General features: G+C 31.1%; 13 protein-coding genes across 19 annotated transcripts in view; 6 read left to right on the plus strand and 7 right to left on the minus strand.

Annotated features, from left to right (window-relative positions):
* LOC107618263 (type IV inositol polyphosphate 5-phosphatase 3) overlaps window positions 1–2,701 on the plus strand; it is a 14,101-nt gene extending 11,400 nt beyond the window's left edge. Inside the window, exon 10 of the mRNA XM_088500513.1 lies at window positions 2,576–2,701. The gene's annotated coding sequence lies outside the window, so the exon portion shown is untranslated. The remainder of the gene's footprint in view (window positions 1–2,575) is intronic.
* Window positions 2,702–36,186: 33,485 nt separating this feature from the next.
* Window positions 36,187–38,112, minus strand: LOC148546811 (protein FAR-RED IMPAIRED RESPONSE 1-like). The gene is made up of 4 exons (XM_088499374.1): window positions 38,051–38,112; window positions 37,561–37,964; window positions 36,682–37,287; window positions 36,187–36,203 (listed from the first exon to the last, which is right to left on the minus strand). Exons 1-4 carry the CDS (start codon window positions 38,110–38,112, stop codon window positions 36,187–36,189), a joined length of 1,089 nt encoding a protein of 362 aa, XP_088355500.1.
* A 16,046-nt stretch (window positions 38,113–54,158) lies between these two features.
* NIP5;1 (NOD26-like intrinsic protein 5;1) lies at window positions 54,159–64,815 on the plus strand. The gene is made up of 3 exons (XM_088500573.1): window positions 54,159–54,925; window positions 63,226–63,710; window positions 64,259–64,815. Exons 1-3 carry the CDS (start codon window positions 54,692–54,694, stop codon window positions 64,461–64,463), a joined length of 924 nt encoding a protein of 307 aa, XP_088356699.1. The 5' UTR covers window positions 54,159–54,691; the 3' UTR covers window positions 64,464–64,815.
* Window positions 64,816–67,302: 2,487 nt separating this feature from the next.
* On the plus strand, window positions 67,303–68,730 carry LOC110266966 (serine/threonine-protein phosphatase 7 long form homolog). The gene is made up of 3 exons (XM_021112068.2): window positions 67,303–67,889; window positions 67,983–68,079; window positions 68,170–68,730. Exons 1-3 carry the CDS (start codon window positions 67,303–67,305, stop codon window positions 68,728–68,730), a joined length of 1,245 nt encoding a protein of 414 aa, XP_020967727.2.
* Window positions 68,731–68,801: 71 nt separating this feature from the next.
* LOC148546812 (uncharacterized) lies at window positions 68,802–69,445 on the minus strand. The gene is made up of 2 exons (XM_088498428.1): window positions 69,364–69,445; window positions 68,802–69,277 (listed from the first exon to the last, which is right to left on the minus strand). The coding sequence occupies exons 1-2, from the start codon at window positions 69,443–69,445 to the stop codon at window positions 68,802–68,804; spliced, it is 558 nt and encodes a 185-aa protein (XP_088354554.1).
* Window positions 69,446–69,455: 10 nt separating this feature from the next.
* LOC107616305 (uncharacterized) lies at window positions 69,456–70,930 on the minus strand. Its single transcript, XM_016318280.1, has 2 exons — window positions 70,742–70,930; window positions 69,456–70,382 (listed from the first exon to the last, which is right to left on the minus strand). Exons 1-2 carry the CDS (start codon window positions 70,928–70,930, stop codon window positions 69,456–69,458), a joined length of 1,116 nt encoding a protein of 371 aa, XP_016173766.1.
* Window positions 70,931–75,486: 4,556 nt separating this feature from the next.
* On the minus strand, window positions 75,487–79,975 carry CK1 (choline kinase 1). Its single transcript, XM_016319817.3, has 8 exons — window positions 79,647–79,975; window positions 79,029–79,441; window positions 76,834–76,955; window positions 76,544–76,739; window positions 76,324–76,441; window positions 76,164–76,211; window positions 75,948–76,048; window positions 75,487–75,850 (listed from the first exon to the last, which is right to left on the minus strand). The coding sequence occupies exons 2-8, from the start codon at window positions 79,383–79,385 to the stop codon at window positions 75,713–75,715; spliced, it is 1,080 nt and encodes a 359-aa protein (XP_016175303.1). The 5' UTR covers window positions 79,386–79,441; window positions 79,647–79,975; the 3' UTR covers window positions 75,487–75,712.
* Window positions 79,976–85,742: 5,767 nt separating this feature from the next.
* On the plus strand, window positions 85,743–89,318 carry LOC107617946 (S-adenosylmethionine carrier 1, chloroplastic/mitochondrial). Its single transcript, XM_016319841.3, has 12 exons — window positions 85,743–85,958; window positions 86,356–86,460; window positions 86,557–86,639; window positions 86,737–86,813; window positions 87,209–87,299; window positions 87,795–87,848; window positions 87,924–88,019; window positions 88,160–88,249; window positions 88,393–88,444; window positions 88,703–88,764; window positions 88,866–88,946; window positions 89,137–89,318. The coding sequence occupies exons 1-12, from the start codon at window positions 85,925–85,927 to the stop codon at window positions 89,239–89,241; spliced, it is 930 nt and encodes a 309-aa protein (XP_016175327.1). The 5' UTR covers window positions 85,743–85,924; the 3' UTR covers window positions 89,242–89,318.
* Window positions 89,319–90,458: 1,140 nt separating this feature from the next.
* Window positions 90,459–96,184, minus strand: SOL1 (carboxypeptidase D). 2 transcript variants are annotated; one of them, XM_016319840.3, is made up of 15 exons: window positions 95,917–96,184; window positions 95,298–95,370; window positions 95,083–95,178; window positions 94,882–94,912; window positions 94,728–94,784; window positions 94,244–94,339; window positions 93,600–93,722; window positions 93,288–93,392; window positions 92,715–92,761; window positions 92,359–92,484; window positions 92,158–92,260; window positions 91,871–91,933; window positions 91,458–91,541; window positions 91,140–91,203; window positions 90,459–90,908 (listed from the first exon to the last, which is right to left on the minus strand). In XM_016319840.3, the coding sequence occupies exons 1-15, from the start codon at window positions 96,038–96,040 to the stop codon at window positions 90,595–90,597; spliced, it is 1,506 nt and encodes a 501-aa protein (XP_016175326.1). In that variant the 5' UTR covers window positions 96,041–96,184; the 3' UTR covers window positions 90,459–90,594. The 2 variants fall into 2 exon arrangements, with proteins under 2 accessions (XP_016175326.1, XP_088354305.1); XM_088498179.1 differs by lacking the exon at window positions 95,917–96,184 and adding an exon at window positions 95,514–95,627.
* An 8,100-nt stretch (window positions 96,185–104,284) lies between these two features.
* Window positions 104,285–115,500, minus strand: LOC148546813 (uncharacterized). The gene is made up of 4 exons (XM_088499375.1): window positions 114,888–115,500; window positions 114,458–114,810; window positions 112,627–112,679; window positions 104,285–104,828 (listed from the first exon to the last, which is right to left on the minus strand). The coding sequence occupies exons 1-4, from the start codon at window positions 115,498–115,500 to the stop codon at window positions 104,285–104,287; spliced, it is 1,563 nt and encodes a 520-aa protein (XP_088355501.1).
* An 11,942-nt stretch (window positions 115,501–127,442) lies between these two features.
* Window positions 127,443–138,157, plus strand: LOC107617449 (protein GIGANTEA). Of its 6 annotated transcripts, none has more exons than XM_016319206.3 (15): window positions 127,443–127,895; window positions 128,459–128,675; window positions 130,953–131,024; window positions 131,180–131,234; window positions 131,389–131,531; window positions 131,734–132,008; window positions 132,838–132,893; window positions 133,142–133,382; window positions 133,469–133,619; window positions 133,854–134,063; window positions 134,166–135,713; window positions 136,037–136,105; window positions 136,344–136,562; window positions 137,160–137,252; window positions 137,402–138,157. In XM_016319206.3, exons 2-15 carry the CDS (start codon window positions 128,574–128,576, stop codon window positions 137,699–137,701), a joined length of 3,534 nt encoding a protein of 1,177 aa, XP_016174692.1. In that variant the 5' UTR covers window positions 127,443–127,895; window positions 128,459–128,573; the 3' UTR covers window positions 137,702–138,157. The 6 variants fall into 6 exon arrangements, with proteins under 6 accessions (XP_016174692.1, XP_016174693.1, XP_088354188.1 ...); XM_016319207.3 differs by having other exon boundaries at window positions 127,590–127,895; window positions 128,498–128,675; XM_088498062.1 differs by having other exon boundaries at window positions 127,605–127,895; window positions 128,498–128,675; window positions 131,180–131,254.
* Window positions 138,158–139,518: 1,361 nt separating this feature from the next.
* On the plus strand, window positions 139,519–141,361 carry LOC107618927 (small ribosomal subunit protein uS13z/uS13y/uS13x). Its single transcript, XM_016321114.3, has 4 exons — window positions 139,519–139,649; window positions 139,847–140,007; window positions 140,226–140,414; window positions 141,043–141,361. Exons 1-4 carry the CDS (start codon window positions 139,647–139,649, stop codon window positions 141,146–141,148), a joined length of 459 nt encoding a protein of 152 aa, XP_016176600.1. The 5' UTR covers window positions 139,519–139,646; the 3' UTR covers window positions 141,149–141,361.
* A 968-nt stretch (window positions 141,362–142,329) lies between these two features.
* LOC107619654 (UDP-rhamnose/UDP-galactose transporter 6) overlaps window positions 142,330–144,179 on the minus strand; it is a 2,687-nt gene continuing 837 nt past the window's right edge. The window contains exons 3-6 of the mRNA XM_016321945.3: window positions 143,869–144,053; window positions 143,588–143,788; window positions 143,221–143,382; window positions 142,330–142,894 (exon numbers count right to left, since the gene is read on the minus strand). Of these exons, the coding sequence (XP_016177431.1) occupies window positions 142,604–142,894; window positions 143,221–143,382; window positions 143,588–143,788; window positions 143,869–144,053 (839 nt within the window). The 3' untranslated portion in view covers window positions 142,330–142,603. The remainder of the gene's footprint in view (window positions 142,895–143,220; window positions 143,383–143,587; window positions 143,789–143,868; window positions 144,054–144,179) is intronic.

Raw genomic sequence — 144,179 nt, forward strand, 5'->3', positions numbered from 1 at the left:
TTATTTTTTTAAATATATATTATATCACCACTTTTACTAATATACCCTTTTAATTAAATAAAAAAATATTTTTTATTTAATTTTATAAAAAGTCTTAAACATCCTTCTTTTATTTGATTAGACAAAAATATCCTTTTAAATTAACGAAATTTTAGAATTCAATTAATTCTAATTTTATAGTTTCAAATAATTTAAACAACAAAACAAAAACATATTTAAAAAAAAAATCAAAATTTATTCGTCTTCTCTAATTTCTCTAATCATTCGTGCCCCCTCTAAACAAAACATATCAAAGAAACAAAAAATCGATCGTTCTTCATCTTTTCCAATTACCCCCTCTAAAGCAAAGCAATGAAAGTCCCAAACCAAAATCCTAGATTCTTTGTCACCGCCGTAAAACTGCATCAGCAGAAGGGATCGATTTGAACATGTCACCGGCAACAAAGTTCAAATTCCCATCTCCTTTGAGGTTACTAACAACCTCTGGCTGGTCGAAAATGGTGCACTTCAACTGCGGAAACTCTTGATGAATAAGCTTGGAGACACCACCAACATTAACAATGGAGACGAGATTCTTAAACACGTGCCTGCACTCCTTGAGTGCAATCTTGAACATGTATGAATCAGCGACGAAGAACTTAGGGTTTTGGTTTGGGATTTTTACTGCTTTATATAACAATCCAAATTTTTAAAATTAAATTTTATGTTTTGAATTTAAAAATAAAATTTAATTTAATTATGACTTATTCTATTATTTTGAATTATCTATCAGAAACTATATTGATAGTTACGGTTTAAATTAATTTTTATAAATTTTTATTATTATTATTATTATTATTAGGAAAGTTTCCAACGAAATCATTTGATAATAAAAGGAAAAGAAACATTGCTTAATGTACAAGTATATATGTATAACGATGACACATGTTCTCTTTTATTTAATTAAACCATGACACCTAATCTTATTACTAAGCAAATCCCCTTTTCTAATTATAAAGCACCATCAGCCACCTCATTAGCTAAACTTATTACTCAATGAATAATTTCCTTGTTCCTTTCTTCACCGAACTCAGAAGAAAGAAAATAAGAAAAGCAGAGACCGAATGTTGCATGAAGGAGCTGTAACCCCACTCAAATTTTCGATTTCGATTTCTTGCGATCCGTAACTCCAATAAAAAATTTAATCCGATAAAAATGTTTGTATCCTCTTCCTCTACACGTTGACGTCACTTTTGATCCGGTAGAAGTTGATGGTGACGTAGCTCCTCTTCTCCTTGAGTTCGGCTAACTGGAGTTTTAGGAAGCACAGACGATTTCTGATGCTTTTTCCTTCAGCAGTTCGATCAGAAAGCTTCTTCGGAGCTTCTGTTGTTTTGATTTCGTACGGAGGTATGGGATTTTATTTTGAAATTAACTGTTTTAAACTATGAATGCCATGGAAGTCTAGTGGGTATTTGTAAATAATTTAAGATTGTTTGGAATGACTGAATTTGATGAATATGTATTTGATTTCTTGATTGAAAAGAGGTTGAAAATAGTTCAGCTGGGACTCGAAAAGGGTGGCTAAGCCCGAATTTTAGGGGAAGTGCTGCCAAAATTTTATAAAATCTGAGGTTTTATTTGAAAAGTTATTTTAAAAGATTTGGTTTTGAAAAATTAAATTATTTAAAATATATTTAGTTAAGAAAAGATTTATTCTATTTTTAAAGTTTGATTTATTAAGAAAAATATAATGTTTTAAACCCAATCTTTTAAGGAGAGATTTTGTTTTAAGTAAAGATTTGAGCTCAGTTTATTAAGAAAAGGAATCTCTGCCATAGGAGAGCAGAGAACAAGGATTTAAAGAATATATTAATTAATGAAGTGTCTGCCACAGGAGAGCAGATGTGACATTGTTTGGGCCTTAGTGCCAAATGTAAAGTGGGGACGCTCACACACTGAGAACTGTTTTCCAGATGTACGCTTATTGATTTGGAAAGTCACACTGATGCGGCCTAGCCGTACGACTTAAAGTCACACTGATGCGGCCTGGCCGTACGACTTATAAGCACACTGATGCATCTGGAAAACCATATCTGGGACTTGTGCCCGGGTAATGTCGGGAGCGGGTAGGCAACCGACACATGAGCTCATGGCCTGCGTTAGGGATAGACATGCATCATGTTGTTTGCACATTTACATTTGATTGCGCTTGCTTGTTTTATTACTTTGTGATTGTATTGTTTGTCTTGTTGTGACTTGCTTGTGCATTGAATTGAATCTCTTGCTTGCACTATTTGTTTGTTTGTGAGTGTATTAAAGTGATTACGAGTTGACTTTTGACTGAGGATTAACTATGTGCCTGAGAGACAGAAAATGTGACTAGTTTTATATTTAAGTTTTGTTTTGAGTTTAGAAATTTAAAGAAAAGTAATTATTTATCTAAAGTAGAAATAAAAGTATTTCCAAAGGATTAACAAAATAGTTTTACTAAGTAAGTTAATTATTTGCATTAAATTCATTACTTTTACGGCATTCCCATTCCCTACTGAGAACGTGTGGTTTGTTCTCACCCCAAAATCTTCCACCCTTTCAGTGACACAGGTTCGAAGATTCAGTTAGAAGATGCAGACGACTAGTAGATTAACTTGTGATTCCTGTTATTTTTATAGAGTTCCCTCGCTCTTGTTGCTTTAAGTTTTATTTTATCCAGAGGGATAGGTATTGTATTTGAGTTTTATATTGAATTCATTTGTATAGCATTTACTATTATTAATAATTGTGTGATTTTAATTACTACAAATAATTTTCTGGTATTTTCTTATAAACTGAAACACGATATCGACCTAAAGGCTCAATATTAAATAGTAAATTAGGAGAACAGGTTAGTAACTCCTTACTTTTGGTACGATCATGACGTGCTAAAGGTTAGGGTGTTACACTTTACTTTAGAGGGTAATTGGAGAAGATAAAGAACGATTGATTTTTTGTTTTTTGATATGTTTTGCTTAGATGGGGCACAAATGATTAGAGAAATTGGAGAAGATGAAGAAATTTTGATTTTTTTAATATGTTTTTGTTTTGTTGTTTAAATTATTTGAAACTATAAAATTAGGATTAATTGAATTCTAAAATTTCGTTAATTTAAAAAGATATTTTTGTCTAATGAAATAAAAGAAGGATGTTTAAGATTTTTTATAAAATTAAATAAAAAATATTTTTTTATTTTTATTTAATTAAAGGGATGTATTAGTAAAAAAGGTGATATAGTATATATTTAAAAAAAAATTAAATGTTGATGTGGAAAATAAATTTCACGTGGATTGTTATTATTTGTTCATATTTTAAACGTATCGATACATATGAATTTATCATCGTACCGTAGCAAATACCTTATTGAATACAGATAGAAATTTTTTTATTTAATTTACTTTTAATCCAATTTATCTTTTTTTAAAGATATCACAAACAGAAATAGACACATGTTCAGAATTATTGTTCTTTAATATTTTACTTGAGGTACTCTATCTAAATTAATTATTATAGATTATAAATAATAATTTTTTTGTTTAGATCTATGTTTTGATTATTACTATTATACTTCTTTTTTTTACTCTTAGTAGCTATGATTTATATAAGAAATTACTTTATTATTGGTAAAATTTAAAAATACATTAATCTCATATCAATAATATATTTACTTTTTAAACATTCAGATACTGAAAATAACAGTAGAATTGGTCCAAATCCAAATAATAGATGGAACAATAATAACATTAGTGGGTATAAATTATCATTTTCTAAAAGCTTTAATTCATAATTAGTATACTTTTAATTATTTCTAATATAATATGTTACATATATCTATAATACAGCGTATTATGATTGATAATTGTTCGCATAAAAAATTGACACTATTAATTTTATATTTAATTTTTTATTATAGTACTATTTTAATATATTCTAGATTTTTATTATATATTTATAATTTTGATGAAAATTATTCTTAGAAGAAATATTAATCTTATTTCTTAATTTTTTTTAGTCCAGACAATATTAAAGTATTTATATTAAAATATTTAGATAATTCAAAAAATATTATTTATATGTTAATAATCTATTTTCTAGATATTCAAGTATTAGAATTAGTTTAAATAATATACTGAATGATGATAACATTGGTTACTTGTGTATATATATTCCATTAATTTATTAATTTTATCTTTTAAATTATTTTTCATTATGGTAACATTTTAATGCACTCTAATTTTTTATTGTGTATTTATAATTTTAAAAATAATTATTCTTAAAAGAAATATTAATTTTATTTCTTAATTTTTTTAGTTATGATAATATTAAATAATTTATATTAAAATTTTTAGATAATTCCAAAATTATTATTTATACTATAACAAAATAACAATATATAAAGGGATATAGGAGATTAATGTTCAATTCTTTTTTACTATTCAGTGAGTTTTGTATGGTAGTTGTTGTATAAAATATTTATTTAAAAATATTAGTAATTTTTTATTTAATTTATATAGTAAATAATAATATTTTATATAATTTTATTTTATTTAATATCTAATAAATTTAGATTCGAATTTTCTTTTATTCTTTTCAACATGGTTGAACTAAAATAGTCCCATTGTACAATTGAAAAATTTTGATTTCTATGATTCTATCATAATAACTATTTTTTCTATTAATTTTTATTTATTATTTTTTTAAATTTCTGTCATAATGACTATTTTTTTATTCTAATAATAATTATTCCATACAGAGAAGTGCATCTTGAATTAGAAATAGAAGTAAAAAAATTGAAACAAATTAAAAGGTAGATTAATAGAGTAAAGAATTGAAGAAGAGGTTATACATAATTTTTCTATAATGTTACTGAAATAAGATAGAGATGAAAATAAGATGAAAATAAGGAGAAGAGGTTACTAAAATACAGGTGAAAATAAGATAGAGAATATGAGTTGTTGTTCACTGTGGAGGTGGTTTCTTTATGTAACGTAACTGACGAATGTACGGCAGAAGTTCTATCATAAAAGATAATATTAAAACTTAAATTTGGATACTAAAATTTTGAAGTGAGTCATGTAAACTATGTACAATTACTCTCACGTATAATAGTAGCTGTTTTATAAAATATTTATTTATTTATTTTTAAAAATATAATATTTTAAATTCTAAAAGTATTGGTATTTTTTATTTAATTTATAGTGCAAATAATATTTTAGTTTATTTTATTTAATACCTAATAAATTTAGATTCAATTTTTTTTACATGATTGAATTGAAACAGTGCTATTGTATCATTGACAATTTTAATTTTTGTCTTAATAACTATTTTCTCCTACTATAATGTTACGGATTAAATATTTTTTAATTTAATTTATACTGTAAATAGTAATATTTTATTTCATTAGTTACCTGATAAATTAAAAGAGATATAAGAGTTTGGTGTCTAATTATTTTTTTATTTTACTTCTATCACTATAATCCAAAACAATCGAAATATTTATCATTAATTACTATATTCTCCTATTTTATTTATTAATTATTCTTATAGTTTGATATTTAAAAATAAAAAAATAAGCATTCTCATTTCTTTAATTAGTTTTTTCACTATTTATAGAGAAATAAAGGCCTATCCATATTCAAATCCATATTTTAGCATACCACTTATAAAAAATAAAGACAAATATGAAAATCCATGATATTTAAGCAAAATTATCTTTTATAAATAACTAACATTTATTTTCATTTATATATACTCTTTTTAAATCAGGATAATATTATTATCATTATTTTTTGAACTATATTTTTTCTTATCTCTTTATTGTGTGCTTTTATAATTTAACATTTTAAAAATTTTTTATAGTAATTTTATGGTAAAAAAATACGATATAAATAAGATAACATCAATATTAAAATAATATAAAAATATTTATTTAATAAATTTAAAGAGTGAATAATATATTATCAAAAAAATAAATTAATTTTTTAAAAAAAATAGAAAAGCGGTTGATAGTGCCTGTTGAGTCGCTAGACTATTTTAAAACTTGAAAGAGTAAGGCGTCTAATTTTAAAAATTGTAAGGACTAATTTAGATAATTAACAATAGTGTCCCAAAACATTAAAGAGGGCCAAATTACAAATGTCATCCGGAGCCGGTTTTTTTTTTTTTTGGTTTTGGGTAAACCCAAATTCTATCCGAACCCATAACCCAACCGCCCAAACCCAATGTCATCCGAAGCCGCTTCTAACCACACAAAATTTTGGTCTCATAAGGGCTAATCTTGTTAGGGAATGGGTTATCAAATTCCCCCTCTTTTAACATGTGAAGCTTGGATAGTTCTAAATTTCTTTAATGAAATTCTACAACTTGAAATGAGAAGACCAAAATAATTGTTGTATGTATATATTGATATTAGAACTTGTATTACTTCGATATATTTGAGTAGTATTAAGTTGTTAAAAAAATATTTTTTTAGAAAAAGATTTGTTTATTTAAAAACACTACAAAAAAAATGTTGAATATCATCAGATTTAGTGTCGGAAGTTAACGACGGATTTGATTTTTCGACGATAAATTCGCCAATAATAATTGGACGAAAAAAAATAGTGCGATTATTATCATCGGATTTAGGAAAAAAATCCGACGATAAGGTAATTAAATGAAACATGCCGTTTTGCTCACAAGGCTGTGTATTACCGGTGGATTTTTTCAACAGTAAATTTGCAGGTAAAATTGATCATAAATTCGAATTTGCGAACTCTTCCCCTCTATTTATGCAACATCACTTCTCTCCCTTTTCTCTTTCTCTCTCGCCGTCAGCCCCATTGCCACCATTTGCTACCGTTTCACCGTCGTCGTTGCCGTCGAGGAGCGTCCACGTAGAGCTTGTTTCTGCCATGGAAAATCTTGTTTTTTCCTTGCGAGTTTCTGCCTCTATCATTCGTCACCGCCATCGCTTGTCTTTGTCAGCTGTGATGCTACATTTCCTCTTTTATTCATGTATGTCTTATTCTCTTCTTTTTTCTTTCTTTTTTTTTTTTTGATTTGACATTGTTGATGTTTGCTAAACCCTAATTCTAATAATTAGGATAATTTCTCTAAATGTTAAGTTAAATTAAGTTCTATCACTCTATCTAGTAGTGCTTATAAAATTTGTGATATTTAATTTTATTTTAGTTATTATAAAAAAAGAAAAAAGAGTGATGAAATTTACGTTCATAGAAACAAAAAAAAAATAAAAAATAAAAAACTAGTAAAACAATTACAATAAAATTAAAGTATACATATTATTAAAATGCATGTCGATTTGCAAGTTGTCAAAATTTGATGGAATAATACTTTGTCTATTATTAAAATGTATGTTAGTTGTCTGGAATTATATTTAGAAAGATTTTTAGAGAAAGAAATAGGTAATGCTTAAGAAGATTAGAATCTTGTGAAAGAAGTTAGAGAAATAATTGTCTACTCTCTTAATTCATTGAGAGCTATGAATATACAACAGTGTTATAGAATCAGTACATTTTGTGATTTGTAATTATTAATTAATCATTATTAATATTTTTAATGCTGTGAGATTATACATTCTTTTTCTTCTGGTTAAATGCTGATTAAATTTTAATAAAAATACTTGTCTCATAGACTTTCTCATAAATATGTATTACATCAGTATTTTGTGTAACTTTAATTTAAATTTTATCATAATGTGTTTCTCAATGTTTAATATATCTAATATGTAATGCAGTTGCTACGTTTTATTCATTCTAAATTATGAATGCATGTTTAAATGTGAAATTGGTAGTTCTGCTTCTTATGTATAGGCATAGTGTTGAATTTTGAATAATTGGATAGCTTGCGAGAAATATTAAATTTTTACTCTATTTATTATGTTTTTGTATTAGAGTATTTTTATCAAGTTATGCATGCTTCAAATGGTCAAGCAATGATGTTCTGGTCTGCATAAAAGACTGGACAATTTTTACCTTAGCTAGCAATGATGTTCTCTCTTTGTTTTGAATAAGACTTCAATACTATTACAATTTGAGACTTCGATACCATTAAAATTTGTCATCAAATCTTAAGAGTGATCTCTCGAATTATGTACTTAATTAGCCTTATTTGATTTTTCCTCCCAATCACATGGTGGTAATTCATACCATAAATTCTGCATTATATTGTTGAATTCTCTTATTTTTATAGTTTTAATATTAGATTTTGATATTTGAATTTGTTTGTGTATTTTTAACTAAAAATTATAGACAAATTATAAGAAATTATGAAAATTTAAATTTTGTTAGCTTAAAAATTATTAAATTTAAATATTTAAAATTATATATTAAATTTTTAAATAATTCTTTTTAAAAAACTTAAAGTTTAAGTTTACCGTCGGATTTATTATCGTCGGATTTACCGAAAACAAACTCGACAGTAAAAAGCTTCAGAATTTCTCCAATTAAAATTTATATCCGCCCGCTAAATGCGGCAGTAATTAGTGGCGGACAAAAAAAATATGCTGGTAATAGTTACCGACGAGAATTATATCGTCGGATTTATTCTGCCGCTAAATCCGACGGTAAATAGGTTACCAAAATTTTTTTTTGGTAAATCTGCCGATAAATCTGACAGTATCACGACTTTCTTGTAATGAAAAATTTTAACATATTAAATAAACAAAAAAATTTATATTATCATCCCAAATATAATTGATAGATAAAAGTATATTTTAAATATCAGTTGATATCTAAATTTCTCTTGACAGCTACATATTATTATTATTATTATTATTATTATTATTATTATTATTATTATTATTTTCTTTTTTTAAAAAAATTAAAATCAAAAATTAAAAAAATATTTTATTACAATTTTTTTTTAAATCAGTATTAAAAAAAATAAAAGAGTATGAAAGTCACAAATAACAAATTGGTAGCAGATCAAAGTTAGAAACAAGATCCTTAAAAAAAATTAGTTGCATGAAAATCAATGCAACAGAATGCCAAAAACCTTACATTGAAAATCTTTGCCAAAGCATATTCAAGTGTTAGAATTTTTTTCCTTCAATTTGCGTTGATAGAGAAATATTTTTCTATAAATACTACAAGCAAATCAATGCAACAGAACGCCAAAAACAAAAAGAGGTCAGAAAAAAGAGCTCAATGAGAAGAGAACGAGAGGGAAGAGATTTCAAAGGAAATTAAAAAAAATATAAAAAATATGAAATAAGTTGAATTTTTTTATTAAAATGCGTAATATGTAGATGAATTATAATTTTAAATACAATTACATATCCCAGCTCGAATACATAAACCAAAAAACTATTAAGTACATAAACATGAATATGATACATTTAAAAAAAAAAAGAGTATATACCCATTTTGGTCCTTAAAGAATTTTAAACCGGACATTTTAGTCCTCAACTAAAATTAATTACTCAATTGGTCCCTAACAATTAATTCCGTCAGTCACTTAGGTCCTTTATTCCGTTAACTCTAACGGAGGACAAAATAGTCCCTGACAACTTTAACAGGGGACAAAATGGTCCTTGATCTCCTCTGTTCGGAAACGACACTGTTCTCTTCCAATTTCTATCATATCTCGCATAACACTAGCAGTGTAACATTGTAATTTCAAACTACACAATGCACACTCTATAAATTTATTGTTCACAAGAAAAAAATCCTCAACTTGTTCTCAACCAATTCATACTCAGGAAACTAATGCCTATGTCTCTCAACTAGTTATCGTCTTCGATGGATCCCATGAATCTAGACAGCAAGTCTGATTTGTTAAGACCTGTCGTCGTCATTGTCATCTCCCTCTTCCTCTGCCCTATCATCTCCATAACCACATTGTCCACCACTCCGATTGCTTCCTTCAGCTTCTTCTCCAAACCAATGTTCAGTAATCGCTTCAGTTTCCATATGAGCGGCAACGGCGACATTGTTCGTTATACTGATAGCTTGGATGCGAGGTCGAAGCTGTCTGCCAACTTGGACTCTGGAAAAGAAGGAATGAAGCACTCGGTGTTTATTTCAAATGAGAATTTGCATATGATGTCGAAGGAGAATCTTCTCATGATATCGTAATGTCCAACAATCTATATTGCATTATTACTTTTCGGAGAGTGGAGAAAGGTGTGCCCTTGGAGTAGTTGTGGAACTTGGTCTTGAGGATGTCGTGGACGTGTCGGGGTTGGAGGTGATGTTATCGAAGACGTTGGAATTGGATGCTTTTGGTGGGTGAAGTGTAGAGGAGGTGGATGTACCAGTCACAAAGATTTAGGAAGTGTGTGGTTCATGACATGTTGAGGTAGGTGCGATACGTGTGACAATTACACCATATATAGCTTAATCTTGGAGTTAAAGATGAGGAAAGAAAAGATGGAAAAGAATACTGTGAAGGTAAAGAATGAGAGTATGAATGTTAGGGTTATGCGAGATATGATAAAAATTGGGGAAGAACAGTGTCGTTTTTGAATAAAGTTGTCAGGGACCATTTTGTCCCCTGTTAGAGTTGTCAAGGACTATTTTGTCCCCTGTTAGAGTTGTTAGGGACTATTTTGTCCTCCGTTAGAGTTAACAGAGTAAAGAACCTAAGTGACTGACGGAATTAATTGTTAGGGACCAATCGAATAATTAATTTTAGTTGAGAACTAAAGTGTCCAGTTTGAAATTCTTTGAAGACCAAAATGGGTATATACTCAAAAAAAAATACAGATGCATCCGGGATGTGGTACAATTGTGTAGTTATACATAAATTGGGAGGTGAGTATAATTTAAAATTTTAAAATTATAATTTTTTAATTTAAAATAATAATTTAATTTAATATGTCGATATAATATTTTGGTTAGTGTTGTGTTGGTTTGATTTTTATTTTTTTATTTTATTCAATTTTATTCAAATAATTAAAATTTTAAAATTATAAAATTTTTAATTTAAAATTTAGATGAATATAATTTAAATTAACAGTTTAATTCAATTCAATATAAATAAATATACTCATATTATTATACTCATATAGTTAATTATGTTTATATTTTCGATTTTGAAAAAGAATAATGGTATAAAATTTTTAAATTAAAAATTAACTTTTAAAATTTTAAATACATCTAAAATATGTACAAAATTAGTTCAGAATTTGATACGTTGATATAATATTCTGGATAAAGAAAGGATATTTAGAATAGTTTTGATGTAGTTTTTTTTTTTTTTTTCAAAGGTAAAAATTTTTTTTAATAAAACTTAAAAATTTGGGTCTACGGTGGATTTCATACAAGAGTAAAGATGAGATATTTCATAAAACTAATATGATATCACTTAAAAGAAAGAAAAAGCTTAAAAGATGAAAGAAAAGAAACTTAATGAGTGGTATGGTCTTTGATGAGCTTCATCTTCATCCTCTTTCTTGTAAATCATTTTCTAACTTAATTGTTCCTTCCGAAATTTGCTGATAGCCAATTTTTTCTCTTTCAAAAATTAATTTATTTCTTGTTATCCACAATCACCACAAGAGGTGAGTTACAAATTGAATATTCTTCCTTCCATTTTCGTTCCCTTCCAAGCATTTATGGAGCTTAATCCACTATTTCCACATTTCAGCATCATTGTTCACGTTGTTGGGTGTCATACCAGAATTTTGCTAAGTCATCGTCGTTTGTGGGCAGGTCAGCAAACAATGCCGAATGATTCCTCTTTCTGGCCACATCTCAAACAAATTGGAAAAACCATCTCAGATAATCTCTCATTGAGTCTTCTTCCAACACGTAATTCATTGTGAAATACTCTCCATAAAAAAACTTTGATTTTTTGTGGGCATTTCAGATCCCACAAGAAAAATCAAGATTTTTTTAAATTGCATTGATCTAGAAGTAGCTGTAGTGGTGGATGATAAAATTGATGAGCTACCTATACCGCGAAACAACAATGTACAGACTTTTCCTCTCCAGTGATCAGGTAAGTTTGTCTTTTTCCGCTGAAATTTCTGCTTGTAAGATTTCTTAGGTAATTTTTGAGTTAAATTGTGCTATTATTGCTTGATGGTTCTATTCTTTGTGCTCTATCATTAATTGTGCAACCCATTCTACTTGTGGATAACTGTTTGTTTGAGTAATTGTAGCCAATGATAGAAAATTTTTAATCAAAGTATATGCCATAACCTTTACCGAATTACCCATTCCTATCTTCTAAATAAGCTCTTTTTCTATCACTTTCCTTCCCTCCAACAAGCTTCTCCATCCCAAGAGGGGTTGTTACCTAAGTCGGCTCTTAGAAAGTTTGAATACATGAAATATTTGCTTCTGTATACTCTGAAAATTAGCGAATCAGGTCTAGTCAGCAGTCTCCAATCCTGTTTTTCGAGCATAGCCATATTGAAAGCCTTAAGAACCTTGAAATTTAAATCTCCCTGAGACTTTAGTCTAAAAATTACAGTTTATTTAATCCAGTGTATTTTTCTTTCTGTTCCTCTCTGTCCCCACCAAAACTGCATTATCATGTTGGGATGTTCTTTCAGTAAGGTCTCTGGAAGTTTAAAACAGCTCAAAGTATAAATAGGAATAACAGTTGCGACTACTTTGATGAGTACTTCTCTGTCACTAGCTGAGAGCAATGATTGTTTCCATTGCTGAAGCTTCTTAGAAACTCTATCTTTAATATAATTAAAGGTAGCCTTCTTATACCTGTTAACTACGAAGGAGAGACCCAAATATCTATCTTGGTTTCCTACATGAGGCACTTATAATACATCCGTTAGTTGATTCCTTATATCTTCCGGTGTTATAGCTAAAAAAAATTGATGATTTGTCTAAATTAATGACTTGACCACTAATCTAAGAATAGGTATGTAGCACACTCAATAGGTGTTAACAATCCTCGATTGTAGCTCTACTAAACAGAAACTAAGTCATCCACAAAGAATAAGTGACTAATATTCGGGCATCTGTGATTAAGTCTCAAGCTAATAATTTCTTGCCTCTGTTTTTCTCTGTGGAGCAGATGGGGGAGCTCCTCTGTACAAAAAAGAAATAGATAGGGAGAGAGAGAATCGCCTTGCCATAATTCTCTATATGATTTGAAAAAATCATAAGGTTGTCCTTCCATAATAATAAAATAAGAGAGTGTCATTACACACTCCTTCATCCAGTCCACCCATTTTTTTTCAAAAACCCATCTTTTCCATCATAGCCCAAACAAAACTCCATTCCACACTGTCATATGCCTTACTCATATCTAATTTGAGAGCCATATCCCTCTCTCCAAACCGCTTATTCTTTAGAAAGTGCATGAACTCATGAGAAATAAGCACATTATCACTAATAAGTTGACCTTTAATGAATGCACTCTTATTTAAGTTAATAATTTTATCCATGACATTCTGTAATTTATGCACCAGAATCTTAAAAATAATTTTATAAAAAATACTGCTCAAACTAATAGGATAAATTTGCTTCATAGTATCAGCATTAGGGACCTTTAATATCAAACAAATATTAGTATGATTAAAAGTCCTCAATAAATGACTCCCCGAAAAAAAAGCTAACCACTACCCGTATCATATCAATCTTTATAACATTCTAAAAAAACTGATAAAATTTGACAATAAAACCTTCATATTTTAAGATAGAAAAAGGATTTATTGAAAAAACATATTTTACCTCCTTTTTTGTAATCGTTCTAGTGAGTCTTCTGTTAATGTTGGCTTCAATTTTTATTGGTACATCCTCTATTTCAGCCGGAAGGTCCTTCGGATCAGAAGATTTGAATAAATTCTTAAAATAAATTCGAACAATCCCCACTATTCCTTCTGGATCCGATCTACTCCTCCTTCATCATTTGTCAATCTAGAGATTTGGTTTTTTCTATTCCTTGTGTGAAACTTGGAATGAAAAAACTTTGTGCTACTTAAGTCATTAGACCCTGGATTTTTTATTCCAATACCTTTCCTCCATCATGTAAGCCTCCTCCAGCTCCTCTTCAAATTGACGAATAACCAATCCGTTCGCCCCTATACCTTTGCCTTTCTCCTCTTTCAACTTATCTGAGAGTAGAGCAATCTAAGTTTGCGAGTTTGAAGTCATCATCCTCTGCCAATAGACGATAGCATGTCTGCATTATTTTAATTTCTGAAACTATTTATACATTGGAGACCCTTCTATTTTCATAGCCTATACTGCCTTCACTAACCTTACCATTTCTTCCTTCCCGCATGATGGTTTCAGTGGCTAAGAGAAGGGGGGTTGAATCTTAGCCCCCTTTTTGCTTGATTACTCTTTCCGGTCCTTGAGGAGACTTTTCTGTTTTTGTCTCGTCCCTAGCCACGAGACTTTTTATTTTTGTCTCGACACTTGGCATGGGATATTTTTGGTTTTAGCTCATGTGCAGTAGAAACACAAATGGAGTTGTAGAGAAAGAGAATTACACCCAGATATATCCTGGTTCAGCTGCTAAGTGCAGTGCAGCCTACATCCAGTCTCCATCACAACTATGATGGAATTTCACTATAATCAATCTTGATTACAAGCTGTAAAGTGCTAACCCAACTTACAAGGAGATTCCCACAGAATCATGAAATACAACACAGATGTACAAAGGAACTCTAAAGACATCTATGGCTTTTTCTTTTAATTTTGCACTCTTTGCCTTTTTTCGCTCTATGGCTTTTTCATACAAACCTCACTGTTTGCCTTTTTTCATGAGACTCAAGACATGACAAAATTAAACAGAAAAATACAAAACAGAATACATTGAAGGAGAAGAAAATCTGTAAGCTTAGGTAGCTCTGAGAATCCTGTGCCTTGCACTCTCACTACTTACTTCTAACTCCTTGCTCCAAACAGTGGCTGTTCTCCCTTTTTATAGAAGAGGGAAGCCTCCACTTTTGAAGCCAAAAACCAAGCCAACTTCTTCTTCTCCAAGAAACATATCCGGTTCGGCCACACAGAGAGAGAAGAGATAACCATGCAAAACCCAACATGCAATTACCTCTAGTTCTTTCTTGGTCATCACTCTTCATCAATCCGAGCGCTCCATCTTTGGCTTGCTCTCCAAGATGGATTTTTGGCCCTTGATGCTTCATGATGATGATGGTTTCATCTGCTTCAATCTCTGCCTCTTCCATCACTTCGCCACTCTAGCTGCTTCCTATGGTGGTTGAGCAGAATCGAAGACAAGCCATGCCCAAGAATCTCTACCTTGCTGGCCGAATCTTCTTCTTTCTTTTTGAGTATGAAGAGCTTCGAGATTACCTCACCAAATCTACCCATATTTGGTGACAATCTCAGCCACAGCACACTTTTATTTTGTTATGTTTTCTTGCCATCATCATGATGGTCTTGTAGAGTGTTCTTCCTTCATTTTGGTAGCTCATTTTTGCTTCCATGGTTTCCTGGTTAATAACCGAAGAGAAGAAAGAGATGAGAGAGAAGAAAGTATGAAGAAAAGTAATCAAGTGTGTTTGAATAAATTAATTAAAATGAGTTGCTTTTACTTTTCTTGCTAGAGTGGCGTGTAGCACTATGGCAATCAATCAATTCAGCTGCAAATTTCTCTCTCATATTTTTCATGCAATAAATGACAATTTAATGAGTTTTGGAATCCATTGCATGGTAAAATTCTTGGATCCGTTGGAAGTAAACGAAGCTTTGTTTTCTTTGCTTCATGATTCAAGAGGAAGTGCCTAAATAAAAAAGGTAAATACGCCAAGGGTTTTAAACAGGCATATGCAGTCAGGATCAAACAAGAGCGTACGTGAGCAAGAGAGTAAGATTGAAAGATAATCTGATCACTTTCTAAGAAAAGTATCGCAGATAAGAACCTTAGAGCATACAAAGCAGGAATAAGATACGTGATATTCGCAGAGTTCAAGACACCTAACCGAGTAACCTCATGAATTAACTCCTAATGTTCCCAAAACCCGCGATTCGCATTACCTATGACTCGCATATTGTCTATGATAACCCATTGGTGCTTCCATATACATAATTCACTAGTGCTAAGCCGGCCAAACTTAATACCAGGAATAATGCAATGCAAGACTAATGGCATTAATCAATAGACCATCATGTGCATAAGCTCTAATTCTCGTTATTCAAACAAGACCTACTACATGACAGACTCTCAGAATATGCAATTGAAGCATAATCGGTCCGTTCCTCAGGCTCTACAGGAAAGACCGCTCTGATACCATAATGTAACACCCTCACTATCAGAAGTCACGCTTCCGGCTGCGCCACTCTGATAGCAAGAAGTATTATGACTACTTTACATACTAAATACTAAGATAGGAGCCTGTGACTCAACACTGTATCGCTGATTTCTTAGAAAAACCGAAATTAAATACTTTATCTTAAGAAAAATACAAACAGGCATAGATTCATATACAAGACTCCTTACATAATAACTCATAATATAATATACATATAAAACATACAATTCCTATCCCTCTTACAAACTCGTAATAACAAAGACGAGGGAAGAAAATAATCTAATTAATACAACATCTTATAAACCAAACGCAGTATATCTTTTCTTAATACTTCTTCATCCGGTTCCTGAAAAGGTAAAGCTGTAGGGGGGTGAGAACCTAACCACACGGTCTCACCACGGAATTTCAAAGTTGTTATAAGAAGATATTTAATAAGAAACTGTTTTCAAGCTTAGTGATTATCATTGCCTTATGAATCTTTTAAAACCAATAGGAAATCGTTTACAACCCTTTTCAAAGAAACAATGTTTAACCTTTCAGAAATCCAAAATCTTTCCTTTCTTATAAGAAAATCTCAATCAGAAATCAACCACGCAATCAAACAACACAATCATTAATTCAGCATCCAAGTTCATTCTCAAATGTAGCACGCCAGAACATACACAGGCAAGACAGACAAGGAAAGCACAAGTAGGTAGCAGTTACAGCAAATAGTTCAAGTAGCAGTTAAGAACAGTTTAGCAATTAGGCAAACCAAAAAAAGTTCAAACCCAAGTAAAGCATATAAATGCATATGATACATGCCTGTCCTATGGCTGATGAGGCTCATCTGTCGGTTATCCAGCCAACCCGACAAGTCTGAATTGTCCTTAGACCGTCCCCCGACGTGCATCCCCAAGAGTCTATGCATAGCTTTTTCTCAAATAATCAATATTACTCAATGGGGGTATCATTCCCGGGAATTTATATAGTGCCCGGTCACACTTATGTCGTAGGGTCAAAGAGTATCGAGTTTTCAACCTGGTACACGTGGTGGCAAGCCACGTCACTTAATCCAGGGAACCTCGTATCTCAGATATTTCAAATTCATAAGCCATATAAATAATTCATTCATCGAAAAGGGTGGCAGTGTCCGAGTTTTAGAGAAGATGCTGGCGAAATTTTATAAAATTGAAAGTTTTGCCTGAAGTGATGATTTAAAAAGATTTAGTTTTTGAACGTTATATGTTTTAAGATTGATTTATTTAGAAAAGAAAGAATTATGTTTTGAATTGAGATTGTTGATTAATGGAAAGAAGGATGATGAGGATTTATTTGAAATATGATTTTTTGAATGAATTTGGAAATGGGATATGGATTGACGAATGATGATGATATTGAGAATGGCTTAGATGTTGATGAATGATGAATGAATTATTTATATGGCTTATGAATTTGAAATATCTGAGATACGAGGTTCCCTGGATTAAGTGCCGTGGCTTGCCACCACGTGTACCAGGTTGAAAACTCGATACTCTGTTGACCCTACGACGTAAGTGTGACCGGGCACTATATAAATTCCCGGGAATGATACCTCCATTGAGTAATATTGATTATTTGAGAAAAAGCTATGCATAGACTCTTGGGGATGCACGTCGGGGGACGGTCTAAGGACAATTCAGACTTGTCGGGTTGGCTGGATAACCGACAGATGAGCCTCATCAGCCATAGGTCAGGCATGCATCATATGCATTTGTATGCTTTGCTTGGGTTTGAACTTGCTTTGGTTTGCCTAATTGCTAAACTGTTCTTAACTGCTACTTGAACTATTTGCTGTAACTGCTACCTACTTGTGCTTTCCTTGTCTGTTTTGCCTGTGTTTGTTCTGGCGTGCTATATTTGAAAATGAACTTGGATGCTGAATTAATGATTGTGTTGTTTGATTGCGTGGTTGATTTCTGATTGAGATTTTCTTATAAGAAAGGAAAGATTTTGGATTTCTGAAAGATTTAACATTGTTTCTTTGAAAAGGGTTTTGAACGATTTCCTATTGGTTTTACAAGATTCATAAGGCAATGATAATCACTGAGCTTGAAAACAGTTTCTTATTAAATATCTTCTTATGACAACTTTGAAATTCCATGGTGAGACCGTGTGGTTAGGTTCTCACCCCCCTACAGTTGTACCTTTTCAGGAACCGGATAAAGAAGCATTAAGAAGAGTTATATTGCGTTTGGTTTATAAGTTGTTGTATTAATTAGATTATTTTCTTCCCTCGTCCTTGTTATTACGAGTTTGTAAGAGGGATAGGAATTGTATGTTTTATATGTAGGGCTTAACATGCTTCCCTTCAATCAATTTTATTTTGGGCTTGTAACATTGATAATCACAACTGGCCAAAAAAATATTTCATCCATGAGATCTGATGAAAGGCATAAGGCAAATGATAACATTTGCTTTCCTGATGAATTTTGGATTAAGCATTGGATCTGTAGCATATAACACAATTGGGCTTGGAGCAACAAGAATTTATTCTGGCCCAAGTGATATATTTTTCATTCAGCCATAAGAAACTAACTTCATATTAATGCTGAATGTTTTAATCATTGGGTTAGCAACATTTTCTTTTTATTTCGGCCCATTTATAAACCTGTATTGCAAAATTATTTTAATCAACATTTAATCCAAAGTTAATTTTGTAATAAATTATATTAATAATATTTGGTCATCATAAATATTAATTTGGAGTTTTTTAAACTCATCACCGCACCATCACTCTTGAAACCTAAATCTCCTCTTGGGTTTAAGCAACATTGCATCATACTTTAGGAGTAAAAGACAACGGTCTGATCCAACTTCATTTAGATACGATATTAAGGTCCTTGGATAGGAATTTCTCCACTTAGTAGGCACCAATACTCGATCTAGTCTCTCCTTGACCAGCGCACTATCGAATTGTCTATTAGATCAAGTGTACTTCAGGCCCTCATATCCAAGATCACATAGATTTCCTCCATTAATTAAGTCTATGAAGGTCTGTATTAAAGTTGCTGATTTAACTCTTCCACCTTCTTTCTCATGTTGTGTCACTATTGCATTAAAATTCCCAATTACTAGGTTGAGATTACCACACGACGAATCCAGCACTTCTAGTAAATTGTTAAACTACTCTCTTCTCAACCTATCATCTGTGCTCAAATAAACTCCAATCACATTCCGTATATTTTGCAATTTAAAATTTTTCCATTTGTAGTGAATGTAAAAATTCTCGTGTTAACAAATCTACACTACAACCTCCTCCTTTCAAGCCACTACCAAACTTATTTTCTATCCTCTTTGTTCAATACAAAATAGATTAGAAAAACCAGCTCTTCTAACAATTATTCTCTCTACATTCAATAGGCATTGTTTTTAATCTCACTCAAAAATACTTCGGGGAAATAGACTTTTAAACTCATTGAATATAAAAAAGAAAAGGAAAAGTCTAGGAGCAGCAACTTTTATGTTTTTTGGCCAACACTTCACCATCAAAACAGAAGTGAGTGGTCTTCACCATTAAATATAATCTCACACTATTAAAAATATTATTGATGGCCAATTGATAGTTATAAAACACTAAAATTATTGTCCCTAGCATTTCTCAAAACAAAATATATATTAATCTAATTAGTTAAAAGTCAAATGAGGGTATATTTAACTATTTAATTATCGTCATTTCATAATACTTAAGGTTGTGTTAATACAATAATAATGTCAATTAATTTTTCTTGAAAGCTAGCTAGTTCCCGGGAACAAAAAATATTGTGATTGTTTACTATTTTCCTACTTGCTCAACCTTTTACTGAAAACTGCATTATATATATATAATCAACATGGGTTTAGGCGTTTAGCTAACAGTTATGTTATTTATACATTTATATCAATGTCATTATCTTGAATTTTGATTACTCCCCACCATTGCCATTTGAATACTAATATTCATATATAAGATTATAAGTTACATATAGTCGTCCAATTTTTTTATCGTTGTCGGTGCTCGCTGCATAGTTTATTCTCTCAACTATTAGCATGTTCATCCAACCTATAAATAAATAGTATATGTTCACTTTAATTTCCTCATATATATATAGCTTTGTTAATCAATTTTATATAAATCCAAGTAAGAGAAAGCGTCACAAATAAAATGAGAGAATTGTCACTTTGATAAATATGCCTTTCCAGGTAGTATGGCTTAAAATCCGCATTATTATTCTTTAATTTTATTTTGATGGACTTGTTAGAAACATGCTAACATAATAATGAACCTCGTGCCTTAAAAAGCATACCATTTAATAATAATAATAATAATAATAATAATAATAATAATAATAATAATAATAATAATAATAAAGGTCTTGTGGCCTGGAAAAGGAATACATTGACGATAAAGATTTTATCTAACAATTCTAAACTTCTTTGCAGACTAGCAGAACTTTAAACAAAATTTTGGAGGAGCACATAGAATATAATTGTTAATATATTTTTAATATAGATTCCATTTAAGATAAGTTTGTCTAACTTCATCTCCCTAATTTGAGTGATATTATCAAATTCAAAGCCATTTTCTAGGGTCTTGTTCCAAAAAATTAAGGTCAAACTCATCAGATGCAACATTTTAAATTTTTGAAGGTTATATCTCACTTTCTTCGTGATTCATTAAAGTAGAAGAACTATCTACAAGTGTTGATATTGTAAAAGTTATATGTTCTCCTTCTTGAATATTAGCCTTCCTCTTAATAATGCATCAATTCTTTGATTTTTCATGATTATTTTATATAAAAATTTAAATATATATCCTGTAAAATATATAAAAAAAAAGTTAGAAGGACAAATATTAAAATTTATAATATTTATTGAAATTTTTTTTTATCAAATTTATACAATACAATAATATCAATACTTATTGAATATTCTAATATTTTTTATCATATAAAAAATTATATTAAATAAATAGTAAAATATAAAATAATATTAAATTACATAAATAAAAAATACATAATTTTTTATATTTGAACTCAAAGGTAGAGGGAGTGTTACTTATTGAAGAGAGAGCTGTGAAATGTGAATAGACTCAGTTCACTCCAAATTCAACAATATTTGAATGTTTTAAACTAAAAATTATTATGCAATAAAACAAGAGATAAAAGTTAAATTTTAGTATTTTAAGTTATAATAAAATATTTGAGCCAACAAAACTATTTTTTATTTTCTAAACAAATGCTACTAATTTTTTTAACAAAAATTTAAGATAATCATGACCCCTTGTTTTAATTAAGCTCCGCCGCAGATAAATTTTTCAGTGTTGACTCCCTATACAAAATGCTGTCATTTCGATTTGGAATCAACTAGAAGGATTCCGTGTTGTTGGTAGATGCAATTATAGAGCCATGTAAAACAATTAATCATCATTGCCTTCACAAAAATTATTTACTTTAATATATATCTTCGTATTTGTTTATTATCTTCTTTGGGGTTTTAGACTTTTAGTTTCTTTCTCCCAAATTTAGAACAAATTATATATATATATATATAACTAATTTCGAGGCTATTATTTAGTGTATACTTGAGAGGTTTTTATTTTTTACCCAAGACCCTCTCAATATTCAATATCTATTTGGAAGAAAACCATATATAGTAGTTTTCAACCCTTTGTAGCGATGATTATAATTGGTGTTTTTCTTGCTTAGACTTTGAATTTTGATAAACTTGTATATGATATCACATCAATCAAAATAATTTGTAGACATGATTACGACGTGGGGTTGCAAGTAGTGGCGCATGCTAAGAAACACCATTGAGTATGTACCATATACATACATTATTTTAGCAAATTGCAAAAAAGTGGATTAGCCTCTCTGTACGGCTGCTTATAGTTAATTAATTAGCTAGAGAGCCCCACTACTTAGCTATTTAATTTACTCGAACCATCAACTCACCCAATCTCTTCTTAACAACTCTCTAAACATAACCATATATATCAATTATTATTATTACTATTATATTCTTTGATTCTTATTTGATAATGATCTACTATCTTTTTTAATTGTTGCATGCTTTAATTTGTTCGTCCGTATGAACCTACATTCCAACATCATCATCATTATCATCATTTTCTACATTATTTAATTAAATATTGCGATATCCGATTAATAAGAATCATCATTCGGTAATTTGTTAATATGGATCGGATTTTGGAAATTGGGATTATAACATTTTTTTTATTTTAATTAAATATGTAGGTTTTAAATATTTAGATGTTGTGTAAATTTTTTACTTTGTTAGGACCGATGATAAATGTTAGCTTAAAGTTTGATTAAACTAGCTCTTAATTAAATATAGGAAAGCACATACACTTTGTATGTGCTGGTAGGCTAATTAATGAGTCTCTCCAAATGTATTTTTTAATATAATAAAGAACGAAAATATTTAATAATAAAAAAAATTTAACTAAAATCAATTAAAATTTATTTTATTTAATGTTTATTAATTACTAATTAAATAAGATAAATTCTGAGTTTTTTTTTTCGATGTTCTTAACATTAGTGAATAGAAAAATTAAAGGTATACCTTCTTTTAGTTTTAATTGGGCCATTTAGGACTTGTGTATTCTCTCTTTGAACTCTAACATCATATGGAGTTTTATTCCATCAGTGGGGAAACTAAAATTAAAAAGAAAATCATTAGTTTGCTGTGCGATTGCATTATATCGTTTTGTACCTGAACTCCAATTAAAATTTAAAAAGAATGAATAATTATAGAGAAGTATATATTAAGAAGACTTCTCCCTTTTTGCATTATTAGAATTGTCTTCTATATAAATATAAAATAATGTTAAGTAACTAACTTTTGTTAGTTAATGTAAATTATTTTTTTAAATTTATTTTAATTATCTTAAATTTAAATTAATTCTCTATAGTTTTTCGTAGAAATAATAGATTGTTGGTGAAGCATCTAATTTAATAGGAGATTATTAAAAGAGGAAAAAAGACAAAAATGTGAACAGAAACTTGAAAGCTCCATATATCAATATTGGTGACGTGGGCCGCTTATTGCCGTAGCTATATATGACCACTCATCCAGTTGCAACTTGACACGTGGCGCTGTTAATGGCTGCTTGATCTGGTTATGATTTGGTTTAAACTCTTAAAAGAGTTGTTTGTAATTAAACCCCTCTAAAATTTAGAGATATTTAACGAGTTTGGGTACCACATCAAATTGGTCCACGAACCCGTTTTAAGAAACAGTCACAAATTTTGAATGGATTCTCCAAATTTTTTAACACTTGAAAAAATGAAGTATAATTTTTTATTATTAATTTTATAAGTAAGATCAAAATTAAATATAAAAAAGAGAACAATGAAAGATAAGAGATCACAATTGACACAATCTAATTTTGGACACAATATTTATTTATATTTATTTGATAAGTGTATTTTTTGTGTTCAAGTGTATCTTAAAAAAATAAAAAAATTTTCTCCGAATACGTTTATAGACACCTAAATACCATCACGTGTCAGCGTGTCCAATTTTATTCTTAATATGTATTCTTTAAATGAGTTTAGAAATAATATATATTATTAATTATTAAAATAAAAATATTTTAAATAATTTACATAATTAAAAAAAATATTAAAAATAATTAAAAAATTAATTTATATTTCATATAAATGTCGTATCCCTATTCTTATAAGAATTTTAAATTCGTGTGTCTACTTATTTTATATCGTATCGTATTTCTGTGTTAGTATTTATATATCTTAATAATTAATAAATACTAAATAAAATACATTTTAACTGTTTTTAGTTAGTTTATTTTAATTACTAAGTATTTTCGATAATCAAATAAGTTCATTTAATCATCAAATTTTTAAAATAACTAACTATATTTTCCACTTTTAAATACGAAACTCCTATATATAGTCTCCATTTAAACTTTTGTCTAATATCATCTATAATGCTAACAGTAGTAAAATATTATTGGTGGTGCGAATTGAACTTCAATCAAAGCATGATACTTGACTTAGAGTGGTCCTTGAACAATAGGATGGAACAAGAATACTTTTAAAGATAAATAGTCAAAATTCGTTTTTAAAAGATCATTTATTTTTTAAATTAATCTTTAAAAAAAATTTAATTAAATTTATTCTTTAAAAATTTTAAATTAATTGTATAAATTTTTCTATCATTTTGTTTATTAATGACATCAAAATTTATTAATGTGGTATGTTAAGTGATACTATAATACACATATAAAAATTTTAATTAACTATTAATATAATAAATTTATAAAATTAGATCAAATAAAGGAAGAACTCGAGACATTAAAATTCCTCAATTTAGAGTTAATTTGATCTAACTTAATAAACTTATCATATTAGCGGCTAATTAGGACTATTATTAAATATGTGTTATGATATCATACAGTCACTTAACAATAGAATTGACGTAATAAATTTTGGATTAACACTTATCACTTAACACGTCACAACAATAAATTTTAACATCGTTAACAATAGAATTGACATAATGACTAAAATGATTAATTTAAATTTTTAAAAAATAAAATTAATTAAAAAAAATTCGAAGATTAATTTAAAAAATAAAAATTTTTTAAAAATTAATTTGCCCATTTTCTTGTACTTTTAATAAAATCGTCCTATGGTGAACATAAAGATCCAAAAAGGAGAGCGTTGAAATGAAAGGGCTTTAGCTTTATATGATGATGAGCAGTAAATCTACATTTTGAATTAGACAAGAGTTGAAGTAAAACACTGAAACTTTCCCAAATCAAGCCATGAGACATAATTTGAGGAAGGCCAATGAATAGAGGATGAGACAATGAAAGGTGCTTCAAGGGCTGGCAACAATTTGGTCGAATACCCACTACAAGTAAAATTGAGTGGGAAACAAATTAATCTACGGTTGGATAGGGTGTGGATTAAAGTTTAACCCTATTTAATCTATCCACGCCATATATATATGTGTGTGTGTGTTATGTCATATCAAAAAAAGGATCATAAGTAAAATGTGCTTAAATACTTGAAGTGATATAAATTAATAACTGCCATGAACGTAGGTAGAAATAGACTCAAAAAAAAAAAAAAAACTGTTTAATGATCAAGAAACGAGGTTTAGACTTGAAGAATATTGCTTATAAATAAAGGAATCAAAATTGATGTGGGAACTTTTCATTCAACAACTTAATTATACACTACAATTCTAAAGAATTTTTTTTCGGTCACACTGATATTACATAAAATAATAGAGTAGGAGTACATATGAATATTTGAAAGCAAATTTATTTTTTTTGTATTTTAATTTCTTAGTTTTTTTCAAATTTTTTTAAGTTGTTCTTCAATTTATCATTTATTTTCCAGCTTTCAAGGTTGATGTTCATTCCCAATTTTTTACATTACTTCAAATTTGTATGCTTAGTCTTGTTTTCATTCAAACACACATTTAAAAATTCGTGTGTAAGATTATGTTCATTTAATAATACAAGATTTTTTTTTTATTTTTTGTAAAAGTTTATATACCAATATTTATAGTCCATAAGTCTCAAAATCAAACTCTTTAAAAAAAATCATATCTACTTTTTAAATTGAAATATTAATACAAATTTAATCGATATTTCTGTTGAGGTCAAGAAAATCGAAATCCAAACAAAACAGTTATTCTAATACTATAATAATCAACGGAATTAAATGTGTTTAATATAATATTGGGTTAACCACAAAAAATATCTTCGAATTATTCAAACGCCGTAAAAAATGTACCCGAATTTTACTATCGACAAAAATACCTTTAAATAATTTAAAAACGCGACAAAAATGTCCAGCAGTAAATATGTATTTTCGAAACATGTCTTAGAGATTGAATTTTGATTCAATTTTTTGCAAGCATGATTAGAAAAATGAAATATTATTATTCTTAAAATTTGGTGATCTGACTTTTTTGCTAAGTATATATTTTTTGTGATTTTTTAAAAATATTATTGGTTGTTAACAAAAAAATTTAAAATATATATATATATATACTTAACGGAAAATCACCAAATTTTAAGGATAATAATATCTCATTTTTTAATCATACTTACAAACAACTGCATCAAAATTTAATCTCTATTGTATTTTTTGAGAACAGGCCTGCTACACATCCATGTAACCATGTAACTAAGTTAGCCCAAGCTCAAATAGAGTCACGCGCATTAATAAAGCGTGAAAACACGCGCCCGAAAACCCCTTCGTTACTTCGCGCTCATTATGAAGAAACGTTACCTCTTCCTCAACACGAAACCGCTACACGAAAACACTCCTTCTCTTCGAATCTCTCTCAAAATCACTTAAACTTCAGTCACGTTCTCTGCGGAAACCACTACTGGAGAAGAATCACAACAAAATTTCGCCACGAACAAGCAAAAACGAACAACAACAGCAACAAAGACTACCAAAGGTATGAGAAAAACTACTGTTCATTTGAAATTTTGTAATGTAGCGTTTCTCCTAGTTGCATTTTAGGATTACTGGATTGATTTGTTTCGTTCAGTAGATCAACGTATTGTGATTGCATTTTTACAGTATAACTAGGGCTTTGCATGAAGAAATACTATTCATAATAATTTAAAGCTTATAATGATTTATTCACCACATAGATTGTATTCAGTTTGGTGAGATTGGTTATTCTCATTCACTTCATATTTAGTGTGTTCAGGGTTTAGGCTTTATTCTGATTGCATTTTTACAATATAACTAGGGCTTTGAATCAAATTTGTTCTTATTTTCATTCAGTTCAATGGATAATGTAACTAGGTCTTTGAACTTGATTGTTACTCTATTCAGTTAACTTCTATTGCATTAGGAAATACTATTCATAATAATTGAAAGCTTATAATGATTTATTCACCACATGGATTGTATTCGATTCGGTGGGCTTGATTATTCTCATTCACTGGTTATTTAGTGTGTTTAAGGTTTAGGCTTTATTCTGATTGCATTTTTACAAAATAACTAGGGCTTTAAATCAAATTTGTTCTTATTTTCATTCAGTACAGTGGATAGTGTAACTAGGTCTTTGAACTTGATTGTTTCTCTATTCAGTTAACTTCTATTGCATGAGAAAATACTATTCATAATAATTGAAAGCTTATATGATTTATTCACCACATGGATTGTATTCGGTTAGGTGGGCTTGGTTATTCTCATTCACTAGTTATTTAGTGTGTTCAGGGTTTAGGCTTTATTCCGATTGCATTTTTACAAAATAACTAGGGTTTTGAATCAAATTTGTTCTTATTTTCATTCAATTCAGTGGATAGTGTAACTAGGTCTTTAAACTTGATTGTTACTCTATTCAGTTAACTTCTATTGCATTAAGAAATACTATTCATAATAATTGAAAGCTTATAATGATTTATTCACCACATGGATTGTATTCGGTTCGGTCGGCTTGGTTATTCTCATTCACTGGTTATTTAGTGTGTTCAGTGTTTAGACTTTATTCTGATTACATTTTTACAAAATAATTAGGGCTTTGAATCAAATTTGTTCTTATTTTCATTCAGTACAGTGGATAGTGTAACTAGGTCTTTGAACTTGATTGTTACTATTTAGTTAACTTCTATTGCATGAGAAAATACTATTCATAATAATTGAAAGCTTATAATGATTTTTTCACCACATGGATTTTATTCGATTTAGTGGGCTTGGTTATTCTCATTCACTAGTTATTTAGTGTGTTCAGGGTTTAGGCTTTATTCTGATTGCATTTTTACAATATAACTAGGGCTTTAAATCAAATTTGTACTTATTTTCATTCAATCCAGTGGATAGTGTAACTAGGTCTTTGAACTTGATTGTTACTCTATGCAGTTAACTTCTATTGTATGAGAAAATACTATTCATAATAATTGAAAGTTTATAATGATTTATTCACCATATGGGTTGTATTCGGTTTGGTGGGCTTGGTTTTTCTCATTCATTGGTTATTTAGTGTGTTCTGGATTTAGGCTTTATTCTGATCGCATTTTTACAAAATAACTAGGGCTTTGAATCAAATTTGTTCTTATTTTCATTCAGTACAGTGGATAGTGTAACTAGGTCTTTAAACTTGATTGTTACTCTATTCAGTTAACTTCTATTGCATGAAGAAATACTATTCATAATAATTGAAAGCTTATAATGATTTATTCACCACATGGATTGTATTCGGTTATGTGGGCTTGCTTATTCTCATTCATTAGTTATTTAGTGTGTTCAGGGTTTAGGCTTCATTCTGATTGCATTTTTACAATATAACTAGGGCTTTGAATTAAATTTGTTCTTATTTTTATTCAGTTTAGTGGATAGTGTAACTAGGTCTTTGAACTTGATATTTACTGCATGCTTGTACTTTTCAGTGTATTGACTGAAGTATTGACCAAATTGTTTCATTACAGCAAAATACAACAACACAATGGTGACAAAAATGGAGAAGCCACACTATAACGTAAGCACATTAAATATATTTATCCGCTTTTGTTCAAATAATATCTATTTTGTATTATAAATATATCCTCACATTCTATTTCAAAACTTGCAAAAAACTCATGATTGCAGATGCCAAACAAAGGCAATAGCAACAGTGTTTAGGAATATGAGTCAAGAAAAGAGAGATATAATTGAACAAATGGGATTTGGTGCATTGACACATGTCCCAGAAATGAATGTCTCTCACGCCCTGTTGAGAAAATTGATTGATTGCTTTGATGAGTATAAGGGATGCTTGAAATCTCTCCAGGGGAAAATATACATAACTCCTCGCAAGGTAGCCGCTGCACTAGGTATAAACAACGGCGGTAATACACTTTCCACTTCTTGCTTATTTTCCGTTCATTGCTATACCTTTTTGGCTGATTTTTTGCTATTAAAATATTGTAGGGAATCTTTTTTATGACAAGGTTGATTACACAAAACTGAATCCGGAAGACAAGAAATGTGTTGGATATGAGCATTGAAGGGGAGGAGAACCGGCAAAAATTTAAAAGGACTTTTTTCGTCTTCATACAAAAATGCTTCTTGCTGCCGACCACGGTAAGCATGGCCTCCCTGATACATAAGCCACCTATCTTTCATGTGGACAACATCCAAGAGTGGGATTGGGCAAAACATGTGCTCAACTTCTTGATGAAAGGAGTAGAAAACAAGAGAAAGGGAATGAAACAGTCCGTTGATGGATGTATTTTTGTTTTAATGCTGATATACTTCCATGAAACCAAGTTCCCTCGCCCATTCGGACTTGATGCTCCCCAGCACCGCGGGTGGCCCATTGGACAAAGCAAAAGATGCTTGACCAGATTTCGAGGGAAGCAACTGACCCATTGGTAAATTAAACAAAAAATTTTCCCTAAAATTTCATTTCAAATGCTTCTAAAATAATCTACTAACTAAATAAACTTGTGTTTAAGGTTATAATTAATTTATTTCTCCTACTTGCAATTGTTAGTGTGTTCATTTGAATCTTTGTGTATTCAGAAACACTTTTCTTCATTATTAAATATTTGTCACGTTTTATTCACCATATGAATCTTATTCGGTTCGGTGGGTATGATCCGTTTGGTTCACCTGATTGTTAGTGTCTTCAATTGAGTTCTTGTGCATGCAAAAATATTTTTTGATCATTAAATAATTATCACATTTTATGGCATTTTATTAAGCACATTACTATTGTTTGACTCAGTGGGTTGCTAATGTTCATTCAGCTGATTGTTACTGTATTTCTCATTAAATAAATTTCTGTTTTAGGGACTTCTGTACATAAAGAACATAAAGAAGGAAGAAAAAAAAACAAAGAAATTAGATAAGAAGGAAAAAAGAAAGAAAGAAAAAAAGAAAATTGTTGATCTGGATTCTTCTTCGAAAGAAGAAAGATTTTCTGAATCTGAAACTGAATCCGAATCCAACAAAATACCACCAACAAAGAGAACAAGACAAAAAAGGGTGGTTAAAAAACAAAAGCTTGTTGATACGGATTTAGAAACAACAAATGAAAATGAAAGCACTCCAACGGATTCAGAAAGCAAAAGTAAATCCAAAAACCAGTAAGTTTGATCTTCATATTGATTTCATTTAATTAACTTGTATTTGCTTAAAGTTGTTCTTATGAATTTGTTCTTACGTATTGCAAAGAAGAAGAAATTAAAAAAAACTGGCACAAAGAAAAGAAAATAACCACAGAAAGTGGTTAAAAAACAAAGCAAAAAAGAAAGCATGTGCCGACAGATTCAGAGGGCACAAGCAAATCTGAAAGCCAGTAAGTATTGGGTGATGTTCATTTATATGATTGTATGATATTCATCTGGTTTAGTTTTTGCATTTTCTTGCTTAAAATTGTTTATGTATGCTAGTTAAGTATCCGGAAATATTTTTTTTGATGATTGAATGACTATCACATTTTGTTCAGCATATGAATTTCTTTCGGTTCGGTGCTGTCTATCAGTTTCATTCACTTGATTATTAGTGTCTTTTTCTTGCTTATATTTTTCTCTGGTATAAATTCAATATCTTTGTCTGTGTTGTAGAGAAAAAAATTGAGAAAACACCCATAATAAAAAGAAAATAACCGCAAAGGGTGACAAAAAAGGAAACACAATCTGACAAGTAGTAAGTTTCTTGAATCATATTTTCTTTTACTTTATTGATGCTTTCGTTTTAGGTTCCTTCAAACTTATTTTATGAACTTTCAGATCTGAACAAATAAAAGACAGTGCTGAAGAAAGAAGAAGACAAGCATTGGAGACAATAAGAGAAAAGAGGTCAAAGAAAAGAAATGATGGAGCTTAAATAGCGAAGGTTGCTCTGGATCAGTTTGACTCGACAGAGCCACAAAATGATTTGTCTGACACGTAAGATTCGGCTTCTTTTACCGAGTTATTTTTATTTCTTTGTTAACTATTGATAGAACCTTTTCTAATTTCTCTGGATTCAATTACTAATATTTATTTATCTTGGTTAGACTATCGGCTGTAAATCTCAGAAGTGAACCACTCTTGCAGACTCAGGGAAGCTCCACACCGTCTGTAAATGCCCGAGACAATACCAGGTAAATTGGTTCGTTGCACTCTTTATTTTCGGTTCGGTGGTTTCCAAAAATGAATTTCATGTGTTTCTAGACCTCTGCTTTTAATCTTGGTTTCTAATTTTAATTTGTTATCATTTTTTTTAGGAAAAAAAATCCCAAAAACTATGGTAAAATATTTTAGAAAAAAGAAAATCCATCCAAGAAAGACTTTTAAAAGTCCACCAGTGTAAGTTAAAAATGTTTATGTTACTCTTTTAGATTTAGGTAATTAATTGTTGTTTAATTAATCACATGAAAAATGTGTTTAAATGTCACTAGCGCTACACCTGATTCTGAGCTACAAATCATTGAGGTTCAACAAGAAACTCGTTCTAAACTTTTGGAAATGTGAGTTTTTCAATGTGCAAATTCCTGTTTCTCAGAACAAATTCTAATTATTCAACATTAATTTCTTCCTTGTTTACATTCCTTAGAAATCCTCTTGCGTTGTCTCTTCCAAGTTCTCTTCAGGAAGAGTTGATCAATGATGTCTTTATCTATGTCCCTCCAGAAAGTCAAACACAACAAACCTCTGATGAAGAATAAGTTTATAAATATTTATTTGCCATATGAATCTTATTATGTTCGGTAGGCTCATAAAATACTTTTTATTATTTTTAATAGAATATGATAATAGTTTGGGATCATTATTGAACTGCTTCCTCTTTAATGCAGCAGTCCTTGGGAACCACAACAGCATCCCAACAAAGAACCACCGGCACAACAAACTGAACAACAAAAGCAGGCTGCTGAGGAATCTTCACCAAGGAATACAGAGCCAGAACCTTCAATTAATGTGTAAGTTTTAATTAATATCATTTTTATAATCTTTGGTCTACTGGTAATTAAAATTCTTTTTATTAGAAAAATCTGTGTCATTACTAAAATCTTTTCTGTTTAATGTAGTAGTCCTCCCAAACAACAACAACAACAACAACAAGAAGTAGCACAGCTTGAATTGTAAGTTTTACCATTGTTCCCCACATTGTTTAATTTCAGTTCAGTGGGCTTGGTTATTTTAAATCACTTGATAGCTAGTGTGTTCAGGATTTAGGGTTATTCTGATTGCATGCAGTAATACTTTTCTAGCTGTTTCATTATTTATCATGTTTTATTCAGTGCATCAATGGGATTCGGTTCGGTGGGCTCATAATATACTTTTTATTTTTTTAATGGAATATGATAATAGTTTGAGATAATTATTGAAATGTTTACTGTTTAATGCAGCAGCCATCTGGAACCGGAAAAGCAGGCTGTCGAGATATCTTCACCGAGAAAAATGGAGCCAGAACCTACGTTGTCTGTTACGAGTTCTGTTATTAAAAAGTTAATCAACGATGACTATATCTATGAAGTTTCTGATAATAAGTAAGTTGAACATAAAAATTCTTTTTATTAATTTTAATGGGTTGTTTTGAACTGTTTTTTGTTTAATGAAGCAGCCCTGCTGAAAAACAATAGCAACCTAGGCAAAGGGGAGATGATATGCCTTCCTTTAGCCTTGGGATAAGTCCACCAGCATCTCAACCAACTCATCCCTCTGAGCCGCCTGTTTCACAGCTTGAAATTCTGGCAGAGGCTGTGATAGATGCTGGAGTGACAGCAGCATTAAAGTTTGCTGAAGCAACATCTTCTGAGCCAACTTTACCAGCTACTGGAGTTTTCAAAACTCCGGAGAAAAAGATAAAAATCTCGAAGGAGTTTATCGAAAAGTGTTATCATTATATGACACATGTGAAAACGATAAAAGATAGTAGCAACGAATATGATACAATATTCGTCTTGAAACATGAGGCACTTTACGAGGGGTTAAGAGAATATTTCATGTCTCTAATGCCCAAAGAACAAGTGCATGCTGCGGTAAATTCTTTGCCAATTGCGTTAACGTTAATGATTTTTCTAAATACTCTTATACAGTATATCTCATAAATTTTCTTCATGTAGGTTGTCAGTATACATAGCATGATTCTCAACTAAATAAAAGTTCGCCGGTATGAGGAACAAATATACATTGTGCTGCTAGATATTGTGGTAAGCTAAATTTTCTTATTCCCTACTGATTGCTGTTTGGTTCAGTGGGAATGTTAATATTGATTCACCTGATTGTTATGTGTTTTGTTGAGTTCTTTTGCATGATTGAATGTTTTTCATGTTTTATTCAGCATATATATTGTGTTCGGTTCGGTGGAAATGTGATTTAACTGATGTTCGTTTTGCAGAATTTTATGTTGGAAACACATGGCGTGTACTACACTGATAAAAGCACAAACAAGGCTTACAGGTTCGATATTGAGCAGTATGCCCACCACCGCCAGTTTCTTGACAAGAGAAAACTAGCATCGCATCTATTTGTTAGTTGTAATTTCTAAAATTCTTCGATAATTATCTTGTTTGCTATTGTTTTGATTGAAATATTCTATCATTTTCCCAAACATCGGCTATTTGTGCCAATTTGCAATGGAGCGCATTGGTGGTTGTGGATTACTGATGTCAACAAAAAGAAATTCTATGTCCTTGACCCTGTCAACAAGTCGAAAAAAGATATACCTGAATCAAGAGTGAAACTAAACAAATTTGTTGTAAGTTATTTTGTTGTAAATTATTCAAATTATTCAGTAGATGAGAGGAGTTCGGTTCACTGTTGTTGCTTCTCTTTATTTACTTTTTGTGTCCCTTTCAGGGTTTAATAATTTCCCAGATGAGGGTGTACGCTGGGGCGGAACCCTTAATAGAGGACGGATTGGGAGAGGAAGCAGAGTATATCGCACTGAATGGTCAACGTACAGAGTAAGAATCTTTCTCTTCTATAGTGCTATTTTTAATGTGTTTTATTTTGTATACTATTAATCGTATTATACTCAATTCTTGCTTAGCTATGATTGTGGAATATACGTGATGGAATGGCTCGAAACGATTGATCCACGAAAGATCAAAAGTGGGAAGAGATATAAATATAAAGCTTGGACACAAGTAAGTACTTTCTAAATTAATAAACTTCTTTCTTTTCTTATTTCATTCAGTTCAGTGGATAGTGTAACTAGGGCTTTGAAATTAGTTGTTATTCAATAGTTCTTTTCCATGGAGAAATACAATTCTTGTTGACTGAAATTTGATCACCATTTATTCACGAAATAAACAATGTTTGGTTCGGTGACCTTCTTTTACTTTGTTCAGGATTTAGGGTTACTGTGATTGCATTTTTACTGTATAACTAGGGCTTTGAATGAAATTTGTTGTTAATTTCATTCAGTTCAGTGGATAGTTTAACTATGGTTTTGAAATTGGTTGTTACTCTTTTCAGTACTTCTTTTGTATGGAGAAATACTATTCTGGTTGATTCAAAGTTAATCACCATTTATTCACCACATGAACATTGTTCGGTTCGGTGGCCTTTGTAATTTTTATTTACTTGATATTTAATGTGTTCAGGGTTTAGGGTTATTGTGATTGCATTTTTACAGTATAACTAGCACTTTAAATGATATTGTTCTTATTTCAGTTGGGTTCATTTATTATGTAACTAATTCCTTTCAATTGAAATGTAAGAAGAGATTGATGACTTCAAGTACCAATATGGTCCGAATCTTCTGTTGCACGAAATGAACAAAATCAGAGACCAAGTGATTTGGGAATCTGAAGCAATAAGACTCCCAAAGCCATCTGATGTCCTCTCCAGCCCTTATTGTAAATTCACATCTGGGGATTTAGATAGTAAATAGCATATACTATGATTGACTGGTTGTAATTAACAATATTTTGTTTAACTTGTTAAAAAAGCAAACAATGCTTCTTTCAAATGTATATATGTCAATATTAATGTAAATGTTAATGTATATATCTATTCTTAATATCAATGTATATATCAAATGTTAATATTTATATTTGACTCAAGATAGATTACTCATCTGAGATGTTAATTTATATATATGTTGGAACTGTCTGGCTGTTGTTTTATTATAGGTTCTCAGTGATATCAATCAGTGTATTTACCAATACATTATGAACACCAAAAAAATACAGTGAATCGAAATTAATACACTGGTCGAACCAAAAGTTGTGAACACACTGTACATAAATTCAGATAGCTAATTATAAAAAAATATTTCTATCAGTATTCAGTTTCAGAAACACTAAACCCTAACCCCTAACCCCTAAGCCCTAAACCTTATACCCTAAACCCTAAACTCTGAACCCTGAACCATAAACCCTAAACACTGAACCCTGAACCCATAACCCCTAAAACCCTAAACCTGAACCCTGAACCCCTAAACCCCTAAACCCTAAGCCCTAAACACTAAACCTTAAATCCTAAACCCTAATCCCTAAACCCTGAACCATGAACACTAAACCCTGAACCCTGAACCCATAAACCCTAAAACCCAAAACCCTGAACCCCTAAACCCCTAAACCCTAAGCCCTAACCGCTAAACCTTAAACTCTAAATACTAAACCATAAATCGTAAACCCTGAACGCTGAACTATGAACACTGAACCCATAAACCCTAAACCCCTAAACCCTAAACCCTCACTCCTAAAACCCTAAAATTCTAAACACTAACCCCTAATCTAGGTTTCTAATTTTAATTTGTTATCTTTTTTTTTTTCTGAAAAATACCCCGAAAAGCACGGTAAAATATTTTAGAAAAAAGAAAATACATCCAAGAAAGAGTTTTAAAACTCCACCAATGTAAGTTAAAAATATTTATGTTACTCTTTTAGATTTTTTTTTAATAATTTTTGTTTAATTAATCACACAGAAAACGTGTTTAAATGTAACTAGCACTACACCTGATTCCCGTTTCTCATAACAAATTCTAATTATTCAACATTAACCTCTTCATTATTTATATTCCTTAGAAATTAATACACTAGACGAATCCAAAAACTGCATATATCAATATAGCAGAAAACTAATTATAATAAAATGTTTCTATCAGTTTTTAGTTTCAGAAACACCTGAACTCTAACATTTATATTAATAAAAAACTAAAACGCAATGAACCAAATTCATACCTTCAGTGAACCGAAATTTATATTAACAAAAACTAAAACTCCTATAATCCTCTCTGGGAAAATTCATATCTGGTACATTGTAAAGAGTGGAGCTTGACATAATTAATCGAAAGACAAAAGACATAATTAATCATATATTAGCAAAATGCACAAATGAATTTTTACCTAATCGAAAGCAAGTCAATTTTACCTCCCTTGGAGCTGTCTTTTTCTTTTTCTTCGTGGCATTTGATATCTTTTTTCCAGGTTTGATCCAAGTCTGTTCTTGGACAGGCCTCTTGTTTTGAAGCGTGGCGGGCTTTGAAGGTCGTTCACCTCGCTCAATGTCGCTTCTTCGTGGGATAATAAACTTTTTCCTTTGCTTCTCTCTTGATATTCTTGCATCTCCGCCATGACCTTGTCAAACGCTCGCTGCAGAATTCCGGTCAACTCCTCGGACTCGGATGCAAATTCGCATATATTGTGCGACCGAAACAACAATTCATCGAATCTCTTACTTCTTGGCTCCAATAGAGGCTCATCTTGGCTGCTCTTGATGTGTGTGTGCCTCCTCTTTATGTTCTTGCTCCAGCGTTCCAGTATGTATTTCGGTGCAATGTTATCCACTCGCCCAAAGCTTAGGACGCTCAGGGAATGGCGGCATAATATGCCCCTTGACTCAAACAGCAAGCACTGGCACTTTACCTCTCTTGATACTACATCGTAGGTGACTAAAAACTTGTTGAATGTCAAGTTAGAAACCTGCTCTACGACTTCGTATGTTGTGAAACCTAGGGTGGAATGCATTGATCTTGTGATATAGATCACTTTACCTTTGAATTGTGTTTGAACTTCCCTGAACTTCTCGTGTGTATACACGTGTTGAAACTGGACCTCTATTGCTGATTTTGTTGCGCACGGTATCACGGTGTGAAAATCTGCAGCATCAAATTCTCTCTCTATTTGCTCTCTGCTTCCTAGGCAATTGTCGTATTACTTCACGAATTGTCTCAAGGAGCTGTTGCGTGTAATGAACTTGTTGAAAAATGAATGCATGCTCTCGCTCCTTTGTGTGCTTCTCATCCCGGCTTAGAAGTGGTGATCCAAGTAAACTAAAATCCATATATGCCGATCCTCGTACAGCTCTGCATAACAAACCGAACCAATATGGTGTAGTGAACCGAAAACAGTGCATGTTTTGAAAAAAAAAGTATGGGCATGAAAATAATTTGAATTGAAACCTGGGTTACCTGACAGCCACTTGTTGCCTTCAAGGCCGTACTTTGTGATGAAATCGTTCCAGTTTCTATCAAATACGTCTTTTGTGTACGAGTTCCAAACAACATAGCTCATCTCTTGATTAATTTTGTCGTGTCGCTTGTAGCCATTTAGTTTGTTTGGGATCTTCTTCATGATATTCCAGATGCAGCACCAGTGAATTGTTGTTGGCATGCACAACTCAGTTGCCCTTTGAATCGATGCGCATTGATCAGTAAGAATGCCTTTTAGTGCCTTCCCTCCCATGCAACGTAGCCAACACTCAAATAGCCATTTGAATGATTGGATGTTCTCATTTTTCATCAGTTCGCATCCGAGAAGTGTCGACTGGCTATGGTGATTCACGCCCACAAAAGAACCTAAAACCAAATTGTACCTGTTTAAACAAGCGCACCCAGACTGTGGTGAACCGAAAGATGTACATGCACTGAACATAAAAATATATGTGACTAAATGGAATACCTGTTTGTGTTATAGGTAGTGTCGAATGAAACCACATCTCCAAAATACTCAAATGCAGCCATGCTTCTTGCATCGGCCCAAAATACATGTTTAATACTTCCCAAATTCTTTGGCATCGTCTTCTTCAGAAATATTCCGTACTTCCCTTGTGATGTAATTCCTCACGTCTTTTTCTATAAAACTTAGTTCACGGTGGCTGTCAGTTGCTGCCACAAATGATTGGTAAATTTTGCTCGGTCTGATTCCAGTTTCCTCGTGGGTTTCAATAGTGCGACGCACAAACATGCTAAGCTCCCTGTGTTGTTTGAGCATCTCTGCCTGGTCTGGACAGCAACGATGTGAGTGATTCAGAACAATTTTGGAAATTGTCCAAAGACCGACGTCCTTCATTATGTGTACATAAATCCTGGCTAGACATTTTAACCCAGCTGAGGGGTTTGTCTTCAGAGTTAGAGATATCTTGGATTTCCACCTCCCCTCTCTGGTACATACGATTAGTTGATTCTTAATTTTATCTCCATCCCGAGTCGTGTTCCTTATTTTGGTAGAAAAACCGGCAAGTTTGGAATAATGTTTATAGAACTTTGCAGCTTCTTCTAGTCCTTAAAAATCATCCCCACATTTGGGACAAATTTTTCATCCACAACACAGCTGGTCTGCACGGTGAACCGAAAACGTCATTACGGTGAAACAATTATTTAGTACTCTGTGAATAAAACATAATACAGTATATATATATTCCTCTAATCCTTTTTACAAACTCCTTTCTGCACACCGAACCAAACACGTACTCATGGTGAAACAACTTTATAGTACTGAGTGAACGAGTACTGAGTGAACGAAACATAATCCAGTGTATTAAAATAAATTCAAACTCCTTTATGCTTACCGAACCGAACAGATACTTACAGTGAAAGAATTGTATAGTACTTAGTGAACGAAACATAATGCATTATACAAAAGCAAATTCGAATGGCCTCTATCTACAATTTAGATATTATCAATTCAATTCAATTTAATTGAGCGTCAAAAACACGTACGTCCATTGAATTCAATTCAAATAAAATTAACAATCGCATTCCATTCAATTCGATTCAAAATTAAACAATCCAAACCTCATCAGCATGATTCGTTTCAGAAGAATAAACTAGATCGTTCTCATTCAACTGATTTGAAGTTGAATCATTCATTGATTCCATTCAGAATTGTTAATCGAAGAAGAAAACGAAGAAAAAAAGAACGACGAAGAAGAAGAAAACGCGAACAGAGGAGAATGACGAAACTTATTAGGTTGAAGAAGAAGAAGAAGACGAAGAACGAAAACGCGAGAAAAGATTTACGTTGAGAAAGGTTTATCACGCAGCAAGTTGAAGCAGAAAGTTTACGTTGAGAAAGGTTTATCACGTAGCATAAGGTTTACGTTTTATGAGGCGCGTGCATAACAAACGACTGAGGGAGAAGGGAACACGCGTGTTGAGGAAGTTACTTGGATAGCTTGGAGGAAAAAAATCACATAGATGTAGAGCTTTTCTATTTTGAGAAATACATATTTAATGTTAGATAATCTTGCAAAAAATCTAATATTAAATATGTATTTGTCAAAAAATACATTGGAGATTGGATTTTGATGCGATTTTTTGCAAGTATGATTAGAAAAATGAGATATTATTATTCTTAAAATTTGGTAATTTTTTTCTAAGGGTGAAAACTCAAGTGCAGTCGACTTCACGTGAAGTTGATAGCTGAGAGTTGTTAGATGAAAATTTAGTCAAATCAGTCGACTTCATCTAAGTTTCTACCTTTTCTAAGTATATATTTTGTTGTGATTTTTTAAAAGTATTATTGGTTGTTAACAAAAAAATATATATATACTTAATGAAAAATGACCAAATTTTGTGGATAATAATATCTTATTTTTATAATTATGTCTACAAAAAATCACATCACTTTAATCTCTAAGTTATTTATTGAAAATATATATTTATTGTTGGACATTTTTATCGTATTTTTAAATTATTTAAAAGTATTTTTGTCGATAATAAAATTCGAGTACATTGTTGTCAATATTTAAATAATTCGAGACATTTTAATGGTTAACCCTGTAATATTTAAAATTAGTTTATACATTAGAATGAATCAAAATTGATGAATATAAATTAAGTCGCACGAATTAATTGTCTAAGAACTACCTAAAGTCACATTTGTGAATGTTCCACGCAGGGGAGCCCACACTCGATTTCGCCGGACAGGGATATTGCCATCTCTGCACTTCTCCGCCACCGAATGTTTTATAAACTGAATTAGGCATCCATCTAGTTCTTCAGAGGTGTTCTTTTTAATATTTTTTAACGGAGAGAGATAATATAGAAGTTATTCAAGCATTTAATAATGCACACAGTTACAACAATTATTTTGGTCTATCATCTCGTTTGTAAAATTTTTTTGTATAAATTTAAGACTATCTAAATATATTATATAAAGAAAGAGTAAACATTCAAGTTAGTTTCTATTCATTTTTTAGAAGAATAAAGTAATTTATGTCTAAAAAAAGGTACGTCCCAATTTCTGTTTTTATATGCCGCCAAACATGACGACTCTTTCATGGCTTTCAGCGTTAAAAACAAACGGAATTAGTCTACATGTCACTTAACGGAGATGAATTGGACATCAGATGTCCATTAAGTGCCAAACTAGCAAGTGAAGGTGTCCATTAAGTGCCAAACTAGCAAGTGAAGAATGGACAGGAATCGATTTGTTCCTTTCTCTTAAACAAAAATATTGTCGTTTTAAGTGGAATGTGAAGTTCAAATATTGTGCCTCTTCAATATCTACTCTGGAAATATCTCAATCTGTTCGACTATAAATCCTAGGACGACATGGTTGAGAGTGAAGAACGTGGTCGATGTCAAATTGGCGAAGTGGGAGAGTTGAAAACGAACCAAGTTGGAGTTTGAATGTTACTCGGAGTGTGGGATCAAGCAGGAAGAAAAAGTGGGTTGCCCCTTAGTGTAATTGTAGAACTTATGCAATTTTGTTCATATCAGGAACCGATATGAATCCAAACAGACTATTTTTTTAATACTCATATTTCATGGTAGTTTTATTAACAATTAAAATTATGTTCACTTTATTTTTCATTGATGCTCATACTTTAAAGTAGGTTTATTAACAATTAAAATTATATTCAGTTTGTTTTTCATTAGATTCTTATAAAAGAATATCATTTTGTAGATTCCAACACCTCATTACAAGTACTTTTGTTGGCTTGATGATTATGTTGCATTATTCAATGAGAATGCTATAAAGACTCTTTTGTTTGGAGGTTTGAAGTCGAATTAAAATCATAAAGAAAGTCATTCTCTTGCAGATGATAATAAAGTTAAGGAGCTAGAAGAAAAATTGGTTGGCTCAAAAATTTATTTGAAGAAAGATTAAATTTTAGTCAAATTAGATGTACTAGTGTTGGATGTGTTGTCTTGACATTTGTTGCTGGAATTCAAATTACAAACCTGTTTAGTGGTGTAGTTTAGAAAGATCATATGTTGTTTCTGAAATATTGTGAAACATTGTGATCATAGTTATTAAGTTGTCTAAGTTATGGCATTTGTTACTGTCAATCACCTTTGATGCATGAATATAAATATAATTAATCTACTTTTGTTTTTATATGAAAGTTTATTCGGTTTTAAAAAATGCAATAATATACATGAATTTGTAATGAAATTAGACATTATAAAAGATAACAAAATAAGAAATCATATGTTAAAACTTAACACATAATACCATAATAATAAAATAAGAAAAGCATAACAGTTCTTATCAATATAGTTATCTAAAAAAGTATTCAACCCATTATATCATTGGTTGCATATCTTAACACCTAATTATATGATAACAAAAGCAAGGGCATCATAAGGTCTCTAATTAACATAGTTATCCTAAAAAGTAATAAAATATTGTATCAATCTTGTAATTTGATAACCAAAATAAACAATGTTAGTAATAAGCTATCGCCTAAAATATCTATTATTCCTAGTCCCAAACTTATAAAACTAGATCAACTACTCAATTCTTGTTGAGAGGCTTAATCCTTGGACTGGGGATGAACTTAAAAAGTCTTGCTGCAGCTCCTAAAGTTGCTGCAGCCATAGTTTCTATTGATACTCCTTTTGCTACACCTTGGTTCGTTGAAGCAGATTGACTTGAACCAATAGATAAAGTTAACCTTAGGTTCATCTGACTTGAGTCTTGTGCTATTGGTGTAGTGGGTCTCATAATTTACTACTTTTCTCTAAAGCATGGTGCAAGATTGGTGTTAAACCTTGTTGCAGGCTATTCTCAAAAAAAAAAAATAACACATCTCAATAATATCATAGCAATATTCATAATTAAATTAAATAGAGATTATAAATTTAAGTTAGGATCATTTTTTGCATCATCTGCTTGAGGCGCAGATTGGGAGACATTAATTTTTTTTCTCCTTGACTATGGTTTACTGATTCTCCTCTTGTAGATGTTTTGAGAAGCTTTTTTTTTTTTGAGAAAGTTCTTGAATGAATGAAGAGAATGAGAGATAAAGAGAGAGGGGAGGTGGGAAACACAGGGAGGGGCAGGCATAGGGAACATGACAAGGATCCAAGGGTTTGGAATCGAGAAGAGTATCGGCGGCTGGAGCATGAATCATTTTCTGTCTTTGTGAGTAATCTACCGCAGGATATATCCAAGAGGGAATTATTCCAATTGTTCAACTGGACGGGACGAATCAATGATATATATTTATCACGAAAACAAAAAAGTGGAAATATATACATGATTGCTTTCGTGCGATACACAACCAAATGAGGGGCATTGAAGGCTATTGCGGAAATGAATCATCAGAGGCTGAGAGGAAAGATTTTGTTTGTGGAAGAGGCAAAATACAGAAGGATGTCAGGCGTAGTAACGACAAGCAATATACGTGCGGAGGGAAACAAGCGACAAACCGCTACATGGCAGCCACGTAGAAAAGTTGCTGAGTCTGAGCCTGAGGCTCCTGGAAATGAGAAGCGGAAACAGGTAAGAGACGAAGATCTGTATGGAAAGGGTCGGACAAAGAAAGTGAAAGTAGCAGTGGCAACAGAGAATCTGGAATGGTTGCAGAGGAGCATCGTCGGGGGCACGACCAAAGCCATTAACTTTGAGTCTTTAAAGGAAATGATCGCAAAGAATGTGCCTAATGTTGTTCAGGTGCGGGAGATGGGCGCGTACAAAGCACTTCTGACTTTTGACAGTGTACGGAACGCTAACGATGCCTACACCTTTAACATGAATAGCCTCTTACAACTATTCCATAAAGTGTGGTGATGGGAGGAGTCGGAACATAGTGAAACTCGAAGGGTGTGGCTGGAATGTTTTGGGGTTCCGCTGCACGCCTGGTCAGTTAACACTTTTAAAACGATAGGAGGCCAATGGGGTGAAGTCGTTGGATGTGCTAGAGAAACGGAAATGTGTAGCTCTTTCACTGTAGGTCGTGTGCAGATTGACACTTGCGTGATGGATGTGATTCAAGAATGGATCCATGTCACAGTTGATACGGGAGGCTTCGATGTTCTAGTGAAGGAGGTTGGACATGAGGCGTGTAATCTGCTATGCACCGGAAAATCTGAAGATGAACAGTCAAGTATACAAGGGAATTCCGATAGCAAAAGCAACAGCGCCGGCGGGGATATAATACAGAATTCTGTTGCAGGGTCATTGCATGGAGGGATACAGGATGAAGATCGGTTGTTGTTGGTTTCACGGGATGAGGAAGAAGACAAGGACAGAATTGTAATTACAGACACAATTTTGAATGAATGGAATAATGGTTATGCGAAGCGTAATCTCGACGAAATCGGAACGTATCCGGCATTAATTAAGGATAATCATGTTATGCACGAATTGGGGGGAAGAGCCGTTATGCTCTATGAAGAAGATTCTGAAAAAACAGTAATTGCTGCCCTAATTGGGCTGGAAAGGGAGTCCACAAGTGCAACACCAAAAAAACCACAATTAGAAACGAACGGGGCCAAAAAAGAACATGGGGACAGGCACCAAAGGTTGGGCCCAGGACTCCAAGCCCACAAGCCAGCGGACGCGGGTCAGAGGCCAAGAGAATCTGGTTCGGGTCGGACCCTAGTGGGAGACGCGGGTCGCGATTCTCCTGATCAGACCTGCACGGGAGATGAATGCGGCGCCATGGGAGAGCTTCCAGTCGCTGGCAGGCAATCGGCGATCGACGGTGAAGGTCGCGGAAAGGGTAGCCTCGGTGAGATCCTAGTGGGGCAGAGGTCACGCACTGGGTCTATCCGCCTCCAAACCACCGGGACTGCTACTGACGACGATGCGGGGAGTGGAATCGACGGTGGGGAAGCTGACTTTCCGGCGGCAGTCGACCAGGGCATGTATGGCGACTCAGATCTCAAAGTGGCAAGGGGAGAACGACGAGACAAAACCCATGAGAACAGCAGGTATGGAGGCGCAGTAAGGGCTGATCACGCAGAGGGAAGGCATGGAGAACAGAGCGCCAGACCAGGGAATGGAAGCGGGAGTGACCAAAACTCACATAATTACTGTGGACGAACTGGTAGGGGGATCTGCAGGCAGCTTGAGGAAGACTTTGCAGAGACTGAACCGGACCGAGAAGGAAGGAGATATGAGGTGGAAGCAAGTGACAAGCAGTAAACCGATCTGGAGGAGCAACTGGTAGAAAATAGAAAGACCTGGGAACTGGCACGGGAATCAGGAGCGATATTATACGATGAAAAAGACGACATCATGGCAATTTTACAAGCACATAATGAAGAAATCGCACGTAAAAGGAAGATGGCAAAGCTGAAAGTGAAAATGAGACGATGCAGACCCAAACATGCAAAACAGGTGTGTAAAACAATTTTAAAATGATTTTCAGTTCATGGAATGTGCGGGGGTTGAGGGGGGATGGAAAGGTGAGAATGGTAAAGGACCTAAGGAATAAACATAGGCTACAAATGTTAGGTTTGATTGAAACTAAAAGGCAGATAGTGACGAGATTTGATGTTGCCAGAAATTGGGGACAAGGTAGTCCAGGTTGGGAATATGTAGGGTCTGACGGGGCGTCTGGTGGACTACTGCTAATGTGGGATGAGAAGATGTTCAAATTAAATAACTGTTATAAGGGAGAGAGGTGGCTGTGTGTTGAGGGAGTAATATTAAAAAGTAATTTCAACTGTGCGTTTGTCTTGGTCTACGGTGCACATGATAGAGATGAGAAGATTCAGGTATGGGAGGAGCTGAGCTATATAGCGGGGTTATGTCAGGTTCCGTGCTGTTTTATGGGAGACTTCAATGAAATAGTGCATATAGAGGAACGAAGAGGCACTACTGGGCTGACAAGATCTGCGGAAGACTTTAAGTTTTGGATACAGGACATGAATTTAGTGGATTTGCCACTCACTGATCGGAAGTTTACATGGTTTCGAGGGTGTTCTTGCAGTCGCATAGATAGAGTCTTGGTTAGCTTGGAGTGGTTAGAAGAGTACCCAGAGGCACACTTGAGAGGTGGACCTAGGGGTCTGTCAGATCATTGCCCGCTAATAGTGGAGGGTAGGAAGCTAAGAGGAGGTCCCAGGCCGTTCCGAAGCCTTGATTCATGGTTTACACATGAGGGATTTTGTAGGATGGTGAAGGAGGAATGGAGAGGATTGGGAGAGCTACAATTCACAGATAAATTGAAGGCGCTGACAGAACCACTGAGAAGATGGCATAGGGCAAATTTTGGTGACATAGATAAGAAGATTATAAAGTTTGAGGAAGAGATCAAGAGGATTGATGATATGGTCAGCAATGCGGTATATGATGGAACACTGGAGGCTAGAAGAAAGGCGCTGGTTGAGTGCTGTGAGTGGTGGTATGTGAGAAAAGAAGTACATTGGAAGCAGATGTCGCTGTCTCGACACGTGAACGATATGGACAGAAATACAAGATACTTCCACAATATAGCTTCCGCTAGAAGGCGGAACAATAGGATTGATACTCTGGTTATCAATGGCAGGTTGGTCCGGAATCAGGCTAGAATAAAGATTGCTATTAGAGAATTTTATAAGGAGTTATACCATCAGGAAGAATCTCCTGTTATGGGGTTCAGAGATGGACTGGTGGTTCGAATAGGTGAGGAGGATGCTATGGCTTTAGAAGTGATGCCGTCGGCAGAGGAAATCAGAGAGGCCGTGTGGGACTGTGAGTCTTCCAAGGCGCCAGGGTGTGACGGGTACAACATGAACTTCATCAAGCGATGTTGGGATGAGATTGGCTCTGAATTCACATCTGCAGTGATGGGGTTTTTCCAAACGGCCAGGTTACTGAAGGATGCCAATATCACTTGGGTGGCGCTGGCTCCTAAATTCATAGGTGCGAAGGAGATTAAAGACTTGCGACCTATCAGTATGGTGTGGTGTGTGTATAAGGTTATTTCGAAGGTGCTAGTTAGGAGGATGAGATCAGTGATGCCAGCATTGGTAGGAGAGACTCAGAGTGCATTTGTACAGGAAAGGAAAATCCATGATGGGGCGCTTATTGCGTGTGAAACAGTTAGTTAGCTTAAACTGAGGAAAAAAGAGGCTGCCCTGATTAAGCTTGACTTCCAAAAAGCATATGACAGGGTTAAGTGGAGCTTTGTGAATATTGTGCTGCAGAAGATGGGATTTGGGCATAAATGGAGAGCTTGGGTGATGGAGTGTGTAGCCACTGCGTCTATGTCGGTGCTGATAAATGGCTCGCCATCTAAGTCTTTCAACATGGAAAGAGGGTGGAGACAAGGGGACCCACTATCTCCGTTCTTGTTTGTACTAATGGTGGATGTGTTGCATCGAATGATTAGAGAGGCAGTCAGGAATGGTCGTATATCACCATTACTGGTTGGTAGAGATAGTGTAGCATTGTCACATCTTTAGTTTGCTGATGACACTATACTCTTTTGTCCACCAGAAGAGGAGACTATAAAAAATTACAAGAGGCTTCTGAGAGTCTTCGAGTTGATGTCAGGCCTGAGTATCAATTTTGATAAGTCTAGCCTGATTCCAATTAATTGTGAGGAGCAATGGGTCGATCGTATGTGTAGCTTGCTGGGGTGTAAGGGGGATGCCCTCCCAGTCAAATACCTTGGAATACCCCTAGGAGCTAATCCGAGGTTGGTGAAGACATGGAAGCCTATCATAGATAAGGTGGAGGAGAAACTCAGCCTGTGGAAGGCCAAGGTGCTAAACAAAGCTGGGAAGCTGGTACTTATCAAATCTGTGTTGAACAGTCTGCCAGTATACTATTTGAGCTTGTTCAAGATGCCGAAAGCTGTTGCTGAGAAACTGATTTCGCTGCAGAGAAGATTCCTGTGGAGCTCAGAAGAGGGTATGACTTGTATGGCATTAGTAAGGTGGGAAGTGGTACAGGCACCGAAGAAGTTAGGTGGGCTTGGAGTTGGGGATGCTATGGTTCGCAACACCTGACCGCGTCGGCTCCATACCCTGTACATCGCCCTAAGACCCGATTAGACAAGTGTCAAGTTCAACCAATCAATCTCAGAAGTGCAGGTGCAGGAGAGGGGGCTACTACTCGACTAATAAGTGTTGGAGCGAAGGCTGCTCGACTAGTTGACCACTCTGTTTTCTATCGCCATTCTACAGCTGGTCAAAGATTTTTTTGTATGTGGATGACATTGCGCTGTTGTTTAAGTGGTGGTGGCGATTTGCGAAGGAGGACTGCCCACTGTGGAAAAAAGTCGTAGTCTCTTGTCATAATCTAAACCCCAATGAGCCTATGTCGACTCAAGACCCGCCTACTAGAGGAGGACCATGGAAGGATATCTGCCAGATACACATCAGGAACCAACCTTTAAGGGATAAGATGATCGCAGGCCTGTCCATGGAGGTTGGAGATGGTTGTAGGACACGATTTTGGGAGGATGCTTGGGTGCTTGGTGGACCTCTGAAAAATCGGTTCCCGAGGCTTTTCTCTGTTTCAAACCAGTGTGGATCCGTTATAGGAAACTGTGGGTTTTGGGATGGGTTTGAGTGGGTTTGGAACTTCCAATGGAGGCGAGAGCTCTTCCAATGGGAGTTGGAACTCCTGAGTGCATTGCATGAGGTTTTGAGGCCTGTGAAATTAGTTCATAACAAAGAGGACAGAGTGGTGTGGAAATATGATAGGCGAGGTGTTTTTATAACTAACTCATTTGTGCAGGTGATGCAGGAGGAACTGATCCCAGCGGAGGTAACTAGCTACAGCTTTACCAGGACTGTCTGGAAGGGATTGGTCCCGCCTAGAGTGAAACTGTTTGTCTGGTGTGTTCTGATAGGAAGAGTGAATACAAAGGACAGGTTGAGCCGGTTTGGAATCATCAGTCAGAAAGATGTTACTTGTGTTCTTTGTAACAACGAGGTGGAGGATATACATCATTTGTTTTTAGGGTGTGTATTTGCATGGCAGGTGTGGAGTGCTTGGATCTCAGCCTTTGGCCGACGATGGTCTTACCCGGGATCGATGAAAGAACACTTTCTTAGTTGGACAGAAGAAGCGAGGAGGATGGAAGAGCGTCATCACCGGTTGAGGTGTTTCTGCGCGATTGTCTGGAACTTATGGTTGGAAAGAAATAGACGGATTTTCCAACAAACAAGCAAAGGAGTTGAAGAAATCATCAACACGTCTTCGAATAGTACTAACGAGTGGAGCGGTGGGGATCCCTTTAGTTGTTGATGGCTATGCCGGAGATGACATGGGGACGGTTTTGTATTTTTATGTTTGTTAGCACTGTTTGTGTTTAGTTGTGACACTCTGCTCGCTCCACTACTATTGTGTTGAGCTGTTTGCTTTCAAAAAAAAAAAAGAAGCTTTTTTTTGTTCTTCTTTGCCTTAACCTATCATAAATAGTAACTGTTAGGGTAACAATTAAATTAGTATTATGTCAAATGAAGAAAAGATGATTGGCATAAACTCATAGCAACATCTAATATAATTTTCTCTGTATTGGCAGTTGAGTTGTTTCCTCTTGTTTGTCGAACATGTTTAATCATCAAATTGCAAGATTAGAACACAACACCACTCAACCAATTAGGACACTTAACTTCTTAACTGTATATTTATAGGACAGTTAACCTCTTAAATATTTGTTGATAGTGATTTATCACTTGTTGAATTAAACCTGTTCAGTGTTAGCTTGGCTTGACTCTACAAATTGTAAAGCCCCTTTCTTTGTCCTTCTCTCCTTTTTTGTCATGGATTTTTAATTTAGGTCTTGAAGTGCATTGGTATAAATTTTGTAGTAGTGCTCTATCTGATCACACTTTGAGCAAGTGACTTGAAAGGTTTTTCTACATTTGTTTGAATTCATATCTTTCTCAACTAGGTCAACTCTTCTCTTCATCTTTGGCCTATAGGCACTCAGCACAATAGTATCACACTCCACGCCATTGTAAAAAATATTAGGGACATTTATCAGGTGATCAAAGTAAAGATAAAATTCATTATTGTCCTTATTTTTTTCTCTAAGCATCCCTCAGCTCGTTTATCCCAGAATTACCTTTGATAACATGTAGCCCAGTTTCTATGTCTTTAACAGTGTTGTCAAATCAGTACACCTCCTTATATATTGTATAGCCTAACTCCTTAAATAAATTTTTTAGATAAAAAATATTAACATAGTCTAAATCCATGGATGGATACTTATACACTTTTTCATTAAGATAACATAATACCCCCTATAAATTCCTCTTAAAACTCCTTCCATGATGAGATACAGGAACAACTATAAAATCATCTATCTGAAACAAATAAAATAATTGATATTTTAAATTACAACCTGTAAATAAATAATTATGATTTTAACTAGTTTATCAAACCACAACTAATAATAATTCAGCAGTGAAGTAATGCACATATAGAGAGAAACAAAAAAAAACTCATAATTATGCATAATAATTCCTAAAACATTCACAAACATTTTCATTACCAATCTCTGTTTAATTTAGGTTCCTTGTGGTTATGTTATGATGTTGTTTTCTAGAAAAGTATGCGGTTTGTATCTATAGGGTTTTAAGTAGGTTTTTACTTTTTATTGGTCACATCATTCAGATGTAATATGCTATTATGCAAAATTTTTAATTTTTTTGACTTAATATAGGCAACTTGATGCATTCTAATTAAGTTCTTACTTTCCGTTTTCTATATATGAATTCTAGTGCATGAAGGAAAAAGATCTTGATATTTGGATGGCAAAATGCCCCAATAGCCCGTCTGTGAAATTTTTAGTTAGCGTTGGTAATGTATATTTTTTTATCTCGTTTGATTATTTATATAGAGTTACATATTTTACATGATGCTAATTTGTTCGCCATAACTATACATGATAATACCTAAAACATTCAAACTAAACCCAAAATTAGCAACATTGAACCCTGAACTAAACTCCATCCATGCAATGCGTTACCAACCCCCAAAAAAAAAATGCAAATACTCACTCCCAAAACTAATTATACAATACACAATCTCACTAATATTTTAGTCGAAGAATCCGTTACTTACCTCAAAAGTTTGCACTAGAAAATTCTGTCAACGTCGTCAGGCAGCCCGTTAGTGATGCTGTCTGAAGCGTCACTTGGAGCGTTGTCAGCAACACTGTCAGCGTCTTACTCAACTCCACGCACTTAACACACCATTTCAATCCCACTTAAAATGACAACGTTTGAGAGAAAGGAACAGATCGACCCCTGTCCATTTTTCACTTGCTAGCTTGGTACTTAATGGATACCTGACGGCCAGTTCATCTCCGTTAAGTGACACGTACACTAATTTCGTTTGTTTTTAACGCTGGAAGCCATGAAAGGACCGCCATGTCTGACGACACACAAAGATAGGAGTCGGGACGTACCTTTTTTTGGACAGTAATCACTTTATTCTTCTAAAAGATTGATAGGAATTGGATTGAGTGTTTACTCAATAAAGAAATAAGAAAACTTAATTGTATTTTCTTTAATTAAATTCGTTCTTATCATACCAAATAAAATGTAAAGAGAAGAAACTCGACAGGATATTTATAGCCTAACCCACTTAAATGCTCTGGACTTTTTATTAATTAATAATTTAATACTGCTACTTAATTTCAAAAAGAAATAACGAAAATGAAAATTTTATTTGACAATTTTAAAGGACCAAATTGACATACCTGATTTTATTTTTATCTTTTTATATAGTTGGTAGCCTCGCCCAACCGAGCGAAGACCGTCATGTACGACTGACCTGTATTCAAAAATAAATAGTAGTTTATCAAAATATAATTAAATTCAATTCTATTATATGTGCACTAAAATTAATTGTTAAAATTAATCATTCATATAAAATATATATTAAAATATATTTAATATAAATATATAATAATTAATTTTAGTGAGTAATTAATATATAATAACATTTTTAGATTAAATTTTTGTTAGACTCCATCAAGCTATCTATAATATCAATTCATATTTAAATTTTTATTCTCCTTTATCTCAAAATCTAAAAAGTAATATTCTCTTTTACAATCCAGATGTGCAAGCAGGTCTGAAAGTGGGTTGGTATTGGTTTGGGTCTGCTGTCAAAGTTTATGACTCACGCAATGGTTACTTGTGGTTGTATAAGCAGCTGTTTGGTTGGGAGGAGCGGGAGAATTAGCTTTGACTTTGGTGCCAGCTTGTTCCAGAAAAGCACAAGTTTTTGACTTGGCTGTCTCTTAAGGAGGCTCTTCCTACTGCAAGTTTTCGCTTCAGAAGAGGGATGTCGTTATCGGATAGGTGCCCAAGATGTCTTTCTAGCTAGGAATCGGTTTTACATTGTATTCGAGATTGTCCAAAAGCTCAACTTGTATGACATATGTTGGATATTTCTTGTCATCTTTTAGATTTGAAGAACTGGTTCTTATATCATAGCAGAGAGTATCCGTTCAAGTTCTTTTCGGGACTTTGATGGATATGGCGAGTAAGGAATAATGACATCTTTAATCCTCATGAAACTTGGCCTCCGAAAAAAGTGATTTGTCTGGCATTAACTTCAGAAAAGGAGTTTAGGAATATTTTTGAATTACAACGTATGTCCCTTCCTTCTATTCTAAATGGTTTTTGGAATCCTCCATCGATTGGTACTTTTAAAATTAATTGTGATACTAGTTATCTTGATTCGGGTGATAGTGTTCGTTTTGCTTGTGTTATTAGAAATTGTAATAGGAGTTGACAAATGGGGTGTTTGGGAATGATTGAGAGTAATGGTATTTTTCAAGGGAAATTGTTTGCTATTTGGAGAGGATATCTCTTAGATTGGGATGTGGGTTAACGAGATATTATTTGTGAGACAGATTGTGTGAAAGCGTTTAATCTTGTTACCAATCACCAAGATGGTTTTGAGTTTATTAATCCATTGGTACTCAAAATAAAAGATATCATACATTGAAATTGGCATATTGACTTTCGTTTGATTATGAGATATGCAAATACGGTGGCAGATACTATGACAATGATAACGATGAAGTTACAACTTTTTCATGTAAAATGTCTTTCACCTTAAAAAAAGTTTAAGAGTCTTAAACAAAACTGTCCTTCTATTTAAGAAATTCCTTTGTTTTGTGTTTTTTTTATTTATTTATTTAAGTAACCAAAAAAAAATTCATATTTAAACTTTTCAACGCAGTTACACACACATTTATTAGTTCACAAGTTACATATCATAAAGTCCTCCATGATAATTTGATCTTAATTAATAGCACGTGTTATTACGGAATGACTACATAGTGCACCATTTTTTAACAATTCTGAAGAATGGTATAATTAATCTTTTTTTTAACCCAAAAACACTATTAATAAAATTATTTTTGGAAATCAAATTATTGCTATAATTTTATTTTATTATTGTAATTTTATTCACTCGTAAATCCTTGAGTAATTAATTTGTCAAAAAGGTAGAACTTTTTCTTCTTAAAAAACAACGAAAAAAATAATTTCAAAGAGTGCTTCTCTTGAAATTTTGTGCAAACTACTAGAGTTTACATTTGTTTTGAAGTATTGGGATAGAGACTAAAAGATTGAGATTTAATATTATATTATTAATTTAGAGATTGATATTAAAATTTTTGTCTTTATTTTTAAAATTTTAATATTTCAGTACTTCTAAAAAATAGAAACACATGGACTAAAATTTTTAGAGACGGATACTAAAACTTTAATAACATCTTATATCTAAAATACCTTTATTTCAATTAATTAATTCTAATTTTTATTTTTTATACAAATTAAATTAAAATTTTATTTTTGTTTCAATTTTCGCCTCTCACTCTATACCAAATAGAATACTAAAATTTATTTCAATTTCTATCTCTAAATTTTTGTTTCTCAGTATTAATTCTCTATCTCTCTACCAAACTTAACATTACAGAATACTTGATTGGTGCAATTTAATCGATGTGGGTTCGCCGTATTTTGTATCAAACTTAACTTATATATGATGAAAACAAAAAATATTCATAAAAATACAAATTCACGTAACAGAACATTATAAATTGCATAATTATCACGTAATAAAGAATAAAGCAATAATGCAAGAACGGCCTTTGACTTTTGGATTATAATATCACTCAAAGTGTGCTGTATTCGGGTATCATGCAAGCAACTCACCGACTCAACCTTCATATATAACCACTACCTTAACTCTTTATTTAATAATAATAATTATTATTATTTAGTACTATTAATTCATATATCATAGAAATTAATTAATTTTTATATCTATATTAATCAGTATAAAATCATTTTATATCAACACATTTAATCATAACTATTATAATTATATAAAAAATAACCATTTTTTTATAACTTAAGCGATTATTCAATAAAACATATTTTAATCGGAGAATTATGTAATATTTTTTATTTTTTAATTTTACTATACTTTTTAAAAATTTAATTTTGATGATAAAATAGTTTTATAACAAATTAAAAACTTGTCGTTGATCCATAAAACTTACTTAAACGGACGAGTGGGTTGACTACTCAACCAACACAAATTAATTAATATATTAAATAATTAAACTCATATAAGTAGGGATTAACTAATCCATGGCTTCTCCTCCATCTCCCTCACTCGTCGTTGACCAACTACTTTACATTTCCCCATTTGTTAAGCCACCTTTAGCTCTCTCCTCCACCTTCTTCACTACCTTTTTTCTCTGATTTTCCATCTTCTCAAACTTCAAAATTGGATCACAGCCACCACCACAAGTTTTCCCTTGATTCCATTATTCCAATCTTAACAACACCAAATTCATATCATCTATGTTTCTTGTTCCATTTTCTACATAGAACCATCATCTCTTTGTAATCACCAACCTGGGTCCCTTCTCCCCTTCTATTCCTTAGCAAAAACCTTAATAAAAACCAACCAATTATGTAATATTTTCCTCTTTCTACCTTAACATCTTCAAAAAAACCCAAAAAAATTCCTTTTTTATCCTCAAATTTGAAAAATCATGTAGTGTTTAACCCTTAGGTGTATCCACTATTCTATCCAATCCGTATAGTTTTGATCATTTAAGTCTTTCTTTATTACCTTGTATTAAAAAAAAAAAAAAAAAGAATGCCAGAATCGGAGACCGGGACGCCAACAGCGGCGTCTATGCCGGCGACGCCGGATACTCCGGGAGGGCCGCTGTTCACGTCGCTTCGAGTGGACTCGCTGACACACGAACCGTCGTTTACAATGGCGGGAAGGTGCGGCACGTGTTTGCCAGCTGCCATGAGTAAGAGCCATAGTTGCATCACTGATTTCACTGTTGGTGTTCCAATGCCAAATGTTTCTCTCGCTCAAAAGGTACGTAATTAATTCACTAATTACCCACTAATTTTAATTTCTATCAATTATTGTTGCATTTTCTCTTAATTACCATCTTCTTTCGTTAATTAATAAGTAATTTCTAATGATAATAACTAAATTAAAAAATCTCAAAGATTAATAATTTTAACTTATATTAATCAATATTTTTAGTCAATAATTTAACAATTTTAATCAAGTAATTTATTATTATATTTCATGATCTAAGTGAAGTGCTTGAATGGGAGACTAATAAAATAATGCAAAATGTGTGTTTGGAGCCATGTGAACAATTAATCTTGAACAGACATGCATAGAACTGTTGTTGTTCATTATTATTATTGTTAAAATTGTTATCATGATTGTTTTGGTTTAAGGATATATCTCTATGAATTATATTGATTGGGAATGTTTCATCAGTAGTGTGTGGTTTATAATTTCATCCAAATGGATAATTTTATTAAAACGTACGGTACGGTGTATATTTTACATATGTCTAATATCTGATTATTAACAAAAAGAAAAAACACGAATGTCAAGATATATTTTTTAGTGAGAATAAAAATATATTACTAAACTATATGAAAAGTTAAGATGAGAAAACATGAATCCAAACAGTTTTACACAATATGTACTATAAAGTATTAGAAAATGTCTATTATTTTAATATATTATTAATAGAACTTTTATCAAATTAAAAAAAGAAAAAAAAGAAGCGTGTGATATAGTGAATGCCAAAGTAAACCGTTTCTGTTACTGTTACAATGATAACGTCCAAATAATAATAATACAAAAATTGTTAGTGTTGTAAGCGTGAGGAGTGTTGAAGTTAGTCCCACATAAAAAAAACAAAAAAGAGTGAGGAGTTTATAAAATGAGAGACTCATTAACTTGACACTTTAAGGTTTTAAGTTAGATGTGATGTCTTCTTATCTTATGTTCTCTTACTTGATTTTTTTCCGGAATTTCTCCGGTAATCAAAAGCTCTCCACGGTTGGCCCAACAAAAATATCTGTATTTTTTTGTTTATGTTTTGAATGTTATGTTATTTTGGTTTTTAATCCTTTCTATAAATATTTAGCTTTTAGTTCCACATTTTTTTATTTTCAAATAATTTTATGTAATTAATATATACTTACGAATGTAAGTGTTAATCCCTATAAATATAATAATAGAATATACGCTTGGTCTTACAAATATATATTAAATTAGCTATACAAAAAGAAGTGAAGTTACAAAAACAAATATAAATTATTATATGCTTTTTGTCCCAATTAATAAGTATTTTTGGCTTTTTGCTTAACTAACAAAAGATATAAGCTACAAAAACTAATTCCTTATCTTTACGCCACACTTTAGTTTTAATTAAAAAGGATTATATCCAATTAATTTAATATGAAACGAAATTCAATTATTGATTGTTAAAATAAAATATTTTACATATTAATAATATGCAGTATTAAAATAAATAAATTAAAATTTGTAAATTATTTTATATATGTATGTGTCTGGGAGAGAGATTTTCATTTTCCCTTTCTAATCAGAGATAACAATAGAAAAAAAAAAAAACTATCTTTTTTTTTTTAAAAAAAAATAACTTGAATAATGTGTATAATTGAGCAATAGTAGCCTAAGCCTGTCAATTTATATATCTTTTATATATTTAAAACACAGAGTCAAATGAGTGTGGATCCATAACTCTCTCATCATTAACTCATTATCGTCATCATCCATCAATCCCAGTCAAAAGAAAAGAGCTAGCCATTGCGTCCAATAAATGTCGAATTCACTTTTTAAATTTATTAAAATGTTTGTATTTTGACTTTTTTATTTAGATAAAATCTTTATAGAAATTAATTGAAGAATATCTTAAAAATATAAGTTAAAAAATTAAAACGATTTTTTACTCTTAATATAGTATTGATATACTTAGTACATTAGAATTTTAAAATTTTATTTTTTATTAAATTTTGTATTTATGATATCTTTAAAATTATTCAAGGGTGCAGCAAGACCTTATTTTATATTACTCATTACTCCTTTTGTTTTTAAATAATTTTCTATTTTCTAAATTTTGTTCATCCACGAAGAAGTGTTTACTTAGCAAATTAATGTAACAATATTGTTTTTTCTACTCAAACTCCTAAAGTAACATATGAGAGAGCATAGATTAGTAAAATAATTAATATAAAAAATAATAACTATCAGTGAAAAAATTCTAAAATTTTATTTTTCAATTTTTATAACTCTAACATATTTTTTAAAAATATACAAGTCTTAACAACTAATACACCCAAAATATAGATGAGAACATAAAACTGATAAAAGTTGTGTTTGGTTCTATAAATAGGATAAGACAAGACACTAAGAATAAGACACAAAAATTAGTATTATTGTATTTTATTTGGTGATAAACTATAATAAATTATAAAAGTTTAATTTATTTTTATTTTTATTCAAAATTTTGAAAAAAAAATATAATAATAAAAAATTAACAAAAATAATAAAAAAATAAAAAAATAAATTATATCTCTTATTAATGTCTTTATCTTTCTTGTCAAAATAAACACAAAATATACTAATTCAATATTTTTTAATACATATTTTTATTTATATTTTATCTACTAAACATAATTTTATGTTTTTATATATCTTTGTTAATGTCTCATGCCTATATAGAAACATAGCCAAAAGGAACCAAAGGACAAGAAAATATAAATGAAATACAATCATCTAAAACTCACACTTACCTATTCATAAAACACATCTATCACACGAGCGAACATTAGGCCAATCACTTCCAGCATTGCTACTAATAATTACACCCAAATATATCTCTAGGTCAATTCAGTTGGCTCTAACACATTTCAACAACTTAAAAAAAAAAAACATGTCAACAAAATTGACACTTATTTAAAAACGAAAAGAATATTATTTATGCTACATGCACCAATCATTCTATTAATAATCAAGCTGTAGAGAATATATATATATATATATATATATTTTACCTAGGGTATAATCTTTTGGACTACCTAATTCAAGACAAGTTTTGGATCATCCTAGTCTCATAGATTATTTAGAGTTTGGATCTTTATCATTTGATTTGTTGTATAATAGTTGTTTTGAGAGTTATTTAAAATGGTGATTTGGACTTGAATGTGAGGTCCAATTTCTTTTTAAAGTAGCGTCCAACTTGTGCTGGTGTCGAGATGCCATTGTCTGAGTTTCTCGTGAGGAGGTGGAGGGTAGTACCTACAAAAAACTCTGATAGTTAAGTTTGCAAAAATTTTAGGTAAGTTTTAATAGATTAAGACTTGAATATACCTTGAATCTCAGTATATTTATAGTAGAATCGATAACCACATTTTAGACTAGTTCTACTTTTGATGGTGGATAATCCTTCTCTTTTGTTAGAGAAGTTGTTGAGATCTCCCTTATAGATTATTAGGAGATATCTTAGGAGTCAATTACTTATTTAGATAAGTAGAGCTGAATTACTGTCATCGTGTCCGACCTCTATAACGTCGAGTAAGTATTGATTGGATCACATCACTTTGTAACTTCCTCTCCTTTTTGTGGGGGTGGTTAGTCCCTTTTATATTGGAGTTGTTAAGATCTCATATTTTAAATATATGAGCATATTTGTAGATGCAGTTAAGATTCTGCACACTAAGTCAAATAAGGTCGAGCGCAGAGGTAAATACCCAATCGGTATCCGAAAGATTCTGACGCTAATAAAATGGTACCTGACTTTTGTTATTGACAAAATAGTTCTTAAAAGATTTTAAAATTTGACAAGCGTACCCCCAAGCTCGTCGGATTTGATCTCCGGCAAGCACAATGCTAACGTGGCCACCGTGTTTTGGTGACTTGACAAACCACCCTCAAAACCCCCTCCCAACACACACTCCCTCCCTGTCGCAGCCCCATCCCCAACACACACTTCTCCCCCATCGCAACCCCCTCTCCAACCTACACTCCCCCCTTCTTCCCTCAACACCACCATTCGCAGCAACAACAACTTTAACATCAATAGTAACAACAACCTCTATCACTCTCCTTCCCCAATTCACACTACCCCTCCCTCCCTCAACCCCATCACTTGCAGCAACAACAACCTCAATATCAACAGCAACAACAATCTCCACCACTCCCCCTTTTTCAACGCACATTCTCCTCTCCCTCCCTCAACATCACCATTCACAGCAACAACAATCCAACATCAATAGAATTGTCCCGAATCATGAATTGTCCCAAATTGTTAGGTTAATTTACCATTAAAAAATATTAATAACAATATAACTCAGAGAAAATAAACAAATTCATATACAATAATCAAAATAAAATAAAATAAAGTTTAATACAGACACCACCAAAGCAAGAAGCAGATTTAGACAAGGCTAGAAGAAGAACACCAGAGACAGAGGAGGCACGATACAATGGAGCCAAGATGAAACACAGATAGAGGAGGCAAGGCAGCGACTAGGGGCGAGCAGCAAGCAGATACAAGCAATGAAGGCAACAGTGGTGAAGGCACACAGACGACGCAATGCCGACGAAGGAGATAGATAACACTGGCGGACGCAAAAGACCCGATAACGAGATAGCGACAGTATGGTGTCGGTGACACTGGCTCTGTAAGACTGAGAAGTTTGAACTCTACTACCGTTTTGGGAGAGTGAGTTGAGAGTGTGAGACAGTGTGTTGGGAAGGGGATTAGGATTCAAAGGGGTAAGGGATGGGGATTAGGGTTCAAAAAGGGAGATTTTGGATTTAGGAGAGGGGGGGAGTGCGTTGGGGAGGGGGGGATTAGGGTTAGGAAAGGGGAGGGAAGGATTAGGGAGGGGGAGGGGGAAGAAAAAATGCGTTAGAAGGGAAGGATTAGGGTGGGGGAGGGTTTTCACCATGTCATTAAAATGTAGTGGCCATGTCAGCATTGTGCTTGCCGAGATGTGCTCTGGCGAACTCGTGGGTATACTTGTCAAATTTTAAAATCTTTCAAGAACTATTTTGTCAATAACAAAAGTCAGGTACCATTTTATCAGCGACAGAATCTTTCGAATACCGATATAGTATTTACCTCATCGAGCACATAAGTAGAGAAAATTTAAACTTTGAATACAAGTCGGACATAATTACCAAAATTAATCTGATCTTTTAATCTTTATAGATTGTTGATTGGATTTTTAATTATTTTAAATTTGACTCTCATAATAACCCAGTGCATGAATAATAATCATTTTATTTGTTTGAAAAAAATGGTATTTTTAACAAGTACCTAGCAAAATTCTAATAATAATATTTAATCATTTTTCTTCAAAAGCAGATGGATTTTCTTAGCCGAATAGCCATCTCCCTTGACTATCTGTTCCTCACTTCCTTGGTGTGGTTTAATTCAACTCAGCAGTTTTGCTTTCCCATCTTCATCGATTGTGTCTCTTGCTAGTTGCTGCTACTATCTACTACTATATTGCCATTGACCCGTTGACTTATTAGTTATTACTAGTAGCTTCTCTTTTTCTTCTTTTTTAATTTTTTAAAAAATTTTAGGGGAGTTGAGTAGTCACTTTCCTTTGACCTCTTATGCATTTAGGTCGGTACTGATTTTCTATCCTTTGACTTTTTATCTTCTCCTACTCAATTCTTCAATTCGAGGTCTTTTTTCATTGGTCTCATCGGCCACACTCTATATATAAGATTTGAATAACTCCACACCCAAGACCCAACATTTACTACTCTGACTTCATTACTTGCTAAATAATAATGATTGAGATGTATTATTATATTGAAGTTATACGAATTTAAAATTAATTTGTAAAATTATTTGTAATTAATTATATTAATTTTCTAAGTAAATAGTTATGATTTGTGAAACAAACATTTTAAGAGTGGATAGTTATTTTCAAACACACAAAATATATATTCTCAGAAATGTTAATCGATTCAAGAATTCTTTTGTTGATTTCCCCGGCCAAACCCTTGTATTAAATATTTAGAATTTTAATAAAATTGTTCTTAGGATATTTGTCAAAAATTAAAAAAAATATTATAAAAAAGATAAGATATCAAATACATTAAAAGTTACTTTCTCGGTAAGTACTTTCCTCTTTTATATCTCAATAAGAGTCAAAGGGCATTGATTAATAAGCAAACATTAAAGGGAAAAAAAATTAAAGTTCGTTCGCTTTGTATTTTTATTTATTATTTTATTTTTAATATTTTACATTTTTTAAGTTTTATATATAAAAAAATATGAGACAAAGCAGAAAATAAAATTTTATTATTTTTACTATTTTTTATTAAAAATCCTAAAAGTAGAATATAATAAAAATAAAATAAAAGATCCAAATTAAATGCACATTTTTTTATCTTTATTTATTACTTGATATTTTCATCTAAGATGGATAGTATTTTTCAATTGATATGTTTATAATTACTATAGTTAAAGATTAAATATAAAAAATACTTAAAATAGTGATAATATATGATGAGTTTTAATAACAAATATTTTAGATTACTTGTTAGTTAAGAATACAAAAATAAATTTTTAGTAAAACAAAAAACAAGATTTTTATATTTTTTAAGATATTAAATAAATAAAATTTTTTTTTTTTTTGTTTAAGAGATAATACTTGTTTTTACTTCAATAGTACTATACTCTTGATTCTTTATTTTAAGTTATCCTCAAGTTGAAGTAACGAGACCATTAATGGACTGAGCAAGAATTCAATGAAGGCGGTCATATGCAACTAAAAATATTTGAAATTTTCAATAAATTTTTTAAAATATATTGTATTTATTAAACTAAAAATTTAAAAAACTTATGCTAATTTTAGCCTTACCCTTCAATTTGATTAAATTGAGTTAAAATACGATAACAATTCATATAAAAATATCTTTATATAAATATTATAATTAAAAATTATTAGATGATAATTTAATTTAATATATTAAATTATTTAATATTTTTTAATTTTTATCTTTATATAAAGACAACCAATTATGTTAATTGAATAATCAGTTTACTCGTTTGTTTAGATAAGTGTTATGAGTTTAAATTTTGTATTGTGAATATAGTAACATATTAATGAGCGACAGACCCTTAAATAAAGTTCATTCGCAGCTGATTAGTATTTGGCCTTTTAAACTGGGATATATGGTAAGCAAAAAAAAAAAAGAATAAATGGTCAAATTCATTCGAAAGATGATTCATTCTCTAAATTGGTCTCCAATTTTTTTTAATTAAATTAGTCATTTAAAGATTTTAAGTTAATCACCTTAATCTTTTGGTCACTTCTTTTATTAATAATGTCAACATTTGCTGATGTGACATGTTAAGTGACACTATAAACTAGTAGTTCTAATTGTAAGCTAATATGATAAGTTTATAAAATTAGATTGAATCAACTCTAAATGAAAGAATTTTAATGTCTCAAGTTTTCTTTTCAATTACGTTTTAATTTGATCTAATTTCATAAACTTATTATATTAGTAATGGAAGTGATGAAAAGACTAATATATACTAATTTAAAATTTTTGAAGAATAAATTTGATTAAAAAATATTTTTGAAAATCAATTAAAAAGCAAGTAATCTTTTAAAAACTAATTTTACCTTTGAATTAAAAAAAATTACTTGAAGACAAATTTGTTATGAAAAATCACTTAAATCTTTATATATATCATGTTTCGTATTTTATAAAAATTTAAAATTTATATGTTCACATATTTTGTATCTATAATGTTCCGTGTCTATATCAGTGTTTGTACATTATAGATCATGAATACTCAAAACAATAAAATGTAAAAAAACCAGGGAAATGAACTTCCAAATATGATTATGAAGGTACCGTAGAAGAATTAAAAATGGTTTAATTACTTTATTAATTTTTATACTTTTATAAAATTTTTAATTAGGTTTTTATACTTTTTTTTTTTTTAATTGAGTTCTTGTACTACATTTTTTTATTGAGTCTCTACACTTTTTTTTTATTTGAATTCTTACACTAATTTTTTTTAGTTGGGTCCCTATATAATTAAGTCAAGTATTATTAAAAGAGATCTAATTGAAAAAAAATTTGACATAGGAATCCAATTAAAAAAATATATATAAAAACCTAATTAAAAATTTTACAAAACTATAAAGATCAACACAGTAATCAAATCATTAAAAATTCGTATATACTCTAATAGTAATAACAGAGAGTGAGATGGGAAGATCATAAAGCATGCATGTTTGAAGAAAATAATGATAATATGAGAAGTGTTATTGATGAAGATATAAAAAAATGCAAAACAGGTTGGAGCAGAGTTTGTTGGAACATTCATACTGATATTTGCAGCAACAGCAGGGCCCATTGTGAACAACAAGTACAACGGAGCAGAGACTCTAATGGGCAACGCTGCATGCGCCGGCCTCACCGTCATGTTCATAATCCTCTCAATTGGTCACATCTCCGGCGCCCATCTCAATCCATCCCTCACCATCGCCTTCGCCGCGTTTCGCCACTTCCCATGGACTCATGTCCCTGCCTACATTGCCGCGCAAGTCTCTGCCTCCATTTGCGCCTGCTTTGCTCTCAAGGGCGTTTACCACCCTTACCTCTCCGGCGGCGTCACCGTGCCTTCTAACATCACTGTTGGCCAGGCCTTTGCCACTGAATTCATCATCACTTTCATTCTCATGTTTGTTGTAACTGCCGTTGCCACTGATACTCGTGCTGTTGGAGAGTTGGCTGGTATAGCTGTTGGTGCCACTGTTTTGCTCAACATTCTCATTTCAGGGTACGTTCGTAATTAAGGAACCTTTCATTTCTTTACTTTCTGATTCATTGATTAATTTACGGTAATTTTTTTTTATTTTTACTTAACATTTAAACTAATTCTCTATTTTTTTAAGCTAAAAATGTTCACTCCTAGTATTTCTCGTAATTTGGAAAATAAAAAATTTCCTTTTATTTTTGTTCTATTGAAGTTATTAGACCAAGTGGAGCTTAAGGGACGATGACGTATCAGTAGGTTAAGTTAATTAACTCCTAAGTGAAATTATTAGATAGCACTAACTTGTAGTGTGTATAACAGTATAAAAAAATATTTAAAATTATTTTATATAACATAACATCTATAATTTTATAATCATAATATTCGTCATTATATATTTATCAAAAATAAATTTTGCTCAACTTTATCGATGCATCCACTTGGTACAAATATTTATGTAATAAACTTAGAAGATAGATTAATTTTGTCTATTTTTAAAAATCCTTGAGGTATTCTTTTTTCTCATAGCATTAAAAAATAAAGGTGTATGCATGTATTGAATAATTGGTTAGGCCAACAAGCGGCGGTTCGATGAATCCGGTTCGAACGTTGGGTCCAGCGGTAGCCGCAGGGAATTACAAACACATATGGCTGTACTTGGTGGCGCCAACACTGGGTGCCCTTGCAGGCGCCGGCGTTTATACGCTGGTTAAGCTGCAGGAAAGCGATGCTCATCCGCCGCGACAGACTAGGAGCTTCCGTGACAGGGCAGGCTAGCCCAGCAATCACATATACACATGCTGCTACCTCCCCCTCCCTTTTTGTTTCATATTATTAGGACCATATATATATTAAATAAATAAAATGTGTGGGGGATCCTTGGTTAATTATGCTATGTTTAGTTATGTGAAATTAAGTGTGTATGGTGTGCATATCAGATCCATGGAAAAAAAATAAAAATGATAAGATAATAAGAAGAGAAAAAACAAAAAACAAAAAACAAAAAAAAGTGTTTGGTGTGTTTTGTTTTGCGTTATCATTCACGCTAATGGGCGTGAAGCGTGATTTGACTATGTCATGCTTGTATTGTGGTTTGATTCAGTTATAATAAGAACTACCATTGTGTGTGTAACGATCCTCTTCTCAAAGTAATTTGTTTATTAGAAAAGAAAACTCCATAATGCACACGTTCAGTTTTGAAGTGTATTTAAGTGAAATTTAAATACTCTAAATTTTGAATTTTTATTTTAGAGGATAAAACGTAATCTCTTATTCTTGAATAATTTATTTTTTATATTTTTTTTTGGTCCTACTTATAAAATAAATGATAAGAGATCACTTTTTACTTTCTAAAGTGAAATTCAAAATTTAGAGGATCCAAATTTATTTTAGTAATACGATCATTTTATAAAAAAAATGATAGAGAATTAGTAGAATTTAGTATTTTTAATTATTAGTTAGTTAATAATATTTAAAAATATGAGATAAAAATATATTATTAAATAATTAGACTAAAAAATTAGATTTATGATTAAAAATAATAATAAAAAATAATAAATTTTCAATTTTGTGCATCCACACGTCCGTGCATCTGATTTTGTGCTTATCCGATTTTAATTTTAAACAATTATAAAATTTAAATGTTGAAATTGAACCTATGGATTTGTGTGGTGTTTGAAAAAAATTTAGGAAAACAGAATCTACTGTAATCTTTCACATTTGATTCTATAAGTGGGACTAAAAATAAATGAAAGAAAGAATAATAAATGGTTAAATTAAATATTGTACATTATCTAATTTTTTTTATTAAAAAAGATCCACTTCCAAAAATTTATATACACTAAAATCGACCCTCATTTCATATTCTTTTTCGTCCCTCAGCAAATCTCATCATCCAATTTATTCAATAATAATTTTAAAAAATTAATACTATATTAAAAAAATACTAATCATTTCAATAATAATAATAGATAACATAATTTTTATCCATATTAAAAAAATTAGCCTTTTTCTTTAAGCATTTAGGTCTGTATTTCTTTAAGCGGCAGGATTGGAAGAGGAAAAAAAAAATAATGAATAAGAATTTCGAATAATATTTTTTATTTTTAATATTTTGAATTATTTTAATTTTTACCCTTAAGTTTTTGGATGGGATAAGAATAAATACAGACAAAAAAAACAAATGATTGGAAATTTTTAATTTTGATATGGAGGGGTTGATGTAGTATAGTAGTGATATAGGGGTTTATGGTGTTTCACGGAGATGTGATGGCTGGGTAAAGGAAATTAGACGGACCGATTTGGTGGACGAAAATCGGACGGACCGATTTCAGGACGCGGCAGGTGCACCAATCAGACCCACCGATTTGGGCTCCCTGTCCACACGTCACGCATGCAGCCCTCCTTGGTTGGCCCATGATTCCCTCATCCAAAAGACCATTGTTTTCCCCTTCCCAACAGTATACCTTTTACTCTCGTATCACTCTCTTCAATACACACTCAACTCCACCACTTTCTTCCTTTATCACCATTGTTGGACTACAACAAACCTTCAAAAAAATTTAAAGAAAATGCCAAGAAGACCAAAAATTAAAGAAGTAAATCAACCAGAGTTTCATATTGTTAATTATCTTGGGCATCCAAATTATGTAAGTTTTTATTTTTTAATAATCTGATTTAATAATAATAATAGTGATAATATTACATTTTATTAGCGATATATATTATAATGGCACTAAGTAGAGATTAACTATGTATATGTGTATGATTTTATTGTTAGGTGGTTAGAAATAGAAATCAAAATAGGAATTAATCATGTATGTATGTATGATATGGTGCTCTACGGAAGAATTGGATTTTTTTTTTAATGGTTATTGCCTTATTGGTTAAAATAAAATAATAAAGAATGAATAAATGTAAGAAAGAAGGAGAAGAAGGAATGAGATCTGTACATAATAGAGTAGAGTAGATTGATATATTGTTGTTGTTATTATTATTATTAGCAGTAGTAATTAAGTTTAGTAAATTATTATAATTAATAATAAAAATTTAATAAATTATTTTATTTATGATCATTAATAATTGAATTTTAATTTAGTAAAATTTAGACAATAAATTAGTAATAACTAAACTTAGATTAGGAAATTATTATTATGATGCCGTGTTAATAATAATAATAATAATAATAATAATAATAAAATTAGTATGCTGTTTTATGAATAATAATAACAATAATAAAATTAGTATACTGTTTTACAAATAAATAGTTTATCAGTCGTGAAATTATTCTGGTTAGTTAGTTAAGGTTAAATAATTTTTGTTATAAGATAATGAATATGATTAAAGGATTTTTGTATAACAGATTTACTGTGTATATTTGAAATGCAATTATGCTGGAATTAGTTATAATGGACATGTAAGGATAGTTGTGTTTTTGAGAATATAGTTATATTATACAGGTACTTATAGCATAAATGTGATATTGTAGAGTTCACGGATGTTGATGTGTGATCATTTAAAGCCGTCGGATCCATACAACCAAATTGTTGAGTCACATTTACGCGAGACTGGATTTTATTATGTTTCACAAATTGGAATTATCCAATGTCAGTCAGCAATGAGTAATGCTCTGATTGAGAGATGGCGGCCTGAGACTCACACATTTCATTTTCCGGTTGGTGAGTGTGCCGTGACCTTGGAGGATGTGGCGATAATTTTCGGTCTGCCGACAAATGGTCTTCTGGTTACAGGACCGACCATGAGTAGTTTTGAGGCATTGGAAGCCGAGTGCTTGCACCAATTTGGAGTGGCACCGAGGAAGACGGACTGTAGAGGGAGCTTTATAAAATTAACATGGTTTAGGGGTTTGAAAGATCGTATAGTGTTGAATGATGATGTGCACATTCAGATGTATGTAAAGTGTCACATAATGTTGTTATTTGGGACAATTCTGTTTGGAGATAAGTCAGGTGCAGCTGTGCATTGGAAATTTTTACCTTTGCTCCGTAACTTTGGTCAGATCATACAGTTTAGTTGGGGTTCGGCATGCCTGGCATACTTGTATAGATCATTGTGTAAGGCAACTCGTGTCGACTGCAAGGAGATGGATGGTCCACTGACACTGTTGCTCACTTGGGCTTGGATCCGGCTACCATTTCTAGCGCCGATTCCCGGCAATCCCCGAGTGTTTCCAATTGTAAACAGGTAATTTTGATTAAAGTATACATTGAAAGAATTGATAGAAATTGTATTTTGTTTTCCACAAGATAATTTAACTAATGGATTGTCCGACGGCAGGTGGCGTAACTGGGACCGTGAAAACTATGCCTACCGATATAAAACGCTTGCGCACTACAGGAGGTTTTGGATGATCTACAAGAAGGACATGTATTTTGTAAAATACAAGTACCTTATGTAACTTGTTAAGTGAATTAATTGTTGTGTAATCATCTAACTGGTTCGATGTGTCCAGTTTATTTGGCAGGCTTATGGCATTGGAAACATCGACCCAGACGTGATTCCTTTAGACATCCGTCATAATTCGGTTATCTGGAGTGCCACAATGCCACTTATATCTTTTGAATGCATCGAGTGTCATACATCTGATAGAGTCAGGAGGCAATTTGGATTGAGACAGGGTGTTCCTAATCAAGAGCAGGATCTAGGTGCATCACACGGTGAAAATCTAACTGGGCCTAAGAATCAAGATTGGGCCAATACCCACTATTTTTGGGTGATGCAGTGGACCAATCGGTATAGTCACACTCTCTCTGATGACTTGGTGCATTTACATTATCCATTGGAAATTTACATGCATTGGTACCGAGAAGCATTTGGTGACCACTTGCAATTGTCGAACCTTGTATTCGAAGAGAATCCAGAAGGTCCTCCACCACCATCACCACCGGCACCGGAACCGGAATCGGTACCTCCACCACCACCGCCACCGGAACCGCCACAACAGGGGTTGAGTATTTTGCACCATATGTTCCTGACACGCATCCGTCTGATTATTTTTCAGCGTCAGTCCCGGTACATCATGTAAACATTATGAACGTACACTTGCCAGTCCAACCGCTGATTTGCACAACAAGCAAACACATGTCGACACGGAATTCAGTCAACCTGGAATTCACCACAGTCGCAACAACGGTGGCGTAGGTCAACTGCATACTCAACCCCACTCGGCATCTCGCGTACCTCAAATACTTCATTTTCTCTATCAAAACAACTAACCTGTATGTTACCCGATGCTCGTTGATTTGCATGCAGCTTGGAGGTCACCATCTCAGAGAACACAAGTCCAGCATTAATTCGGGCTTCAGCCTCGGCTCTTTTTCTAGTGAACAACTCATTCAGTCTGTAAAATGTAGCCTTAACAAGCGCAGTCACCGGGAGATTGCGTGCACCCTTTAAGACAGAATTGATGCACTCCACAAGATTGGTGGTCATATGACCCCATCGGTATCCACCATCAAATGCCAAAGCATACTGCTCACGTGGGATCCGATCAAGCCAGTTGGTGTAAGCCTCACCCCGTTCCTTTAATCGTTCATAGCGCATCTGGTACTCCCTGGTCGTCCTCGAGTATCCTATGAAAAATATTCAGTCAACAATGAACACCATTCTATTTGATCGTACTTACAATAAATTCAAAGTTCATTGTATTTAAACTTACCAATGTTGACGATGAGCTTCTGCAAGTAAGGTGCCTTGAACTTCCTCAAGAAGTTGGACTCAATATGCCGGATACAAAACATATGGAATGCTCTAGGAGGAGACCAAACCCCCATTACTTCTCTCAATAGCTGACCTAATAGAATCGTGTCGATCAGAGATAAGTCCCACACCATCACGTGTCACCACATGTTGACGCAAGTTACTCAGAAAAAAGTACCATGCATCAGAAGTCTCTCCCTCCACTATGGCGAATGCAATAGGCACGATGTTGTTATTACCATCTTGTGAGACTGCAACCAATAAACAACCCTTGTATTTTCCATACAAATGAGTCTCGTCCACCTGCATCACTGGCTTGCAGTGTCTGAAGGCCCTTATACAAGGGTAATAACTCCAGAAGACTCTATGCAGTACACGTATATCAGGAACCAAATCATCCCCTTGGTAAGCAGGCATTGTTTCAAAGTGAACCACTGCTGATGGCTCCTTGTGACACATGGTCTCAAACCATATGGGCAAAGCTTCATATGATGCTTCCCAACCTCCGAAAATTGATTCCACCGCCTGGTGCTTTGCTAACCAAGCCTTTCGATAACTGATGGTGTAGTTAAACTTTGACTGGACTTCATCAATGACTGATTTTACCTTTATAGACAGGTCAACCTCTACCAACGACTTAATTGCTTCTGCAACTGTCTTGGAATCCAGCTTCGAATGGTCTTGAGAAATAGTAGACCTAGTACAAGTGTGACTTCCATTGTATCTCCTTATCTCCCAACAGTACTTCTTCTGCATTTTGGTAACCTTGATTAACCAGTCACAACCATTGCCATATTCTGTACATTTGGCATAGAATGTCGTTGGTTCCGACTCATATACCCGATAGTCTACACCTCTCCGGATGGTATAATCTTTTATTGCCTTGATTACTGCCTCCCTTGAACTGAATTCCATCCCCACTGTGAAATCACCATCCGCCACAACAGGAAGCGCTGCATACATCAAAAGAAATAAATCCTGTATTATGTACTCAGTAATAAATCATTTATTACAACTCAATTAATAAACACACTTTACCATGTAAGATCATAATAGTCTTTTTTTTTCGCTATTCTATCTATGTAAAGAACAACTAAATATAATCCATAACAAAAAACTATTAATTAATAAAAAAAATCAAATGCTATGGTCACAAATGACTATCCACATATCACATATATTACTCATCTGACTTATTGATCAGCTACTACAGAGTTTCACAATGCTGTCTAGCTTTACGCACCTGCATTTATATATTGCGAAAACTCCGGTGCGTGCATAGCCTCCAAATCCAACGACCGCATGAAAGAAGGCTCCTAAAACGGATGCGGGTTTACTAGTGCATTTGTAACTTCCGCCACATCTGCGTTCATGGCGCCGCCAGCTTCATCTTCGTCTTCACCTGGACCAACGATCTCATAGTTACTTTCAAATTCATCCTCGCTTTCACTATTATAATCTTTCAATTCAATGTTACGGTCCGCTTCAGATTGCTCAAACTCAACATACAACTCGATGCACGACATTCGGTGGCAATTTTCCATATACATTGAAAACATTTCATGCATACTCACTTCATCCGTCACGTACTTGGTCTGAAATTGAACAAACCCACCAAACACAGATAAAGGATACCTGTACAAAATACACGATACTCTCCTAGATCTTTGAGAATCTATCTCTCACAAATCACACCTTTCAATTCCTCAAATGACAATGTGAACGGAATAACAACACCTAATGGATTTTCACACACAAATTGAACTCCTTCATATGTTTGCAACAAAATCTGCCCATAATAATATATTTTCAACACAACTCTATCATCCATATCAGTATACGTACTTGCCTATTCTCACACTCACTGAAATCTATTCTACAAGAATGAAGGAAAAGAATGAGAGAAGAGGAAGAACATCAGCTGAGACCGGCGATGAAGAAATGAGGCTTCTATGATTTTTTTTTTTCATTTTATGTATGTAGTTACAGGCGAATCGGACGGACCGACCGCGTGCCACACAAATCGCTCGGTCCGATTGGTGCACTGCCGGTTTAAAAAAAAAATTTTGGCCACCCGAAATCGGTGAGTCCGATTACTGCACTCTCCGTTTTATGAAATTGGGCTCCCACAAATCGATGGGTCCGATTTGATGTAAACTGAATCTCTCTCTCACACAAATCAGTGGGTCCGATTTGTATTCCTTCCTCTCTCTCTGCTTGAAATCGGACCCACCAATTTCTTCCCTCCAAATTCTTAAACGCAACGCAGTCATAACAGTATAATTTTTCCTAATAATCATAACGCAGCATAACTCACACCACTAAATCATATAAAAAAAAATCAGCCCAAATGATTGACGCTTAAAAAATATAAGAGAATAGATAAAATTAAAATAATTCTTAAAAATAAATACATCTGAAAACATTAAAAAAATATTGGCCAGAAGAACACTTTACCCTTAAATAAATTATTTGATGGATGGAGAAAAATTTTAGTTAATCAAATATAGAAGCTATTCATAATGATGATACTTTATGCTTGATTATATTATATTATTTTCAGTTTAATTTGTAATCATTGGTTTCAATTATGTTTAAGTATCAATACTTTAATTCTATATACATAAGACAATAGAAGTTAACATCAATCAAATGAAGTAAATGGTATAAAACAATTCCCCATATAATTTTTTAGTAATATATTGTGATTAAAGGTTCATATATTTGGCTAATACTTAAAAAAAATGAGATCAGAAGTTAAACGTGTGTAAATTATGTGGAAAGATATTTTTTAGTAGGAGAGAAATAACTTTATATTTTTAAAAGATAACTTAGAACTTGTTTAGGTGAACTTTTAAAAAAAAATTTTTTTTGAGTTATTTTTTTTTAAAAGATCTTATAAAAAAGTAAAAGTAATTTTATGTTTGGGTATTTCATGCAAAAAGATTTTTTTATCTATCAATTATGTTTGGGTATAACGATATAAAAGTATTTATTTATTTATTTATTATATGAAAAACATCTTTTTTTTAAGGAAAAATATCTTTAAAAAAAATATAAATTACAGCTTCTCAAAAAAAAGATTTTTTGTTTTTAGTACTTTTACTACTAAAAATTTTTCAAACACGTTAAAAAAAAAAAAATTTATTAAAAAAATATCTTTCTTATCAAAATAATGACGCTCAAACAAGTACTTAATATTATTGTACAGATCAGAGCATCTGCATCCATATTAGATTTTTTGTTGTAATGTTATTATGTTTGGACAACTAGCTTTTGTTTTAATTCTTTTAACCTATATTTAGTCATTGTTGATTAATACCATTATATCATATAATAACTTATTATGAAAAACTCAACTAGCATTATTATATCATGGCGTTTTATTTTCATGAATTCGTCAAATTCAAGAGGTAGGCAAGGCTAACCAAAATAATAAACTATATCGTATAACAACATTATTATTATTATTGTTTTTATACAATGAGAAGTTATTATTTTGTTTAGGTTTAAGTATTCTCTGGGTTGCTATAATTTTATTAAATTTGTAATTCGATTTTTATATTTTTTTTAATTAAATTTCTATCGTAATAAAAATATTAAAATTAAAAAATATTCTGTTAAATTATACAGAATATTTAATCAAATATATATTAGGTATATTTATTTTATTTAATGAAATATTTTATTAATTTTAACATTTTTATTATGACAAGAATTTAATTATAAAATCTAAGATAGTATAAGAACTCAATCAAATATATATAATTAAACTTTTTGTTTATATATTGGTATGTATACTTGTAACTCTTGGTATAAGGAGGAGACACGAATTAAATTAAGCGAAGAACAATATTCCATATAATGGCATTAAGGAATATTTTAAGTTTATATAAAGCCAGATGTATGGTAAAGTTGAGAGAGAATTGGCATAAAAAAAAAAAAGAGAGACATATGGCTAAGAATAATGGTATGAGAGATGCAATTGCAATATTGGCAATCGGAATAGTTGTTTTTTCAGTGATTGGTGAATCGTATAAGAGTATTTTAGAAGGACCTTGGATTTCATCTTATAATATTGCATCAACGTTGAACATTTGTATCGAGCAATGCAGGCAACAGTATTCATATAGTCACGAAAAGAGGCAAACATGCATTATGAGCTGTTGTGTTTCCGAATGTCATTTGCTCGAACCCACTGATCCCAAAAGATTCAGGATATGCGTCGAGAAGCTTTATGCCAAGTATGTCCATGTAAGTTACCAAAAATTAAAATATTACGTGCAAATAAATTTTTTTTTTATTCTCTATGTATTTGTATATAAATATATATTATTTAATTTATTTTTTAAAATATATTTTATATAAATAATTAATTTTTAGTATAAACCTAATATGATTATGTAAGTTAATAATTGTCAAGTAATATATATTTTTAGTGATTTTTTTAAATAGAAAATTTCTAGTAATGATTATTCTTTGGATGTCTATGAATTTAAAGAAAGATTTTTAATTAAATTTAAGAATTCATTAACCTTCCCATTTTAAAATCACAAGTCTATAAATTTGTGATATCTTTCTCCTCTAAATTTAAATTAAAATCCTAAAACTCAATGACAGCATATTGTGTTTATATATTAGGGACAAATTAGTCATTTGAACAACTCATCTATAGCGTGACACGTAATGTCATCACTCTAACGTGAACCCTAATCAAGTTTTTCTACATTTTACTAGTGAATTTTACAAAAAGGTCATGTTGTCCCACCTAAACAACTTATAACTCATTAACCTTAAAATTTAGCGCACCTCGGTAATTTTAAGATCTGTGATCTATTTCTCATAATGAGTTATAACCTGACTTTAATTGTACCATTATTCCAATTTGTATAATAAAACTTCTAAATTTTAGAACTTTACTGATTCACAACTATGTTTATATTTACATGAAAAATAGTTTTAGAATTATGAAAAATATTAATTTAATATTCGGCATTGAGAGAAATAATTGAATAATTAAAAAATTATTGCTGTAATATATTATTATTTATTATTATTTTTTGTTTCTCACAATATTTCCCAACATGACAGGTAAAGGACTAATCTATCGCGGATTGAAACTTTATTTAAAGGTTTATTGCTGGTCAATGAGTTAGTGCATGCATAAAGCAAGATTCAAACCCAACACTTACTTAAGTGGATTAGTGACTTAACCACTAAATTAACCCAACTTAATTTTATTATTTATGTTATTACATATATATTTACAATAATAAATTCCGTGTAAACTGACATACAACAGTTTTTTTTGGTTATGAACGTAACTCACAAATAATTTAAGCACTGCCTTTATCCATGGCTACCAAGCAAGCCCAACAGAGAGCAAAAATCGCCGCCCTAAAAAGCGCCTAACCCAATTAGCTCAAACAAAATAAAATAATTCATTAAATAATAATATTTAATTCTAGCTAAACATGTTATTCTTTTTAATTGCCCTGCAAAGAAGAGAACAAAAACTGTCCTATATTCTGATACAAATAATAGAAAAAAAAAAAAAAACCGTTAAGCACCACAGCAAAACCCTTCGTCAAATTTAAGAGGTAGGCAAGGCTAACCAAAATAATAAACTATCCTATAACAATATTATTTTTGTACAATAAGAAGTTATTATTTTGTTTGTTTATATATTGGTATTTATACTTGTAGCTCTCGGTGTAAGGAGGAGAAACAAATTAAATTAAGCGAAGAATATTCCATATAATGACACTACGGAATATTTTTTAAGTTTATATTAAGTGATCTGTGCTTCAATTATCCTATTTTAGCTTCTCTAAGGCAATAGTAATTATTTATTACAATGTCATACTTATTTAAATTTTAAAAAATAATTTTATAGATGTAAAAAAATTTTGAGCAAATTGATCAGATTGGAATAAGCAATTCACAATAGTGTTGTATTTTTTATATTTAAAACTATTGTTTACAATCCCATCCTTATTTAAATTTTTCCAATCATAACATCAGTTTAGTTCTTACTTTACTATGTCAGAGCTAGAAAATTAAGAAGATATTGCAAATAACATAACTAGTAATTCTCAATTTCATTCACCATCTCAATCCCCATAGAGAGGGATTGATCATTGATAAGCAACTATATTAGTAAAAACAGAAAAAAAAATGACAAAAAATTCATCACACATTGTCAGTGATTATATTATTTACAAATATAACACTGCATATGATCATGCCATTAGAGGTTGTTATTGAATAAATACTACTAATTAAGATTAACTTGGCTAAGAAGGTAATTATATGAAGGATGCCACAATTTCATCTTCAGAAACATTGCCTTCTGAATCCAACAAAGCAGGCTTTGTCAACCAATATTGCTGAAACCTCTGCCTTGCATATTCTTTGTAGTCAAAGTCAATTTTATTAACATAACTCTGCAAAACAAAACAAAACATACATACATAAATCAATAATAGGCATTAATCAAATTAGCACACACAAAAATTAAGATTTAGTTTTGGAAAAACTTACAGAAATGAGCCCCCACAAACCCCAGAATAGATGGTTTGCAAGAGTGTATTTCTCTGTAGTGTTGAGTAGTTGCTCCACTTTAGTTTTGCTTGGCTTCTTTCCTGTGTACAAAGATGCACAAAACAAATTTTAGAAACATTTCCAAGTTCTGATAACTTTGGAATTCTAATTGCTAGTATTGATTCTTTGATAGAAAGAATAGGTTGGTGGATGAACCTTCTGAATTCAGATAGACTCGAATAAAGCGTTGGCGCTCCTCTAGTCCTGCAATAAAAATGTCGAAATTGTATCAGCAAAGTTCTTGCTAGAATTCATACTAATAACTCAAGAATAAACTTGATATTCATATGCAGAATAGGTTGGTGGATGAACCTACCAGGATATTTACTGTAGTCCAGAACATGAGGGGTGTCCGTGTGGTAATCGGCCGCCATTTCGCAAAAATGATTCGCCAAGTCATAAGCAACAGGATTGTAACTCGCATATTCATAATCCTATATAACATGGAAAATAAGTAAAGATTAATACCAAGTTCAAATCATATAAATAACATAAGAAATGGGGAAAAAAAGAAGAGAAATTTCAAGATAACTTACAATGATAGTTATTGCCCTTGTCTCTATTTCCATCATTATGTTACCATATTGAAGGTCATTGTGACAGAAACCAATCTCTTGATATCCTTCACATAACTTCTTCTCAAGCATATTTATTTCCTCATCTAGATTGTCCAAACCAAAGTTTTTTATATCCTTAGGGGAGCACAAACTCTTGGCTTGACTAAGCCACTTCCTGGTAATAACAATATGGGGGAGAACATTTTAGAATTTTGATTATGCATAGCTATAATAATTCTAACACCTTAACTTCAGAAATCTATGTTTACCTTAGTCTCTGCCATAGCTGAATCTTCTTAGGACCCGGCATGTGAAGCGAATGGAACTCTCTCATCTTAGAGGCTATCAAAGGAGATATTTCCGGGTTCCGGAGGTCGGCAGCTGAGAGAGTCTGGAAGGAGAAGAAAAACAGCACATTATACACAATACTTATGCTACAAATGCAAATAATATTGCCCTTTTTTAATCAAATTATACATATTCTTTTTGCCTTCTGGAAAGACTTGATGAATCAATTTCTGTCCACTGCGAATTCGAAGTGTCATCAACAGCTGATGAAAAGGACTAATCATACAGAAATATATAGTTTGTAGTTGAGAGGTTTCTCAAAATTAATTTTAATTAATTTCTTGTAAAGTCATTGTATTCACTTCTGGAACTCAAGTAGAGGAATGAAGTGCCTAGTTCAAAGGGAGATACTATTACATTCATTTGCATATTTTGAAGGAAGTATAAATGGAAACCTTGGTTCCTAAATTACTTAATTGCTTTGATATTCTAATATTATAGTATAAATGGATAAGCATGCAACTATGAATGAAATAGACACCAAGTCAAAAAGACTTCCAAGTCTGATAATTCCATATTTGCTCAACACTTTTAAGATACCCTTCAATTCATGTAAGCAAATTGATTTAGTAATTAGTATAATACCACAAACAGAAATATCAATCAATCAGGGAAGGAATAAGAATAAGAAGAAAAAAGGCACCTTTGCAAAAAGAAAAAAAAAAAAAAAAAGAATCAGCTTGAGAATCTGATCTCATTCTAGTGATTCAGCACCATCCAATTAAATATCTTCTTTGGGTCAAGCATTCAATTTAATATCTTCAAGATGCTTCAAAATTATTGACCAAAAACAATTAATAGGCAATGCTAACCATTCTTTGCTAAAAGGAAAATGGGAATAAAGTCAGAAAATGGCGAATTCAGAACAAAGAAAAGCTATTTGACTACTACAGAATAAAGTAAAATGGACTAGTAATTCCCATTAACTTTGAAATTGAGCATATGTTCTTCAAAGCTCAAACATTAGTTTATAATTATTGCAAGTTACAACTAAATTTATGCATTTAATTTTTTAAGGGTATATATAAAACTTACAATAATATCTTGATATTTTCAATGATGTTAAATTTTCAATGTTTTCTATACCCCTCCAAAAAGAAATTTATTAAAAAGTAAAATTAGGCTGTGTGTGGACATGTTTGATTTCTTTTGGGTATGGATGTTTTTTTCCACCTAAAGACACTGTTTAATTGAAATATTATTAATATTAAAATATATATTTTTTAATATTAAAATTGTGGAAATATAATTTCTATTCAGGAGAGTATCATCATTGAGAAGATGTCCAACCATCAAATATCACCCCTGAAAAGAGTGATAATGTTTTCTAGTGCAGAATATAAAGTCAAACTTTCTCCAACTTTTCCGCAATTCCCCAATATCTTTAGCAAAATTTCCAAGGATAAAGTTCGAAAAGAAAACATAAATTAACTCCAACTTGTATGATTGACTTGGCTCAAAACTCAAATATAACCATCAATCTAAACCTCATTCACTATACTTTTTTATTTTCTAAGGATGCTGATACCCTACTATGACTTTGCAAGTATAAAAAAGTTATATAATTAAATAATGAATTATTCTTACATCAATAAAAATTAGAATAATTACTCAAGAATATTTATTTCTATTAGACAATAGACTGTCCTCTAATTTAATTAGTTTAATCATTAAAATAACTATTTTAAAACTTTTAAAATTGTTTTTGAGATTATTTTACCTACAAAGTGCCTACAAAGTGGGACGAAACTTTGTTGTTATTGTTATTTTAAAAAAAAATTTAATATTTTTTTAAACTCTACTTTTCAAATCAAATTAGATTATATTGTCTTATCGTATCTTGTACTATTTTATGTATTTTAAAATTAAAAGATTAAGTGTTTAATTTTAACAATCTCAAACACTAAGATGGATAATTATTCTAAAAATTATTAGTAGACTCAATCTCCACAAACATAAAAGTCTTCCAAATAAAAACATGTCATTGGATGATTGACTTATCATATTCTTTGCATCATAATTAATCTCAACACCCACCATGTTATGAAAATTATTAAAAAAAAAGGTTAAAAGTAAACAAAAAATAATAATAAAAAAGAAGATTATTATGACAAACCTTAGCATGAATGAACTCTTCAACTCTGCCAGAGGTGAACCTTCCAAGAAGCCTTGGACCCTGTCCATGATTTGAGATGCACTCAAAGGTTCGAATTTCTTCTTCTCTGTTGAAGAAAACCTCAACACCTTCGCCATACAATCGAACCAAAACCTTCCTCAAACCGCCGCCACCATTTCTGGTTGGCCAATTTACTTGGAAAACCTCATTGGTCATTGCACCTTTCAGTGGAATCACCTGCAAGTTGTTCAAATCTTCAATCACATCACCCAAATCGGAAGCCACAGCTGCAAGAACCTCCATCATCTCTTCTTGGGAAGCGCACCCCTTCAACAATTCGATTGTCTTTATGGCCATTCTTGATTGCGAAGAAGGAAGAAAAAACAGAGAGCTCTTTTTCAAAACAGGGGAAGCTGAAAAAAACAGAGAGATAGATATGGTGAAGTTATTAGTGGTTTCCATGCATGCACGATAAAATCAGAAAAAAGATTCAAAATTTGAGGACCCAATTGAGAGAAAATAGCATAATTGTATGACCCTTGAACTGATTATTGAAAATTCAAAGGAGGAAGAAAAAAAAAAGAGAGTACGATAGAGTTTTTTCATGGGGAAACTCACCTGAGGAAAACAGGGGAAACTGTTGTGACACAAAAATGGAGATTTGAAGTTTGAAGCTTTGAAAGCAACCTTGTTCAAGTGAAGATTGCGTGAAAGAGACCAAAAAAGTTTTTGTTTTGGGAATTGGGTTGTTGAAAAGAGAGTAAAAGGTAAAAAAAAAAAAGCAGGAATCGACAACCGTAAGGGATGATGACAAGAAGAAGGAGAAGAAGAAGAAGTAGTAAAAGAAGAAATGATGTGATGAAAGCTGCTTCTTCTTTATAGAGATTTTGTGAGAAACTGAAACTCAGAAATGGTGCCAATGATACCTTCCACCTCTATTTATAGACACAAGGAACAACTTGGAGTCCTACTTTATTCTATTATTATTTTTGTTGTTATTTTTGTTATTAGTAGTTTAATTCTGATGTATTAATAATATAAAATATTTTATATAATTATTTAATTATATTTATTTTTTTAAATAATTATTTACATAATAAATATAAAAATAATTCGGTTTATTAATATATTATCGTATAATTATATATATATATGTAAAATAATTTTAGATAATGTATCAAAATATTAATTATCTTTGTCAACTACACGTTGGTTTTTATTATTTAATTATATATAGATTATGAATATTATTTAAATTGATATTCACAATTTATTTTATAATTATATTAAATATATATTAAAATATAAAATATTAAAAATAAATTAAATTATATATATTTATATATAAATATATAATAATTAATTTTAATAATTAATTTTAGTGTATAAATAATATTTTATTTATTTAATTATGTCGATAAAGTTTAGATGAGTGTAAATAATTTAACTCCTAAATTTTTAATAAAAAATCAGGTAATGAGTCAGGAAATCTGATCCACAAGTAATAACGGGTAACAATATATATAATAGTCAAACTTATAGATAGCTATGCAGATTCTATACGCATAATATTTTAAGAGTCATTACTAGATGTTTTAAAAATAAAATAAAATAATTTATTCTTTTTAATTAATTTACATCATATATTCTAAAGTGATTTTGTTATAAATATTTATTAACAATTTATTATTTAATTAGTACATTAATTAATGTAAGAGAAAATTTTAATAATTTTTTATATTATAATATATTTTTTTTCACGATATTCTTTAGTCTGATAGGTCAAGAACTAATTCGTCACAATTTTGAGCTCCATTTAAGAGTCTGTCGTTGCCTAATAAATTGTTAGATGCATAAGAAAAGATTCAAATCCCAGTCACTTGTTTAAGCAAACAAATGAACTGATTATTCGATCAATCCAAATTAATTTTTTTATATTATAATTAATACAAAAAAATTTCAGTTTATACAATTGACTTTGCTAATTCAATGTAGCAAGCAAGACATCTAAGTCAAAAGAAGAGTTTACTTACTAAAACAAGCTATCTTATTGGTTAAGTTATATAATTTATGGGTTTTAGGATGGATTAATTAGATGTTATATGACTAAAGGTGATTTAAGATTATTATTTTATTACATTATTTAGCTAATTTTTTAGTTTAGAACTAATTTATAATGATGGAATAAATGATATTACGATATAATATAATGTTAAATAATAAATTCATATATGAAATCATTTTACGTGTATATATATATTGATGCTTTCGGCTTGGATGCATCTGAAAAGGCTCAATAAAAAGCCTCACTTGGAATTTATGTTACAGATCAGACTTACAGGTGATCTCATTGGTTTAATTTAAACACACTTAACTAAATAATACTACATGTGAAAGAAAATGCAAAGAAATAAGATAAAAAAGAATAAGGAAAAGTCAAATTTGTCCCTTTAGACGGTAGAACTTAGAACCGCGTCCTCCACGCCACGTATATTTAATTGTGGACACATGTGAAGCCGTTTAGAATCAGTTTACACGGCTAAAACTTTTTTTATATATTCAAAAGCAAAAAATACATATGAAAATTTAAAAAATTAAATAAATACGCACTCTTTTTATTTCTTGGTATGCACATTGACAGGGAAAGGATATAATGTATTTTTTTCCTTATCTAAAAAAATATTAAACTGAAAACTGAGTTTTCCATCTGGTTCTTTGGCAATGAGCGTTGAAAACGAGTGCATGCAAGGGACACTGAAAGTTTTATAATAAGTAAGATATTTTATTTAATTTTTCTTGTCACATTAGGGTGAGCAATAAGTTTGTCACTATGTTGGCTTAAATGATTTTTTGGGATATTTTAATAGGAAATAAGATAAGTGATGTTAGCACAGTTAGCAACTTAGCATGCACCCAAAAACTGAAAGGAAAATTATACACGAAATGCATTATTTTAATTAGTTAAATGGGTTAATCGTGATGTTTAAGTCTATTAATTAAATGGTTATTAAGTGGAAATAGCGAAAATGAAAAAGAAGACAAAGAGGTGATGTTTCATGGGAAGGTACACAACTCATTTATGTCTGTGGGGTACCAGCACATGCCAAAAAGTTTGCCACACAAATTTTATTATCATCAGTGTCACACTTCTTGATTTTATTTGCTCATCAAATTTATATTTTATTTTTCTTTTTATCTTATCATACATATATTTAAAAGATAATGTTAGACAACTGAAATGGACAAATATACGATAGAGTTATGAAAAAAATTAAGAAATAAAAGTATGTAACGTATATTTATATTTTCAATTAAACATTCTTTTATCTTATTTTTCTTCAATTATTAGAGAGAATTATTTAGGTAACATTATTAAGTTAAACATTTTAATTCTCAATAAATTTTAATTATTAAATTAGTGTTTAATTTTTTATTTTATTAGATAAATTTATTAGTTTTTTTTAATAATATTATGAAAATATAAATCTTTTAAAATTATGTTGACTTTGTCCTGACATTATATATTATGACAGAAAAAATTTATAGAATCAAACTACTCTTACAAAAAGGTTGCAATGAACAAAAGTCCCATTGGTTAAGAAGACCAGGATATCCGTAGATAAAAAAATTAAATAATAATTTTTTTAGTTATTATTTTCATATAAAAGAGTTTATTTTGTTAACAATAATTAATTTTAACATTCATTATCTAAAACTTAAAAGAATTTAATGTACATACTTTTATATTTAATTATGTATTAAATTTGTTGCACAAATAAAAATAATTAATTTTCATGTTTGTTATTTAAAAATAATCTCTCTCTCTCTCTCTCTATATATATATATATATATATATATATATATATATATATATATATATATAATTTAATATTAGTATAAAAAATTTATATTAATAGTTATAAAATTAACTTAAAATTAATTTTTTTAAATAATTGAATCTTGATTCTAATTATTAATCCCAACATTAGTATTCTCTCTAAATTAAATGTAATAAATATTTGAAAAAAAGAGAAAAAAATATAAATTAAAAAGATAAGCGATAAAAATTTAAAACTAAATAAAAAATTACAAAAGTATGTATAAAATAATAATATATTTTTATGTGAATAATATTAGGAGATATTTTTAATTATATTTAATTATAAATTTAATATATTCTTTATAATTTTATAAATTATTTAAATTATATCATTTTATTAATTTTAGTCTCTATTAATATTTAATAATAAATATATAATAATCTTAAAATTTTTTCATATCAACTCTTTTATATAAACGAATCATCTGATGCAAAATTAGCTTATCTTCAAAATCAAAGTTTAAAAAATAATACTAATTGAAATATGTGACTAAAACGTTTTTAAAAAAACTGATTTAAAATATTACTCTAATCATGTAGAGACAAATTTATTGTTTAATTAGAAATAGAGAGATGAGAGAACCAAATGCATGAAGTCGTGGGAAGTGCAGTTAAAATATATTATGGACTTGTCATATTGTGTACTACTCTTAATTTTCGTTACAGGATAAATAATCAGATCTTTTGTATATATATAAAAGATCGAAATACAAAGAAAGTTAGGTGAAAAATAAATAAGAATTGGACTAAGTATGAATGTGATCTATCTGGATTTGATCAACTTCTCAAAATATGATAATTTTAACATGCTTCCATTTTTAATTTCATCACCTGAATCACGTGTGAATCATCCTCACAGAAAATATATAATCAAATAAATAAAACCAACTTTCTTTTCTTTAAAAAATATAAATATATATTATATATATTACAGAAGATAATTCTACTTATAGTATTGAGTATTAATAGGACTACTTAGCTGGCAAAATTATCTCTCTCAAAACTTTAAAGAAGTTACATACTAATTATTTTTAGATATATAATTATTTTAATATGTACTTTAATTTAATTTTGTTGGATAAATAATTTTATGATAATATTATAATTTTTATGATAAAAGAGTAGAATTCATCAATCTTTATTATCATTCTATGTATGCATAAAATAAAAAGAATAAAAATATTAGAAAATTAAATTCTATTTTTCATTAATTCTATCCATAGATTACATAATATTGTTTTGTTGCACTACTAATAAAGTAGAGGTACTAACCTTTTAATAAGGCACTTATATATCAAGTGTTTTATGGAACATTATTATAGCTAGCAATTTGTAAGTTGAAAACTTTAATTTTCTGAATTCTTGTAACTTGAAGCCACATGAACCTAATTTATTAGTACTGGTTATGTGTTTAATTTTCTTGTCATGCATACGTATGACAATAAACCTTTGGTCTTATCTATCTATATATATATATGTCCCACCATTTTAATTTAGATACTATATATTGATATTGATGTGGTTACTGCCTACCTATATATCATCTGACAAACACTACGTACTACTTATTACTATATATGAGATGATCTTGCTGAATATATATATATATATATATGATGGAAAGAGATATTAGTTATGTTGATATCTAAAAATGAAGATGCAGTTAAATTTAAGGATCAATAATATTATTTTTTAGATGTCAACGTAATTAATATTATCAGTTATATAGGTTTATTGTATATAATAAGATCGATGCATATGTACCTTAATGTTCATATAATATTTTTATCTTTATTTAGATGATATTCAGTGTCGTTTACCATATATTAGAGTGTATTTGTAATTTCAAATTTTACAAGAGAGAGAGAGCTTCTCTTTTATGAAAGTGCTGGAATACACAAAATAAAGATAAATTATCTACGATGAAAAAAATATATTAAAGAACTTAAAAGATCAATTTAAAATATTCTATTTGTGTGGCTAATATTCATTTCTTATCCAACTATTATAATTTACTTTAATGTAATAGTTCATGAAAATGTCAAATTAAAATTATACCCTAATTCTAAATGCTACACTAATAATCCTTCCTTATGTTATGAACTTACTTTTTTCGTTTTCCGTGGCCATTTCTCTCATATGCTACATCTATATATATGAATAAGTGAAAATAATAAGACTGAATATAAATTATAAAAATATTAATAATTAAACTTTTATTTTTCAATTTAGATATATATACTAGCTTTTCCATCGTTAATTAGAGTCGGAGTGAGCAGAGTGGAAAACCTGCATACACTAAAAGCTCAAAAGATGAGAGAGAGAGCATTAAAACACCTGGCATCCCAAGTTCCCATACTACTCATCTATAGCAGAAGCCCAAAAACTTAAAAGGATTTGCCGATTTGGTATCGACACTTGTTACCAAAATTATTTGGTATCGACACTTGTTAAAAAAATTATTTAATAACTTTCTATGATATAGGACACGTGTATATATAAAATATAAAATATTTTATTTTAAAAATATATGTTAAGAATAAAATTAGACATAATTAAATTTGAATTTTTAATATTTGTTTAAATAGATAAGTGAACTGATCATTTCTGGCAATCCAAGTTGGTTTATATTCGTACACTTAATTTTTGTTTTTCTCTACGTAATTGAATTATTTGTCAATTGATGGACCCATATCCTATCTTGTTTGAAGCCCATTATTTAAAGAAGTCGGTTGTGGGCCTTGTACTCTGTTAGTCGTCATTTGGGCCCATTATCAATTTCAAACTGAAAGTTATTGTGATTGTGATTTGTGAAACAGGAACACTTCCTTAATGACTACTAATTAATTAATTAATTTTATGAGTTAAGTGATAATCTCCGAGAAACCCCACCAAAAACCCTTTTGCATGAGCTTCAGCTTCACCATTCGCACCTCTCAAATTTTCTTACACCAACAATTGTTGTCGGAGAAATTTGGTTTGTCTCATAAAAGATTTGATCTTTTGCACATTTACAATGAGCTCCAAAGATCCCCACACTGATTCACTTGGTATACTCTCTATTCTCTTCCTCATTCACACCTCAACTTTTCATTTTCAATTTTTTTTTTTTGGTTCTTCAAAATTTCAAGTTTTGTCCTTTTGTTTTAAAAAGATAGTTTGCTTGAGTTATGTATCGTTCTAGCCACTACTGGATCAGGATTGACATGGATTGTCCTCAAAATTCAATTTTGGTTTGTGGATTTTGATGTTAGATTGCTAGCCAGAGAATGCTCCATAGTGGTTTTTCGTTATTCATTTCCCTTTCTTCTCAGGCCCCTGAATGAGTAGCTTATCTATTGCGTTTAAAATCAATGCTTTTGAAAATTGAAGTGTCAATTTATGGGCAGAAGTTTTTACTTGGGGCTTGCCTTTTGTCGTGTTTGATAAAATGCATTGTCTATACAGATGCATTGAAGTTTAAAATGTCTGCCCGAAAGGATTCAGATAAGTTCTTCATGTCCATCAGCGAAAGAGAGAAAAAGCCATTTGATGTTTTACGTGCTTTGTACGGTAAGAATTGCTATTTCAGTTGAAGATGTAGTAGATGCATTGATTATAGTACTATTAGCGTTGTGTTTGTTCAATGACATATGTATGATATGGCAGATGGTTGCATTGCTGGAGGTGTTGCCGGAGTCATTGTAGAAACAGCTTTGTACCCCATTGATACCATCAAAACTCGATTACAGGTGAATTTAATATATGAGTAAGCTTATAAGGCTACTTCATCTGTGTTTACATCTACATTGTACTTAAGATTTTACATCTCATTCCTTCCTATATTAGGTTGCTCGTGGTGGAGGGCAAATTATCTTGAAAGGTCTATATTCAGGGTTGGCTGGAAATCTTGCTGGTGTCTTACCGTGAGTGAACTCTCTTGTACACCTTACCCTTTGCCATTGATAAAGCATTCATATTTGAGCTAATATTTTTCAGTTTATAATCAATCATTCAATTTATAAAATGAGAACTTGTCCCATGAATATATAGTTTATGAGATGCATTCTAGTAGCTTAATATCTCATTTAAATGATTTGGACTTATATCTCATTAGTGTTTTAACTTATTCAATCTTATGCTAACTTTCTTCCCTGACTGAAAATATGGGAACTTAAGTCTATAAATGCTGTTTCCTTTGTGGCAATACTTTGTCCCTTTCTTTTACCATGTCAATCCTTAGCTATAGTTTCTCAGGCTTGTGTTTACTAGGTTAATCCTTGTATCGATAAATAACTTATTATCCATCCACTCTTGACAGAGCATCTGCGATTTTTGTTGGTGTGTATGAACCCACAAAGCAAAAATTGCTACGGTCCTTTCCTGAGAATCTCAGTGCCATAGCTCATTTTGTAAGTTAGCTTTCTTTATTATTAAAAATGCATTCATATTATCTTTATGGTGACACCTAACACACAACTTTTACCTTTTAAATTCGTTTCATTTTTCAATTTTATTTTTTTTATACTGATACATAGATGTTTCTGAGCATTACATAGTTGGGATAAACCATAAGGTATAAGAAACAAGAGTGGCAGCAAGATTAGTAGATGACCAAAAGCACAAGCATAAATCTGTAATACTAATATTGAAGGGTAAAGGCACTTCCAAACCATCTACCTAAACATATTTATTCGATGGAGAATTTTTAATAGTTGGAGGTGTAACTTTACAAATTTGATATAAGTTACATATTTTTGTTTGCTCTAAATAGGTATAATCAATTTTTATTATGTCTTTAGGATAAATTGTCCTACTTATAGTGCCATAAAAACTAAGATATATTAGAGGACATGTAAATGATTAGTTAAACATTTTTGCTATTTGATATTATAAGCTGAGTACAGGCTGCAGGTGCTATTGCAGGAGCTGCATCTTCTCTTGTTCGTGTTCCAACTGAGGTAACTAGCTTTGCTCCTTGGATTGAGTATTTTCCCCTTCTTCCTTGATCTTGAAGTCCGTTCCTTTTATTCTAGGTTATTAAGCAAAGGATGCAAATGGGTCAATTTAAATCAGCACCAGCTGCTGTGCGTCTTATCGTTGCCAATGAAGGTTTTAAAGGTCTTTATGCGGTATGGCTTACTTAATTGCATTTTTTTGGAATGGACATTTAAATACTGGTTCAGTTTTTGTTCGTGAATGTCGAGTACATCCTAGTTTTGGTTTTTGTTTTGCCTGCCTTGATCTGTATTTTGATTTTTTGAGATTGAAGGGATATGGGTCTTTCTTATTGCGAGATCTACCATTCGATGCCATACAATTCTGTATCTATGAGCAGCTCCGGATCGGTTATAAGCTAGCAGTAAGCCTACTATTTATTGTATTTTTTATTATTGTTTCTCTCACATTAACACACACACGCGCGCGCAAATGAAACATTTTCCTTTTTCTATTCACATAAGAAGCTTGTAAAAAGTGATTTGGGGGTGTTTCTGTTCTTGGCAGGCAAAAAGAGACCTAAAGGATCCAGAAAATGCTATGCTCGGGGCGTTTGCTGGTACTTTCATATCCCTTAGAAGCTTGCTTTGGAGTATTCAAGGAATCATATATTTGTGCTTCCATTTAAACTGAGTCTACATTCATGAATCACTGAAAAAAGATTGTTTTCTTTAATTTGGTGGTATATATTGTTTGTTTGCTACTCTCTCTGTTCCATAATGATGGTGGTTTTGATTTCTTTGTTACATTCATATACCAATGTATCTAGATTCAAATCAATATATGAACTGAGGATGGTAATTTCGATACCTGATAGGTGCCATAACTGGAGCAGTAACAACACCTCTTGATGTAGTAAAAACAAGACTAATGGTTCAGGTGCCTAAGAGTTTTATTTGTTTATGACTTTATTCCCTTAAATTAAGGTATGGGATTGATTTGAAATATGGTAATGTTTGGCTCTCTCTCATTAACATCAGGGATCACAAAACCATTACAAAGGCATTTATGATTGTGTCAACACAATAGTTAAAGAAGAAGGAACTCATGCTCTTTTTAAGGTAGTGTAACATTGTAATCATTCATTGTAATTCTGAGGGCGTTTTTTGGTTTTCATTTTCATTTTCATTTTATGTTTTTATTATAAAGCTTCTTTTTTGGGTATTGAAATGGGGCCGGAGCCCAAAATGGCAAAATCATTATTATATAATTCTAACTCTAAATCAATCTTACATGTCTATTTTTCTGCAGGGTATGGGGCCAAGAGTGTTGTGGATAGGAATTGGTGGTTCAATATTTTTTGGTGTTCTTGAGAAGACAAAGAAAATTCTTGCTCAGAAGCATCCAAAAGCTTAGGCTCACAATTGATTTCTTTTTTTTTATTATTGATCAAATTGGATTGATTTAATTTTAATTTCATGTTTGCCGTTGATCATTGAATTGCGTAATATTTCCCTAAAGGGCTTAGCCCAAGCCCCAAAGGATTGATAGTAAAAAAGAAAGGGATTTGACCAACTGGGGTTGGTCTAGTAGTTAGCTCACTAGTCCGCTTAAGCAAGGTGTCTTCAATCCTGCCTTATATATGCAGCAATTTGGTGGCAAACTTTTAAATAGAGTTTAGGTCTACGACATATTAATCATTCGCTTATTGGGTTGGGAATAAAAGGACTTTGGTCATGTTTGCGATTTGGGCCTAATTATGAGTCCCAAAAAATACATGGGCCAGACAGCCTCTAGATCTCTCTATGAGAACTAGTGGCATCAGGCCCATATACACATGAAATAATTCAATGTTGTTTGTGTAGTGACCTTAATTCCAAAAACATATTCCAAGTTTTGACTCCTAAGAGGGAGTGTATGTAATGTGTGAAAAATAGGGAGCGTATATGTTCTATTGACAAAAAAAAAAAACAGTTTCTCTACAAAATAATTTAGCTCCTCAATATTGCATGGTTGAAGTGCGAGGAAAAAATTGCTATGAAATATTGAAATCAGCTCACATCAATTTTTACGAGATTATTTGCTTTCATATAAGATTTGAGGTAGTGTTTATTTTGTTCTTGAAATTCGTTTGATGAATCAATTTAGTATTCTATATATTAAAATGACAAACTAAATCTTACACTTTCAAAAACATGATTCTTTTAGACAGCGAGTCTCATCATTTTTAGTGTAGTGCGACTTCATGTAATGGTTAATTGAACATGAACATTCTTTAATTGTGGTTAAGTTTTATAAACTACTTTTGCAAATAAAATTAATCACAATTCAAAATTATCATCATAAGTAACCATTGCAATATCAAGGTGGCATTTAATTGTCCATATTAGCATTACACTAACATATGTGACAACAAAAGTTTAGCCAAGAGACTAATAAGAATCATATTTTTTAAAGGAACTTGCTTAATCATTTTAAAAAGTTAAAGACTAAATTGACTCGTCAAACCAATTTCAAAGATCAAAATAAGTATTACATAAATTATAAATATAGACATAACTCTTTCAATAAATCAACAAAGGAAGAGAGTAACATTAGCCATCTGCAAAAAGTAATTGCATAGGACTAACTAATTTTATGTAATATTTGAACTTACATTAACCATATGAAAAATATTTTTACATTACATGGGAAAAAGGTCTTTCCTTCTTCACCCACCCTAATATACAACAAAATTTAATAATACAAACAACAAATCTATCAATTGCATCAAACCACAGCAGTTCTCTTTGCAACTGGTGACAATCTCTGTGTGGAAAATTTTAGTTTCCCTCTCCTCAGCAGTAATAAGCATAAGAACCCTAAAGTAGCAATGAAAATCAAGTACAACTCCAAATGGAATCCCCCAAGAAAATGAACAAATTCTAGTGTTCTTTTATTGTTACAATTGCAATCATAGTCATTTTGTAGTACACTGCCTTTGACAGTGAATTCAGGATCAAGAACAAAATCCAGTGACACAGCTCCTTCATCCAACCATATAGTTGTGTTCTTCGATTTGTAGCCGGGCATTGTTGCCACCACTGCAATTTAGATTAAGAAATTGATTATAAACTCTACAAAAAATTATAGAACTTAAGGATAATATATATCATATTCAAGTAAGTTTTGTATGATAATATTCAATTTGAGATAATTTTCAATTTTTCTTTTTCGTTCAACAATAATTCTATTTTTGCCCAATAATTGTAAATTTGTAATCTTCAATCATGATACATTATTATAATAATATAATCCAAAATATATCATTTTACCTTCATATTTATCTTTTGGGGCAAGTAAGCGATGATAATCAGCAAAGGTTTTTCCAGCTCTAACCTGTTGGTTAGTACATCATAAAAATGAAGCTCAAAGTCAAACACTCATTTAATGGTGGAAGGATCAGCTATAGGATATGAAAAACATTTGAAAGGTCTAAGAAAGTAGGATGAACATAGTTCACATTGTGGAATCCGAAAAATATTTGCGATAAGATATAAAAATGTAGCATTTTCAATAACTCGCATCAAACTAAGATGTCATGTTCTAATTGAACAAAAATAGAAACAGATGCGATGTACATCCAAACATACCGTGTAATTTATTCCTGTGATGGAAATAATGCCTGGTAACGGCCTTCCATCATGCGAAGAATATATTCTTCCATGCAATCCGGTCTACAGAGTAGATAACAAATAGTTAAGCAATCCAATAAAAAATCAATGGGAAGAAGTGAAGAACACCTAAGAATCATACAACAGATCTCTCACATATAAGTTTGAAATTGAAATGGTCACCTTCTCTGTGTTCAACTAACTATAACAGAATGAACACAAGGTATTGGTGACTTATGTACACTCAATGGAATTCTCTCTTACATCCTCTCTCTAGTGGCTTAAGGAACCGACCAAGGGTTTTTGGATGTTTCGAGTAAAAGAAGAGGATAGAGATTTGAGATTTTACATCTTTTCTTTAGGCGTAAAGTATATAAACAGAAATAGTATACCTTTACAAGGCTTGCAACAAGATTAAGCAGGCTCATCTTGTTGTATCTCCAAATGATAGGAAGCTGCATATTAACATATAGTACACAGGAGTCAAGAACTAAGAAAAGATATTGCAATTTAAACAGGAAAAAACAAAAATGAAAGAAAAAGACAAGATCATAAAAAATGGATAATATTTTTTTATCTGATGGAGCAGACAGTGTGGTAAAAGTTGTAGAAGTGAATGGAATGTAGTACTCTAAAGTTTGGCTTTTATCAACACTCAGATACGGAAGAAAGAACCAACCTCGGCAGCATTAGGCCATTTATTGTCGCTGACTTCTAAAGTCAATTCAAAACATCCGGCATGTATATAGTTCCAGTCTTGCATTCCTCCATATATTGGGTACCTGCAGTGAGTATCTTCTGAAATAATTTATGAACATATTGAGAAGAGAACATAAACTTCAGCAATTAATTTCAAGTTATTGCTTTCGGATAACCATACCAAGATGCTCCATTTGTAATCCCCCCAGGAAATTCCTTGCTTGTAGACATGTTGTAGTGAGAGTGACTATATATACTTGCCATGAACTGAAATGTCTCATCATCGGGACATCCAAAATAGCTCGTACTGTAATCCATTCATATCAAAAGACAATATCATGTCATAAAGAACTCAAGATGGTTTGAAAGCAATTCGAGACAAATCTAACATAATATAACTGATCTTCAAGAAATAAAGCTAGATAACCATATTCCATCTAACAAGCGGTAATATTAAAACATGTGAAAGCTTGATTGCCATATTCCAACTAAGAAGTTGTAAATTAAGACGTGAAGAAAGGAAAAATAATTCACCACCTTCTATCTTTAGTTCCATCCCAAGGATAATTTGCCACAAGTGCTCCCTGAGGTAAAGAAAGAACAATCCACGAGTAAATTTCACAACTAGAATCTAGATATAATAGTTGATGAAAAAAAAAATCTGCAGCTAGTTTATAGTTGTAATCAATTCTACAAGATCAAGTATACAAGATTGAATCACATAGGTTGGTCTTTCAACTACAGAATGAAAAACAAATGAACATAAGTTGTGTTTACATGGGAAAAAGATATTCAGTTTAGTTCCTAACAAAGATTTTGATTTAAAGAACAAAGTTGTAAACGAAAAACTACCTGGAAAAAAGAAAGAATGATCTCAGAATTATAGAAAGCAGGAAGCATGCACTGGAAACTGGCTACCTTTTTATTCTAGATTTTGAAAAGAAAAAAAGTTTTCAATAACTTTTACCAACAATACTTATGTCTATTAACCAAACCAGTCTAACTTAATCTACAGCAGGATCCGCATAAGTGGAATAAAATCAGAAAATAAACATCTCGGCCCAGAGTAGACATCACAAAAATATGACATGAATCCCAACGAAGTAATACCCCATGCAAAGTGGCAGATGCTGTGAATCGAATATCCTTCGCCCAATTTATTATGGCTCTTGTCTCAGGTTGCCGAGAATCCTCATTATAATTCAGGGGAAAGAACTGTAATTTCATTTGAGATAGACACGTGAGGTTAATGCCAACATGATCTCTAGAAATATATACATTATAACACAAAAATATTTCAATACATCATTATCCAGAAAGAAAAAGCACATGGTCCTACTACTAAAACCATCAAAAGGCAACATTAAGTTTAGATTAAGATTCTCATTATAGTATAGATTAGTTTGCTATGAAAAGATATACCTGGTCAGGAAAATCCCGGTTCAAATCAACTTCATTTGCATTACCACGTTTTCTTAAACTATACCCATCCGGGTTCATTGATGGAAGTATATGAAGGTGAACATTCTCCACGATCAATGTTGCCTGAAACATTTCATAGAAGGTTGGCATTTTAAGCACAAAGATCAAATTATAGAATAACTAGAGTTATACTGAAAAATACAGGATTTGAATACTGAGAATGATAAATTATTCCAGCATACTGTAGATTTTGTAGCTTATATCCATGTATTAAATGAACATATAAAATAAGTACATGGAATTTGCTCATCTAAAATTTGAAACTGAAATGATGGTGTTTTTTCCCTCTCCGTTTTCTCAAGAAATCATGTGAGTTGATATATACCTAGTATTATTTCTTCTCTATTATTTACTAAATAAAATAAGTTTCAATGAAAAAAATTGGAAACAAGAAGGATGTAGGATAATTCAAATTTTACCAATAACTATAATTTGTGGTTCCAATATTATTGCAACAGCTTAAAAACTTTCAATAATTTGTTAGCAATACCAGAAAAACAATAGGGAAAATTGGATTTGGCATGCCACATCGAAGGGGCAAGAGATCAGCATATATTTATGTGCAGAAAGTGGAAGCAAAATACCAGAGGATCCGTCAAATAGTTGTCACATAACCAATTGGCCAGATATATAAGAAGCTCACGGCCCACAGGTTCATCTCCATGTACATTTCCAATATACTGCATCAGCATGATGTTGGTCATAGAATTTCAGAATACAGAATTTCAATATATACTATGGAATTAATTTAACAAGCCAAAAGTAGAAATATGGTGTGGAGCATAAAGACATAGAAAAAGCCTACTAATCCATATGAGTATAGAAAGTCCATCCATTACGTTATGTATATCGAAATCCTAAGGAAACAAAGAAGAAAAGGAAAACTGGAGAAGAATACATTCTCCATTAAGTTAAAAATCCAAATAAGAAGCAAGTAGTAAAGTTTCACATCTCTTTGTTTAATATTTTTACATCTTTTAAGTCTAGTATGTCAAAAGCCTAAAAAAATTTTAAAAAAAAAGAACCATAAGCATCTTGCTTAACTGGCATTGAGTACAAAACACTCACCTTAAATGCAGGTTCAGTCTCTTCTTCTCCTGGCTTGTCAGAAATCTCTATCACCCACTACACGTCGGAAAATAAAGGGATGCAACACTCACTTTTAAAATCGAAACAAATATTTCCAACAATACGCATGTTATGAAAAGGAAAAAGAAATTACCAGCGGAAATCCATGCACACTCTTCCCAATACTAGTAGCCAAATCCAAGAATCCCTCACAGAGAGAAACAAAATTCAAGCAGTATGTTCATTCACGAAAGCCATTAGTAAATAATATATTTCGATCTCTAATGTCGTTTGTAGATACATAATTTTGATATATGCAATCAAGAAAGAAAAGAAGCACAGATATGAGAATCACCTGTATATCCTAGAAATGTTGCTGCATCTTTGTCCGAATTGCTTGATGGCCTTTTCAAGGTCAGCATTTGTCATGTATCCTTTGGCCAAATCAACACTGCCAAACAATATTTCAAATACTATAGAACATGAAATCTTATTTCAAGTTAAATGCTACAACAGATGGTAGAAATTACTAGACCATAGTTACACAGGGAAATCATGGATTAAGATTACCTTGTCTGAGTCCTTAATACATCGTCCTCGAGCAAATGCCTCGCATGACTTGTATTAATACATTTATCAAAATCTTCAAGTACCAACAACAAAGTAGCAGTTAGAAGAACTTGCAATTTTAGAAAGTCCAGTTAAACAAGAACTAGCTGAATAAAGCAAATAATCAAATCCATGTCAACTCTACCCCCCCCCCCTCTTTCCCGGTAAAGTTCTGACCTTTCACTTCAAACTTCAAAATCAATCACTTCAAAAACTCTGAAAAACTATCAATTACAAAATCACATGCAGGGAAGAAAAGGGTATAGAAATTTCTCATATATATAAATATATTTTCTCACATCTAATTCAGAACATTAAGAAGTTGCAACTCGAATCTATCAACAAAGAATACAAATAACAACTCCGAAATCCTAAACAAATTGAGTTCCAGATTTGGATTTAACCAAAAGAACCCCACCATTTTCACCACAAAAGACTATTAAAAAGCTCGAATTTACAATGACCCATTTCTTCCCTTCCCGTAAATAGATTAAAGAGCACAATAGGAACATGCACACAAAGCAAGTGATGCAAACTTAGATTCAAGATTCAAATAAACGAAAATAAATAAATATAGAACCTGAAGAAGAAGAAGAAGAAGCGAAGTTGAATAAGGCACCCTTAGCAAGAGAAAGGGAAAGAAGAAAAGAAGAAACTGTGAAAGCAAAGAGAAGAATTGAGAACAACAGCTTCTTCATCTTCATTCATGGGACGACGACGTTGGTGTCGGATTCAGCCTTTCGCTGTAACGTTGTTTGTTCTTCTAGATTATCGTTGATCATCACGTGTCTCTCACGTGACGTGACATCTTCAACTTCAAGCAAACTTGGCCACTTTTTTTTTTCCTTACAAAAATTGTGTCAGATCCAACTCTGTGCTATATTTGGGCTTCGTTAACTTATTTTATTGATTCTCGTTTTCTTCGACCAAAATAAATTTTTAACATTTTAAAAAATATGAGATTTTGAACAAAAACAAAAAAACTTTAGGAATATATATATATATATATATATATATATATATATATATATATATATATATATATATATTACTGTTTTTTTTTTTTTTAAGTTGGACGAGACTATTTGAGGAATTAAAAGTGAATGGGATAAGATTGTAGTGCAATTTGCAACTCCGATAGGTTGGATATTCATATTATTTTACCAATATTATGATTGTAATTTGTAAGTCTCACTGTCTTAGTATGTTACATTTGGGTTTGAACCTTGATGAATGGGTCAAGTATTGGAAAAGAACTCTTTGGTATTGTATTCGATGAGTAGGTAGTATGCGGATGTTATGATACTTAAGATTGAGGGTTTTTTTTGAACAAAACAAGCTCAACACAGAAAGAAAGAAAGTGGAGTAGGAGAGTATAAGGCTCATCTAAACAGCACAAGACAATAAATATAGTAAAAGAAATATAATCCGTTGTCATCTCCGAACATAACCATCAATAACTAAACGAATCAACACACCATTCTTTTTAACTCAAAAACAACATGTTTATAATTCCATCAATATCTGTCTCTGAATTTTATTTTGGAAAATTCTGTTATTCCATTCCAACCAAATGTTCCACATAATTGCAAAGAAACCTATCAGCCACTTCTTATGCTCCGAGTTACGACCAAATACTCCAATCCAACTCTCAAACAATCCTTTGACAGTTCCCAGGATAGCCCAAGACCTATCAACATACGTCAACCAAGCGCACCACACATGCCACGTAAACTTACAGTTAAAAAACAATCTTTGTTTGTTTGTTTGTTTCAAAGGATAATGATTTTACTCGTAAAGAACAATAAAGTAAAATTAGACAAATTAAATTATCACATTCATTTGTAATAGAAAGAAGCTCAAAACTAGTCGAATTTATTATATTTGATTAACATTTTTAGTCATTAATTTAATTCTTTTAGTTTAACAATCTAACAATATATTTTTATTCCATATTTTTAAATATTATTAACTAGTTACTACTAAAAATAATAAATTTTATTAGTTATCTAGTATTCTTCTTCGTGACATTATTTTTCATAGTTTTTGAAAAAACATAATTTATTACAATTATGTTAAATATATACTATAAATTAATCACCAAAATTAATCAATTAATGTAAAATATATATTAAAAATAAATTAAATTATATATATTTATAAAAAAATTATAATAACAAATTTTAGTGTATAAATAACATTTTAAAATTTATTAGTGCTAACTCAAGATAGCGTACAAATATTGCTGCTTTTGGAGCTACCTCCCTTAAATACCTAATTTGCCAACGAATTAATACTGAAGGGAAATGGAGGATAACATGAACGTGGGACTACCAAACTCCTTCAACTTATTGTCTAGAAAACAAAATAAATAAAAGCATATTTTTGCTTAAAAGGATAAGGTCTGCGTTGTGATGGTCCATTTGTTCAGTTTCGTTATATATAAAGAAGAAGAAACAAGAAGTACGAACTATATATAGTAGCATGGTCCATGGTGAGTTAAGTAGTTACTTGTGGTTTTTATGTGGCCTCAATTTTGCTTCAACATATATATACCCTTATCCAGAGTTTTTTTTATCTTTTATTAGCACCTGATGATGTATTTAATTATTTAGAGCTTGTTTGGGTGAGCTTTTAAAAAAAGATCTTTTTTTGAGTTATCTTTTTTTAAAAGATCTTATAGAGAAGTAAAAGTAATTTTATGTTTGGATATCTCATGTAAAAAGGTCTTTTTATCTATCAATTATGTTTGGGTATAACAGTATAAAAGTACTTTTTTGTTCATTTATTACATGAAAAACATCTTTTTTTTAAGGAAAAAAGATCTTTTAAAAAAAGATGTAAATTACAGCTTCTCAAAAAATATCTTTTTTTTATTTTACTAGTGCTTTTACTTTTACTACTAGAAATTTGCCAAACACGTTAAAAAATAAAAAAAGATCTTTTTTCATTGAAAAAAGATCTTTTTTTAACAAAATAATGGCGCCCAAACATGCACTTAAAAAAGTTGGTTAGTTACTTGTTAGTTGAGTTTGCAGAGTTAGTCTTTCAATAGTTAAATTAGTTAGCTTGCTAACTAAGTAATATTAGGATGAAAAATGAAAATTTTTTGCGGTAAAAAAAAATCTATAAAAAAAAGTTTGTCATGCACAATATACATCTTTTTTATAAATTTAATAAAAATCTTCACTCTTTGCCTATTCTATTCTTCACTTAAACAAATTTTAAACCAGATATTACTCAATGTAATTTACTGGTTTTCCATTATTCATTTTTCATACTCACTGATCTAACATAAACTCTTAGACAATGATCTATAGGTGATTCATGTTATTTTCGTTAGTCTAACTAAAACAAGGAATTAGCTAATAAACTACTTGGTATGGGTATTAAAAAAAATCATTTTAATATTTTCTTTTAGAAACAAAAGATTAAACTGGAGAAATATTTGTATATTATTGAGTGTATTCAATTTGTCTATTCAAGTTGTTTTGAATGATACAATATAAAAGAGTATTTATAGGTACTAAGAGAATCGTAATAATAAAGAGGTAATTTCCTATAATAAATATTCAGATATACTAAATAATACTAATTGATCCTAATTATATCCTAACATTTTTAATATTTTAAAATGTATTTGAAAATATGTAAAATTTAAATTCTGAACGAATAATTTTCTTTCGTTTTTCTGTTTTACCCTTAAACTAATGATGCCAATAACAAGGAGGTTTAGGTCTCCCATACATGTATAAGCCAATAGTGCTTCAAAGCTAGTATGCAATTAGCAAAGTGATTTTTACTTTTTTATTGTCACTTGGAAAATTTTATCTAAATATTTTGTAGACAAATTAAATCGCTTAAATACATCTCAAAGGACATCGTGAATACTAAATAAGCGAGACATAATAAAATAATAGCCATGGCTCACTCGTATAAATATGACAAAATAACTTTTTTAAGTTATTTATTTGGTCATAATTAAAAAACATATTTTAAGGAGTGTGAGTTAACAATAAAAATATAAATTATGAATAAAATTGAATTAACAAATAAATTAAAAATTTTAAGAAAAGAAATAATTAAATTATTTAAACTAATAAACTAAAAATTAATGATTCTAATTAATATTAATTCAAATCATACTGAATTTATTAAATTAATAAAAAAACTATTGTTTTCAAAATCTCAATTTATAATAAATTTTATTTGAAAAATTCAAAAATTAATAAAAATTATTAAACTAAAAATAAAACAATTAGCAATAAAATTGATAGATTAAAATATAAATCTGCAAAAATAAAAAAAAACAAAAGAATTATTAAAAGAATTATAAAAATTATAAATAAAAATTCAACTCGTAAAAAATTATTAAATTCTTAAAAAATGAAAAAAAAATATCAAAATAATAATGAAATAAAAGTAAAAAACTAATATCATAAAATTTATAAAAGTAATAAAAAGATAAAATAATCCTCTAATATTTGTTAAAAATCTAAATTTTAAATAAATTAAAAAATTGGTATCAAAGCTAAAGTAATGATTTTAAAAATATAGTAACACTTTAATAATGACAATATTTATTCTATGTCACCTATCAAAAATCTAATACATAATAATTTATCCAATGAACAAAATCAACATCTTTATTTAAATATATTTTAAATATCTTTGTTTGAATCGCTTAAACTAATATTCAACTACATTTTAATAAAGGGCAAATCACATAAAAAAACGAACTAGACGTCAAAATTATATGGATTCTCTAAAACAAAAAACGTTACGTGCATGTCTTTAATCACATTTATATATAACTCGAATTGACTAAATTCAATTTATCCATTATAGTAGTAAATCAAATCAACAAGATTCAAATTACTAGGTGTATATGTAAATCGATATTGGTAGATTCGATTTATTATGAATTGCAATTTGAATTTTCTCTATCCATAGTAAATCGAAACTAGGTACTTCGATCTAATACCATGGTTTATGTCCTTAGTAATTTGAATTCAATGGCTTCGATTCATTAATAATTTTCGATAGTGGTAAATCGAATCCACGAGGTTCGATTTAGTATATATATATGGCTATATAAACAATTCAAATTCACTTATTTTGAATTATATTTCACCAAATCTTATTCTCCAGAACACTGGTTCTAGAGAAAATTTAGGAAAAGAAACCACAATATTTAAATTGCTGAAATAGAATGCGACCCGAATCATATCTATTGGTTGGATGAAATCGCCCACATTGCTGGTAGCATCTATGAAGAAGTTAGTTAATGAAATTTAATTTCGTTAAAAAATAAAGAATTGTTAGTGATATTAAGTCGCTTAGAATTTTATTGTTCGTGTTATTAGAATTTTTAAACTTTAAATGGTAGCTAGAATAGTAATTTAATAATTTGTTAGAACGTTGAAGACTACAAATATAAGTTGGAGGAGTGATCAATAAGTATTAGTTAGAGTAGTGATATGAGGTTCGATTAGAATTTGTAAGATTTAAATGTTAGAAGTTTAGCTAGGTTAAAAGTTTTATCAGAGTTTAATTTAATTTAATTTAGGTTTCCAGTATTAGATTAACTAGGTAGTAGAAGGTTATAAAAGAATTAATTTGATTTAATTTATTTAAATTTATTTTAATTTTTAAATGTTAGATTAACGAGGCACTAAAAATTTAGTTATAGTTTAATTTTTTTAATTTATATCTTAAATATTAGATTAAGTATGTTATGTTTGAATTTAATTTAATTTAGGTTAATTAAATTAAATTTAATTTAATTTAATTTAATTCTTAAATATTATATTATTTATGTTCTGGTCTGCAATATAGTTTACATTAAAGTATGTTTTTATTAGAAGTTTCAGAAGCTACATTTATTTTTGGGGACAGGATAGAACATGATACTAAAACAGAGACAATAAAATAGAGACATTAAAAATTATTCTTTATGTATTGTATTTGAATATAATGTATAATATTATATTTAGATACACATGGATAAGGCTAAAATATTATGTAAAATGACTAAAATAGACATATCTCTCATATTCTCTTCTCCCTCTTTCTATCTCTGACTCTTTTTTTGTTGCCTACCCTTTCCCAGTTGCTGAAAGATTGGTAAAGAAATGATACTTGTTATACCTATTAAACTCATGCCTCTGCTAATTCAGTTTCTATTGCCCAATTCAATATTTAAAATTTTTTTTTGTACAATTTATTTTTGTATTTCTTTAAATTTTGTATTTTTTTGCTTTTGAATTTTTTGTTGTGTAAATTAGGAGATTTAATAGGTATTGAATTTGATCTTTTTTTGGGAGATTTAATAGGTATTGAATTTGATATTTTTACTCTAATTGGAAGAAGAAGAAGAAGAACACAGTGAAAGAAGAAGAACACAGAGATAGAGAAAGAGAAGAGAGTACCTCTGAATACCTATATGAGAACAACGATGTAGAGCAGAAGTTCAAATTATTATTTTTAAAGAAGGGGTAATAATTATCTATGGACAAAAAAAAAATTCATACAAAAATCTGGTCCACTCTCCCAAATTATGTATCCATCATTGTCCTTCGTTTAAAAATAGACACAAAAATGAAAAAAATTGTCTTGGAGACACTGTGTCCAGTGTCCATGTCTCTCTATCCAAACACTTTTTAAATATTTACTGTCCATGTCTGTGTGTCCTGTCCACAAAAACAAACGTAGCCAAAGAGCACAGAGGATCAGGTACCCACGCCATTGCTTCACAGGATCACATCTATTCTGACTATTCGATTGACTTATATGCTATATGTTATTATGTTATCATGCTGCGTGATTACCGTTGTGTTGTATTCAGTATTAGGTTATCATGCTATGTCATTATATAATACTTAAACAAGGTTGGAAACTATAAAGTAAAGATGTTCATAATTGATGTTAGTTAAAATTTTACGGAAAAAAAGTGAAGGTAACACCGGGATGAAAAAGAACACGCAATCATATTGCTAATGAACACGGGAAATACAACTACAAATACGGAAAACATAACACAGAATGCCACGCACATTGCGAAAGAAGTCAAAGAACAATAAAGCATAATAAAGATACATATAAAAAAAAGACAACAATAAAAAAAAAACCACTAAACTTTGCTAGTTGCTCCAGACCTCCCAAAGTCTCCTCCCTATGGACAACTCCACCGAGTATGACCAGGCTGTCTGCATAGCCCACCTCGCTTAGGACTAGTCGGATCAACCTCATTCATACTAGTGTGAATTCTAGTGCTCCTTGGACAATGTTCAGATGCAGGTCTGTTACTGGGATCAGAGATGACGGTTGGACCATCATATAGTGGGGAAAAGCATTCTGAAATCGGAGAATTGAATCCCATCATGTAGACACTAAACACCGTACTGAGCCGATATACCTCGTGGACATATATAAGTTGCCCAGCTCAGGCGGGAATATGTACAACAAGCGACTGCATGGCGGCATGGGTAGTGAAGTGACTGAAAGTACCCGCAGTCGCAAGTCCGATCTCTCAACGAGACTCTATAAGCACCAAGTGAGAAGTTACCTGTTGGAGTAGTTTCAGCCACATTAAACCCCGAATTATCCTATCATATAGTGTCGCCGTAAAACATCTCGATGTCTTTAGATTTGTCTCCATTGTCTTCACAAGTGACTGACTAAATTGCTTACCTGTCCTCAACTGTGCCTCAGCCTTTCTTCCCTTGTGTACAAAGAGCTCCGCCAATCTCCCGTAGGTGGATTTCCCCAAGAAACAAATTGGAAGGTTCCTGACACCCTTCAGCATTGAATTAACACACTCGAAAATATTTGTAGTCATATGGCCAAATCTTCGGCCCTTGTCCCGGTGTTGAATCCACTTGTCATACTCCATCCTGTTGGCCCAGTCACACATTGCCGGGTCTTTGGTCCGGAGGATATCAAACCAATACTAAAACTCGACCTCAGTCTTCGCATAAGCAACATTGACTAGAAGCCTCCTTGCATCCTTTCCCTTGAAACTCAGCGCAAAATTCGCAGCGACATGCCTAATACAGAATGCACGATAAGCAGATGGTGGAGCCCATCCTCCATCAGGTGCCACCAAGGTAGCCTTGATGCCATTGTACTTATCTGATATCACGAGAATGCCAGGCTGATGAGTCACATGCTGTCATAAGTGAGACAGGAAGAATGACCATGACTCCGCATTTTCACCCTCTACTAGGGCAAAAGCAATGGAAACGATATTAGAGTTTCCATCTTGAGCAATTGCAACCAGCAAAATTCTCTCATATTTACCGTACAAGTGGATTCCGTCAATACTGACCAACGGCTTACAATACTTGAATGCCTCGATGCACGGTGGGAACGACCAAAAAAATCTGTGAAAAAATGCTGACGACCCGTCAACCTGGCCTCCAACTCGCATAGATCTTGTCTTCAGAACTGCAATACTTCCTGGCATCGTTATCTGCACACCAAATACCCACATTGGCAACTCATTACAAGATTCCTCCCAATCTCATATATATGCACAACGGCCTTCTACTTAGCCAGCCAAACCCTCTTGAACGTAGGTCTAAACCCAAAACGTGCCTCCGTCGCATTTTGCAATACCTTGATGGACACAGCCGCATCAGCTCTGATCATAGGAAGGATGCAAGCAGATATCACATGATAGTCAAACTTCCTGTGATCACTGGAGTCGAGGTGGCCAAACATGTATAGATCTGTTATACCGTCTAACATCCTAGATCTGTTATACCGTCTTACACTTTTCGTAGTACTTGGCATGGTCCGATTCCAGGACTTTGTACTCAACCCCCACCAGATGCTATAAGTCTCCACACACAATACAACTTTCTCCTTATTTTGAAACTGTTATCCGACTTGAAACTCAGCTAGACCTGCAGTATCTTGTGAATCTTTGGCCCCAAAACTGGATTCTACATCGGGAACCCCTTATGTCTCATGGCATCTAAGTCTATAGTCGAAAAGTGCGGCGAGTATTGTTGAGTTTTCGAGCTCGATGCTCCACCAGTCCCAACAAGAATACTCTTCCCTATGTCATCATCGCTGTCATCTTCAATCATTGCGGGCTCGACATCATTGTCATCCCCTAGTACATCTTCCACCGCATCCGGTTCTCCAACCTCCACAGAATGCGGGATCATAACAGGAGTATTGATGTTAGCACTTACATCAATAATCTCATCGCGGTGCAGATCGGCTGCGAAGGATCGAGATGCCACCAAATCTTCCGTAGATGTCATTGTAGGCAGAGACGAAGACACACCAACAGGGGTTGAACTGGAGGCTACTGCCATTGGTATTGATTGATGATTTCGGTTCGACCCTCCTGAGCTATAGACCACATCCACATGCTTAGCCAATAGTTCAGGAATTCTCACTTCTGGAAACTGGCGACGAAAGTGAAATAAAACTTGCAGATCCTCGTCAATGTCTATCACAAACGAGTCGTACTTCACCCTATCGTTAACAACAGAAATCGGAATTCTATAATATAACTTTCTTTGTCAGTTTCATTCCATGCAGTTCCAATTTCTATCATACGGTTTTCTGAAAATCAACTAGACTCATAGAAAGTCTAATAAAGACACTCAACGGATTCTTATTAATAAATTTTATACCCGCTCGTATTTTTTTCTTAATCGTGTCTTTGTAGTGCACAAAAACTAGAAAACTCTCTTCACGAGCCATTGTGGATTCACTTCTCTTCAACTCCTCACATTATAATCCTATTTATATAGGAGTCGCTCCTTAAGTAAATCGAATTAAATCATTTCGATTTAATAATATTCATTTCTTTTCAAATAAATCGAATCTAGTAGCTTCGATTTACTATGACGAGCTATTTAGTGTAAATCGAATCATATTGATTCGAATTATATGTATTACATTCCTCCCACGTATATCAAATCAATCATATTCGAATTACATGCATAAACATAAATCGAATCAATATCATTCGATTTATGTATTTTGGTAGTAAATCGAGTTTAATGGCTTCGATTTATTTAAAACTAAGGCAAATCAAATGAGATTGCTTTGATTTACATGAAATGATAATAAATCAAATTACAATGATTTGATTTATATAGATTTAAGGTAACATTCATATTCTCTCTTTATATTTAGGACATCTACGAGTAAATTCTAAACCCTAATAGCTTGTTTATGTGTTTTGCCCTTTCAATAAATAAGCACACTCACATGTACATAACATTTTATAGCGAACCTACAACATATATGGGCACGACATCAAGAACAATGATAAAACAAAATTAAAAAAAAAAAAAAACAACTAATATAGTACTATGTTATCTCATATTTTTCACTTTGTGTGAATGAAAGAGAATTAAAGAAAGCTATTGACTGTGTTAGTTAAAAAAATAGTTAATTACCTAAAATTTCTCTAAAATAAAATACTTATAAATAAAGGGAGATATTTTCGTTGTCCACAAGCTAAGTAATCATGTTTTAGAGCTTTATATGATGATTTGAACGGAATCCCGGTTCTTAATTAATTGTAAAATATTTACTTAAAATTAAAAATTATTATAAATGAAACTAATTAATTACTGTTACTTTAAAGTTCTAAAATAAGAGATATTGTTATATAAATATTTATGCTTTTAAAATCAATTATTCATAGAAAGAGAGTAATAAATTGATGAAAAAGTTCAACCTATAAAAGGAAAAACCCGAAAGGCCCAAGTGATTGGTCATTGATTTTTTTAATGGAAAACCAAGTCAGCGGTAATAGCACGCAAGTTATTATTTTAAGTTTATATACGTTTTTTTAGATTAATTATTTTTTATTTAATAAAATATCAATATATTCAGATAAAAATGTATTTAAAATAGAAAAATATTAGAAGATCAGTAAATTTTATTATTTTTAATAGCAGTTAATCAATAATATTTAAAAGTATGAACTAAAAATATATTATTAATTAAAAAAATTGGACTAATAACTAAAAATATTAATAAAAAAATAATAAAATTTATTGGTCTTTAAATTTTTTTCTTTAAAATAGACCAATTTTATGATAAATTAAAAAAAATAGACATAAAACATGAAGAGAAACAATTAATTTGTTACAGTTGATACTTGGCACAAATGAAAAATTTATAGATCTCTCATTCAGCTGCACCAAAGTTTAAATCTCAGAACTCAGAATTAGAACATAGAATCAAAAATCTTTTTTAATGTGTGTGAGTGTAGTAAGATAAGACAAAAAAAAAAAAAAAAACAATTAATTTGCGAAGAAGAAAGTGCTAATTAAGTAGTATTAAGTATTAACCATAAGAACCGTCCAAAGAGACTTTAATAGCATATCTTTTGCCGACACAAAGACCACACTAACACATGATGTTAACATAAAGTGTTACTAATTACATCATTTGGGACACGTGTACGGTTGTTATCATGTCACGATGCCCCCGTGATGCAAATTTGTCCATTCCTTTTTATTTTTTTCTTTAATTAACACAAATTTATTCACCATCATCAATGTTCTAATTAGTATTATAATAATAAAAAATATATGTATACACAACAATTATATATATTTTTAATATATATTTTATACATATAAAAAATTTAATAATTATTTTTCATATTCACCTAACATGTATAATGATATAGGTACTAAGATGGAATTAATAAGTAATTAGTAGCTAGCTAAGCAAGTGATTAGTTCGGCCGTTGGAATTGAAAGGTGTCCAATTCTGTTGGGCTTTTGTGATTGCGTATACCGACCACATTCGATTAATAACCATGTAGTGCTATTTTAGCTTTTATTTTCTTGTCATGGTTCTAGATTGTTCTTTTCCATTGTTGGCAAACTTGAAAGCTTCATACTCGATACTCATAAGATATTTAGAATTCATAATTACTGGATTAACCCTTAACAATATGATGTTATTGCTTTCACAAATATCCAAGGATCATGCTAAACATTGTCATTAATTATTTTCTCATAAGAATATATGAGATTTGAATCATTTGATGTTTATTTAACTTGCCATGTTAATCGACTAGTTGAATGATAGAAATACTAGATAACCTAGGTTTTTTTTAATTAAGTTAAATTTATGTATGCTTTTTTTTTTAATTAAGTTAATTTGTAAGTTTTTTTTATTTTATCTTTTTCCTTATTTTTTATTATCATCATTATTATCACCTTCTCTTTTTTTACCTTTTTACCTTTATCATTTTTCTCTTTCATCATTATTTTAATAATTATTGTAACGTGTTATTTTCTTTAAAAAAAAAATTCACAACACTATTTTATTTTTCATATTTTTCTATGCAATTCTTTTTCAACATTATCTTTGTATTTAAAAAAAATGCAACGTTTTATTTATGTGTTGCTTTTAAAATTTTTTTGTATCAAAACAAAAAAATTTTACTTCGTCTTTAACAACATCATCATCATCGTTATTGTCATCTTCATCTTCATCATCATCATCGTCTTCTTCTTCCAAAAAAATAATAAAAAAAATTGTAGTGTGTCATCTTTTTCTGCATAATTCTTCTTTAGCATTGTCGTCGTCATCATTATTGTCTTCTTCTTCCAAAAAATAATAAGAAAAACTACAGTACTCAATTTTATGTATCACATTTAAAAAATTTTAGTGTCAAAATTAAAATTTTTTTATGGCACTGTTAATAAATTTTGATATTATTTTTTGTTTTATATTTTTTCAAACAACTCCTCCTATGCTCTCCTTTTCATTCTTGTTTATATTTTCATAATTTTTTTTATTTTACATTCTCATAATTTATATTGTTTCACCCGCTAAAAAAAATAAAAAAAATCAAATAAAAAAACAAAAAGAATAAAAAAATTTATGTAACTTTTTATTTCATTTTTTAATTTATCTTTTTTGATAATAAACACAAAAAATTCGAAAAAAAAATACATAACTTCATAAATAAAAATATAAAAAAGAGAGAGGAAGAATAAGGAGAATAAAAAAAAAAAATTGTAACATTTTTGTTATGTGTTAGAGTTAAGAAATTTTGATATTAAAGTTAAGAGATTTTTGTGTTGCAGTTAAAAATTTCGGTGGCTATTTTTTTATTTTATACTTTTTTCGAGTAAATTTTCCTCCTCCTTCTTATTTATTTTTTATAGTTTTTTTTATTTTACACTCACGTAATTATTATTGTGTTATCCTCTAAAAAAATAAAAACATAAAAAGAGACTAAAAAATTAAACAAAAAATATAAAAAAGAGATATAATTTTGTTATTTTTTGTTTTTTTTTTACAATGACAAAAACACAAATTATATAGATAAAAATACATAAATTATGCACAAAAAAAGAAGAAAGAAAAAAAAACTATAGCATCAAATCTAAAATTTTAAAAAAAGTTTGATGTAAAAAAAAATCTTGTGTCAAAGTTAATAAAATTTTTATGTCACCGTTAAAAAAATTTGATACCGTTTCTTTATAGAAAGAAGATAAAATATGTAATTTTACACGCATATTATGAACATTTTTTATTAAATTTAGGTTAATTTAATTAAATTTAATTGATAAAAATATTTAAATATATAATAAAAATAGTTAAATAATAGACTCAATTAGTATGATTTGCCATGTTTCTTTAATAAAAAAACAAAATATTCAATCCATTGTTTAACTCATTGCTCGTAGGATTTTCTCTTTGTATTATTTGATATTTTTATTGATGATATATGATTTTATTGTTGATTTCTCAATGACAAAAAGGTAAAATGCATGGCTCTTGATTTTGTTGTACTTTCCTTCCTCTTTGTTGTCATTGTATATTCAAACATTGTTTAAAATAATCACTAATTTATCATGCCTAATACATTACCATCCAAAACATATATATATATATATATATTGTTTTCAAGTTTAATATTGTTTCCATTTTTATTTTCTTATATATATATATATACTTTTTCGTTTTTTACATTGACATGCTTACAAATTATTAAATAGTCTTCTATTTGATTTGGTAAAATTTTTATTTTTTAAAAATAATTTATAAAAATTAATTTTAAAAATTATAATATTTATGTTTGATAAATTAAATTAAAAATAAATTTTAATAAATATAAATAATAATAAATATATTTAATAAGATAATTTTTAAATTTTTAAAATATTATAATAGATATTAATATAAAAAAATTAAATTTTATTATATCAAAAATAATATTTTTGATAAATCTTCTACATGCAACTTTTAGAATTTTCTCTAAATAAAAATTTCATAATCAGAATAAATACTCTAAATATCCTAATGTCACACTAACGCAAATAAATTCACATAGGAAAAACCAAATATTTTTTTCACTTTTCCTTTCAATCTCTCATTTATATTTTATACTTCTCCTTTTTATTTTTTATTTTTTATTTTTTATTTTTATTATAATCTTTAATTGAAGTTTATTACCATTTTATATTTCAGATTCTTCTTTTTTCCTTATTTTTATCTTAAAATTTTCTATAATTTGGCTTAAAAACTCCCAACGTTTGATAGTTGATTATTGACATCGACGACTTAGGTAAAAAATTTGCATAACAGATATTAATTAATATGTAAGGTTATATTATATATATATTTTTTAATTTTGATAAATATAAGTTATTTTTAAAAAGCTCAATTTTAGATTTTTGTAGAAGCATTTTTATCTTTCAAAAATTATAAGCACAAACATCTAATCTTTTTAATTTATCAAATACAAAATAAAAAATTATACTCTTTAAAAACACAAATACATATTTCAAAAAATTTTACCAAATCAAACCTTCTAATACTCCTTTCTGGTAATAAGTTCCTTTTACTTGTTATGTTTTTTGGCAATTTTTTTTAACAAACAAAAAAATTGGTGAAACATGAGGCTACTTATTAAAACGTCAATTACATCTTTACTTTATAAGCTAACATTATATTATATATAAGAAAAATCGACAATAAATGCAAATGAGCTATGGCGCATGTGGGTTATTTATTACTTTGTTATATATTCCCTCTATTTTATATTTTTTTATTTATATTTTTTAAAATCTTAAAAATTTTATTCCCTTATATTATTTAGTTAACAAGTATTGTTTTTTTTTCTAAATTTACTCCTATAAATAATATAATTTTAAGAAAAATGATGTATAATATTAATTGTATTAATTAAAACTTACCCTTTTTTTTACAAAGACAATTATGTCTATTTACATTATTTTTTTAATATTACCAAGATCTACTCCATATGTTTTCCTTGATTTGTGTATGTTAATATATTTTTTGCTTTTAATAAATTAAAGAATGTTAGGAAACTAATAGTTTTAGTGAAAAAATAGTTAGTATTAATTCAAATATAAGAGAAATGAAAAGAAAAAATATCAAAACATTTTGACATTTTCTAATAACTTATAGTATTAGTATGTTGAGGTAAAGACCCTATTTGTAAGAGAAAATTGAATTTTTCAAAACAAAAATTGAAACAAAATTAACACTATAGATGATATGTATATATTAATATAAATATTTGTAATTATTATAAAATTATTAAATAAGTAATTCATAAAATTATTTGATGTCAAAAAAGGGTGAAGTGAGATATTCAATATTGTAAAGGATGGGTGTTTTAGTCATTTCGTTCAAATAAATACAAGTAGCAGGAGTTGAGGAAAAAAAAGGGTTAGAAACTTAGAATCCAACGCCACCTAGACAAATAACTTTATCAACCAATAAAAAACAAACACGTAACTTCCAATGCATGACATACATCATGGGATCATAGCATACAACCATGATGTGCAAGCCATCATCATGAGAATGTGGGACCCATAGCAAGTGGAGGCACATATAAAATAAAAATAAAAATAAAAAACAAAAAACAAGGGACTGAATCCCCGAAACAACGAAGCAGGGTTCACGCGTTGAGAAATAGATCTGTGTATATCTGAAGCTGCACTCTGATTGGGCCACGTATTCACCGAGTCAACTCGCCCGAGTCCCTAGCATAAATATCTTCCAGGCGTCTCCAGCACCAGATATTTGTTAACGGTCACTCGCTACTCGCTACGCAAGTTAAATAGAATATTAAAAGTTTATGAGTTTACTTAAATAATATGATCGTAATTTATAATTTTATATAAATAAATTAATATTTATATATATAAATTATTAATTATATATTATTTATTTATTAATTATAATTTATGTTTTTTATGATAATTATATACAAAAATAACATGTGTGTGTTATATTGTTATTATAAATTAAAATATAAAATACATTATATATAATAAATATTAATATATATAATTAATTATAATAATTAATATACATATATAATTGAACTAATTTTCGAATCAATGAATTGAACTTGACTCACAAGTTGATGATAGTTTATTAAATTATTAATGAGTCGAATTTAAGTTAGTTTGATTAATTTCTAGTTCTACAATCTTCCGTGAGACATTTTTTAACATATAGTAACGCAATCCAATTTTATGGTTAGACAGATTTTAATTCTTGTGTTCTTCCTCTTTGAATTTAATATAATTTTTTAAATATAAGAATAATAATTTTAAGGCATTAGTCATAAAATTTAATTTATTATAATCATATGTTACACTATATTATTAAAAGTACTTTTTTTTTTTAAACTCATTATGTAAATTATCATGTAGAATAAAATATGATTAGACGACAATAAATAAACAATTTCTTTACACTATTATTATTTTAGAAATAAAATTTTAATTATATTTATTTTTTATTTTATTTAATATTAATATAAGAATAATATTTAAGAGAATTTTCATTGATCTATACTCTTAAAACGCTCATTATTAAGTTAAACGCTGTTGTATTTCTTATTATGTGGACAAATTTTGATAATATATTTATTATGTTTTATATAGATAATTTAAATTCATAAAAATAATTTCTTATTCTAATTAAATATTTGTTATAATATAATATTTGTGACAGATTAAAACTTGGATATTTAATTTAACGAATAACGGAATAAGTATATAAAAAATTTAACCATAGTATACAAAAGAATATTGTACTTTCTATCTTTTGAAAGTGTACTAGTATTTGCCTAGTACATGGCATCATGTGCGGCAAAGGGAGATGAATGAAGAATGATATAATCATTAAGATTATGAGACAGAAAAATACAAAAGCTAAGGAAGCATTCGGATCTAAAATGGAGAGAATGTAATGGTTAATGCTGACCTAACCACTGTTGATGGCCGAACTAGCAAACATCGTTGTACATGTGGACTGCCACACTGTACCGTTGTTCTCTACTGTCAGAACCTGTACAGGGAGTCAAAACATGTTGCATATGCCATATGGATATGCTAATCGGTACGGAAATTATTTTACATAGAGAAAAATTAGTAATACTTTATTTAAATATAAATATTTGAGGTATTTTATAGAGTTATGGACTTATCAGAAAAGGATTCTAACACGCAAGTAACGTGTTGATCAATACTCAGATAATGTATTGACGTGTCCACTAAAAACACAAATACAACGTATCAATGTCAACTCAGCATGCAGGCTGCGTGTAAGCCTAGTCCAGCCACATGTCCAACATCTGCGCAACAGGCAAATTGTGTGTTGCTCTCATCCGTCCACGTGTCAGCATCTTGCGCAACACGCAACCTGTGTGTTTCTATCGGTCGTCCACATGTCGCACATATATCAGCACGCTATATACGTGTTGCCACGTGTCGCGTCGCAAGAGGGAGGCCATGCACTGGGAATAGCAGCCATTAATGTGGGATATTGGGGTTGACAGCGGATATATAAAATAGTGGTGGGACTGTGAATCTTTGATAGTTTTCGTTGTTTTCTTTGAGAGTGACAAAGGAGTGGTGTGATTTGGGGTTTAGGAATATTTTGAATTAGTTTTGAAATTGAGAGTGGGATTAATATATTTATAATAGTACGTAATTATACGTCTTTTAAAGATCATATTATCAATTATCTGGGGCATCCTAATTATGTAAGTTTATTATTTTTTATTAATTTATTAGTATTTACTTGATTAATATTAGTTTAATAGTTTGTATGATCATGATATAGTTTTGTTTCCATATTTTTTGATAGAATATATAACTGATTGAATAATAAAATATTAAATCTTAACTAAATAAGATAATAAATTTAAACTGATAACAAATTTATTATATATTTTTAACACTAAATATAAGATAATTGAATGTACACAAAAAAATTATTAATTTATCTAAGGGGAGTGTTAGGTAAACAATGATCATCTTGAACAACATGAACAACCACCAATCAAATAAAAGTACACTACATCCTAATTTAATGTTACTAATTAAATTTAAGATTAATTTATTCTTTTAACCCTATTAATTCACATTGTTCACATATTGTTCAAAAATATTGTTCGTTACCTATACTTTTTCTTTATCTAATTTATTAATTTAAAATTAGTTGTTATTATTATTGCTTTCGTTAGGTGTGGTTCATTTGTTTAGTAAAATAAATTAATAAAACGGGCTATTATATGTTGTTTTGTGTTTTTATATTTTTGTTATTTTATTATTATTATTTTTTTGTTATTTATTAAATTAATTCTTTTTTTGTTGAACTTTACTAGGTTCATACGAATCTTTTGTCCCGTAAGCTTGACCATCCAGAAACGTGACATCCGACGGTTGAGGAAGCCTTACGAACCACTGGGTTCTACCAGGTCTCGAGAGTTGGAGTGATCACAGGACATTCCGTGATGCTAGCTGCTCTTTTGAAAAGTGGCGGCCGGAGACACATACTTTTGTGATGCCAGTGGGTGAGATTACAGTGACACTAGAGGACGTGTTACACTTATTCGGCCTACCGATCGACGGAGAGATTGTTACTGGTTGGACCGATAGCAGTCACGACTTCTTGGTCACCCAGAGTCTCGCGATAATCGGCAGCGAACCCCAAGTGAGCAGTTCCTCGAAGAGCTATATAAATATTTCATGGATTCGCCATATTAGAGACACACGGTCTTTGGACACATGGGAGTTAGTTATGCGTTATGTTAGGTGTCACATCTTCTGTCTGCTGGGTACCACCCTCTTTGTGGATGGGTTGGACTCAACCAATGACTTCATAGCCTCAACAATCGTGTCCGAGTCTAACTTCGAGTGATCTTGTGAGATCATTCCCATGGAACACGTGTGCCTCCCGTTGTATCTTCGAATCTCCCAACATGCTTTTTTCTGTATCAAGCTGGCTCGGATAAGCCAGTCGCACCCACGTCCGTAATTCTTACACTTTGCATAGAACATCTGTGACTCGGATTCATAAACAACGTAATCGACTCCTCTGAAAATAGTGTAACTCCGAATTACCGCAATGACTGATTTTCTTGAACCGTATTCCATTCCGATCCTAAACTCCCCATCCTCAGGATCAGCAACACCTATAAAAAAACATATTTGTCGTTCATTGATCCGCTAAAACAAAATCAAGTAAATATATTATCCACTGTTCATGTACCTATGTTTGTATATTCGGGAAATTCCGGTGCATGCATGGCGTCAAGATCCAAACTACGCATAATGGGTGGAACGCCCATCGGTTGACTAACTGCTGCTAGAACCACTAAAATTTCTGCCATTGCCTCACCTCCCACATCGCCGTCATTGTCCTCATCACCGGCTTCATACGTAGCTTCGAACTCCTCATCGTTATCATCGTTCTTTCCCAAGTATGCCTCACCTCTGTCATCTTGTACATTTGGGTCATGTTGAACCTCATCTGCAACAATATGCTCAAACTCAACATATAACTCAATCCTCGGGTGTTGCACCTGAGTTTGCTGGTGAATACGAAACATCCGCTGAATACTTGTTTCGTCGACGATTGGCATAACTTCAAATTGCATCAGGCCACCAAATACGACAACTGGACTCCTGTAGAGAATGTTGGTTACCCTCTTCACAATATCAGCCTCTATGCTTTGATAGAGCCCGTACTGTAGTTTCGTGAATGTTATAATGCACTGAACCACAAATAAAAACATATTCTCACACGCAAAACTCACACCCTCATATGTGTTTCGTACGACCTCACCGTTGTGGTAAACCACTATGTTGGCAGTGCCCTCCATCGTACCGACCTTGGAGAAAAATACTTCTCTCAGAATGAAGCAACATAGTTACGAACATTACTTTTATAGACGAAAGACTCACCTCGCAGGCAATGTGTTGTGAGACCGTCCAAACAACATCCGCCACGTGGCAAAACACAGGCGTCGGAATCACGCATCATGCGTGTTGACGGATGGCTGACACATGGCCAACACAGAACTTGCGTGTTGTTCCAGATTTTGACAAGTGTACAACACGTAAGTTGTGTACTGAGTCAGCACGTTACCTACGTGTTGTTCCTGTACCTCTGCTACCTCCACCTACCTGTATATATACTAAAAAGGTCTATTTTCTGAAAAAACACATATTTTTTCCGTATTTAAATTATTTTGTCTAATTGGTTTTCTTTTTTGAGTGTATTTATCCTATTTTCTTTTTTTTTTCAATCCAAAAAAATTAAATAATTGCTGCTTTATGACTTTAATTAGTATGTACTATGCTTGTTTAATAATGTTTTAAAATTAAAAATTATATAATTAATACAATTTACTAAGAGTAGGAAATATCTTATCTCAAAGCATATAAAAGTAAATTAAAAATGTTCATGGAACAAAGAAAAATTTTCTTCATAGCTAGATTGAACTAACAAGCATACCTCTATTTAGTAATTGAAATCTGATGTGTGTGATATTAATTAGTGTTTCTATACATGAAAGCGAGTTTATATATTTGTTTTCCCTACAATTCTTTTACTTTTACGTTCTAGCAGTAAATATATCTATATTATATATTCAAAAAATGTTACAAAGACTATTTTTTTTTTAGATAATTAATTTGACTAAAAATAGTCAAAAATTATCTTTTATAGAGATAAAAATATGATATTTTTGTTGTATGTTGTCTCTTGGAATTTCTTGGAGTATTTTGCATACAAGTGAAGTTACAAAAAAACTGACACAACACACGTCCTACGTGTTGTATGTTTAGCGCAGAGATTTGTAACAAAGATTCGTCATGTATTAATTAGCGGAACAACATGCATCCTGCGTGTTGAAAAACCAGAAATTTTTCGTTTAGTTCTAAGACATCTTTGCATCTAATTTAGGGGTGGCAAGTGGGGAAGTCTTCTCCGCCCCACCTAATGAGGCGGTCCTAAAATCTCACTCCACCTCACTTAACTTCTGGCTGGCGGGAGCTCCTCTTTCTTTTTTTTATTTATTATTAACTACTAAATAATATATATAATTTCACAGCCATGTTAATAAATTTATAATTTCTAAAGGCATAAAAAAATTATATTTTTTATATTCACAAACATTAAAGTCTCTATAATTATAAAAATCTAATAAATATAATTATAAACAAAGTTTTCATCCAAAACATAATTTATAAATATTGTTTCCAAAGCAAAATAAACATAATCTAAAACATAATTATAAATATTGTCTCCAAAGCAACATAAACATAATCCAAAACACTCAATTTTCATCTTCATACTCTTGTTAGTTAGGTTGGAAGAAGTTGAGTTTTGGCTAAAAAATTACAAAAATACCCCCTTACAAAAAAACTAAGCCTGGCGAGAAAGTCCGCCCCACCCCGCCAAAGCCCGCAGCTTAAGTAGTACGGGTTAGGCGGGTTTTTGTTTTTTGGTGGTCCCAATTTTTTCAACCCGACCCGTCTTGTTTGATGGGTTATTACGCGGGCCATCCCGACAGATTTAGGACCATTTGTCACCCCTAGTATAATCCATGACTACGTGTCGCATTTCCTGTATCACGTCCCCTGCGTGTTGAGGATTTTCAGTATCCCTTTTCATGCGTCCATAGCCACGTGTTGCGCAACGAGCAACTACGCACTCTACGTGTTGACTTTAGTCTCCATGCACCCAACAATCGTCCTTTTTAGAAATCGCAGCATGCAACGGGACAATGATACCTTTAAAAGAGGGGAGGGTAAAGGATTACCATGTGGTCATAACACGCAGCGGAAGAAAAGAAAGTAATCCTTAAAGATCTATTTTGTGCTTAAACTTTATTCCAATAATATATAGATCAAATCCAAATACATTTAGACGCTTTAGTAAAAACTTTATTCTTCGATTGTACGAAGACTCTATGTATATCCACACCGAGACCAACCTTTACTGTCAACTCCTTGACCAATGGACATCTGATCTAAATTGAGAAACCTCTTGCAACTCTTTGCACACCATAAAATTCTTCTCCAAGAATTAGGCTCACATACATTTATGTGCGTAGAAGTAAAGGAATAAAACGCTTGTGCTTTATTCTCTTTTCATTCTACTATTTCCTCTACTATTGACATACATATATATAGTATAAGATTTGTTACTGATTTCAAATTTGAATCTCAATTCAAATTCAAACCATATCTTGTTATTTTAAACTTGAATCTTTTAAATTTATGAATCATGTCATAACTCAATTTAAAACAGAATCAGTTAGGATCTCATCCAAATTTAGAATTCAAGTTTAGAAATAGAATAACTAATTATTCTCAAATCTCATATAATATTCTCAATTATCATACTATTATTATATTCTTGGTGCTAGCAAAGAATATAATAATATTCCATTTGAATTAATATAATTATTTATTTGATCAAATCAAAATAATAATTAAATAATTATACAGCAAATGTTAGAACACTCATTAGTGTGTGACCCCATAGGTTCAATACTAAGCGGATAGTAAATTAGTCATACTAAATTTACTAATCAAGGTTGGCGTCTAGCAACACTCCTCAACGACCCGATAGTATGAAGTAATCTATTTTTACTAAAAACCTCAGAAGAACAAAGTATAATTCCTTCCATCTTTTCAGCTCTTGGTCAACCCTTAGAATATGATTTAATTGTCAAACTCTAACTTGTTACCATTATTATAATGAACTGTGAATGACCTAAGAAACTCATTTCTTCATTCATTCAATTCTCTTGGCCAAGGTTTTATTCATCTCAGTCATTATAATCATAGAGCTCAAACTCTTTACCGAGAGTTGATGGATTCCTTATTGACTAATCATTAATTCTACAAGTATTTAAATCATACCCAATATCCATTCAACTAGCACCCTAGGGTATTAGGTGTCCGGAATCAAAGTATAATAAATACATTGTTAATTACTATGACAGTCACAGGTCAAAAGAAACTCTATTACTATGTTCATCTTGAGAATATCCTATTGATAAATATGCGGTAATTATAACCATTAGGAATTCTCAGAGTGAGTCAGTTCAATGGTCATATCTCTATATGCACCATCTATATATATAATTTAATAAATGAGATCTATTAATCTTCATACAATGAAGACCATTTTATATATATATTGATCTTTTCGGACTATTAATGTCCTTTTTAATAATCCTATGACCAAGAACAATTTAGATTAAATTATAAAAGATTTATCTCTTAATATTATGGTTCTTATCACAATGATAAATCTTTAAATTTAATCAAAGACTTTATTATATTAATATTTTAATATAATAACAAATTAACAATAATAAATTATTCAACACATGATTGATTGGATTGTGGTTATACTCCTTATTCCCAATAGAGGGCTTTCAACATTTTTCATTTTTCATTTTTCATTTTTCATGTGAACACTTCCATTTGAATATGTAGGAGAGATTAAGAGTGGAAGAAGCTGATTGAGGCTCTGGCCAATTGAAGAAGATAAGTTTTAGTGAGAGTGAGAGTGAATAGTGTATTTAGTAATTATAGTTTGTGATTATAGTGATGCAACATAATACATTATTAATTATTTAAAATAGCCTAATATGATAAGTTTATTATCTTTGTTAATTTAATGCTTAGTATTTAAAATGTATCATCTTTGTTAATTTATATTAATACTTAGTTGATATTATTATTAATAGTTGTAGTAAGTTAAATAATTTAAATATTTTTTGTTTATTTTTTTGTGATAATATTAATAATTTTATTTATTGTAATAAAATTATTGTAATTTAATTAGTTAATATGTAGTTATTAAAATTAATAAAGAATAAAAACATTGATAAATATCTTTTAGAACTTCCAATTAATATATCACAAATTATTTTTCTTAAACTTAGTAAATAACATAATTTACAATGTAATTGTTAAAATTAATATATTTTTCTTTTTATATCTAATTGGGCCACGTGTTCATTATGCAGCATGCGTGCTGAGTCAGCACGTGACTTGCATGTTGCACTTGCGTCATTTGTAACATTCACCCACTTATATATACAATAAAAAGTTTTATTTCGAGCAAAAATTTACCTCTTTTTTTTAATATTAAATTTTTTTAGCCAAAAACAGTTGTTGCTCATCTAATATTTTATTTTATTTATTGTAAATTTATACTTATTTTTTTTTGTTTTTCATGATATTTTTCAGTCCGACATGCCAAAAATTAATCCGCTGTAATACTGAATTTCATTTAAAATTTGTCATTGGTCAATAGATTGCTATATGTATAAGGCGAAATTCGAACCCCTAATACTTATTTAAGTGGACTAGTGAACTAGCTACTAGACTAACCCAATTTAATTAATTTATATTTATTTAGTTATTTCTATTTGAAGCTGTATTCTTTCTAGATTTATTGTTGAAAAAAATATTATTATGGATATTTATTAACTGATATCTGATTCAAAATTATTAGGTAAAAAAAATCAATTACCAAATATGTTATAATATATATATATATATTTTTTTTTTCAAAGTATATTTCATTTCTTAAAATGTATTCTATTTATGTAGTTAATTAGTGACTAATTTTTTATACATATAACATATTTATATAATTATTTCCAAGCAGCTGAAGGAACGGAAGGCAATGACAATCTTCTGTATAAGTTATATATAATTTTAAATGGGGAGTGTTAGGGAACAATGAAAATTTTGAATAATATGAACAACCACCAATCAAATGAAAATACACTACACCTTAATTTAATGTTACTAATTAAATATACTCTTTTAATCCTATTAATTCACATTGTTTACACATTATTCAAAAATTTTGTTAGTTACTTATACTTTTCCATTTTAAATTTAGTCCCTCTACATTTTTAATTTTAGTCTCATTTTCTTTGTGAAATTAATTTTGTTCCTACCTTTTTCTTGGATAAAACATATATATATATATATATATATATATATATATATATATATATGTCTTTCTGTAAATATGATATATAATAAAATATAATAGTATCATTTGATTTATGTAATTGATCAAAATTTTGTTGTTGTTGTATATATTAAAATTAATTATTATATATTTATATAAATATATATATATATATATATATATATTATTTAATTTATTTTTAATATATATTTTATATTTTAATATGTATTATACATTAATGATTGATTTTAACGATCGATTTCGGTATATATATAGTATAATTGTTCTTTGATTAATCGTATGAAATTATAATATGTTTGAAATGATTAAGTTGACGAACTTATTATATATATATACCACCAAAAAGTTAACGGACAAATGGGTTACAATCAACGAGATGGTATACGAGATTATGAGTTATATCAGCGAATAATATTTAAAAGCATAACACTAATTATGTCGTAGTTAATTTTGGGTATATGCTTAATGCTTGTTGACGTAGTATGAACGTGCATCAACAAAACCGCAACTGGAAAACCATTTCCAGTGTAGTTTTGAATTTTGATAATGGGGTTTGACTTAATCAACCAATAATATATTAATAAAGATACATGCTTTAGAAAAGGAAGAATTAGTGTGGTAATCTCAATCAACTGCAGTAGTGGTGGTGTCTTTCAATTGGCACCAACAAATATAATTAATTGATATTAGCAATACTAATAATGTATTAATATTTAATAGGCCTATTAATCTACTTGTTTATTAATTAAATATGTGCAATAATAATAAATGTGATGATATATAGTTAAAATGATATGTTTAAATTAAAAAGTCATATATTCAAGTCTTAGTCATTATAAATTATATTTTTATAGATTTATAAAAAATATTTTTGAAAAAAAATTGTGCACTATATTTCTCTCGTATCTTTTTTATATAGTAGAAGTAGATAAGATGTTTTACTTAATAGTATTAATAATAATAATAACTTGAGTAAATTAAATCAATTTCAGCAAAATATTAGAAATTATTTTGTATGAATAAAAGTATTTAGTAGTACACACAATTAGAAAATAAACCTATATATAGTTTGGTACTAGTCATTATTACGTGATGGAGTAGGACCTTATGCACACCAATAAAGGTATACATATATGAATGATAATCATGTACTCCTAAATGTCAAATACACTTGATAGTAAAAAAATAAACGAAAGGAGGAGGATGACCAAACAAATTAAAGTCAACTAATAGTGAAAAAATATATAAATATAAAGAAGGTCAGAGAGTTATTAAAATTTATTATTTTTTATTATTAATAAATCAATAATATGTTAATATTTAAAAATATAAGATAAAATATGTTGTTAAATTTTTAAAAATAAATAAATAAAACTAAAAGAATTAAATTAATGGTTATTAAGTGATAGTCAAAAATAATAATTTTTTATCTAAAATATGCAAAACTTAAGTTTTTAATAAATTTATTAAAAGAAAAATTTTAAAAAAGTTATATTAATAGTAATATTAACATGCATTTTAGTAAGAATATATAATCAATTAAGTTCATCAGTTACTTAAGAGTTAATTATCAATTTAGTACCAAAAAAAATTAAAACACTGAAAAATATTCTTAAAAAATATTATTAATAAAACAGTCTTAAATAATTTAAAAATACGACAAAAATAACTAATAAATATTATATTTTTTATAAGCGACAAAAAAAAAATTTCGTATTTAGCAAACTTTAATCTGAAATTTTGTGCTAATATTTGAGTAAATATTTAGAAATTATACAAAAAGATTCAGAATAAAATTTGATTTTTATATTTTTAATTTTCAAAAAATTTAGTCATTTATAATAAAAAAATTTACTTGACATAAGGTTATAAAATTAAAAAAAAAATCTAATTTTTTAATGATATTCATAAAAAATTATATTAAAACATAATTTTTAAATTTTTGTTAGAATATATATTAAATATTTATTTTTAATTTTTTTAATTTTTATAAATTTATTTATTATTAATATTTTTTAAGATTATTTTTGTGAAGAATATAAAATTTTAAGTACTATTTTGGTATGTTTACTTTTTAATTAATTAATTAATTGAGGTACAAACACGTTTTGGAAAATGAAATAAAGTATCAGTGTCTCCCTATACATCGATTATGACTAGCACTAGCATGAAGTAGTAAATAAATAATTAAGCAGGAACTTAACATATAAAATTAAAAAAAAATTTAATTTTTCGTCTATAAATATTTAAATATTTAAAAATTTAAAAATATATTTAAATTTTTAATTTTTTTTAATTTAAATACATCAATTTTTCTGTTTACTTGAGTCTATCAGACCCAATAAAAAAATTAAAGGTAACTTTTATTATATTAACTTGACTGTTATAGAATAAATTAAATTCTAAAATTAATATGTTCAAATTTAAAAAAAAAATTAAATATATTTTTAAATTTTTAAAACTTAAAGATTTGCAGGCTAAAAAATTAACGATCTATTTATCCTTTTTACTAAATTTAAATTAGTTACTCATAAACATTAGAAATCCTACGTGATGGGTTCAGAAATATCTAAGCATAGTTGACAGCTCAAGACACGAAGCAAGGCACCAATGCCAACTAAAAAACAAAACAATATTTTATTGACTGCCGTCTCCTTTTCCATCCCATTGTGGCACTTATTCCAACTTTCTGAAATCTGAATATAAGATTCATTTTCGCCATCACGTGGAGGGCACTTCCGTCATTCTACCCCATTATTATTACGGATTTACGTGGATTTCCTGATTAAGAGGAAGTAGAAAACATTGAGCAATGAAGCACCAAGTTGCTGTGAAGATACTTGTTTGCTCTGTGTGTGTTTAATTATGTTTTAATAAAAATATATTTTAGATATGTTTAAATATTAAGTTTAATTATTCTGTCGGTCCTTATAATTTTATGAAATTTTCAATTAGGTATTTATACTTTTTTTCTTTTTAATTGGGTTTTTAGATCAAATTTTTTTTTCAATTAAGTCCCTCTTAGTAGTAATTGGCTTAATTTTATAGGGACCCAATTAAAAAAAAAAATTGGTACAGAGACCTAAATAAAATAAAAAAAAATGTAGGGACCCAATTAAAAAAAAATTTAGTGCAAGGACTCAATTAAAAGAAAAAAAAAGTATAGGGACCTAATTAAAAATTTTGCGAAACTATAGGGACCAGCAGAATAATTAAACCTAAATATTATTACGTATCATGATCAAACTTATTATTTTAATTTATATTTTTTAATAAATTTAAAAATGATATATACTATTATTTATTAAAATTTTAAAAACATTTTATATAATTAAAAATTAAAAACACTTAAAACATTAATATGTATTCTTATATCAATAAAATATTAATATATTATTTTATTAAAAAATACTTATATATATATATATATATATATATTATGTTCGTGTATCTTACAAAAAACTAAAATTAATATATTTAAATATCTCGTATCTTGTTGTATTTTATATTTATGTCCCTATTTTATAGATTGTGAATAAGAAATGAATTTAGTATATGATGAAATTTGCTTAGATTATAGTTATAATAATTATAAATTTTTTATACCACTTAAAAATATTAAATTTAAGTTTTATTATTATTATTATTATTATTACCTTTTAAAATATTTAGACTTTTGTTTTAAAATAAAACATTATTAAATAATATAAAGAGATAACCTTAATTTTAGTGACAATAATATTTAAGTATTATCAAAATTTCATAACAATTATAAAATACACTATAGTAAATATGTTTAAATGGATATCTCTTGTTCTTCCCTCTCCTTCCGATCCCCCTCTCCAAGAGCCTTTATCTTTATACAATCTATATTTGATAGTGATCTTCATTATTATTATTATTATTATTATTATTATTATTATTATTATTATTATTATTATTATTATTATTATTATTATTATTATTACACTAATGAATATGTGTATTCAAATCAATCGAATAAAGTGGGATAAGTAAAAAAAAAAAAATTAGATCTTAACTACACTTTAATTTAAAACATTATATTTTTTAAAATTTATATAAGTTTTTTTAATATTTAAATTTTAATAAAATAATTTATTTAATTTATATATGTATTTAATAAATGTAGATATAAAATTTAAATATTTTCACAATTGCTATATTCTGTTGTGATTTACGTATTAAAATTGTTTCTTTACAAACTATTATTGTCTGTAACAGTTTATTTCACTCTATGCAGCAGTTATATATAAGTTTTGAAACCTCAACACCTTATAGTGGTTAATATAGAATAAATAGAGGATCGTAATATAATTATTTTAAAAATAGTATAATTGGATAATTTTGACTAATATTTTAAATTTGATTTACGATTTATTAATGTAAATAGAATTAATTGGATTCGATTTACTATTTATGCTTTAATAATTTTATGCTCTAAAAATTCCAAGTTTAAGTTAGAACAAAGCAATAAATTTTATACTTAATTTTACAAATTAAATAATAAGGTAACTAATATAGTATTTTAATTATTTTTCAAATTATATATTATATAAATATAGTTGGTCATTATATATTGTATAACTATTTATTATTTTTTATTTTAAAAATATTCAAGTTTTAACTTTTATACCATTTTAAAGAATTGTATTTTATATTAATTTTTTAACATAAAAAATTACGGTAATAATTTTTAAGATACTAATGAGCCAAATGATGATTTTTAATGAATTTTTAAAAATCGTTTAATGTTCATTTTTACATTCATAAGTTATAAAAATTTAGATTTTTTAAAATTTGAACTAAGACATGAAAGTTGAGTTTCTATTTTTATTTGTTTTTATTTTTTGATGTTTTATTTGGATTTATATAGGATTATTTTCTTATTGATATTTATGTTTTAAAGTTAATAACAATTAACTTAAAAGTAATAAATATCAATAATCTGTATCAATATTAAATCGAATTAACTAAATTCGATGAGTATAGGGAGACTATGTCATTTGAGCTATAACTTATTGGCTAAATTCGATTTACTATTGATATAGCATATATAGTAAATTAAATTCAAATGATTCGATTTACATTAAAAAATCGTAGCATAAATTTACTTTAGAACATGTATGTAAGTTTATCTATTTTAGCCTTTTAGAACATTAGTATTGTTGTCAAACTCGCGAATAAACTCGTACGAGTTTACGGGTTTAGATATGGAATCGAGTTGACTCGGGTATAGACTCGATCCTGAGTAAACTCGGCTAGACTCGGTCAAACTCACGAGTCTAGGACCGAGTTAGCGAGTTTGTGTTTTTCTTCATTTTTGCTCAAAGAAAGCGTCATTTTGAAAAAAAAAAAAAAAAAAAAAACACATTTTCTATTAGGGTTACGATAACACTCCCAAAGAATGAAAGAAATCTCACTCACAACTCACTCATTTGCGTCGTTTCTCTCAAGTCTCACTTTCTCCATATTCTGCCGCAGTCGCCATTCCCCGTCGAACTGTCGTTGTTCGCCTGCGTCTGCTACCTCTGCTATGATTTGCGCCCTTGTCTTTGTGAATTTTACCTCTGTTGCACTCTACTCTGTATTTCTTCACATCTCCACTATCCGCAACTCTATCGTGCTATCACCATTCACGAGTTCGACTACTTCTCCTACAGTCCTATCTCTGCTCTGGTTCGCGCCGTCGTGAAGTTTATGACTCTTTGTCGTCGTCGTTTCGTGCTGCTACTATGCACCCTTACCACCACTGCTTGTTGCACCTTTGTCATCGATCCGTTGTTGCTGGGACTTTTCCCCTTCTTTGCTTCTGCATTCTCTATTTTTTGTATGGCTTTGTCCCTTCTTTGAGCCTTTGCTTCTTGATTTAGGTTTTCTTTTTGCTTTTTAAATTTTATTACTTCTAATTTTAGCTTATTACTTATCGTTTATATTAGATGGCCATATGGTTCACCCATTCATGGCTGTTAGTAATTAATTATTTTGATTAGAGTTAATTATATGTCGTAAACAGATTGTTAAAGTTATATTGAATGTTGAATTGTCAAATGTTTATTATTTTAGTCATGTAGAGTTAAAGATTTATATATATATATATTTTTTTTACTTTTAGTATTGCAGCTTTGGTAAATTACAGTGTTAGTATAATTTATAATTTGATTAATTTTTGGGTTTCTAATTTGATTATTTGATATTGTTCAATGTTCAATTAAAGATTTAGTATTACAGATTTAGAATTTTTAATTTTATCTGTTCTATGTTGTATTTGTATAAGAATAATTGTAGAAAATTTAAATGTGTATTTTAAAGTATTTGTTATAATGTGTGCTACTATTTTAATTTATTATATGCTTTAAGATTGATATTATTAATTTTAAAGGGTTAGAATTGAGTAATTATACATTATGTATGATATATATATAAAAACTTCATAATAAGTGAACTCGTACGAGTATACGAGTTAACTCACGAATCGAGTTTATATTAGCTCCACGAATTTACTTAGACTCACGAGTTTGACAACTTTAAACATTAGTGTAATATTATAGGTCATCTTAGTTTGTTTATGCCATTTATCAAATTTATATACACCGATTTTTTTAATATTATATTTATAGGCTAGGTTATATATATAATATTATGGAAGTGATAATTATATTTTATAAAAGTAAAAATATTATTTAAATGTAAAATTATTAAAGTATCAGAGAAATCAACATATGGTGTTACACATGAAGAAATATCGTAATTAAACTAGTATTTAGTAGTAGTAGTAGCGATAATAACACTTGAAACAATGTCATGTGATATGATATGAGATGATGATGATGGTGCATGAGAGAGTATACATACATACATACATACATGATGACGTGACAGAGAGCCTGTGAGGTGAGAGGAAAATATCATTGCCACGTATGCACTCAATCTAAGCTTGTGTTGTGAGAGCTCCTAAAGATCTTCTCTTTCATTCTCTCTCTCTCTCTCTCTCTCTCTCTCTCTGAAGCACAAAACTACCACCACCACCCCCATCCCTCCAGAATTTTTTTTTTCTTCCATAAAAATTTATTCCGGTTAAATTTTCGGGGGAAAAAACAAAGAAAACTTCCCCCTTTTTTTGTTTTGCTTCATCAGTTAATAGTTTTGTGAACCCTTCCAAATCAGCAAAGATAGTTCCTCAAAGAGATCGCATCCTTATAATAGAAATTATAAACTGCTCAGGTACATAGCTCTCTCCTTTTTCCCGTTATATTCTTTTTCTCCTTTTTGGAAATTTCAGCTGTCAATTTTTTTTTCGTTTTTTTTTTCGGATGATTTAGTTTGTGTACTTGTTTGGCTGTGTTCCTGGTGTTTGTGCTTTTACCTTAGTGGCCTTCCTCTTTTATTTTATTTTAAATTTTTATGCGGTGAATCTGAGTTGTTCATAGATATTAAGGCGCTGTCTCTGAATTTATTTTTTTTCATATTTTCTGTACTATTTTTTGAATAATTTGTTCTGTTTTACTGAGGTTTTATTTTATTTTATTTAAATTGATTTGAAGACTCTCTTGCATGTTTATAGTGAAAAGAAACTCAGAAATAAATTGTTAGTTTTAAAATTTGATACACATATAGAAACAGCTAAAATTTCTGAATTTAACAGCTATTAACAGTTTTCTGAGACCTACCTGGTTTCTGTCAAAAGCAAAATCACCCCTCCCCCCTCTTTCTGGAATATATTTAGTTGAATGAAAAATTTTCGGTGAAAGGATTGGATACTAAGGTAAAAAGTTGATGCTAAGCAGGGAATGCTGAATTACGATATCTTAATTCTTGATTGGTAGCATGTTTTGGCTGGATTGTGGATAATTGCTTTTGGTAATCAGTGGTAGAGAAGGGAACAACCTTCAAAGTTCATAGATGTCTTCTTCTTCAATGGCTGCTTCCAATGAAAGGTGGATCGACCGACTTCAATACTCCTCGTTGTTCTGGCCTCCCCCACCGGACGGTCAACAAAGAAAGGTATCATCTTACTGCTTTTTTCCTTTTCATTGCTTAATGTTTAATAGCTAATATTATTCTCTTAAAAAGATTTTTTTTAATTGTTCATTCTGAAGTAGATTGCACTATTTTGAAGTTCATAGGCACTTCAAATGGGTAGAGCCTCTGGAAATACCTCATAGTCTATCCAACATGTCTATATATGTGACTTTTGAAATACTTTATGCAAAAGTCAAACTTGATGATGATATAAAATGATTATGTAAATACAATATTACTGACAAGGAATCTATATTCATTTGTGTGTGTGTATGTATGCATGTATTACACATGTATGCAAATATGTATATATGTACGTGTGTATGTATGTATTGTAATAATTATTTTTTCGTTTGATGCTTCACTGTTTGTTATAAGGCTTATAGAATTAAAGCCGTTTGGGGAATTTAATTTCTCTATGAATATTCTTTGGGAAAGGTAGCAGATGTTTTATTAAGAGTAGAACTATAGAAGGATGATAGGTCAGTGGCATGATGGGATCATTCCATATGTGAAGAGATATAGTTTGATAACATTCTATTGAGCCGAATTTGGTTGCTAACTAAGAATTTTCAATCATGCACAAATTTTTGGTTTACAGCGTGTGTGACGGATGAGTGCTGATATTAGCCGAGGCATAGAGTGTTCTGTGTGGCACTGATGCAATATTCTTGTGAGAGCATAGAATGTAGGAAAGTTTGATATTTTCCATTAGATGTTAATGAAAAAAGCTTGGTAACTTGTAACTGTTACTGGTGTTCATAATTGTTTATTATGATTGATGATTTATCCGGAGTTTGACTTTAAAAATATTCCTGGGAAGCATCATATTGCAGTTGGATACTTTTATACTGTAGAAAATACTAGTATCTTATTTATTATTATTATTATTATTGAAAAACTATGTGTTTAATCTTATGAATCTTCTGGAAATTTCTAAAGTTGTTCCATTTTTTTCATAAATTATTTTCCGGAATTTTGTTGAAAGTGTAGAAATTACATATCCATAAAGTTTTTTGAAGTTGGATTAGGTAGGGTAGCTTCAAATTCAGGTTGAATCGGCAAGATTCCTGTAGGCTTAATTGGGAAGGCTGAACTTTTTTACTAGCAATTACAAAATATGTCCTAGTGGTAAGCCACAGATTCAACAGGTAATGGGTGAACAGTGTAATTTTATAACTTGAACACATCCATCCTTGTTTAGTTACTAGGATGCTGAAGCCTTGACACTAAATGTTGTGGCCAATTTACTAGTAACTGTGTTATTGAGCAATGCTAGGGTATGGAAAACCAAATAAATGTGTAATATTTAAAAGGACTTGATTTCTGTGAGGATTGACAATTGAAATGATTCCTAGTTGGAAAATACAGAAACAAGGATATTCAAGAACTTGATCTTGAAATGTCAACAACCTAAACGCCTTAAGTTCCTGGAAAATCCAAACAAAAGTTTCAAAACCATCTGTGTTAGGAGATAATCAATTCTAAAGAGATGTTAGATTCTTCAGTGTTGTATTATTTGACAACTTGGACTATAAGCATCTCAAATAAATTGAAATGATGCGGACTATAAATGAAACTAGATGTACGGATGCATCTCTATATTTTAATTTTGGCATGATACTACCTACAAGGCTACAAGTGTGGTACTCTGGGAAGCTTGGTGACTGTTTGATTAATCATCAGAGTTTGGAGCACATTCTCATAGGTCATTTCTGAGGGACTGTTTGAAGTCTTGTTATTTATGGTGGTGTATGATAGGATGCGCTTTGCTTGATCAGCCATACAACACCTACTAGGAAAAGACTTAATTGCAGTAGTTGTATCATTCTCAACTTCTTAATGGTAGCTTAACTAATCTTTGTTTTAGAGGGTTTTCTGTGCTGGATTTGAGAGGACTGCGGGCTTTGCTCACTTGATGTGAAGCTCCTGTTTTCTATTTGTATTTTATTTGATTATTTATTTATTTTGATTTTCTTTAGAGGGCACTTGTCCTGTCTACTTGCATTTCTTCTGTTGAAGAAAAAAGGTCCCAGAAATGGGATAATATGTTGATAACAGAATGATGCCAATGACTTGAATTCTTCAATTTAATTTCTCGGCAGTTTCTTTTATAACTTAATAGATTGTTATTTTTTGGCGTTATCTCCAAATTCACATGTAAAGAATTGTATAACTACCTTGCATTGTTTGCTAGAGCAGAAGCTTCTTGTAATTCTGCTTCCATGGTCTTATGACATTATTTTTGATTTTCCATAGGATCAAATTGCAGCATATGTTGAGTTCTTCATTCAATTTACATCAGAGCAATTTGCTGACGATATTGCTGAGGTATGAACAATGCACTTATGTTACAAATAAACCTCTTGAACTGAACTATACACTAGTTATTTTCATATATTCATTTTTTTTGTTGAAATATCTTTTTGACGAGAAATCCAATAGTTTCTATGAAAACTACTCATTGTTACATGTTAATTTGGCAGTTGATCCGTAACCGTTATCCATCACAGGAAATACTTCTCTTTGACGATGTTTTGGGTATTTATGCTCTATCCCATGTTAGTTTAATTTTTATTTATTTATTTATTTAATTTTTGATGGGCATGGTCATTTAATTCATGTTAGTCTCAGATTACAGTTAATTTACTTCTACTACATGTTAACTACTTTATGTATTTGCTTGTATGTCCAGCAACATTTGTTCTTCATCATCCAGAGCATGGGCATGCAGTTGTACTTCCAATTATTTCATGCATTATTGATGGCACGATAGTCTACTATAAGAGCAGCCCTCCATTCGCTTCGTTCATATCTTTAGTCTCCCCAAAGAGTGAGGTATAATTGCTTCATAATTTGATTTGTATGTAGAATTCAATTTCTTACTAAAGTCTTCTTGCTGTTTAATTCATCTTGCCTTTATTTATTTTTCGAATCTACTCTTGTTCTGTATTCTAGTTTCTTAATTACTAAATATGGCAGTTATTCAGCTTCAGTATTTGAAAAGAGTTTTACATTTGTGCTTTGCATATATTCGCAGAATGAATACTCAGAACAATGGGCTTTGGCGTGTGGTGAAATTTTGAGAATTTTAACTCATTACAATCGCCCAATATTCAAGACCGAAAGGCAATATGGTGAATCAGAAAGAAGCAGCAGTGGCAGCCATGCGACCACTAGTGACTCGGTTGATGGGAAGTCTGTTCAAAATTCTTTGATACAGCAAGAGAAAAAACCAATAAGGCCTCTGTCCCCATGGATTACTGATATATTGCTGGCTGCACCTGTAGGCATTAGAAGTGACTATTTCAGATGGTGAGTGTTCTTTTAAAAAAAGTCCGAAATATGCATAACGAGCTAGCAGCATATTATTTAGCCCATTGAATTCGGTAGATGATGTTAATCTTGTATGTATGTGTGCTTTAGCTAGTTCTAGGGGTTTCATGGTCCTGCTTGATTCAGCTTGAAGGTTTGACCTTAAAGTCAACCATATTTCTTGGTACACAAATTTCAGAAACCAAACTAAAACAAACACCAACTTTCAAACCAAGGAGTGCTTACGAAGATATGTATAGCTCACCACCATTAGGAGAACTTGAGAGTTGAACCCAAGTCATGGTCATATGTGAGCAAAAGACTGATCAGATGAACCAACCTATGTCAGTTGATCCCATTGCGCTTGCAACAATATTTATGTGTTGATCTACCTGCTATTTGAGGGAATGTTTGAAAGTTAGTTCGAGTGGAGTACCAATTGCCATTCTTAATCCTTTTATGTGAAGTTATACACTGCATTCAAAAGTTTTGTCAAGTAACCATGGGAAATTAAAATAAGTTTAGAACAGCAATTATTTCACTATAAGAACAATTTATTTAATATGTAACATATAAGAGGATGGGAATCCACTCCTAGAGCTATGTAACCAAGAGGAAAAACATCCTAGGTGTTGACTGGGCTAGGCCTTATCCTTGGGGACACGTTAGGAACTGTATCGTGTATGTTTTAACTGAGGCCAAGGGTCTGCAATTTCTTCTTTGTTCTACTTTATTAATTTGAACTATTTCCTGTTTACCATATTATCGTTATTCCTGGTACTAAGTACATTTTGCTGATGTCAATGGATCTTGCCATCTATGTTCACAGGTGCAGTGGTGTTATGGGTAAATATGCTGCAGGAGAACTCAAGCCCCCAACAACTGGTACATTGAATTCCAGTTATTTAATATAGAAGTTCTGTCAATGAAATTTATGCATCATAATATGTGCCTCATAACACGGATTAGGCATTGGCCTACATGTTCATGTTCATCTTCCCTGTTTTTATTTTATCTACACTATCACATCTACCACTTTCTCAGTTAATCCAAAATTGATAAGATCTTGTTGATCTATTAATTTTTCAAGACTATTCCTAAGTTAATGTTCTCATGCATGAATTTTCTCTTAGCTTCTTCACGTGGTTCCGGGAAGCATCCTCAACTTGTGCCTTCGACTCCAAGATGGGCTGTTGCCAATGGTGCCGGTGTTATATTAAGTGTTTGTGATGATGAAGTTGCTCGCTATGAGACTGCTACTTTAACAGCAGCTGCTGTCCCTGCCCTTTTGCTTCCTCCACCAACAACAGCTCTAGATGAGCATCTAGTTGCTGGATTACCAGCTCTAGAGCCATATGCACGCTTATTTCATAGGTTATTCTAGACTCAATACTTTTTGTGTTATTTACTTGTTCATAAAGTCATCTGCCTGCGTAAATGTATACACATGACTTTTGCAGATACTATGCCATTGCTACTCCAAGTGCTACACAGAGACTTCTTCTTGGACTCTTAGAAGCACCACCATCATGGGCCCCAGATGCACTTGATGCTGCTGTACAGCTTGTGGAGCTTCTTCGAGCTGCTGAAGATTATGCTTCAGGCATAAGGGTAATAAACTATAAAATCTTATAGCAAAATCACAAAATAATTTGTTGCTACATTAATGAAAACCTAAGTTAATATTTTGGCAAGTATGAGTAAGTTGCTTGATTTTTGGATCAAGAAGAAAAGTTGCACTCTTATTTCTAAAATAATTGTGTATTGTGATGTTTTCATTTGAAGAAACCTTGTGAAAGACTTAAAGCTAATTGGCTGATGAACTTTACTGTTCCTTTGATGCAGCTTCCTAGAAATTGGATGCATTTGCATTTCTTGCGTGCAATAGGGACTGCAATGTCCATGAGAGCAGGCATAGCTGCTGATGCCGCAGCAGCTTTGCTTTTTCGTGTACTTTCCCAGCCCGCATTACTTTTCCCACCTCTTAGGCAAGTTGATGGAGTAGAAGTCCAACATGAACCCTTGGGTGGTTATATCTCTTCCTACAAAAAGCAGGTTGTTAGTTTTTGTCAGTTACATATATTTTTTTCATTCTTATTTTGTAAACCACATCAGAAAAATTCTTTCCACATGCTGAAATTTATAAGTGTTGATCAGATAGAAGTTCCTGCAGCAGAAGCCTCCATGGAGGCTACTGCACAAGGCATCGCATCCATGCTGTGTGCACATGGCCCAGAGGTTGAATGGAGAATTTGCACCATTTGGGAAGCTGCTTATGGCCTGATTCCTACAAGTTCCTCAGCTGTTGATCTTCCAGAGATTATAGTTGCAACTCCACTACAACCTCCTATACTATCATGGAATTTATACATCCCCCTACTTAAGGTCCTCGAATACCTTCCACGCGGAAGCCCATCGGAGGCATGTCTTATGAAAATATTTGCTGCTACAGTGGAAGCTATTCTTCAGAGGACCTTTCCGTCTGACACCACTAGAGAACAAAACAGAAAATCAAAGTACCTCTTTGGAGTGGGGTCTGCCTCCAAAAACCTTGCTGTAGCAGAACTCCGCACGATGGTTCATTCACTTTTCTTAGAATCATGTGCTTCTGTTGAGCTCGCCTCACGCCTGCTTTTCGTAGTCTTAACTGTCTGCGTTAGTCATGAAGCACAATTCAGCGGAAGCAAGAGGCCGAGAGGTGAGGACAATTATTCAGCCGAGGAAATCATTGAGGACTTGCATGCTGTGTCTGAAATTCAGAAAGAAACTAGAAATAGGAAAATGAAGAAGCAAGGTCCTATAGCAGCATTTGATTCTTATGTTCTGGCTGCTGTTTGTGCTCTTGCCTGTGAGCTTCAATTGTTCCCTCTGATTTCACGGGGGAATAATCATTCAGATTCCAACAATGTAAAAGATATAGCCAAGCCTTTTAGAATAAATGGAACGTCACATGAGTTGCAGAACGGCGTAGACTCAGCTATACGCCATACTCACAGAATCTTAGCAATTTTGGAGGCTTTGTTTTCATTGAAGCCGTCATCAGTTGGCACTCCATGGAGTTACAGCTCAAATGAGATAGTCGCTGCAGCTATGGTTGCTGCACATGTCTCTGAACTATTTAGACGGTCCAAAGCTTGCATGCATGCTCTTTCTGTTCTGATTCGGTGCAAATGGGACAATGAAATTCACTCCAGAGCATCATCCTTGTATAATCTCATAGATATTCATAGCAAAGCCGTAGCGTCTATAGTTATCAAAGCAGAGCCATTAGAAGCTACGTTAATTCATGCACCTACTTGGAAGGACTCTGTTGTTTCTCTTGGTAGTAAAAGACACAATCAGTGTGAAAGTAGTAGCTGCTTTGACCCTAGGCAAACATCTATTACTACTTTGGAAGATTCGGGTCCATCAAAACTTAACCGCAAATCTGATAAAACTTCTTGTTCAAATGAAGCATCAGGAGGGTGTACCTTAGGTAAAGGTGTCACAGGTTTTCCATTGGATGCTTCTGATCTCGCCAACTTTCTTACAATGGACAGACATATAGGATTGAGTTGCAATGCACAAATTTTCCTCAGATCCATGCTGGCAGAGAAACAAGAATTATGCTTCTCTGTTGTTTCACTACTATGGCACAAGTTGATTGCTTCCCCTGAAACTCAACCTTGTGCAGAAAGCACTTCTGCCCAACAGGGCTGGAGGCAGGTACAAGTGCACAAATTGTACATTACAAACTGTGTTATCCTTTTTTCTTTATGTTTTTGGTGATTCTTTTAAATTGACCTAGAGTTCTGAAACCAAACTTTTGTTGATATAACAATTATGATTTTGTTAATCATGGGGAGATAGACTTTTTAAAAGGAGAAAAAGATTATTGAAAATGAGACAAAGACAATACCCCAATAAGAGACATTAAAAAGCTTTTTATAGTCGATTCAGATAGCAAGATATGTCATTAATTTCCTTAGTGCTGCTAAAAAGGATCATTACTGGGTTTTATTTTATTTATTTATTTATTTTTTATGTAGGTTGTTGATGCATTATGCAATGTTGTATCAGCGTCACCAACAAAAGCAGCAACAGCAGTTGTTCTTCAGGTCCAAATTTCGCCTTATTACCTTTAATTTATTTAATCATAATTTAAAAGAATGAGTATATAATTGACAAGAAGAATTAAGAATTACTTTTAGAATTGCCTCATAATGCCTATGAAGTTCAAATATCTGATGCTGAAGATCTCACCTATACTTTCTTTATCAGTTGTCTTTTTCTGTATTATCTTTGTTTCGAAAATTTCATCTGTTTAGTCACTTTCTGCGGCTTGTTGCTTGTCAGGCGGAGAGGGAATTGCAGCCATGGATTGCCAAGGATGATGATCTGGGTCAGAAGATGTGGAGAGTCAATCAGCGGATCGTGAAATTGATAGTGGAGCTAATGAGGAATCATGATAGTGCAGAGTCATTGGTAATTTTGGCAAGTGCGTCAGATTTGCTGCTACGAGCCACAGATGGTATGCTGGTTGATGGAGAAGCTTGTACTTTACCACAGCTGGAGGTAGCATTTTACAACATTAGCTTTTCTTTGATTTTGAAGTTCAATTCAGTTACTAGTGAAACTAGTTGCTTTACTAACAAGTTAAAAAGCAATAGACTCAGTTCCTGGTCACATGATGGTGGAAAATTATAATCACAGGAATTTTCTTCTATTAGATTATATTATTTATTGTCATTGAATTCTATGTTAACTCTTTAAATCCATTCAAATTAGCTATGCCAAAAAACTTATTTGATTATTGTCATCAAGTCGTACACATGACAGCATCTGATTAGTTGATATTGTAAAATTCTATACACTGATTGCATATCAAGATATTTGTCATGGTTGTTCGGTGTGAAAACAGTCTCTCTGTATACATGATACATGATAGAACTCAACGGAGTCATTTGACCATGTAGCCAACCCCACCTAGTGGGACAAGGCTTTGTTGTTGTTGTTGTTCGGTGTGAAAACATAAGTCAATGCACACATTCATCCTGTGACCGATTAACATTTAGCACCAACTTCTGGCACTTTGAAGGATGGATTTGGCATTTCCTATGTTTTTACTGATATTAGTATCTCAAATTCTCAATATTTGATAATGATGACCAGCTGCTGGAAGTAACAGCTAGAGCAGTACAGCCTGTGCTCGAGTTGGGTGAATCTGGATTGGCAGTGGCGGATGGCCTTTCAAACCTGTTAAAGGTAACCAAACATCTTTTTCTAACTTGGCTAACATATGGTTAATGAAATTATGGCATTAACATGAATATGAATTTCTAACTTGTTTTATGTGCTTTATTAGTTATTCTATAGATTGTTTACTGATCTCTGTGTGAATATACCACATGTAGTGCCGCCTATCAGCCACTGTTAGATGCCTCTCCCATCCAAGTGCACATGTCCGTGCGCTGAGCATTTCGGTTCTTCGGGACATCTTGCATACAGGCTCGATCAGATCTGGTCCTAAACCGCCGCAAATAAACGGCATCCCCGACCCCTCTTATCCATACTTCAATTTGGATGTCACTGACTGGCAAGCTGACATAGAAAAATGCTTGACATGGGAAGCTCACAGTGGACTTTCGAATGAGTTGTCTATAAAGTATCTCAATACCGCAGCAAAAGAATTAGGCTGTACCATTACCATATGAACATGAAAAGTGAAAGTGAAATCATGTAAAACCATCTTAGTCTATGACAATTTTTTGCCTAGACTTTGTTATAGAAACAGATGTCATTTATGCTTTTGGAACTAACGGGGTTGCAAAATAAGTAACATCATGTGCTAGTCCTGTTAAAAATGCCACAGTCCTGATTCCAGTTTGGTTATACAGAAAAGAAAAGCTAATTTTGTATTATGCTTTAATGTGCTGTTTCTGAACCTGGATCAGAAGTTCTCACAGTGGACTGCATGCTAATGATTGTGCTTATGCTCTCGGTAGAAGAAATTTGTACATTAACTAAAAACCACTTTTTAATCCTTGTCTTATGTTGTATGTGTTGCTTATGTTGATTTGGCTTGTAATGACATTTAAATCTAACTGTATGATGAGTCTGTGTTCAGCTGGTTTACTTTTAATCTATCTATAAAGTTGTGTGACATTTAATCTTTGGCATCATCACTTTGGTTTTTTTTACGTTTTAATATAGCAACAACATTTATACGGTATTCCAACAAGACACAATTTTCTCATGAAACATTAAGGAACTAATATGCCTAGTGAATTGACTTAGAAGTTGCAACTCGTTTTTAAGAGAACACTGTGAGGTATTGGTAGCTTGTTTGGAAATTATTTAATATGAGAAAAAAATTCTATTTTTTTTAACGAAAGAATTTATTTTTATTTGAAACTCAATTCTATAATTTTGGAATGATTATAATATATTAATAGAATGAAATTCAATTTTTGATATTTGACATATTAAATTTGAAGCGTGTGAGAATTGATTTGGAAATCTGTTACAAATGAAGAAAAAATGAGAATTGAAATTCTGACAGCAATTTAAATCATTAATTTTTAACTATTCTAAAGTAAGAAAAAGAATTTAACTCAAATGAATTTTAATTCCTAGCATTCTAATCGAGCTGTTTTAACCTACCGTTGCTTCCTTCAAAATAAGTATTGATTTTTCGTACAAATAATATACTTTTTTTAAAAGAAGAAGTGAAATAGCATTTCAATTTTTCAATAAAAACAAATACGTCCTTTTTTTTTTTTTGGTCTAGAAACAAACACGTCTTAAGATAGATAGCGAAGCATGTAGTATGTTAAACAGATTTTTGTGGACATACATGGAAAAGTCTTAGATTTTTGGGTTAACTATCCCTATTTAACCCATCCAAGTGCCAACAAACTAACAAGCAATTAGTATTCGTAGAATCGTAGTCAATGATAAATACCCAATAAAACAAGTGATTTTTATTAAGAGATTCTAATTAGGCACTTACTCTAATAAAAATATTAAAAGTATCTTTTCGTGAATATATTGTCTAGCTATATTTTAAAAGCGCGATTTATAAGAAAAGAATAACGATTTTAAAAAAATAATTATGCTTTTAAATAAAGATAATACTTTTATAACATGCTAAAATGACAAAATCAAAGCTAATAATATATCATCCAATAGTCAAAAGAAAATATTTTCATATGAAAATAATTATAGAATATTTATTAGAATATTCACCTTCTATTTGTTGTCTTTACTGTTTTATTTATTCTTTTACAAAATTCTAAAAATAAAAAACGTAAACTAAATGCAATTTTGTTTTCATGGTACCAAACCCACCTTAGTGTTTGTCTGAAATGATAGATACCTAATGAAAAAAGTGGTTACTTTTATTTTGTTTTTGGTTAAGCCCAAAGGACTTAAAGCCCAAGATATACGAAACGCTGTCGTAGTAAGCACATTGAGGGGCAAACTTGTCATTCAAATCATAGTTCACCCTGTACAGTGAACAAAACCCTGAGCGCAGCACACTATATAAGATCGCATTTCACTCCCAAACCCTAGAATCTCTGCATCTTCAATCGCCCAAGAGTTTCAGCTTCGGCGCCATCAATCCTTCACTCTCTCCCAACTCATTCTTCATCCAAAATGGTGCGTTCCCTCTCTCTCTCTCTCTCTCTCTCTCTCTCTCTCTCTCTCTCTCTCGTGTGCGGTGATTGTTCCGCTGATTTGAAATAAAGATGCAATTTTTATTTAGCTGCTGTAGTTTCGTAACTGTTACTTGTCTCTTCATATTCGAATCCCTTTTTGTTGGTTTCCGACATTTTGTTTTGGCTCCGGTATTGTAGTCTCTGGTGGCGAACGAGGATTTCCAACACATTCTTCGTGTTCTGAACACAAACGTAGATGGGAAGCAGAAAATTATGTTTGCTATGACCTCCATCAAAGGTATCGGAAGGCGATTTGCTAACATCTGTTGTAAGAAGGCCGATATCGACATGAACAAGAGGTACCTTACCTTCCTCCTTTTATGTTGGACAAAGAAATAATTTATGGTTTATAAATAACAACTCAACAGGTCTTGTATATGTATATGATATCATAAGATAAGTTGTGGCATTAGTTATCTTACTAATGATTGAAATTATAGACTATAGACATTAGGATATAAGGCCAAATTATCTGATAGGGTATGGTTTTTGTTGCCTGTGATGATGGTTTGGGCAGAGCTGGTGAACTGAGTGCTGCTGAGCTTGATAATCTGATGACTGTGGTTGCCAACCCAAGGCAATTCAAGATCCCAGATTGGTTCCTCAACAGGAAGAAGGACTACAAGGATGGCAAGTACTCCCAGGTTGTGTCCAACGCTCTCGACATGAAGCTCAGGGATGACTTGGAGAGACTCAAGAAAATCAGGTCTCACTCAACTCTAAATGAATTTTTATTTAGAATTGTTGAATTGTTTTGTCCTGTTTGTTCCAACTAATTTGGAATGAATTTGCTCGCTGTCTCTGTCTCTTTTCGCATATATAGTTTATAAGACATGGGTGACATACTTGTCTTAATCTTTATGAAGTTCATCTCTTTAAATTAAATTAGGTCACTCGCTTTTGTTGATTGTATATTTTGGTTTAGCTATCAATCATGATGTGATCTATAAAATTGATAGTTTTTGTTACAATTACAACAGTGCAGTTTATATTTCAAGTTAGGGTAATGCTAAGGTGAAGAGTGAAGATTGCTTTTTTTTTTCAGAATAGGAAAAATTCACCAATAAAAATTTATCATGTGTAATGCCCATGTTCATTCTAAATTTAGGAAAAATCTTCACTCTTCACCCAATTCTACTCTTCACCAAAGAAATTACTGTCAAGTTAATATGTTCTGATATTTTATTATATAATACCTGTGTTATTTTTTCGCCTTCATTTCGTTTATCACGTTATATGCAGCATAATCAATCACTGGTGAATTTATGCTTTATGCATTGGTTAGTTTTAAAGTTCTAACAGCTTTATCGTCCCACATTGACACTACTATGCAGAAATCACCGTGGTTTGAGGCACTACTGGGGCCTCCGAGTTCGTGGCCAACACACCAAGACCACTGGCCGTAGGGGAAAGACTGTTGGTGTATCCAAGAAGCGTTAAACTGTTATATTTTGGTTTTTGGAAATTAGATATTGTTGAAGAGGCAGACATATGTTTTACACACCGATGCCGTTTTTTGGTTATATGCTCTCTCTTGACAATTTCAATTTTGTTGGTTATTTGTTTTAAGCTTCCATTTAGTTGAATTATGATGATATTTTAAGATTTATCAGACTTCCGATCCAATAGTATTAAGTTGCGTTTTAACAGAAAGTTGGCCTAACAAAATACTTTCAAATGATTATCGATTAGTAACAGCAGTGAAGCCAAAATTACGATGGGATATATTTTACCTGAGCAAATGAGTTCTTTACTTTTTATTATTATTGTTATGCTTGGTTTTTCTTATACGAGTGTTATGTATTATATTGCATTCACAATTGAAAATGAAGAGAATTAACCGAAGAAGGATTATTTGGATTTTGCCTCGGGAGGGAAATATGAAGACAGAAAGAGGAAATTTGAGACCGACATATAAAAGCAATTGTCTCAAATTTAAGTTACAAAAAAAGACCTTTGTTATTTTCACCTTGTAACTTTTTCTTAACCACGGTTCTTCCTTCAAATAAAAACTGGAATTGTTCATCTTCATGATTCTGTGTTTTTCGTCCTTATCTTTTTCACTAGGCCATGGTTGGAAATTATTGCTAGGTAGGGAAGGCAATGGTTTCAGCTTTTGCAAGTCATCTAGTTTTTGATACAGCAGCACCATTAAGGTTTTGGTGGTGTGCCCTAGTGTCTGCGTTGGGTGGGTGCCGTTGGAGGTGACAGCATTGCAGGGAAAACAAACAGAGATTGTCTTGTTTTGAGGCCCTGTTGTCTTTGTTATCGTTGGCATGGAAGGAGGAGAAACAGGTGCCGTGGGGGAGGGTGAAGGCGGCAACAACAGAAAGGAGGGCGAGGGAGAGAAGGGAGTGATGATAGTTTTGGAAAAAGAAAAAAATATTACCTGACTTCAAAAATTATCTTAGTCCTAAGTGAACAAGAATTTTGGCTAAATTTTAATTTTCTGTCTATACGCCCAAATACGATTTCTTCCCCAAATTTCTGTTTCTATCTCTCTGTTTTTGTCTCATAACAACAGAACCTAAAGTGTTGGGCAAATGACGAGGGTATTTAATCTATTGACAGCATTGGATAGGAATGGAAGAACCAAACATACCCTTCAACTCTCTCTAAACTGAGGCTTCAAAAGGAATTTATTAGCTAAACCGAATAATAAATATTTTTTCCATCATGGCAGGGAACCTGCACCTACCAGGAAATATCCACCGAGACCAAAACTAAGAAATTTCAAAGAATTACAAAAATGGGGCTGAAATAATTTAGAACCCCTGGGGGTTCTGATTTCAAATAAAAAAATTCTTTCCAAGGACCTAACTATCTATATTTCTCTTTCTTTTTCTTTCTTTCTTGGTGAGCTCAGGTTTCACCAACGAAATCACAATCATGGTATCATCGTGGTTCTGTTTTGTTGGTGGGGAGAGCGTGGCTCCATCGCTCCTTTCCACCGGGCTTGGATGAGGCATTGCCGTACCATATCATTCCGAACACGGCAATCCCCATTCCTAGAACCACATGGAGATTGAGATCATCCCTACCAAAGAATAAGAATCCCATCACTAGAACAAGTATTGTCTTCATGTGTCCTAGTACTTGGAACGACACAGCAGTGAATCTCCCAATGCAGATGAATTGGCTGAGGTTTGTGCCAACTGCTATGGTGCATGACAGAACTATGAACATCTGCCAAAATCAACATCAGAATTGAGATGCTCAGTTAGGATCAATTTCTTATTCATCCAAAAATGACAGCAGATTATGACAAGAAACTAATAGAGTTGGCTCCATTGATTCAATTTAAATCACAGATTATGGGAAGAAGGAAAGGATTTAATTTATACACATTGTCAGTGTAAAAATTATACACAGAAATTCAATCATTAGCAGTTGAGTTATATACATACACTTGATGGAGAAATCAATGACTTAACAGATCAAGTCATTCATCATAATATGCTCTTATCTACATATCCATAGATTGAGATAACTTTTTGTGATGCAGTACTTACCAAGGAGCCAAAGTTGAAAGCATACTTGTCAATTCTGTTGTTTGTCAACCAATAATCTAGGAAAGGGCCTATCAACAGTAGTGTTCCAGCCTGAGCAGGTGCTGTGTGTCCTAAAAGGTTGAAAGAACTTAGCGAATATTTCCGTTGAAGATAATGAACGTACTGCACATAAAGGATTTGAGAAACACCCACATCAGTAACATTTTTATAAATAGCATAATTTCTAAAAGCATAATTTATAAGACTACATTAGTTCGCTTCATAGTGTGTAGTGTGTATGCATTCGTAATGAATATATTATGATTGAATCATGCCATTTCAGTTGAACAGATGTAATGCATCACATGAAGAGGAATGTCACACTTACATACTGTTGCAGAGCAGTGCTCCATACTGCTATAGAGGCAGCAATGAATCCTCTTGAATTAACGCTCACATCAGTTACGGTGCAAACAGAGACACCAATAAGGACAACAAGTATGCTCAGTTTCGTGTCTCTTGAATACCGAATCTTGTCGAAAACAATTTCAAATAGGCAGGATACAGGGATCATGCTCAACTTAGCAATCTGCCAATGGTGAAATGGTAAAATTAAATTACAAACTCTATTTATTGATAGACCAATAGCTAAATAACATCCCAACTCACTTGGTAGAATCCCACTGAGTTCAACATTAGGCTCACATTCATTCCAACAATAGAGAAGTTAGCAAAGAACACAAATTTTAGAAGTTCAAACAATGGCAAGTGAGACGGCTGGACATATCCTAGCATCTTTAATGCGGTTGTCATCAAAGTTGTCGTAGCGAAATGAAGACCTGTTAATGTTGTAGCTGCGGGAAGTATAGCCAAATGTTATTAAGAGAATCCAAGAAACTAATACTAAATCCTTATATGGTATTGGTATATCAAACAGAGTTTACCTTCCATGCATTGTTCAAATTATCAGTGCATAGAAA

Source organism: Arachis ipaensis, chromosome B9 (genome assembly GCF_059453495.1).
Source record: "Arachis ipaensis isolate K30076 ecotype BB chromosome B9, ASM5945349v1, whole genome shotgun sequence".
Lineage (NCBI taxonomy): Eukaryota > Viridiplantae > Streptophyta > Magnoliopsida > Fabales > Fabaceae > Arachis > Arachis ipaensis.

Coding starts and splice junctions, on each gene's coding strand:
- LOC148546811 (XM_088499374.1), bottom strand. CDS start 38,112: ATGGCTGCATTTGAGTATTTTGGAGATGTGGTTTCATTCGACACTACC. Junction 37,965..38,050: donor ACTACCTATAACACAAACAG/GTATTCCATTTA, acceptor TTGTTTAAACAG/GTACAATTTGGTTTTAGGTT. Junction 37,288..37,560: donor AGGCAACAAGTGGCTGTCAG/GTAACCCAGGTT, acceptor ACAATTGCCTAG/GAAGCAGAGAGCAAATAGAG.
- LOC110266966 (XM_021112068.2), top strand. CDS start 67,303: ATGAGTAATGCTCTGATTGAGAGATGGCGGCCTGAGACTCACACATTT. Junction 67,890..67,982: donor GTGTTTCCAATTGTAAACAG/GTAATTTTGATT, acceptor GTCCGACGGCAG/GTGGCGTAACTGGGACCGTG. Junction 68,080..68,169: donor ACAAGAAGGACATGTATTTT/GTAAAATACAAG, acceptor TTTATTTGGCAG/GCTTATGGCATTGGAAACAT.
- LOC148546812 (XM_088498428.1), bottom strand. CDS start 69,445: ATGTTTTGTATCCGGCATATTGAGTCCAACTTCTTGAGGAAGTTCAAG. Junction 69,278..69,363: donor GAAGCTCATCGTCAACATTG/GTAAGTTTAAAT, acceptor TATTTTTCATAG/GATACTCGAGGACGACCAGG.
- LOC107616305 (XM_016318280.1), bottom strand. CDS start 70,930: ATGTCGTGCATCGAGTTGTATGTTGAGTTTGAGCAATCTGAAGCGGAC. Junction 70,383..70,741: donor CGGAAGTTACAAATGCACTA/GTAAACCCGCAT, acceptor TACATAATACAG/GATTTATTTCTTTTGATGTA.
- CK1 (XM_016319817.3), bottom strand. CDS start 79,385: ATGGCCATAAAGACAATCGAATTGTTGAAGGGGTGCGCTTCCCAAGAA. Junction 76,956..79,028: donor AAGAGTTCATTCATGCTAAG/GTTTGTCATAAT, acceptor TTCTCCTTCCAG/ACTCTCTCAGCTGCCGACCT. Junction 76,442..76,543: donor CAAGGGCAATAACTATCATT/GTAAGTTATCTT, acceptor CATGTTATATAG/GATTATGAATATGCGAGTTA.
- LOC107617946 (XM_016319841.3), top strand. CDS start 85,925: ATGAGCTCCAAAGATCCCCACACTGATTCACTTG. Junction 86,461..86,556: donor TGTTTTACGTGCTTTGTACG/GTAAGAATTGCT, acceptor ATGATATGGCAG/ATGGTTGCATTGCTGGAGGT. Junction 88,250..88,392: donor GGATCGGTTATAAGCTAGCA/GTAAGCCTACTA, acceptor TGTTCTTGGCAG/GCAAAAAGAGACCTAAAGGA.
- SOL1 (XM_016319840.3), bottom strand. CDS start 96,040: ATGAAGATGAAGAAGCTGTTGTTCTCAATTCTTCTCTTTGCTTTCACA. Junction 95,371..95,916: donor TTCTTCTTCTTCTTCTTCAG/GTTCTATATTTA, acceptor TGGTACTTGAAG/ATTTTGATAAATGTATTAAT. Junction 93,393..93,599: donor ACCGGGATTTTCCTGACCAG/GTATATCTTTTC, acceptor ATGAAATTACAG/TTCTTTCCCCTGAATTATAA.
- LOC148546813 (XM_088499375.1), bottom strand. CDS start 115,500: ATGGAGGGCACTGCCAACATAGTGGTTTACCACAACGGTGAGGTCGTA. Junction 114,811..114,887: donor TCCCGAATATACAAACATAG/GTACATGAACAG, acceptor GTTTTTTTATAG/GTGTTGCTGATCCTGAGGAT. Junction 112,680..114,457: donor ACCCATCCACAAAGAGGGTG/GTACCCAGCAGA, acceptor CTCCCTGTACAG/GTTCTGACAGTAGAGAACAA.
- LOC107617449 (XM_016319206.3), top strand. CDS start 128,574: ATGTCTTCTTCTTCAATGGCTGCTTCCAATGAAAGGTGGATCGACCGA. Junction 128,676..130,952: donor CGGACGGTCAACAAAGAAAG/GTATCATCTTAC, acceptor GATTTTCCATAG/GATCAAATTGCAGCATATGT. Junction 134,064..134,165: donor TCTCTTCCTACAAAAAGCAG/GTTGTTAGTTTT, acceptor AGTGTTGATCAG/ATAGAAGTTCCTGCAGCAGA.
- LOC107618927 (XM_016321114.3), top strand. Junction 140,008..140,225: donor GATATCGACATGAACAAGAG/GTACCTTACCTT, acceptor TGGTTTGGGCAG/AGCTGGTGAACTGAGTGCTG. Junction 140,415..141,042: donor GAGAGACTCAAGAAAATCAG/GTCTCACTCAAC, acceptor ACTACTATGCAG/AAATCACCGTGGTTTGAGGC.